The 134405-nt window shown below is 37.1% G+C and overlaps 8 protein-coding genes and 1 non-coding gene across 9 annotated transcripts; 6 read left to right on the top strand and 3 right to left on the bottom strand.

The window, feature by feature from the left end:
- The first annotated feature begins 36992 nt into the window (after window positions 1–36992).
- LOC145070031 (uncharacterized) lies at window positions 36993–38074 on the top strand. Its single transcript, XM_079016951.1, has 3 exons — window positions 36993–37132; window positions 37316–37418; window positions 37843–38074. Exons 1-3 carry the CDS (start codon window positions 37126–37128, stop codon window positions 37934–37936), a joined length of 204 nt encoding a protein of 67 aa, XP_078873077.1. The 5' UTR covers window positions 36993–37125; the 3' UTR covers window positions 37937–38074.
- A 3587-nt stretch (window positions 38075–41661) lies between these two features.
- LOC145058943 (uncharacterized) lies at window positions 41662–42830 on the bottom strand. Its single transcript, XM_079006823.1, has 2 exons — window positions 42376–42830; window positions 41662–42256 (listed from the first exon to the last, which is right to left on the bottom strand). Exons 1-2 carry the CDS (start codon window positions 42828–42830, stop codon window positions 41662–41664), a joined length of 1050 nt encoding a protein of 349 aa, XP_078862949.1.
- Window positions 42831–72276: 29446 nt separating this feature from the next.
- On the bottom strand, window positions 72277–72735 carry LOC145058931 (uncharacterized). Its single transcript, XM_079006815.1, has one exon. It carries the CDS (start codon window positions 72733–72735, stop codon window positions 72277–72279), a length of 459 nt encoding a protein of 152 aa, XP_078862941.1.
- An 8762-nt stretch (window positions 72736–81497) lies between these two features.
- On the top strand, window positions 81498–81601 carry LOC145080719 (small nucleolar RNA R71). The gene has a single exon (XR_013695308.1). It is a non-coding gene; the product is annotated as a small nucleolar RNA R71 (small nucleolar RNA).
- Window positions 81602–94459: 12858 nt separating this feature from the next.
- On the top strand, window positions 94460–96118 carry LOC145058919 (uncharacterized). The gene has a single exon (XM_079006808.1). It carries the CDS (start codon window positions 94460–94462, stop codon window positions 96116–96118), a length of 1659 nt encoding a protein of 552 aa, XP_078862934.1.
- Window positions 96119–119115: 22997 nt separating this feature from the next.
- Window positions 119116–119559, top strand: LOC145058909 (uncharacterized). Its single transcript, XM_079006796.1, has one exon. The coding sequence runs from the start codon at window positions 119116–119118 to the stop codon at window positions 119557–119559; it is 444 nt and encodes a 147-aa protein (XP_078862922.1).
- A 133-nt stretch (window positions 119560–119692) lies between these two features.
- Window positions 119693–120199, top strand: LOC145058902 (uncharacterized). Its single transcript, XM_079006784.1, has one exon. It carries the CDS (start codon window positions 119693–119695, stop codon window positions 120197–120199), a length of 507 nt encoding a protein of 168 aa, XP_078862910.1.
- A 174-nt stretch (window positions 120200–120373) lies between these two features.
- On the top strand, window positions 120374–120889 carry LOC145058893 (uncharacterized). Its single transcript, XM_079006773.1, has one exon. It carries the CDS (start codon window positions 120374–120376, stop codon window positions 120887–120889), a length of 516 nt encoding a protein of 171 aa, XP_078862899.1.
- Window positions 120890–123216: 2327 nt separating this feature from the next.
- Window positions 123217–127531, bottom strand: LOC145095174 (high mobility group B protein 15-like). The gene is made up of 7 exons (XM_079033102.1): window positions 127394–127531; window positions 126979–127168; window positions 126366–126444; window positions 126060–126222; window positions 125373–125510; window positions 124161–124549; window positions 123217–123976 (listed from the first exon to the last, which is right to left on the bottom strand). The coding sequence occupies exons 2-7, from the start codon at window positions 127125–127127 to the stop codon at window positions 123365–123367; spliced, it is 1530 nt and encodes a 509-aa protein (XP_078889228.1). The 5' UTR covers window positions 127128–127168; window positions 127394–127531; the 3' UTR covers window positions 123217–123364.
- Window positions 127532–134405: the final 6874 nt, after the last annotated feature.

Genomic DNA, 134405 nt, shown 5'->3' with positions numbered 1-134405 from the left:
CATTTCCTCTCTTTGTCGTTATTTGGTATGAATACTGTTGGATAAGGTGTCTAAGTCCATAACTATATTTGAGATGTACTTGACCCAACCAGACATGGTCCATTTGGGTTGCACTTCACCCGAACAATTTATGGATAATCTTTTGAGAATAGTATGTTTATGATTTATTAATATATTATAAGTTCTAATATATTAATATGAAATCATATTATTTAATTAGTATTGATCTAGAATTAATTTAGAATTAATTTGGTGATAAAAAAGGTGACTAATTAAATATGGGCTCTTGTATTTATATAGTGTGGGCTATTGCTTATTTAGAATGGGCTAGGCGTGCATGGAAAGTCCATGGAGCTTTAACCCATGGATATCATGGAAATGAAAGGTCATGGGTATTTGGGTTTACATGAATGTAACCCTAATCCACCACATTATATAAAGGGGTCCTTGGCACATGAAATGGAACTAGTGTGTGTGAGAACTAAGGTGTGGCCGATTTCTAGAAGTGTGCTACCAATCTCTCAAGTTTCCAAAGTTTGTGGTGATTTGTGACTTCCATTTGAGGCATCCACATTATTGGTGCTAGACTCTCAAACTCCAAGCAATCAACCACTACTAAAAGGTATGTAATTCTACTAGTGTTTTTATGATTTAAGTATTAGGATGTAAACCTTGGAAAGTTATTATTTGCATGTATTTTTGAGAAAACATAGATCCAAGGTTTCTAGAGTTGCATGTACACCATAGGAGTATTAGAATGCTCCAAACCTTTCAGTGGTATTAGAGCCTAGACTTGTTTTCTTGATACTTGATGCAAATTGTTGAAAAAACTCAAGATTTCTGCATTCTGCTGAGTGAACTCGCCGAGTCCATGTGTTATTTCATCCTATTCGTCGGGTAGGAGGTCCTGAATGTAGATTTTCGAGTTTTGCTGCTGGAAATGGACTAGAAACATTACCCTAAACTGTCTTGGTCTTATAAAACTTGTTTTAGATGGTGTAATGGTTATGCTAATCGATTTACAATGGCTATTATCAAAATCTCAAGTTTTGTATGTGTTATTTATGATTCTTGAAATTGTTGATATGAATGTTCATACACTTTTGAGTTTAGAAGATCATAGGAATTATTTGCAAATAGTTTGTTAGTTTAATTCTTGATCTTGATGTGTTTTAATGGAATCCATAATTTATCCTCAAGTTATGGATTACCAAAAGTCACTCTTTTAAAGTCCATTAAAGAAACACATAAGTTACATGAAAATGAAGAGTTTTCATTTTAATAAATCATTAACTCATAAGTTATGAAGTTGAAAAGTTTTGAAAGTTACAAAACTTGCCCTCAAGTTTTGGAACATTTAAAGTCTCACACACTTTAGAAAACTTTAGTTCCAATCCTTAGAATTTTAAAAGTTAAAATTCAACCTTTATACTTTATAATATTATAAGTTTATATATAAGAACAAGTCGTTTCATTCACGAAGCCGGTCTATAATGGGGGCTATAAGGTTGTTGCCTATAAAATGACAGCTTAATGGGTGTCCACTCTCACCCACTGCTTCCTTGACCGGTGGAGGGTCGTTAGCCGAATGGGTAGGACAATGACTTTAATCCTCATTAAAAGTATGATGATTGTAAAGTAACTAAATGTTTATACAAATTCCTAATCTTAGTTACTTTAGGAAAATGTGAATATGGTGCTAACCCATGAAATTACACTTTGCACTTTGCTTAAGTCGTTAGTGGAGCGTGTGTGGTTAACCGGCACACTAACTTGGACTTAACAAGGTAGGAAAAGGGTGGCTTAAGGTTTATCATAGATCGGTGGAGCGCGTGTGGTTAACCAACACATCGGTTAGGTGATAAACTGTGACAACCCGAAACTTTTTCCGTTATCTTTAACCGATTTCCGTTAATAAAATTTGAATTTTATTGGATTTCCGTCAAATTCCTTGGTTTGGAAAATTATTATTTTTTATATATAATTAAAATTATATACGAGTCGGAAGCCAAAAATCGCGTGAAAATACCCGAAAAGTCTAAAAAATCTAACAGTTTCGGCCTGAGTGAGTGTACGGCCGCACACCCATGTACGGCCGCACACCCGTCCATGTGTCAGGTGGACCGCACCCACTGACCATACCCCAACCTATAAATACAAGACCCCCACCCTCATTTGAATACTCTTGGCCGGAGACTCTCTCATTCTCTCTCTAGAACCTCTGACCGTACACACTAGAAACACCTCTTTTCTTCCGAAAATCATCAAAAATCGTCATTTGGAGTCGGTTTGGAGCATCTGGAACATAGTTTCTTCGAAATCAAACGCCCTTGTTCTTGAGTGTACATCCGTACACCCTTCAAAACTGCAAAGGGTCGTACACCCTTCAAAACGGAGTTCACGGCCGTACACCCCTTTCCGGCCGTACACCCCTGTTCACGGCCGTACACACTTTCTAAGTGGTGAAAAACCCATTTCCTCGATTCAACCAAGTCTCGATAGCATTCCTTAACTGAATGCAAGTGTTTTCTAACACTTTATCTAACGAAATCGCTAATTTAGATACATATATGTATTTAATTGTTATTAGGATTCCGTTAAGTGCCACGTACAACAACTCGAGGGTCTTCGTTTCCAGCTCATTGATTTGATGCTTGCACACAACTAGCGGTGAGTTCATACCCCTATATTTTCCGAGTTTTTAATGTTTTCAGGGGGGGGGGGGAATACAAGTAAAAGCATAAGTAATCTTGTGTTTAAAAATATAATTTGGTTTATTATATTTTCCTATGATCAGTATACATGGAATATAGAACTTACTAAACATGATGAACATAGTTTTGCGGATAGTTTTATAAACATGTTAAGATACAAGCTTTGCAAACACAGTTTTTCAAACAAGGAAACAAACTTATGAACTATAAAATAAAAGATACTATTTTATAAGGATTCATGTTAATGTCAAAATGGATTTTCATAGTATTATCAGTGAATTTGTTGAGAGAACTACAGAGTGAGACGCCTTGTAACCAGAGTCTCCTGGAGGGAGAACGTGAGTTTGTGTATAGATCTATACGGGAGTGACAATCCCGCACCCTGATTATTAGCTACAGTCAACCGAGGGTGACAAACGTCATTTTTCACGACGTCCGAGTACATCGCAAATATTGATCGTCCATAGTGTGGTTATAAGAATCCACAGGTGAAACAACGACTCATTCACGTAATAATATACCTAACAAGCAGTCAACAGGGTTAGTAACTATGTGATGACTTAGTATGTACATTGGGGTAATATGAAATTAACATCCGACTTGCAGTGGGATGTGTGAGTTCCGCCTCATTTCCTGTTCCTTGTTTGGTTGTGGGCTTAGGGTAGAATCACCCAATCGACTGTTTGTTCGACCTAGATTTTTATAACTCGTATGTACTAAGTGATCACAGGAGGGTATTAACAACACTTTTAGGATACAGAACAACACGTTATCAAGTAGTTTTATTTATGTAATAAGACTACTATACAATAGTGTCTATACAATGGTTTTCATACAGAACAATACTTAAACAACATAAGTATGGTAGATACTTATATTCTGCGAACGGGAACATGTAATTCAATAATGTACACTTATGGAAAATATAGGATTTTCCAGGGTAAACATCGATATTTTACAAATAGTTGGTTTATTATTCAACTAAAAAACATTCATTATTAATTCCATGACTCATTAGGTTATGCATCCGGGTTACGTATGAAGAATACCTGATAGACTGTGGAATGTGTGGTTTCCGCCTCATTCCATGTTCCTTGTTTGGTTGTGGGTTTAGGGCAGATCCACACAATTAACCATCTATCCGATATTGGTTTAGACATAACCAGTATGAACTAAGAAGTCATAGAAGGAATGGGTTAATCATACTTTACATAAGAAAATATTGGATTTTCTTGAGGAAAACTTTCAACAGATATCAATGAATCAATACAGTTAACTTTGTAAGTATCTAGTGGATACTTCGGGATTATGTACATGAGGATCCGACAACCAGTGGAATGTGTGGCCTCTGCCTCTTTTCATGTTCCTTGTTTGGTTGTGGGCTTGGGGCAAAACCACACAATCGATTGTTTGTTCGATGTGGATTGTATACGATTTGTATGCACTAAGTACTCGCAGGAAGAACTAGCAAGAATCATTTTTGTTTAACATTCATTACATCAAAAAATGTAAGGTTTTTATGGAGAAACATAATGTACATTTTGAAAGAACAAAGAACAATTTTCCAAAACAAAATGCTTATGAACTCACCAGCTTTATGCTGATACTCTTTCAAAACCTACTTGTATTCGTAGGACACTAGTATACAGGTACACGCACCAGGTTCAAGAAGATGGAGCATAGTAGCTTCGAGTCTTTACTTGATTACTTTTGGTGTCAATCATGTATAATTCAAATGCAATGTAAATGTATTACTATTAATACAATGGTTGTTGTTGCTTTGAATACTATTATTCAATTGTTGTGATACTACACATGACGTCTTCCGCCCCCGAACATTTCCGTCGTTTCGATTTGGGGGCGTGATAGATTGGTATCAGAGCATTGTTTATAGTGAACTTAGTATATCAACTAGTAAAAGACATACAACTATAAATACAATGGGTCCGGGGTGCTCTGACTAAAAGTATACTTTTAAAATATATGTATTTTACAAGAAGTATACTAATAAGCATACATACTAAGAACAAGTATGACAATAAGATCAAACAAGAATAAAACAAACAGAAGTATTTAGATGTTGGACACTACAGTCAAACCTGAAAAGTTAAGTAATCATATCTGGAATAAATATAACACGATCAACTATATTTATTTGAGATATGACCAACATGTGTTTAGGAGTGATTGTGGTGTTGCAACAAGTCTAAAACTTACCTAACTCCATATACAAAAGATTCCTAGAACAAAACTTAAAGATAAAATACTATAGGAGTATTTTAGGCACTATAACAAACTTACATAAGAACTAAAAGACCTATGCTGGCAGGTCTATAGTTGCGAAGTGCATGCTTCCAGGGTTATATATAATTGGGATCTTATAGACTTAGAATTGATGATCTACGCTCTATTACCCGTTCCTTGTTTGGTTGTGGTTTCAGAGTAGGATCACCTATTCGAAGGTCTATTTGATCTTGGTTATATACAGCTTGCATGCACTGTTTGACTATAGGAGGATCCAGTTTGGATCATTAATAACTACAGAAGAAATGTCCTACTTAATCTCATAGGATTGTTTAGACATTCCCATCCTCACACGAGCAACCTAGATATAGATAGCCACTTCACTACAACCACCAAAAGAGGAGTCAAGGAGGAACCAGGGAGGATTCACAAAGAGGATTCCTAGAAGGAATCATACGAGGATGCAATTCTTCCATCAGGAAGTGATGGAGATCCGTGGTAAAATCCGAAGCATGAGCTACAGTGAATAGGAAAACCATAAGAAAGTCTAGAGACAACAAATCCCCATGACTAAATTCAGGATCATCATAACTAGGACATGAAACCCCTCCCGAGGCGCGCAAGACGGTAAAGTATCATATATGTGATAATAATAGATAACTAAATAATATGATCTAGTGGGTCAGTGGTTACACTGCTCACACTATGTGTTAGGCTTATCGCCTTTATCATATCAACTAGTAAACCAGATCCCATAACTTCTTTAAGAGGGTAGTCACTATCAAATTCATAAGTCTATGTCGCGCAGACCCCTGTTATGAATTGCTTCAAACGTCAGAACATGAAACACTCAGAACTAAGATAAATCTGATTCAGATAACACTCGACCTGTAACCACTATGGACTCATCCTCGTTTCGTCTTTTAAACCTTTTGGCAGCAAGATGCCAGCGAAGAAGTCGAACAAAAACAAGAAAAACGCACCACCGCCGCCTCCTCAGTATGACCCGGTTGTCTTTTAGGCGGCAGTAACAGCCGCAGTGACAACTGTTATGACTCAAATTAACGCAAGTAGTACCAGTGAATCGGTTAGTGGTACCAACAACACTAACCACGAACGCACAAGGGAGTGCTCATACAAAGACTTCATGATTTTTGGACCCAAATCCTTCGATGGAAGTGGGGGAGTCATCGCCCTGATGCGAGGGTTCGAGAAGACAGAGTCGATTTTTGAGATATGCGCGTGCCCAGAAGAGAGCAAAGTGAAATTTGCTGCCCGCACCCTCTCTAAAAGAGCCCTTACATGGTGGAACAGTCATGTCAAGTCATTAACTCTTGATGCTGGAAGAGTACTGCCCGAGGGGCGAAATACAAAAACTGGAGCATGCGCTGTGGAATCTTACCATGGTAGGATCAGACATAGAAGCTTACACCGACAGATTCAGCGACTTAGTTGCGTTATGCCCTGGGATGGTTACCCCAAAGAGCAAGAAGGTAGAGAGATACATTTGGGGACTACCTTTGTAGCACCTGGTTCTTGGTACGTAAAATTTATCCTAGTAATTTTCATTTTAGCTTTGGACTCGGCGAGTTGTAGGTCCGACTCGCCGAGTAGGGACGCGGTCCGGGGGCACGTTTAAGTTGGCGACTCGGCGAGTCCATATTCTGGACTCGGCGAGTCACCGCTGTCTGTTGAAACCCTAAATTTCAAGGGTTTGCACCCTATTTAAACACTCATTTCCGCCCCAACCTCGCCCCCATTCACCCTCAGAGCTCCCAACATCGTCTTTGCCCTTTTCCTTGTGTGATTGAAGTGTTTTGGGTGTGTTCTTGAAGTTTTTGAGGAGAAAGAGGAGTAGATCAAGAAAAGGAGAAGGAGGCCAAGCATTTTCGTGACATCTCAACATTTTCCTTGAGGTATAGCTCGTTTCCCCTCTGTTTTCAAGCTTGTAGTCCCTAATAGCTTCATGAAAGTCCTTTTTGAGCCATTCTTCAAGCTTATTTGTGCTTGGTGGGTCGTAATAAGTTGTTAGCCTTTAGATCTAGGCATGATTTAGTCCCTGGAGCTTGGATCTACTGCCTTTATGGAGTCATATTGCATGAAAGTCCTAGATCTACCCCTTTTGGTGCACTTTGAGCCCTAAAACCTTCATTGGTGATTATCTACACGTAAAGTTGGAAACTTTACGTGTAAACCAGGCCCTAGGAACCCAAATCTACGAATGGCATGGACTGGATTCAAGCAAAGTCGCGTGTATAGTTTTTGCATGAGGCAGACTCGGCGAGTCGTTCATCTGACTCGGCGAGTCGGGTCGCGAGTCCCCGGGTTGTTCCCCTTTTTGTGTTGCGAGTTGGAGTGGTGAGTCATAGGGTATGACTCAGTGGGTTGGAAGCCATACTCACTCATGAAGTCGCTTGGCGAGTCATTGCAATGACTCGACGAGTTCACGGCAATCTCCTTGTCTCAAGAACAACTCGGCGAGTTGTTCATACAACTCAGCGAGTCACAGCTTAGAGTGTTCTTCGGATGAAGATGAACTCGGCGAGTTGTTCATACAACTCGGCGAGTAGGATGAAGGACTATTGGCCTTGGGTATGGAAGGAAGACTCGTCGAGTCTACGCTTAACTCGACGAGTAGAGACGGACTTATTTTCAGACTAAAGGAAAGGGACTCGGCGAGTTGGCTAGCCAACTCGGCGAGTCTGGTCAACTGGCAGTTAACTGTGACTTGACTCAGGACTTGTTAAGGGTAAATGGACAATTTACCCCAAGGGACAGTTAGCAGTGGTTGATTGAGTGTTTTGTGGGAATTATAGCCGGAGGATTTCCGGAGTAGCAGCAGCAGCAGCAGACAGTTAATCCCCACACAGATCAGTAGCTACATCGAGGTGAGTTACCTTCCAGTAGCGGTGGGTCTACGGCCACAATGCCGGCCCACCAGTAGGAGTTGTATGTAGATGATTGTCTCTGTGATATTCATCTAGGGATTACTACTACCTGTGTTATGTTTATGTGCTAGTATGATATGATGCTATGTGTTAGTGACAGTAGGGGGAGATAGTCCCCAAGATATCCGGTCGGTAGGGCCGAAGGGGTAGTCATACCCAGCCAATTAGATAGATTCTGATATTGTGATACATGTTATGTGGTAGTAGTAGAGGGGAGAAATAGTTCCCCAGTATCCGGTCGAGAGGACCGAAGGGGAGGCCAGCACCCAGATATGTTAGGCAGTATTCGGTCGAGAGGACCGAAGGGGAGGCCAGCACCCAGGTATGCTAGGCAACGTCCGGTCGAGAGGACCGAAGGGGTAGGTCGGGCACCCAGATATGCCTGACAATATACGTATGTTATGTGATTATATGGTATGTGGTACAGTGGGGGAACTCTCTAAGCTTCGTGCTTACAGTTTTCAGTTTTGGTTTCAGGTACCTCTTCTTCGAAGGGGAAGGAGCTGGCGCGGTAGCAGCACATCACATACACACTCTTGTTTTTCCGCACTATGGATTTTCTAGGATGTACTCTGAAATATTATTATGATATTACCGGTTTTTAGACACAGAGTATTATTATGAATGATTTGTAATGATGTTTTTACGTATTAACCTAATTTAAAAATGAAATTTTTAGCCGGTATTTTTGGGGTGTTACAAGTTGGTATCAGAGCCCTGGTTTGAGGGATTCGGACTCACCTTTGGGGGTGTCTGAACTCAAATCGAGGGAGTAAAAGATTTTACAAAAAGAAATGTTTTCTAAGAATTAAGAAAAGGGTTTGAGAAAGAATGAAGTGTGTGATGTGCGCAACCGGCCGAGCTCAAGTAAGTATTCCCCAAAGTACCCATACAAGCTTATGTTGTGTTTATCAGTTTCAGTAGAGCAACATGCTAGAATAGGACTAAGGATCTAGTAGTGATGCCTTATGTGCCTGCTTTATGTGCTTCAGTATATGAAAATTGCATGCTAGAATTGAGTAGACAGCAGTAGGATAGCCTGTTAGGTTATGCCTGATAGTATGAGTTTAGCTCTGTATGCTAGATCAGTTTCTCTCTATGAGAGCGGATTTTCTTGAGATTGTTCCTTTAGTTCGAATGCTGCTTGCTTTGTGCTTTTTGGGACTCTGAGTGGTGGGAGTTAGCCATTAGGTGAATACGTCACGTCACATGTGATCAGGGTTGAAAAATCTTAGAGTGCTGGATTTGGCCCTATTGCGCAGCTCTCGTTTGAGTCTAACCATTGTAGGGACGAGTATGTTACTCGAAGGATTATCCGAGCCTCACCCCATGTGATGGTATTCAGGTAATGGTTAATTGGCATTACTAGGAGGCCTTCAGCAGCTGAGGACCTGGTAGGGTGGAGCTTGAGATTTCCTAGGGCAAGCCTAGGATGAGTATAGCGGCGATCAACAGTAGTGGAAGGAATCTGGTGGAGTCGAGGCAGTCCTTGAAGAAGGTACGAATAGATGTGGAAGGTAGTATGGCCCCGTACTACTGAAAGCAGAGGATCTGTACCCGAACCAAGGAAGGCCGAGATAAGACCAGGGAACTTGTAAGTAGTTGTGATCCCTCAAGAAGTATCAGTATCACTAATGATCGCTATTTATGTATTGCAGAATGGTGGTACTACGATCGAGGCCGATAGATGGCGGTTCATGAGAGGGGTCAGGTTCGGGATGAGGTTCCGAGCCAGTGGATGAGGGACTACGTGAGTTCATCGCGTCAGAGATCACCAGGGGTATCCTTGAGTCGACCCCCATTATCTTCGAGTCGATCAAGGAGGGGATCATCGAGTTGATGGAAGATCGCCTTCGGGCATTTAGGAGCGACATGGCATCTGGCCAGTCGGGAGCTCGCACACTGTCCTTTAAGGACTTCAAGGGCAGTGGTGCGCCGGATTTCCACGGGGTGAAAGACCTCATTGCTGCCAGACGATGGATTGCAGACATCGAGTCTGCACAGTTGACTAGCTTCTGCCCCGAGGGGTCGAAGGTGAGGTATGCAGCAGGGTGTTTACGAGACCGAGCTCGAGACTGGTGGGAGTCAGTGGGTGACTTGTTGGGAGCCTCAGCGATCGAGGCTATGACCTGGTCGGACTTTGTGACCAGATTCAGGGCAGAGTTTGCGCTGGCTGTCAAGCTTCAACAGCTGGCCAGGGAGTTTTTGGACATGAGGCAGACGACAGAGACTGTGGCGGAGATCACCGCCAAGTTCCGGGAGAGGGCGTTGTTGGTGCCCCAATATGCGGGTGATGAGGACATGAAGAGGACTCGCTATCATGACATGCTCTGAGCTGATATACGGGAGCACGTTAGTTTTTTAGCTTGCCCCACCTTGGACTCTATGATTGCCAGGGCGAGGGAGAGGGAGATAGATTTGGAGCACATCCGGAAATGGAAGGCAGAAGAGGGATAGTCAGGAGGGGCTTCGGGGAAGAAGCCCAAGGGATCAGATTTGGGGCCGAAAGGCCAACAGGGACAGGGCCGCTGCAGAAAATGCGGCAAGATGCACGAGGGGGCGTGCAGGTTGGGATAATCAGGCTGCTATAAGTGCGGCAAGTCAGGGCACTATAGCAGGGATTGCACTGCTCCGACAGCAGTTATTCAGACGTCTGAGTTGCTGTGTTTCCACTGCAACCAGAGGGGCCACAAGAAGGCCAATTTCCCCCAGTTGACAGTTGCAGCGCCAGTGAAGGCGCCAGCTCCAGCGACCCTGCGGATCACAGATGGCCGGCAGGGCAAGGCAGAGGCTCCAGTGGTGAGGAGCCGGGCATTTCAGCTGACCGCCGAGGAGGCACGCGCAGCACCCGATGTGGTGACGGGTATGATTCTTTCCTTCTCATTTATTTATATGATGTTATTGTTGGAATAGTGTCTAAGGCTGCAACTATATTAGGCAAGTATTTGATCCGGTTGTGCATGGTCCTTTTGGGTTGCCTTCACCATAGCAACTTGATAGGATGATTTAATAAGAGAGAGTAAATATTATTAATATATTATGGGAATAATATAATGAATAATATATTGTTATTTGATTAATATAAGTCATATAATTAATTAGAATTAATTTGATGACTTAAAGAGGTTAATTAAATAAAGGGGTATAAACTGTCAATTGTTTGATAGTTAAGCTTTAGACTGAAAATCCTTATAGATATACTAGGGACGAATTCTAGAAGCTAAAGGATAGCTAAATTCGTCCATGGCTTATCTAAGGAAAGGATTTGGATAGCCTTAAGAGAAGATTATCCAGTTAGGGTTTAGGTTGTAACCCTTAAGGAGTCTACAAGTATAAATAGATCCCATGGGCAAGGGAAATCGGCACCTCTCCAAAAGTAAGAGAACCCTGGCCAATTTCCTTCTCTCTCCTCTCTCCTAAATCATCTTTCTTGCTATTGGTGTTTGTAAGCCATCAGAGGAGTGACATTTGTGACTCTAGAAGCTCCAAGACCACAAGATCAACAAGGAACTCAAAGGTATGATTCTAGATCTGTTTCAATGTTGTTATTTAACCTAATTAGCCATTAGAAGTCTTGGATTCAAAGCATGTTTAATTAGAAAGCCTAGATCCGAGCATTAGGGTTTTGCATGCGCACATAGGAAAGTTCTTATGGCTAAAACCCATCAGTTATGATATTGATATGTGCTCGGTATATGTATATATATGTATTAGGATCGTTCCATGTGAACGGTATCCCAGTCCAGGTGTTGTTCGACTCGGGTGCTACCCGATCGTTTGTTTCCCTTGCGCTTAGCAAGAAGTTCAATGAGTCTTCGGGAATGTTGGATTGCCCTTTGGAGGTGGAGATTGCCGACGATCGATCAGTGCGAGCGTCATCAGTGTTCAGAGATTGTGTTATGAGGTTATTCGAGTAGCGCTATTTGGTGGATCTGGTTCCCATTCCGTTGCGTGGGAACAAGGTGATTATAGGCATGGGTTGGTTGAGCCCTAATGGGGCAGTGATAGATTGCGCGCAGCAGCTAGTGCGAGTCAGGACCCCAAGTGGGGGAGAGTTAGTGATTCATGGTGAGAGGCCACAGTGTGGACCTGCAGTATGTTCAACAGCGAGGGCTAGACGCTACCTTCAGCAGGGATGCGCAGGATATGTCGCGTACGTGATGGATACCCGAGAGGCGGGTAAGGCGATAGTGTGCGAGGTTCCGGTGGTGCGAGATTTTGCAGATACTTTCCCAGAGGAGCTTCCTGGGATACCTCCGGAGCGACAGGTGGAGTTCAGGATTGACCTCGTTCCTGGTGCGGCTCCGATAGCCAAGGCACCGTATCGGTTGGCTCCTCCTGAGATGCAGGAGTTGTCTACGCAGCTGCAGGAGCTGCTAGACAAGGGATTTATTCGTCCGAGCAGTTCACCCTGGGGAGCCCAGATCCTGTTTGTGAAGAAGAAGGAGGGGTCGCACCGGATGTGTATAGATTACCGAGAGCTGAATAAGGTAATGGTGAAGAACCGTTACCCACTCCCGAGGATTGATGACCTCTTTGATCAGTTGCAGGGAGCATCTTGGTTCTCCAAGATCGATTTGCGTTCAGGCTATCATCAGATGAGGGTTAGGGAGGAGGATATACAGAAGACCGTGTTTCGGACACGTTATGGCCATTATGAGTTCGTGGTGATGCCGTTTGGGCTCACCAATGCTCTTGTCGCGTTCATGGACCTCATGAACCGCGTGTGCAGGCCGATGCTGGATTGGTCTGTGATAGTTTTCATTGACGACATCTTGGTTTATTCCAAGACATAGGAGGAGCACGAGGAGCATCTGAGAGAGGTTTTGGAGACCCTGAGGAGGGAGAACTTGTACGCCAAGTTCTCCAAGTGTGAGTTTTGGTTGCGCAAGGTGCAGTTCCTTGGGCATCTCGTCAACCAGGACGGGATTTCAGTAGACCCGGCCAATGTGGAGGCTGTGATTGTGACATCCCCAAAATCACGGCCAGAAAAGACCGATTTTGTTTATGATTTATAAAAATCAGAGTACTTCATTTTATAAAAAGGTTGCGGAATTTGTTCCCAGAAAAACATGGTAAATACGTTATTAAAACATTTTCGAAGAAACGTATTTATTTCATTTTAAAATGTTTGGGATGTCATCGTTAATACCGAAACATAAGCATAAACAGACTTACAATGATTTACACTAGTGATCTACATCTCTTTTAAATCTCTCAGTGTAATGTCACTTCACTTCGTCACCTGTGATATACATAAACTGAGTGGGTCAGGTTGGGAAACCTGGTGAGTACATAGGGTTTTCAACCCACAATAATATAATTATTATATTCAATCAAACAATCAACCCAATTACCCATCCCCATTATCTTCTTTACTATTTAAGGATTTAACCTAAGAGTCATCTATCCTGCATTCGTTTATTCCGAAGTCCCTTACTTCCAGGGTTATGGGATTGGCACTAAATCCATAGCTGCCAATGTTCGTTCATAAAGCACTAATTCCATAGCTGCTATAGTCTATTCATCGGGTACTAAATCCATAGCTACCAGTCTTTATCTAATAGGTACTAAGTCCATAGCTACCAATGTTCAACAGGTACTAAGTCCATAGCTACCAATTCCTACAGGTACTAAATCCATAGCTACCAACGTCTAAAAGGTACTAAGTCCATAGCTACCGGTGTTTGTCCCATAGGCACTAAGTCTGTAGCTGCCAATGTATACTCACGTCATCTTCTATCTCTCATCATTCATCTACCCATCTCATACCCAACATTTTCGTATATATAAAATACGTATACAGTTTAAGTCCTTTAAAACATGTATAAAACGTTCAACCAGCATAGACAACAAGTATTCAGATAATGTGCACACATAGCACGTAGTTTATATAAAATACTTCATATCTATGTGTAAGATGAAAGTAACTATGCACTCACTTGAGAAGGTGGTCACTCGGTACTCGGACAACGCTTCGTTTACTTTAAAATAATTTCCTTCGACGAAACCTAGTATTATTACCACTAGATTTTAGTCTAATATTTACCGTGACTAATTATTAGTCTTATTATTATTATATAAGCGTTTAAACAATACTTTCCAACCACTATGTACAGACAGGGGCCAGACATAAAACACCGGAGGGCAGGACCATTTTGGCATATAGCACTTCTGAAATCCAACAACCCTATGCGGCCCTTTAAACCAGATTCCCCGTACCGCGAGTAGTTAAAAAGATATTATAACGACACTTATATAAGTCATAATAATAGCTCAAATATTTATTATAAATTTATAATAACAATACTAATTTTAAATATAAACTATATTTAAAATAGGGTAAGCATAACTTACTTACAAGGGGATTTTAGCTAGGAGTCGGGCTCTGTAGGGGCAGAACTTCGTCGCTGAATCTTTCTAAGAAAGATTCGTGCAGCGCTTCAGCGCTCACCTTACTATACTAAAACTACAGAAAGAGAAGTCGAATCACGAGGGACCGAAATGCTCAGGGGATAAGGAGAGAAAGACTCTTGAATCAAGAGAATGGTGCAAGAAATATGAGAGCCCAAGCCTCTTATTTATAGTAATTGAATTTACAAAAACTACCCTTCATAATTACTTAATGACCTTATAGTTATATAAACAACTAAACACCCCTTTATAATACTATTTTAAATAGATTTAATGATATTTGCACTAAACTAATGTCGAAAGAACTCAACATTAGTCTTATAATGACCGCATCGTCGATACCTTTCTAATGATATATACATATGTATATATATATATATGTGTACGTATATATGATTTATACTTTATTTTAATACGTAAATATGCTATTATAATTTGTAACTCGTTCATACGAACTCCGTTTTTGACGTTATTTATATCCACGCGTAGGTGGATACGTACTCTACAACTTTCATTTAGACTCCGTCGGCTAATTTTGACTTTATTTTTAAAGTTATATTTTTAACAGGTCGGGACAGGATTGGTCCGTTAAAATCTCATAACTTCTTCATCCGATGTCCATTTTCGTCTGTCTTTTTATTGTTACGCTACTAATAATGAGATCTTCAATTCTCGTTTAGGTTGTGTCGGCTAAAAATCGCTCGATCTAATATTCGAATTTCGGACTGTACACTGCTAATCCGAAACTTCGAAAAATCGTAACTTCTTCATACGAAGTCAGATTTGGGCGTTCTTTTTATCGAAGTTCTTAGTTTAACATATTCTACGACTTTCGTTTAGAGCGCTAAATCTAAATCTCCCTCTATCATAAATTTACTATTTACGCTTCCCGGCGCCGTGCCGGTTCCGATGCGAAACTTCGACGGGTCATAACTTCTTCGTTATAACTCGGATTTCGGCGTTCTTTATATGTACGGAAACCCTGTGACATATTCTACACCTTGGTTAAGATTATTTATTCTAAATAATATTTTTGTCGAAAAGTCGTTTTCGACCCCTATTGCCTCTAAATTGACTAGCCCGGATCTGCAGGCGTTACAGTGATGAGGTGGGAGGTTCTGAAGTCTCCATCCGAGATTCGGAGTTTCCTAGGATTGGCAGGCTACTATCGGAGATTCATTCAGGATTTCTCCAAGATAGCCGTACCCCTGACACGGTTGACTAGGAAAGTCGTGGTCTTTCGTTGGGGGCCTGAGCAGCAGGCAGCGTTCGAGACTCTAAGGCAGAGATTGTGCGAGGTGCCAATCTTAGCCCTGCCCGAGGGCGTAGAGGATTTTGTGGTATATTGTGATGCGTCGATCTCAGGCTTAGGCGCAATATTGATGCAGAGGGGGCATGTCATTGCTTATGCCTCGAGACAGTTGAAGCCTCACGAGGCGAACTACCCGACGCATGATTTGGAGTTGGGTGCGATGGTTTTCGCTCTCAAGATTTGGTGGCATTACCTCTACGGGTTTCGGTGTGCCATTTATACGGACCACAAGAGTTTAAAGTACCTCATGGATCAGCCGAATCTGAACATGAGGCAGCGTCGGTGGTTAGACGTGGTGAAGGATTATGATTGTGAGATCCTTTACCACCCAGGAAAGGCCAATGTGGTGGCCGATGCGCTTAGCCGCAAGGCGGCGCCGATCAGGGATATTTGCATGAGGATGACTGTGGTGACTCCCCTATTGGAGCAGATTCGGGAGGCTCAACAGGAGGCTATGAAGGAGGAGCATCGGAAGAGTGAGCGAATAGTGGGTCAAGTCACCTCCTTTGATTATAATAGCCGGGGGTTGTTGACACTACACCGTAGGGTGTGGGTGCTGTATCATGGAGGCGTGCGCCAGATCTTGATGGAGGAGGCGCACGAATCCCGATTCTCTATTCATCCAGGGGCAACGAAGATGTATCGGGATCTTCGCCTAGACTATTGGTGGCCCTGCATGAAGCGGGATGTGGCGTGGTACGTCGAGCGGTGTTTGACCTGCAGGAAGGTCAAGGCCGAGCATCAGAGACCGCACGACAAGATGCAGCCGTTGGATATCCCGTTGTGGAAATGGGAGGATATTACGATGGATTTTATCACGAAGCTTCCACGAACGGCGCGAGGAGTAGATTCGATTTGGGTCATCGTGGATCGGTTGACCAAGAGCGCCCATTTTATTCCGATTCCGGAGAGCATCTCAGCCGAAAAGTTCGCCGATATCTATATCAGGGAGATAGTGGCGCGACACGGGGTGCCAGTGTCAGTGATATCAGATTGAGATGTGCGATTCACTTCCAGGTTTTGGAAGAGGTTTCATGATGAGGTGGGCACTCGTCTGCATTTTAGCACCACTTTTCACCCGCAGAAGGATGGTCAGAGTGAGTGGACCATCCATACTTTGGAGGATATGTTGCGGGCGTGCGTGTTAGATTTCGGTGGTAGCTGGGATACCTATCTTCCTTTGGCTGAGTTCTCGTACAACAACAGCTATCACGCGAGTATTGATCGTCCCCCATTCGAGATGTTGTACGGTTGGAGGTGCAGGACCCCGATATGCTGGGGTGAAGTTGGCCAAAGGGTCATGGGGAGCACCGAGGTGGTGCTCTAGACGACCGAGAGAATCCAGCAGGTTTGGAGCAGGCTTCAGACTGCGCAGAGTCGGCAGAAAAGTTACGTCGACAAGTGTCGATCAGACCTGGAGTTCCAGGTCGGGGATATGGTTCTCCTGAAGGTGTCGCCTTGGAAGGGCGTCATTCGATTCAGGAAGCGGGGCAAGTTGGGCCTGAGATTCATTGGACCGTTCAGGGTTGTAGCCCAGGTGGGCAAGGTGGCATATAGGTTGGATCTGCCAGCCGAGCTCAGCCAGATCCACAACACCTTCATTGTCTCCCAGCTGCGGAAGTGTCTCGTGGATGATTCAGCGGTGGTGCCATTAGAGGATATACAGGTTGATGACAGCCTGAATTACATTGAGCGCCCAGTCGCAATTTTCGACCAGAAGTCAAAGGATCTAAGGAACAAGAGGGTGGAGCTAGTGAAAGTGCAATGGCAGCACCACAAGGGTTCGGAATGGACTTGGGAGCCGGTGGAAGAAATGATGGAGCATTACCCCGAGCTGTTTTAGGATCGAGCGGCAGACTTCGAGGACGAAGTCTAAAATAAATGGGGGAGATTTGTAGCACCTGGTTCCTGGTACGTAAAATTTATCATAGTAATTGTCATTTTAGCCTTGGACTCGGCGAGTTGTAGGTCCGACTCGCCGAGTAGGGACGCGGTCCGGGGGCACGTTTAAGTTGGCGACTCAGCAAGTCCATATTCTGGACTCGGCGAGTCACCGCTGTCTGTTGAAACCCTAAATTTCAAGGGTTTGCACCCTATTTAAACACTCATTTTCGCCCCAACCTCGCCCCCATTCACCCTCAGAGCTCCCAACATCGTCTTTGCCCTTTTCCTTGTGTGATTGAAGTGTTTTGGGTGTGTTCTTGAAGTTTTTGAAGAGAAAGAGGAGTAGATCAAGAAGAGGAGAAGGAGGCCAAGCATTTTCGTGACATCTCAACGTTTTCCTTGAGGTATAGCTCGTTTCCCCTCTGTTTTCAAGCTTGTAGTACCTAATAGCTTCATGAAAGTCCTTTTGAGCCATTCTTCAAGCTTGTTTGTGCTTGGTGGGTCGTAATAAGTTGTTAGCCTTTAGATCTAGGCATGATTTAGTCCCTGGAGCTTGGATCTACTGCCTTTATGGAGTCATATTGCATGAAAGTCCTAGATCTACCCCTTTTGGTGCACTTTGAGCCCTAAAACCTTCATTGGTGATTATCTACACGTAAAGTTGGAAACTTTACGTGTAAAACAGGCCCTAGGAACCCATATCTACGAATGGCATGGACTGGATTCAAGCAAAATCGCGTGTATAGTTTTTGCATGAGGCAGACTCGGCGAGTCGTTCATCTGACTCGGCGAGTCGGGTCGTGAGTCCCCGGGTTGTTCCCCTTTTTGTGTTGCGAGTTGGAGTGGTGAGTCATAGGGTATGACTCAGTGGGTTGGAAGCCAGACTCACTCATGAAGTCGCTCGGCGAGTCATTGCAACGACTCGGCGAGTTCACGGCAATCTCCTTGTCTCAAGAACAACTCGACGAGTTGTTCATCCAACTCGGCGAGTCACAGCTTAGAGTGTTCTTCGGATGAAGATGAACTTGGCGAGTAGGATGAAGGACTATTGGCCTTGGGTATGGAAGGAAGACTCGTCGAGTCTACGCTTAACTCGACGAGTAGAGACGGACTTATGGTCAGACTAAAGGAAAGGGACTCGGCAAGTTGGCTAGCCAACTCGGCGAGTCTGGTCAACTGGCAGTTGACTGTGACTTGACTCAGGACTTGTTAAGGGTAAATGGACAATTTACCCCAAGGGACAGTTAGCAGTGGTTGATTGAGTGTTTTGTGGGAATTATAGCCGGAGGATTTCCGGAGTAGCAGCAGCAGCAGCAGATAGTTAATCCCCACACAGATCAGCAGCTACATCGAGGTGAGTTACCTTCCAGTAGCGGTGGGTCTACGGCCACAATGCCGGCCCACCAGTAGGAGTTGTATGTAGATGATTGTCTCTGTGATATTCATCTAGGGATTACTACTACCTGTGTTATGTTTATGTGTTAGTATGATATGATGCTATGTGTTAGTGACAGTAGGGGGAGATAGTCCCCAAGATATCCGGTCGGTAGGGACGAAGGGGTAGTCATACCCAGCCATGTTAGATAGATTCTGATATTGTGATACATGTTATGTGGTAGTAGTAGAGGGGATAAATAGTTCCCCAGTATCCGGTCGAGAGGACCGAAGGGGAGGCCAGCACCCAGATATGTTAGGCAGTATCCGATCGAGAGGACCGAAGGGGAGGCCAGCACCCAGGTATGCTAGGCAACGTCCGGTCGAGAGGACCGAAGGGGTAGGTCGGGCACCGAGATATGCCTGACAATATACGTATGTTATGTGATTATATGGTATGTGGTACAGTGGGGGAACTCACTAAGCTTTGTGCTTACAATTTTCAGTTTTGGTTTCAGGTACCTCTTCTTCGAAGGGGAAGGAGCTGGCGCGGTAGCAACACATCACATACACACTCTAGTTTTTCCGCGCTATCGATTTTCTGGGATGTACTCTGAAATATTATTATGATATTACCGGTTCTCAGACACGGAGTATTATTATGAATGATTTGTAATGATGTTTTTACGTATTAACCTAATTTAAAAATGAAATTTTTAGCCGGTATTTTTGGGGTGTTACAACCTTCTACAGTTCAAGGAGACGTATTGGAAACAAAACCTCTTACGTTTGACAGTGCCAAACGCTTGGCTCGAACATTGGTACCAAGGCATAATGGATCCGGTTCAGGAGTCAACGAAAGGAAGTGATGATGATCAAAGGCCCGAGAGCAGAAAGAAGAGACAATTAACACAAGGACCCTCAGAGGGACAAAAGACATGTGCATCCTATGCTGCTACGACACCAACCACCCTAGCACCCGACAATCGCTATGCTAGAACCCTTCCTAAATGCAATAAGTGCAACTTCCATCATATCAAAAGGTGTCGGAAGATGTATTGCAAGAACTGCCTCAAAAGGAGACACACCATCCGCTTCTGTAGGGCACCGATGCGTCCGATCTCTCAGGTCCCATTTGAGGAAGTAAGTCAAACCTGCCACGGATGTGGTGAAACAGGACACTACAGGAGAGATTGTCCAGTGGCCAGGAACCCTAGTGACGAAGTAAGAATGCTAATAATCACTGCAGGAGAGTCTGCCCCGGAAACCCTCGAGAACCACAGTACGTCTTCCAACTCGAATTATTTCCCAAACCTACATTTTCAAGGAAACTGTCTCACAATTAAATTCTAACTATAATATTTTATTCCTCGTCTAAACAAAGCACATAAGTTATGTAGAACTAAATACTCTTTTCCGGTAGGCTATAATGACATTATGTAAATAGTAGGGCCATATATAATTAAGGACCAATAGACGTAGAGTGCGTGATTCCGCCTTATTTCCTGTTCCTTGTCTGGTTGTGGATATAGGGTAGAGTCACTCAGTCGACCGTCTTATCCATCTTAATTATATATGAATTGTAGACACCCATCGATTATAGAGGGACTGGATAGAGACCATAATATCAAGTATCGTTCACTGGAACAATTTCTCGGTTAATACACTTAATTCAGTACAAAACATTCACAGTAGTGATAACAAGGTCAACACAGAAAACACTATAAACGTTCACACACAGATACACTGACGCCATAACGAAACACCCCTTCCGAACCAACTTAACATGTGATCCTACGATGTCATCCTGTCTATTCTAGCTGAGTCTGTGTTACACCGAACCCACATGTCACCGAAGAGACCCTTTGCCTTAAACCGACCGAATAACAAAACTCTCGTCACTCATAAGACAAACTAGATGAGAACCTCTGAATTTAATCTCACTTTAAACCCCCAAAAATACTCATGCAAGGAGTATGGTATCCACCTGTAACCTTCCTTAAGCACCCTCAGTAGACCCTTTTGGAAACACCACTCATGCAACAAGTCAAGTTCAAGCACATATACTAGGGACATATACGTTTATCCTATTGATGTAAAATGTACACGCGAGGGTGGTATATAATTAAGCTTCTACGAACATAGGATGTGTGTTTCCGCCCTATCTCCTGTTCCTTGTCTGGTTGTGGACCTGGGGCAGAGTCACCCATCCGACCATCTTATCAATCTTAATTATATACGCCTTGTGTACATGAGACAATGGTAGACGGACCAAGTATGAGTCCTACCATGAAATTCAGAAAAAAAACTACTCGGATCTACGAATGGTCATCCTACCATCGGATGAATATACTTGAGCCATCTAAACCTACATGCCCATCACAGATCAGAATAACATACCCATCAATGATGATCCGCTGAATCAACCAGCGAGGATCTGAATTCATTGAATGAACCGCAACTCTCTGATCATTCGAATACGACCCAATCATTAACCTCCACCAGTCCTTTGCCCCGGACCTCAGCAAGTTCAGGTCACATCTGACCTTCTGGTCAGCAGGACATGAGCACGTGAAGAAACATCCCTCCACATCAGACAGTCACCTCATGGCTATGATCGGATCCTGAGTCCCATCAAAAGTCGGGGGCTTCGTGTTATCAAAGTCCCGATACTGAAAAGCTCGACTGGCTCCTCTCCTTACCACTGTTACACCTGTTGTAGCTGCTGCGGCGGCCGTCTCCGCAAGGGCTGCATATCTATCATCAAAAATACTCCATCATGGCGGTCTTAGTAGACCCAAACATCTCTAGAATTTGACCCCAGACAATCTAAACCACCTCCTCACGAATGATCTCCATGATACGATCCTCTATCAATGCTGGCCTATCCTGGCTAATAGTCTCGGGTACTATCAGGGCACCGTGACTGCCATACTGAAAATACAACAGGAAGATATCAGATAATACTCATAAATAACAGGGAACCAACTCTCGACTAAACCCTAGGGGTTGTGACTTCCTTGATATGTGTGTGGGTCTTGTGCCTTAAGTAGTACGGGCCCATACTACATTCCATACGTACCCATATTTGTATCAAGGATCATCACAACACCCTAACAATACACATAATCATAGGCGAGCACTCAATCCTCACTCTAGAGGAAGGCTAAACATCTCACACTGGCCGATTGGCCCCACAAGACTCATCCACGAAACTTCCACCAACCATGCAACACTCGTGTATGCTAGTAATTCATAACGCTGGATCCTATAGACAGTCAAATACTCAGCCCTACTCTAAGCCCACAACCAGACAAGGAACATGAAATAAAGCCAAACCAAATATTCTCATTCTATAGAATCTTAATTATGTGTAATTATGATGCATACACTAAGCAACTACAGTAATGATGTCAATTCCATATAAAGAAGAATATTAGGCTATCAGCCATCATACAATCATGCAATTCTATCATGCAATTCCTGAAGATCTGTAGTCTACCACTAGCATGTTGTACTAACATATCACAATATCAAATAGTAGTGTGATATTTTGTGGTCTACTTACTGGCTCTGACTGATCGTACACGTCACATTCTCCTTTAGTATTTTGAAAACCGTTTGAAAATCTTTTCCTTAGTCTAAAACTGGATTCACACGAGCGTTTCTCTAATTCACTTAAACTAAGGCTCTGATACCAACTTGTAACGCCCTAGAAAATTTCAACAAATTTTAAACTTTAAAAAACGATCCTTTTACTAATAAAATGTTTACAAAAATAGTGTTCTCAAGATTAATTAAAAACCATAGTTTCCTAAGACTTAATCTGTTGTAAAACCGAGGATGTGTATGGTTACGCCTTCGCCTTGTCAAAATCATTAGAAGCACCTGAAACAATAAACTAAAACTGTAAGCATAAAGCTTTGTGAGTTTCCCCCAAAGTACCACCACACAAAACAAAACATAAACGTAAACACTCACGCCTGGCCCAATCAACCTCGGGATGGAATACCAGGCATGTCCACGATGGGTCCAGTCATCCTCGGGATGGAATACCCTCATATCATAAGCATATTGGCCCAATCAGCCTCGGGCTAGAATACCAATATATTGGGTCCAATCAACCATCAGGTTGGAATACCCAGGGTTTTTTGGCCTACCGCCTCAACCCTACCGCTCCTCCCGAGCATCCGTGCCTACGACTTACAGTCGGTCCGCACCGGGTATCTTGGCCTACTGCACAAAGTAGGAATGCCTCAACCCAACTAAACACAATATGTCGACATATAAACAATCAAGATCAAGTAGGCATATAATACAGACAACAACAATCATACAACTCAATACTGCTTACTAATCCTCTAACCACATATAGTCCCGCTACCAGCTAACCCCCATAGAATACGTAACGATAAGTAGCTAGAGGTGAGATAACCACCCGAACAGATAGTCCTACTCTAGAGCCACAACCAAACAAGGAACAGGCAAGAGAGCCTAATCAAGAGTTCTTAGGCTATCCTACATAACCACTGACAGTCCATAAAGGCACTCCATATATGATAACCAGGAAGCACATATAACATACAGTTCTACAGGTTATTACCAAAAGCAACAAACTCTATATCAAGAGACAGATCTAACTGATCACTATAACATATATGCATACTCAATACCAGAACACAAATCTACTAGATCACTATAGCATAACAACATACTTAATACTAGAACACAGATCTAATAGATCACTACAACATAACAACATACTAAATATCAACAATCCAAAGAATGCATAACCGTATATACTCATAGGTGAGATAGTCACCCAGACAGATGATCCTACTCTAAAACCACAACCAAACAAGAAATAGGTAAGAGAGCTTAGATCAAGAGCCCTCGGTCTATCCTACATGACTATATACAGTCCCTAGAGCATCCCCTACTAGCATATAATCAATACTAGTGGGCCGACATTGGTGCCTTCGACCCACAGGTACAGTGAGACGAAACTCACCTCGATGTACTGTAGCAACGAAGGACTCTACCAACTTCAACTCATTTCCAATCACCTACAGGAAGATACTTGAGTCAATCCACGGTCACAGGACATAGTCACTTGCAACAATGACCACCTCACATGAAATGACGATTAGGGTTAAGTAAAAACACTTAACCCATTATTGACTTAATCACTTAAGGGTATGATTGATTAAGGTTTGATGTAGTCGTTTTCTGATGAAGAAATAATCCAGTCAACAGCCCAAATACGCGCCTAAATATTGCCCAAAATAAAGCTCCTCGATTCTAGGGTTTTTACATAAAATGATAACCAGGGTTAGTGTTCCTTACTTAACTAATTAAGGACTTAATCTATTTAGTCCATTATCGCATCAAGTTAATTGTGGAGAATGATTAAGTTATTGTTTTAGGTTTAATTAATAGTTTTAACGCGGGTCCCGACCAACTCCAATATTAGGGTTTTCTTGATATTAGGGTCTCTAAACCCCAATTAGGGTTTCCAACCCCTAAAGTTAATTGATTCTCTAATTAAATAAATAAATATATAATTAATAAATTGGGCACCACCCACTGCCACCTCGGGCGATGGTGGTCGACGGAGGTCCATGGTGGCAGGAGGCGGCAGCCACCCATACACGACGACAGGTTGAATAATATCCCAACAATCCAATATACATATAATTTCTTACAACACACACACACACACTAGCACCAAAAGAACAAGGAATAAGCCCAATACAACCACCAAAAATGGTGGCCGGCGGCGGCAGGAAGTGGCAGCCACCACCTCACGGTGGTGGTGGTGGGTTCTCTTTTGGTTCCAGGTTAAGCAAAAAACACCAATACATGAGCAACAACACAACACATACATACACGTGACACACACACACACTAATAAACACACACAACCACCCATATATGTGTTGGATTAGTGTCTAAGTCCATAACTATTTTGGTATGTACTTGACCCGATGGTGCATGGTCCTTTTGGGTTGCCTTCACCAAAGCAACTTGATAGGATGAATTATGGAGAGAAAGGATTAAATATGATTTATTAACATATTATGGGAATAATATATTAAAGGAGAAATCATATTGTTTAATTAATATTAGTCAAGAATTAATTGGTAATTAGTTTTGTGACTAAAAGAGATTAATTAAACTTAAGGGACTGGAATTGTAATTATAAGATAATTGCAATTTGGGCCATGGATTGCCTTTTATTATAAGGTGGACGAACTCTATGGGGGAAGCCCATATGAAATCGTCCAAGGCCTTAAGGAAAGGGCTCCATGGGTTGCTTAGGGCTTAAGCATCCAAATTAGTGTTTCCTTGTTAGATAACCCTAAAAGCCTCACTATATGTAGATCCCTAAAGGACCAAAAACGTGGCTAAGACTTGTTCTAGGGTTTCACACGTTTTTGGGTAGCCTCCATCCTCTCTCCTCTTCATCCTCTTGCTTATTGTGTTTGTGAACCATTAGAGGAGTGACACTTATGACTCTAAGCCTTCCAAAGTCAATACAAGGAGATTTGGGATTATTATTGCTACATAACAATCAAGGTAACATTATAAACCTATTCTTATATCAATATGATTACTTGTATGCTAGAATTAGGGTTTATAGTCTTGGATAACTTGCATGTACAATAGAGAAACCTAGATCCAAGCATTAGGGTTTGTATGAGCACATAGGATGTTCTTAGGACCAAAACCCATCAATATGGTGGCTGATGGCGGCCAAAAAACGAAAGTGGCGGCAGCCACCATGGATGGCGGCCATGGTGGTCTTTCTACTTGATTTTCCGGCCAATCACATGTCTTCAACGTCATCAACACTGAATACACATGCACACGCAAGACACATATGATAGCTTCATTTTATTTAATTCTTTTTATAGTTTTTAGCACATTCCATTCGCATTTTAGTTAATTTCCATGCATATTTTCCTTTTTGTTATTTTTATGACCATTTCGGGTACTTTCTAGTTTCTTGAGCATTATTGCAGATTTTAAGGAAACTAGAGTGGCAGGAGTGTGCGGGATCTTTTGGAAGGCGATTGGAATTGAAGAGCAGTGGGGATTTCGTGCTTGATAGCTTTAGAGGCGATTCAGGGAGTAGGCTTGTCGATTGCTTGAAGGCGCATAAGTGTTGAACTTTAAATTTGAAAGGGCGCGGGAGAATTCTTGAGTGTGCAAGATCGATGTTTAGGAGTTTGTGGAAGTTTTGAGTGATGTGGAAAGACAAATTGGGCTTTAATTGAAGAAATATTGAAGAAAAATGGGCTATGAGCTGATTGGATTCGAACTGGGCCAATGGATTAGCTGTGGGGGCCCAAGACTTGAAGAAGCCCAAAAATTCCGTCAAAGTCACGCGGCCCGCGTAAGATTCCCCACGGCCCGCGTGGATTCCTGACAAGGGGAATTTCGGGATTTTACTTAGAGCTCTATATTGGGAAGGTTGGTGTGCCTCTTCAGCCCTATCTTGGATGTCCGATTTTGATACTTTCTCTCTGGAGTTTGGAGCACTTTTGGAGGCCAAGAACACTTGAAGAATATCTTCTTTTCATCTCTTGATTCTTGTCAAATGTTTGGTACAATCTTAACTAACTTTGTTCCTTTGAGTTTAGTCATGCTTGGCTAAACTAATCTTGATTGACTTTTTGTTGAATCCTTTGAAATTTTGTTGGATGTTGAAGAATCCATTAGCTTGTTCTTAAATCTTTATGGAAATGTTTTGTTTTTTTATCATATTATCACTACTAGTATGTTTTTATTCATGAGTTTAAATGTGTTTGTGGTGATTAGTTGGCTAATTTCTTGGTTAAGTAAAGGATCCTCAAATTAGCAAGCAACAAGTGATTTTTGTGTTGTTTTTGCTTCACACAATCATAAAAACATTTTCTCCAACATGGTAGTGAAAGCAATTGACTCCTCTTGGATTTGGTGACTCTTTGGTTCTGAATGCTAGTTGACTTTCACTAATTACATGCTATTTGGAATTAGTGACTTTGACTAAGGAAATTGTTATGAGCTTCTTTAGCCATTTCAACAATTAAGAAAAGTCTAGGTAATCTCAAGCTCCTTGGATTACTATAGCCAAATTAAGGATTTAAATCAAAGTATTGCACCATTGGATTCTAATGATATGTTCTTCAAAAGCCAAATTGAGGAAACTTTAAGTCAACCATCTCTCCCTTATTGATTTTACATCAAACCCTGATTTTTTTTTTTGAAATTGTCTATTTAAATCATAGTTAATTCTAGTTTGTTTCAAGTATTTCAAAACACCAAAACCCCCCATTTTATTTTTATTGTTATTTTACAAGTATTTTTATAAAGAGATTTTTCATAGAGTTATAAATTGAACCAATCTCCGTGGATTCGACCCCTTTACCACTATACACTATTTTAGTGTAAAATATTTAGGGTTATTAATTTTGTTGGCCCCGACAACCACCAAATTTTTGGCGCCGTTGCCGGGGATTGGTTTATATTTAATCAGTTTGTTTCTCTATGCCTAAATCTCATTGTGCAGGTACTCTAGTTTCAAACTCAAAAATTGAAGAGAAAAGTATGGTTCGGGAATGAACACTCCTTGCGTTGAAGATAAACTTTCTGAGCTAGCTTAGTTAGTTATGATGATTGAAAATGTCCAAAGTGTGCAGCGCACACCTCTTCTTTGTGATTTTTGTGCCCAAAATGGACATCAATCCGACATGTGTTCATATTTACAAGGAGAATGGGAAGAAGTGCAAGAGAAGGGAAGCTACTACTAGTCAAACCAATGGAGTTATGATCAACCTCAACATGATCAATGGTGGGACAACAACCAAGCTTGGGGATACAACCAATACAAAATCCCATACCAAGCTTGGAGAAATGACCAATACCAACCAACTTCACAATTCCAACATCCATATCCTCCACCTCCTCAACAACTTGAAACACCAAGCATGTCCTTAGAGGAGATTGTGAAAAGCATTGCCATATCTACCCAAACTTTCCAAGAAACAACCCAAGCTAGCCTCAAAAGCTTAGAGAAACAAATAACACAACTTTCTCAAACAATAAGTATAGTGGAAGCTCAAGACAAACTACCATCTGAAGAGAGCCCATGTCATAGCACATGTGCCATTCCTTTGAAAGATGAGAAAATTTTTGATGGCCCAAGAGTGTTATGTGAAGAAGAGGAAAAATGAGCAGATATGGAAGAGGCTATCAAGGAGGAAGAAGAAATTGAGAAAGATGTCAATGAAACTATAGAGGACATGTTGGGGGTTAACGAAAGAGAGTTTGAGCCCACCACTACCATTGAGAAACTAATTCTAGTGGTAGAAGAACCACAAGAGCCAAAAACGATAAATCTGTCGGACCCTTTAAATGATACATATCCCGAGAAGGAAGACACCCAACCGGTCACCAACTCGACCACCATGTCAAAGAGGGAAGAGTTGGTCACCTTAATGAAAAAGTACAAGGAAGAATATGGTTGGATGATCACTATTATCAAAGGTCTAAGTCTGGTGTGGTTCTCCCGTAAAAAGAAAGTCAAATACAAGAAAATAGTCCCAATGGAGGTTTGGAAATTAAAAAATGTTGACACGGGGCAAGTTTTCAAGGTTAATGGACATCGTTTGAAGTCATTCTATGAAGTTTTTGATTCAAATGTCCAAGATGTTGTCCATTTGGACGCCCCAAAGTGTTAAAGTGAAGTTTGGAGGCGTCTCGCCAAAGACGTTAAAGAAGGGCATTTTTGGAAATCATTGTGCTTTCGTCTTTTATAAACCGAATAAAATGATTTTGAATTTTTTTTTGTTTTGAAAATGTTCATTTTTGTAAAATTTCAAGCTTTATTCTCACCTTTGGTCCAAACCTTTTGTTGTGTTTTTGAAACCGGGACTTCGCGGGAATCACTTTGGCCAAAAATCAAGTTTTTAGAAAATTTTCAAATTTTGAAGTGCAGGAAGTCACGCGGCCCGCATGAATATCCATGCGGCCTGTGTAAGGTCATGTGCGGCTTATGTGCGGCCCATTCCTTGCCCGCGCAAAAGAATGACCTCCAGCCATGTTCAACACACGCGGCCCGCGGGGCTGGTTTTAACACTTAGTATTTTTTGAGCTTCAGTTCACGTGGCCTTTTCGTGGCCCGCGTTTTTTGACCCAAAATTCTTATGAACCTTCTGTGATCTCAAGAGGAAACCAAGAATGTTACACGCGGCCTCTACGCGGCCCGCGCCCTGCCCGCGCTCCATACAAAAACTCGATTTCCCGAAGATCTACTGGTCGGAATCCCGCGATACCACTACCATTCTTCACCATTTTTCCTCCTCTACAAACCCCTATCCTCTACCCAACCCTCCGATTTAGGTCCTTTTCGCCCTTTCCTTAAGCATTGAGGACAATGCTTGTTCTTAAGCTTGGGGTGGGGCATTTCCCTTATCTTTTGCTTTTTTCATGCATTTTTAACTAGGTTGCATAACATTTTAGTATTGAGCTAATTTTCATTCATTTTTTTTTATTTATTTGAAATTCCAAAAAGATTTTATTTTCTTCTTTTTCACCTTTTATATTTTTGCATAACATTTAGCCTAAGGCATTAGCATTTATGCATTTTTGTTGTCTGTTTATTCTCACCTCTCTTGGATGCCATGGAACAGGTTCACAGTTATTGTATCATTATTGGTCCAGGATCTTGTTGCTATCTCACCCATCAAACCGGGACCACTAGCTGCAGCTTGGGATTTCATACTTGGGATCAGATGCTGGTAACTTAAAGGGGTAAGTGATCATGGCCAGGTAGTTTCATGAAAAATTATGCATACAATACTAACAACTGTAGGATATACTGTAGCAATGGATGTTCTTAGCCTTGCGGTCACTACCGCTGAGAGGATCACACTTGATCATGTTTGAACTGTTAGGATGAAGCATTGGTGCTTGTCCCCGAGTAGAATCCATATCTAGTCTCTTTAGATCACCATATCTTTTTTGCGATTTTCTTAGAATTTTAGAGAGTCTTTTAGTCCACATTTGGACATTTTCATTATCTTTGAAAAACCACAAGTTTGAAAAGGAGCTTACATTACCTCTTTATGCTCCACACATGGTCATTTTCACACTTAGGCCATTCGAATTATATCATTACCCTTTCGGTTCCACTTACACGCTTTTGGGAACCAAATTTTGAGTCAAAGGGTTTTCTTGTTAAAATTTCGATTGTTAATACATTACCATCAAGTATCAAAAAAAAAGAAAGAAAAAAAAAACAGAAAAAAAATGGCATGCAAATTTTCAGTTGCAACTATCTTAGATAGGTGGCCGGTTCAATTATTGAACAAATTTTCCAACATCTTGGTCACCCGGCGTTTGATATTCATTTGTATAGGTCTGTTTTATTGTATATAGATCGAGTTGTTTTTTTTTCCACAAATTGGTGATGTTAGGGAGACTGTCGAGTCGGATACTACGGGAAGTTTGGGCCAACACTAAGTGAACCGATTCCTACAACGGTGCCCGAGCGATTAAACCTAGTTATACATGAGAGAAACCGGCAGACGTGAGAGTAGAGTGTGCACTTAAAGAAGAGCTCCACCCAAGCCCATCCAGTTGCTTTCTCCCTACTACAGATGTTCTTCATTGTATACATGTTCCATTAAGACTACGACTGACCATCCCTCCTTATTCACCTAGAGGAGTTGTCCTGGGTGTGGTTTATGGTCCCATTGTCATCGGATGAAAAAGTTTTGAGATAGCAGCAAGATCAATTCAGACCATGTTGACTAACGTCGAACAAGCTCCATGGTTCTATCAATTCTTTTTATTTCTAGGGTAGTTCGTCCCAAGTTCATTTTAGTCTTGTCTTACATGAGGACAAGTAAGGTTTAAGCTTGGGTTGATTTGATAGCTTCATTTTATTTACTTATTTTTATAGTTTTTTAGCACATTCCATTCGCATTTTAGTTAATTTCCATGCATATTTTCCTTTTTGTTATTTTTATGACCATTTCGGGTACTTTCTAGTTTCTCGAGCATTATTGCAGATTTTAAGGAAACTAGAGTGGCAGGAGTGTGCGGGATCTTTTGGAAGGCGATTGGACTTGAAGAGCAGTGGGGATTTCGTGCTTGATAGCTTTGGAGGTGATTCAGGGAGTAGGCTTGTCGATTGCTTGAAGGCGCAAAAGTGTTGAACTTTAAATTTGAAAGGGCGCAGGAGAATTCTTGAGTGTGCAAGATCGATGTTTAGGAGTTTGTGGAAGTTTTGAGTGATGTGGAAAGACAAATTGGGCTTTAATTGAAGAAATATTGAAGAAAAATGGGCTAGGAGCTGATTGGATTCGAACTGGGCCAATGGATTAGCTGTGGGGGCCCAAGACTTGAAGAAGCCCAAAAATTCCGTCAAAGTCACGCGGCCCGCGTAAGATTCCCCACAGCCCGCATGGATTCCTGACAAGGGCAATTTCGGGATTTTACTTAGAGCTCTATATTGAGATGGTTGGTGTGCCTCTTCAGCCCTATCTTGGAGGTCCGATTTTGATACTTTCTCTCTGGAGTTTGGAGCACTTTTGGAGGCCAAGAACACTTGAAGAATATCTTCTTTTCATCTCTTGATTCTTGTTAAATGTTTGGTACAATCTTAACTAAATTTGTTCCTTTGAGTTTAGTCATGCTTGGCTAAACTAATCTTGGTTGACTTTTTGTTGAATCCTTTGAACTTTTGTTGGATGTTGAAGAATCCATTAGCTTGTTCTTAAATCTTTATGGAAATGTTTTGTGTTTTATCATATTATCACTACTAGTATGTTTTTATTCATGAGTTTAAATGTGTTTGTGGTGATTAGTTGGCTAATTTCTTGATTAAGTAAAGGATCCTCAAATTAGCAAGCAACAAGTGATTTTTGTGTTGTTTTTGCTTCACACAATCATAAAAACATTTTCTCAAACATGGTAGTGAAAGCAATTGACTCCTCTTGGATTTGGTGACTCTGTGGTTCTTAATACTAGTTGACTTTCACTAATTACATGCTATTTGGAATTAGTGACTTTGACTAAGGAAATTGTTATGAGCTTCTTTAGCCATTTCAACAATTAAGAAAAGTCTAGGTAATCTCAAGCTCCTTGGATTACTATAGCCAAATTAAGGATTTAAATCAAAGTATTGCACCATTGGATTTTAATGATATGTTCTTCAAAAGTCAAAGTGAGGAAACTTTAAGTCAACCATCTCTCCCTTATTGATTTTACATCAAACCCTTATTTTTGTTGAAATTGTCTATTTAAATCATAGTTAATTCTAGTTTGTTTCAAGTATTTCAAAACACCAAAACCCCCATTTTATTTTTATTGTTATTTTACAAGTATTTTTATAAAGAGATTTTTCATAGAGTTATAAATTGAACCAATCTCCGTAGATTCAACCCCTTTACCACTATACACCATTATAGTGTAAAAGATTTAGTGTTATTAATTTTGTTGGCCTCGACAATCACCAATTTTTTTTTCAAACTTGTGGTTTTTCAAAGATAATGAAAATGTTCAAATGTGGACTAAAAGACTCTCTAAAATTCTAAGAGAGCCGCAAAAAGATATGGTGATGTAAAGAGACCAGAAATGGATTCTACTCGGGGACAAGCACCAATGCTTCATCCTAACAGTTCAAACATGATCAAGTGTGATCCTCTCAGCGGTAGTGACCACAAGGCTAAGAACATCCATTGCTATAGTATATCCTACAGTTGTTAGTATTGTATGCATAATTTTTCATGAAACTACCTGTCTATGATCACTTACCCCAATAAGCTACCAGCATCTAATCCTAAGTATGAAATCCCAAGCTGCAGCTAGTGGTCCCGGTTTGATGGGTGAGATAGTAACAAGATCCTGGACCAAAAGATAAGTGAAATGCCCATCCCCGGTAACGGCACCAAAAATTTGGTGGTTGTCGAGGCCAACACAAATAATAACCCTAAATATTACACACTAAAATAGTGTATAGTGGTAAAGGGGTCGAATCCACGGAGATTGGTTCAATTTATAACTCTATGAAAAATCTCTTTGTAAAAATACTTGTGAAATAACAATAAAAATAAAATGGGGGGTTTTAGTGTTTTGAAATACTTGAAACAAACTAGAATTAACTATGATTTAAATAGACAATTTCAACAAAAATAAGGGTTTGATGTAAAATCAATAAGGGAGAGATGGTTGACTTAAAGTTTCCTCACTTTGACTTTTGAAGAACAAGCTCATGGATTCTTCAACATCCAACAAAAGTTCAAAGGATTCAACAAAAAGTCAACCAAGATTAGTTTAGCCAAGCATGACTAAACTCAAAGGAACAAAGTTAGTTAAGATTGTACCAAACATTTGACAAGAATCAAGAGATGAAAAGAAGATATTCTTCAAGTGTTCTTGGCCTCCAAAAGTGCTCCAAACTCTAGAGAGAAAGTATCAAAATCGGACCTCCAAGATAAGGCTGAAGAGGCACACCAACCTTCCCAATATAGAGCTCTAAGTAAAATCCCGAAATTGCCCTTGTTAGGAATCCACGCGGGCCGCGGGGAATCTTACGCGGGCCGCGTGACTTAGACGGAATTTTTGGGCTTCTTCAAGTCTTGGGCCCCCACAACTAATCCATTGGCCCATTTCGAATCCAATCAGCTCCTAGACCATTTTTCTTCAATATTTCTTCAATTAAAGCCCAATTTGTCTTTCCACATCACTCAAAACTTCCGCAAACTCCTAAACATTGATCTTGCACACTCAAGAATTCTCCCGCGCCCTTTCATATTTAAAGTTCAACACTTCTACGCCTTCAAGCAATCGACAAGCCTACTCCCTGAATCACCTCCAAAGCTATCAAGCACGAAATCCCCACTGCTCTTCAAGTCCAATCGCCTTCCAAAAGATCCCGCACACTTCGCCCCTCTAGTTTCCTTAAAATCTGCAATAATGCTCAAGAAACTAGAAAGTACCCGAAATGGTCATAAAAATAACAAAAAGGAAAATATGCATGAAAATTAACTAAAATGCGAATGGAATGTGCTAAAAAACTATAAAAAGAAGTAAATAAAATGAAGGTATCAACATACACAAACCATCCACAATCACCTTCTTGTCGGCAACGATGACCGGAGGAGATCTGCAAAACGGGCAACCGTAAGGAGCGACGTCGGCGGCGGTAGGACGCGAGCTAGCTGTTGTGTAATGGAAAAGAATACTCATCTTGTTGGTGACAAGAGCACCGATGGTCCAAGAGCCGACAAGGGACAAGGCGACGAAACAAAAGTAGAAGAAGAAGAGGGTGATGTAGCAGGGAACGAAGGTTGCGCCTCCACCGGAACAGGACAACAACAACTACGAGTTTTGCCCTTCCGACTTCTCACTGCCACGACGTTGACTCGTCGGCAACAACGGTGGTGGTATCGACTCGATGGTTACGACCTCGACGGTGGAGGGAGTGGTGGCTGGAGGGGTGGAGGAACAAGGGTGGCAGCTGCAAGGTCGTTTAGGGTTAGGGTTTGTGATGGGTAGATGATGCTTAAAAACGACATGGAAGATATCGGTTCAAGTCCTATATCATTTTTAAACATTCCATCATTTTCTACATTTTCAGTCCCTCCCCCTCCAATCCTTTTCAAACTAAGTCTATATGTTACCATTTTTACCCTCAATATCCAAAAAGATAACTTTTAACACCCCCAATGTGTATCCCCCGCTAATTTAATATTACTTTAGGGCTAAAATAGAATAAAATAAAATATAATAAAATATATCTCTGGGTTTTAGGGATTATTTATTTATTTATTTATTATTATTATCATTATTAATTTATTTTTAACGGAATGTTACAAAACGTCAAGCACGAAATTACGAACCTTACATATTTTAAACATATTGTGCCTTGTGTGATTATTGATGAAGATGTCACTTCTTTGAGGAGAGAGATTGATTGTGCTTCTCAATGAAGAAGAAATTTAAGAACAATTGATTTCTTGTTTTGTGAAGCTATTTCTTTATGAAAATTTCATTTGGATGAACATAGAAGCATCAAAAGTGATGGATTACTAACATAGTTTACGAGGTGTAAGAGTTGTCTGATAGTTGATGATTGAGTCAAAGATTGATTGAGTCACACTCAACTTCTTATCGAGGCTCGGTAACAACGTAAGAGACATGTCAAACAATCCGTATCATTTGATTCATGGAATAGAATGTATGTTTGTATTTCTGATTCTTTCCTAAATGAATTGTAGTTTCTGAAAAACAATGTTGTACTTTCTTTGTTTATACATACATATAAACATGTATATATCTATTATTATATCATATAAACACGAATCTTGCATTGTATTGTGATAAATCTACATAACTATAACATTACATTTTCAATTTTTTTCTTATTAGAAAATTATATTTAGAAAATTCTACTCAATATTACTCAATATAACAATGAAACATGTTTTGCAAGTGAATGTCGTTGCTATAATCGGGCAAATTTTTCGAAGCACAAAGCTCTAATATGAATATATGAAAACATGATGTTATTATAAACAAATAGATAAACTCATAAAAATATATTTTTATTTCTTGCATTTAACTCTAGAATAGTAATGAAGCCTAAACGACCCACTCAACATAAGAGAAGAAATAAATGTATAAAAAATGAATATAACGAAAACATCTATCAGAATTTGTAACATCTATACTACAAATTAGTTTTCTGTAGTTTATTATAGAGCAAATCCATCACATTTCATTATATTCAGGAATCTTCTAAGACTTCATAATCATAAAAAAAAAGTGCAAATCCCTAACAATGTATTATCGGTTGATACTCAAAATTAATTAAACAGGTGCAAAGTATTTAAATAAGTCGCTTTACTTAAGGAATTTTTTTAAAAATCTAAATATGCTTTATTTACGTGTGAGTGAAGAGGGGTGGGAGTTTGTATTTATAAACTGGTATTTGAATATGATCGTGGCTTATAACGAATTTCAAACCAATTTGGTTTCTTAATTTCATAGCATACCCCTCATTCTCTTATGTTCTTTTTGCAATATAAATCAATAACTAATTGTAATCACAATTGTTTTTTATTTTACTTTTTGGATGTTACCAAAGGTGATGATTAATAGTAGAGGTTGCATAAGTTGGTTTTGGATGCGTGTTAGGTTTCGAAGGGTGGTTTCATGGAGGCTTTGTTTTAAGGGGAATGTTGATAAGGTTGAAGAGTCATATGATTGGTGTCGAATGTGATCCATTTTTAAGTACTTACTTTTCTTAGATCTACCACGTCATTGAATAGTGTCTTTTAGGGTGTTCATAGATTCACAACTAATGTTTTTTATGTTAAACGATGAAATTTAAATCCAATAAATATTTGATATTTCCAACTGATCCAATCCAATTGTCTGTGTTGGACGATTTTGTTCATTATATATTTGCTATAAGTTATCTAATTTATCTAGTTTCATCCATCCGATGTAATCTTATCTTTTTAATTTTCACTATAAACATTTAAAAAATATAAATGTATTATTTAAGAAGGATAATATTTTATTGTAATTGGAATGTCGAATGGTAACCGTATGTAATTAGTTGATAAGTACCAATAGAAAGTAATTGGATCAGATAAGTTCGTTTTTAATGGATCTAGACTGTTAACAAAAAAATAGATTGAGTTGGATATTGAAATTTTAGAACATATTTGATCTAGTTACAATTGTATTGAATCGGTTAATTTCTAAAACAACAATATTGTTCTTCATCTATGCTAAAGGGAAAAAGTCACTTGACACCCTAAAAGCTTTTAACTTTTGTGATCTCTTAGTCACCAAAAAATATAATCCTCTTCTAATAAAGTGTTATCAAGTGATTAGTTTATATAAGTTTACATTAAATTTGGCACAATATATTCTTTGTGGAAAAATATTGCTAAATAATGTAGAACAATACATATATAGTTGCTATTAAAAATATAAAATTGATTACATTATATTGATATATGAAGAGGTAGGTATATAATACTATTTGAAGTAATATACCAATTCAAGGACCAAACCTGCTAAAAAATAAAGATGTGGGTCAAAGTGTAAATTTACTCAAAACACTACTATGTATGCAGAAAGTGGTCAACAACCCTTCTTATTCAACCCTCTTCTCTCGATTTCATCTTCAATACCAAACAAAACTCTGACAGAGATTTCTTGATCGACGATGACTCATATCCTTTCAAAGGGTTTTGATTGTGATTGTTCGTTTGTTATGTTTTTTTATTCGATTTCCTATTCGATCTGATCCAATCTAACGAAAATTCTAGGTATTTGTTTATCGATTTTAATCTTCATTTGATTTCGTGTCTATAAGCATGTGAATCTTGTATGCTTTCCTTAATGGGGGATCTAACGCGGCAACCAGAGGGAGAAAGATCGTGAAAGAGCCAATGCTCGTAATGGCGGTAAAGGAAAGACCAAAGACGATGGATTGACCCCTGAGCAACGCCGTGAAAGGTTCGATTTTTTGCCCTAGTTTTTTAGCGATTTCGATTTGGTTGCTAATTCTTGTTAAATATTGCAGCGATTTAGTTAATCATTGAGTTTTAAAGTTCAATTTAGCTTTTAATACAATAAATTTAGGATCCCTCTTCATGAGTCAACAATCAATTGTCTTGAATTGATCTGTCGTTTGTCATGAAAAATTAGACTATAACCTAAATACTCAAACTTTTTCTACTATTATCCGCATATAAAACAATGATTCTGCAATAGTTCAAGGCTTTCTTTGCTTTTTCTTGATAGTTCCATTGATCTTTTCATCTCAAAATCTTATGAGTTTGATATGCTTCTTAGTAACAACTATCATCAATTCAATCTCTTTTACTTTGTATTTTATCAATTTTGTTTAAATTCTGTAATTAAACTTGTGACTATACAGGGATGCAAAAGCACTCCAAGAAAAGGCTGCAAAGAAGGCAGCACAGGCTGCAGGGAGTGGTGGTGATGCAGGAGCTAAAAACTCCAAGAAATAACAGAGAGTATCATCTCTTTTTTCTTTTTTTTCTGAATGATTGTATCATCTATATTTAACATTTTATATATTGACATTATGAAAAAGTTTATTCTGCAGATTTATTATTATCTGAAATAAATATTCTTCTTTTGTCACATGTATTTTGTCTGTTTATAATTTGGCTCCTTTAATAAAGTTGTGTTTTGCTTTCCATGCTTTGTATGCTTTTGTGCTGCTTCTCTCACATGTTTCTGTTTTTGTCGTGCTCACTTATTTTTTGACATGCTAGATTATAAACTACAAGTTAGTTTTTAATATATGTTTGTGTAAGCTAGTTTTTATCAATATAAGGAAGCTATTGGTAAAAAAAGAATTATTTTCATTCTTATTAACCTACTCAATGAAGGATAGAGTTACAAACGTAGTTACACAAACTCATTTGTGTTCAAATTTAATTGAAGTGTCAAAATAAGCAAGTCAAAAAAGTTTGGTTATTCGGTTTAGTTATCAATAATACCATCTAGGGTAAGTTTTAATGACAAAACATCAAATATAACTCAAAGAATATAAGCCAATGTCTTATAATTGTTCACAATAAGTTTTATTATTATGAAAACAATATTTAGCGGTATTGTTGCTAAGGCCATGCGGTGCTTTGTGGGAAGCAAAAGCGAGAACAGATCTTGCACCTCAGAATGCACCTTAGAACACAACACTGAGGGTGTGGGAATTGGTGTGCGGGATAGGAGAGCTTCTAGCTTAGGTACTAAACCTAAGTTTAGGTACTAAACCTAAGTTTAAGTACTAAACTTTATGAAACTACGTCTTTTTATTAGCTAAAAAATATAGTTAGAAGATTCACGATTAAACCCCAAACTCCAATAGAAGAAAAAAAACCAATGTTTCGAGTTCAAGCAACCCAACTCGAAACATTTTCGCTCTTGATTCATCTCAAGGGGTTTATCGTCCATAATTAAATGCTCCCATTCAATCTCATCTACAATTTCAATATCAAAATGTTAGACAATTCTACCAGATGCAAGTTCCAAATATTCCTCCAAATTTCAAGCTTTGTTGTTTTTCCCGATCAAATTTTGCCAAATCAACCGATAACCCAAACCCCGCTCTACCAATCTCAAACCCAAACCCAAACCGAAACACAACCCTCTCACTCTCAACCACAATACCAAATGATCAATGGGTCGGAGGACGAGATTGTATGAGAAAGTTAACCTATACCATCCCAACGTTGCAAAGAAAAACAACAGACGCAAGAGGGAAGGTAGAGGTCGATATCATGGACAGGGGCGAAGTCAGTAGGGGGCTAGTGGGTGTTGTGCCCCCTAACTCCATTGGTATTAGTATATTACCAGTGAAAGCCCACCTCAACTATATTCTCCGTCTCTTTCGGTATGCATTCAATTGTAATTAATGTTTTTGGATGTTAATGTTTTGTCATACATCAAACTTATAACGATACAAGTAACATTGCAGTATGTACTTAGTGTAATCTTTTTTTATGATATAAAACTATAAACTCATGTACATGACATAAATTACCATATAGACATATAACTCATTCAAATGGTTTATATATATATATATATATATATATATATATATATATAATACATGGCTAATCTAAAATTCTAGCTTCGCCAAGAAGAGCTAGTTTTGAAAAAAGCTTAGATTGACATTTCATAGGATTCAACGACGGGAGATACACAACCAACGGATCATTTTTCGCTTCGCATTCTTGAGAAATTTCACATGGAGTTGGGAAAAGATGACGACTATCGTACTAAACATCAATTAAATTCAAAGTTTCAAGAACTAGTGAATGCCGTTTCAAAAATGAACAAGCTGTACAACAACCTAAAAGCCTAATGGAGAAGCAGGCAAGGAGATGAATAAATTTTTCAGGAAGCTTTGCATTTTTTTTTGAGAGAAAACGAGAAAGCCATTCAAGTCGCACGATTGTTTGTTCAAAGTCCAAGGTGGAAAAAAAAGCAAGAGTTTATACTAGGAGGAGGACAATCAAAAAGAACAAAAACGGACTCTAGTATTTACACAATTTAATCCGATGCTCGTGTAGATCTAGATTTAAATGAGGACAAACTCGAACTAGAAGAAATTGTCCAACCGATGGGTAGGGGCAAAACAAAAAGGAAGGGAAAATGGAACTTCTTTAGGTGCATCGGATTTCCATATGGACATGGATGAAATGCGGAAAATGACGAAGACATTTGATCGATATAATCTTAATTTCACTAAACGTTTGACGTTCGAAAAAGAAAAAGAAGCCGAAAAAAGAAGGCGCGCGTAGAGAGGCAATAAATGGATGATATGAGGTTCTTGATTGAAAAAATTGATCATCTTTCGGGACCGGCTCTCGAGCTAATTTTGAAGAAGAGGGAGAAGATTATGAAAAAGTATTTTTCTTAGATCGTTTGTTTATATATATATATATATATATATATATATATATATATATATATATATATATATATATATATATATATATATATATATATGGTTGTTTTTCTAGTATTTTAATCTTAGTTTTTTTAATGTAATTTTTATTTTAATTAATGAAGTGATGTTTTAATTTTAATTAATTTTTATGTTTATTACTCATTTAAAAAAATTATAAATTTTAAAAATCAATTACTTTTATTAAAAAAAAATTAAGTGCCAGATTGTTCCCTTACGCACCTTAGGTTTTGGTGAGGGAAATTCTGACATGACAGACAAAAACTAAAAAATTGTTCATGTATATACCCTCGGGTCTAAGAGCATCTATAATGATAAGTTTAATGGATAAAACTCAACAATTGTGAGATGACACATTGACATTAAGGTTTTGTTTGTTTTTCTGAAGCAAAAATTCAAAAAGTCCGCGAATCACCTCTGCAAACCTCTGCACCAGAAGAGGTGGACCAAACGGCTGCAGACTGTAATAAAAAGCGTGTTTGTTTTTTTTAACATCTGCAGACAATAAAAATTTAAAATAAACTAATTTAGAAAACAACATTAAAATGAATTAACTTATTTATATCAAATAGGAGAAAACAGTTAAAAGGATATAAATTTAATGTATTAAATGTTAAAGGGATGAAAATAAAATATAGTAAATAAGTAAAGGACCATAAATGTAATATTAAATATACTTCATGGACCATAAACGTAATATCTAAAAAACAACATATCATCGTTCTTAGCTTTTTGGAAAAAAAAGGGACATTGTTTTTTGGTTGGATTTTTTTAAGTTTAGGTTTGAAGGGGTGAGAAGAGGTGGGAAGAGATACAACAAGTGCTTCCCCAAGAAGCACACGGGCAGAGGTTTTAAGCCCAGAAAACTTCCGAAAAACAAACTGTTGCGGGACAAAAAGTGCTGCGCGTGTGCTGCGCCGCGCAGCAATAAGAGTTTTGAAGAGGTTTTTTAAGAAAAACAAACAGCACCTAAATGAATTTAGAGTTCAATGACCATTGAGCTATTCAATGGGAAAAATAAAAGTTTTAATTCTTAAATATTTACTATAAATTGCATTTTATAACATCTAAGGTTAGAATGAATGGTGTGATTTTTGTCACTTCATGTAATAATGTCACACCTCTTCAAAAGCTTGCAAATATGTTAAAATAAAAAATCATAGACCTATTTGATTCAACACATGATGAAGTTATCATTATATAAATATATGTAATAATTGTTTTCAATTAAGCAAAAATCATCAACTTTTATCAACCTTTTAAATTTACTGGCTTTAAATCTATTGGCTCAAAATCAGATCGAAAGGGTAAGATCCGAATAGGAGAATAACCTCCATAAGACTTTCGGGCTTTACTGATACAACCACCTTCTTTAAAACTGTAAAATACAAGTGTCTTGAACTCATTCATAACCCACGTGTCTGCATCATATATCGCTACTAGTGATAATTTTGCAATATCTTTTTTCATGTCCAAAACGTCAAGTTTCTCCCATGATTGATCAACTGTAAGAACCCAAATCTCCCAAGAATGAAAACTTGGTGTCATACAAGCGAACCCCAACTTGCCTTGATACTTTACGAGTTTCCTCAGTCGAGGATTTTCTGAAAAAGGATAGTAGAGGGTTTGAATAGGTGTTGAAAAGGTTGTCCATTCTTCAGAATATGCATCAAATTTCAAAACTTCTTTGTTCGACAATAACATGTAGATTGAGCCCCTTGTGGTGATCCATTGATAGTTAGATTTGATGTAGACAGTATAAGGCAATATTACATGATCTTTTACTCTCCATGTCCATTCCCTTGAGTCGAAAATTTCACAATGATATGATGTGCATCGCCCATTTCTTGAACAAAATGCAAACAAGAATCACAATTAGAATAATTAGTTATTATTCAGGAAAAAGAAGTACCCACAATTCCACAAATAAAACTATAAAATCTATGCAACTAACACCGAACATACCCATAATCAGTATCGCTTGTATAATCAGATAATCTAACGATTTTGTAATGTAATGGCTTCGAACCCACCACAACCATGTAAACATTATCGATTGTATAACTGGTTTTTGGATATGGCAATGGTAAAACCTGCTTAGATGAAGGTTTACAAACATGGTAAACAATGGAGTCTTGAAGCTGTGGATGAGGACTCTCGAAGACCATGATTCCTTGCTCTGAAGATGCTAGAATTTTAGCATCGTGAGGTAGAAAACCAAGATCAAGATTGTTTGATTCGGGTCCTGGTGCAAACTCGTACCCATTTCCACCTTTTTGTATTAGAAAACCCGATACGATTTTGTTTCGTTTCTTGTAAAAGTTGAGAAAACCTGGGTCGTATGTGAGTTTCTCGAATTGTTTGTTGATGCAACGCGTTATATCAAGAGTCTTTAGGGATGTTCTTGAAAGAATTTCCATGTTCATGTCGCAAGAAAATTTGGGATCCATTGGACTGCATGCATGGGCCATTCTTTTACAACAATTATAATTATAAAATATACTTCTTTAACAAACAAAATCATCCTAATTTCTAATTCATTTTTCGTAAAAATTATGCTGGTTATAACATTGTGTAATTCAACCTTGTTTTGTTTTGTTCCAGGCTTTTAATCACTATAAAAATGTACCTAATGTCACGTTAATATTATTGTGAAAGAAAGAGTGAAGACTAATAAAATTAGAGATAAAAAAAAAACAATACTTACAACTCCGACGATGAGTACTTTGGACGTTGGAGTGGAGAGACAAAGAACAAATAGAGGTCAGCACAAGTCCGGCGGCGCGTAGAGGAAACACCAGAGAATGACAGTCGGAATAGTAAACGGCGCCGAACGATAGAGAGGAAAGTTTTTTGGTTTTTGGTATCCTAATATATTTAATTTTGATTTTTTCGTTAATCATCTGTTTTTTTTTAATAACTTATCTAGTTTCCTAATTTATTAATTACCTTTTGATTTTCTTGTTTTGCGTATAATGAATGAACGTGGGGAAAGTGAAATCAAAATCATGAAAACCATTACGAGAACATAAGGTATGGGCATCGGATATTAAGGAGGAGCTGATAAAGTGATAAGCTTTTGGGATTTAATTTTAGACAAAATTGCAAAAATATCCCTGTGGTATGTATTTTTTTAAGGTTTTAGTCCAAATTCCGACGTTTTTGGATTAGTGGTCTTTTTGAGTTAGTTACATTGCGGATTTGGTCCCATGGTAAACTAAAATGACTGTAATGCCCTTAAGATTTATTTTTTTAATGTTTTTTTCTATTTAATTTAAATGAAAAAGAAAATAATTAATTAATTTTGGCCTCTCTTTCTCTCTCTCTCTCTCTCTCTCTCTCTCTATAAAGTCGTCTTCCACCTCCACGTCCAAAATAAATTTGGCCTCTAACCAGAACTATGTTCCTCTCATCCCTCCTCTTGACGGAAACCCCTACAAATAAAAATCCGGCAACATTCAGCGCCTCCCCACTCCGCCACCATCACCTTCATTTATCATGCCAGAGATAGAAGAGGATCTACATCTGATTCAACTCAGTGATGTCAAATCCACCGGCGATCTGTGCTTCTCCATCTACCTTATACTTCCTCCGTTATTCCCTCAAACTCTAGTGGCAACTATAGACCATTAAGCAAGTTTCCAACATCGACAACTTTAGACCCAGATCTGTGAAAATCGAAACATCCGTTTTTTTTTTCTTTTCCGTTTTCAACTGTAAAAGGGATGGTGAGGGGCTCATCGGAAAAACGACAATGGGGACTATGGGGGGTTCACCAGAAAAGTGGTGAGAGGAAACTTCTCTTTACTCACCTCTCTCTTCGGAAACCGACCTCGATTTCTCCCTACACTATCTTCCTCCCATTTTCTTACAATCTGTATGTTCATCACCTTTCTTGAGCAGCGACGGTGGTGGCTTAAGGGAAGAGATGGTGGATTTGGTGATCTCATCTCTCTCAGCATTCCCCTCTCCTATACCTAACTATCTAATATCCTATTTTATTTGATTTGATAAATGGTTCTCTCCCTCACACTCTGAATCGGGAAAGAACGAGCAATGATAAAAAAAATCACTGATATGATTTTCCTCCATTACACTCCAAATCAATCACCATTGTTGTTGGGTTAATGTTTCTGAAATCAATCACCATTGTTGTTGGGTTAATGTTTGTGTAATTATTGTGTACGGTAATGTGTTCCCTCACTCTTTATGTTTATATATATGTGAAGATGATTTTTATAAACATTGGGAAATTAATTAACACAAGCATTTTGAAGAGCAGATGTGTGTTTATATGTGAAGTTTGATGTATAAGTGTGTGTTTATATGATTTTAGTCGCAGGTTGTGGAGAGAAAGAGAGAGAGGTGGACCTTCTTTTATTTTTTAATTATTAAAATAAATAAATCTTATATTCTAAAAAAACTGAAAGAAAAATGGAAATTAAATATTCCAAGGGTATTAATGTCATTTCAGTTTACTGAGGGACCAAATCCGCAACGAAACTAGCTCAAAAGGACCACTAATCCAAAAAAGTCAGGGTTTGGACTAAAACCCCAAAAAAATGCATACCATAGGGACCATTTTTACAGTTTTGTCTTAATTGTCTTAATTTTAAAATCACCTATCAAATTCAACCTTATCATCGTAATTTTTGAATTCAAAATACTCAATATTGTTATTTTTCTCTAGATGTTTCAAACGGATCAATAATTATATATTAAGTGTAAGACTCGTGTATTACACGGGTTAATTTAAAAAAAGATTAAACATTAAATTAAAATATAAATATAAAATATTTTTTAATATATAACTTTAAAATAAAAAAGAAAGAAACATATTTATTGCAATTTAATATCGTATATATGATATTTAATACTTTACATATATAAATAGATGACTTTAATTTTAAAAATTGAAACAAATCAAAAATTAAAAAGGAGATAATATTTATTTTAAAAATACCACAAAATGACAAATGTTAAAACTCACGAGAGATTCATATGTGGTAAAAAAAAATCTTCATTTATTAAGGAGGATTTATTGAGTCAATAATGTTTGTGAAATCCTTACAAAATCTTTTTCTTTAGAAAGAGATAAACTTTTCAATTATGCTAAATTTAAAAAAAAATGAAATTGAGAATAAATTTCATAAATTAAGCTTTTAAATAAAGAAAAAAAAATTATAATTATGATGGAGGCCTTCGTCAAGGTGATCATTTATCTCTGTTTTTGTTCATTCTTATAATGGAGGGTCTTCATGTTGCTATTACAGATGCTATGGAGGCGGGTGTTTTTCGAAGTATAAAAATTGAATCTTTGACTCTTTCTTACTTTCTTTATGTGGATGATGTGTTGCTTATGGGAGAGTGATCTAGAGAGAATGTTATCTACTTGGTTCGTTTATTTGATTGTTTTTTCTATGCTTCCGGTCTTAGAATAAATCTGCATAAATCCAATCTTTTTGGTATATGGGTTGCTTTCGGCAAGGTTATGTCGGTTGCTACACTGACTGGTTGTAGACCTGGTAAACTTCCTTTTTCTTACCTAGGTTTACCCGTGGGTGCTAGTATGACATTGATTAAAGGTTGGGAGCCAATAATTGATAAGTTTTAGAGAAACTGTCAAATTGGAAGGCAAATATGTTATCTATTAGTGGTAGATAAGTTTTGATTACTTCTGTTCTGGGTTCGTTAGGGAACTACTATATGTCTCTTTTTCTGAAGCCAGTGCAGGTTAGGAAATATTTGGAATCCATGCGTGCTAAATTTTTTTGGGGATTTGATGGGAGTTCTAAAAAAACTTTCTTGGGTTAATTGGAATTTAGTGTTGGTTTCCAAGGAAAAAAGAGGTCTCGGTTTTGGTAGTCTTGAGGCTATTAATCTTGATTTGATCCAAAAATGGCGTTGAAGGTTTGTTAAAGAAAAAAAATTAATTATGGGTTAAGGTGATTTCAACTCTGTATGATTATCCGATTGGTGTTTGTTGTAGTAGTTATAGAGTTACAACTTCTGCGGCTTGGTCTTATATTATTGGTTCCATAATACCATGCATGAAAGGGGTATTATTCCTTTTTCATGTCTCAAGAAGACGGTAGGGAATGGAAGAACCACTAAATTTTTGGATACTTAGATAGGTAATATTCCTTTAAAAGATCATTTTTCACATTTCTTTTATCTAGAGCAAAATCGTAATTGTTCTATAGCGGATAGATGGGAAGATGGTTGGTATTGGCTTTGGAATCGTAATTTTGAAGGTGAAGCTTTACAAAGTCAATTAGAAGACTTATTATTGTTGATTTGATCCTTTCAACCGAACCAAGAGGAAGACAATTGGCGTTGGGAATTGAATGGTGTTCTCAATTTCAAAGTGAATGAAGTTAGAAAGCATATTGATAATGTAACATCCTAAAATTTAAGACCAAAAAAATTCATTTTTAATTTAATAATTCATAAAATGGATTATTGAAAACACCATGGAGTCATCTCATATTGTAAAAACCCATAAGTCATAAGTCTCAAAACATGTCATAATATAATAATGTCAGAGTACAAAATCCCAAGAACGTCATAGTGCGGAAAATCGTGTATGCGATGCGCTGCTATCGTGCCGACTCCTTTCCCTTCGAAGAAGAAGGACCTGAAACAAAAGTTGAAACTGTAAGCACAAAGCTTAGTGAGTTCCCCCATCATACCACATACCATACAATAATCATATTGTCTAACATATCCGGGTACTGGACTACCCCCTTCGGTCTCTTCCAACCGGGAACTGCCTAGCATATCAGGGCGCTGGCCTACCCCTTCGGCCTCTTGCAACAGGTAACTTGCCTAGCATGTCAGGGTGCTGGCCTACCCCCTTCGGTCCTTTTGACCTGTACATCGCCTAGTATATTAGGGTGCTGGCCCACCCCTTCGGTCCTTTCGATCGGTATCGGGGACTATTTCACCCCTACTTTTACCATATAACATTCTAGCTCATAAACACATAAGTCATATACTGCCTAGCTTATCCAGGTGCTAGCATACCAATTCAGACCTATCGATCGATACTAGGGTCTATCCTACCCCTCCTACCACTATCACATGATATTATAACATACTTGCACATAAAGCATAAAAGATGGTGACATACCAGATCATTATCACAAAGAAAATCATCTCTATTATAACTCTTACTAGTGGGCCGACATTGGTGCCTTCGACCCACTTTTACTGGAAGGTAACTCACATTAAATGTCGTGTAGTAGTTGAACTGTCCTCGACTATGGGATCAAGTCCTTTCAAACTTCTACATATAAAAATCTCCTTTAATTACCCTTTCATACCCATAACCTCTTTTAGGGTCAACTCTGGTCAATGGTCAAAGTCAAAGTCAACATCCTGGTTAAAGTCAACATCCAGGTTGACTCAACTCGCCGAGTTCCATGATCCATAAAACCCTGGAAATCTCGATCCAACTTGTCGAGTTCTTTCCTGAACTCGTCGAGTTCCTCTTCATAACAGAGTTAGGACATTTCACTCACAACTCGCCGAGTTCCTCCTTGAACTCATCGAGTTCTTCAATCTTCCAAAACCCAAAAACCATGTCCAACTTGCTGAGTCATCTCCTAGACTCAATGAGTTTTCCCAGTAACAGAAAAGGTTGGGGGACCACGACCCAACTCGCCTGGACTGATTTAGGGATAAAAGTGATATCTCTATAGGCCCCTCGATGATTTAGGGATGACAACCCTAAGCGCTTGGCCAAGCCTGGACTGATTTGATTTATTTAATTAGTCGGTCGTCATAAATCGGAAATCGGGAAACAACACATGAATAAAGAGAATGATTATAATCCATGTCTTAGTTCGTACGATATCTTGTAGAATGGAGGAATAAATTATCCCTTATCTAATGGACATGTCATTGACTAGGTCAGAGTTCGACAATGGCTTTTGAGAGCTACGATTGCTAGTTGGGTTTTGAAGTCGTACTTGCAGTTATAGTTATTAGACTTATCCAAGTGGGTGAGTGTTGGATTAGGTGTCTAAGCCCATAACTATATTTGGTATGTACTTGACCCGAGAGTAGCATGGTCCATTTTGGTTTGCCTTCACCAGAACAATATGATAGGATGGATATTTGAGAAAGAGGTTATTTGTGATTTATTAATATATTATAAGTATAATATATTAATTGAGAAATCATATTATTTAATTAGTATGGATCGAGAATTAGTTTGGAATTAATTTAGTGATCAAAAGAGACTAATTAAATTAACGGGGACTGATTATGTAAATCAGTGAGACGTATCGTTTGGGCTATTGATCCATGATTAATTTGTAATGGGCTAAGCTTATATGAAAGTCCATAAATTATTAGTCCAAATAAGTTATGGATCATAAGCCTAAGTGTAAGAATTAGCGTTACATATAACTCTTCGAATTCTACACTATATATGTAACCCACTAAAGCCCAAAAATCGAAATAAGGGTGGATTATTCTAAGAGATGGATGATTTTGTGTGCTCCATAACCACTCTAATTTGTTCTCCAATTGTTCATGGTGTTTGTGAACCGTTTGAGGCATCGTACTTGGGGTGCTAAGCTCTTAAAGGAAAAATTCAACAAGCTACAACAAGAGGTAATCTTCTAACTTAATTTTATGATTCATATGTCAAATTGTATGCAAGTTGTAGGCTTCATGCTTTGGATAATTTTTTTTGCATGTATAACTAGAGAAAACTTAGATCCAAAGCTATTAGGGTTGTATGTGCACCATAGAAGTGTTATAGTACTTAAAACCCAGCATAAGGTGCCCCATAAACTGCACCTCGCGCAACTAGAACTCACACTTGGAGAACTTAGCGTACAAATTCTCCCTCCTCAGGGTATCCAACACCTCCCTCAAATTCTCCTCATGCTGCTTCTGATTCTTGGAGTAAACCAAGATGTCATCAATAAATACTATCACAGACCAATCAAACATCAGTCTATATACGCGGTTCATGAGGTCCATGAACGCGGCAGGGGCATTATTGAGCCCAAAGGGCATCACCACAAACTTGTACTCGCCATAGCGAGTCCAAAAAGCAGTCTTCTGTACATCCTCATATCTGACTCGCACCTGGTGGTAGCCTGAACACAAATCTATCTTGGAAAACCAAGACGCCCCCTGTAGCTGGTTGAAGAGATCATCAATCCTTGGGAGTGGGTAACGGTTCTTCACCATTACCTTGTTCAGCTCCCAGTAATCTATACACATCCGATGCGACCCGTCCTTCTTCTTCACAAACAAGATCGGGGCTCCCCAAGGAGAACTACTCGGCCTAATGAATCCCTTGTCTACCAGCTCCTACAGTTATGTAGACAACTCCTACATCTCGTGAGGAGCCAAATGATATGGTGACTTGGCTATCGGAGCCGCATCAGGGACTAGGTTGATCCTGAACTCCTCATGTCTCTCTGGAGGTATCCCAGGCAACTCCTCTGGAAACTCGTCCGGGTACTCTCTCACCACTGGTACATCACTCACGGTCACCTTACCTGCCTCCCGGGTATCCATAACGTAGGCGACATACCTTGCGCAACCCTGTTGGAGGTAGCGCCTAACCCTTGCTGCCGAACACAAAGCTGGTCCATGCTGTGGCCTCTCGTCTTGAATCACCGGCTCTCCTCTACTTGAGGTCTTGACACGTACCAGTTGCTGCGCACAGTCAATCACTCCCCCATTAGGGCTCAACCAGTCCATGCCTATGATAACCTTGTTCCCACTTAAAGGAATAGGAACCAAATCCACAAGATACCGCTCATCTTACATGAAACGTCTGAAAAATACAATCCAAAAATTTTTGTTTTATTATTACTAGAAACCACAACATCAAATGTTATATAGTAAAACCATGAATCATATGTCACAAAATGTCATAGTAAATGTATCAATTCAAAACTGAATTCAATATCATATCAAAATATCTGAATAAAACTCCCAGGATAAAACTGCAACTGTGGTGTGTGCCATGCCATCAACCCAAGCTCTTCCCCTTGCTAGCGGAAGTACCTAAAACCAAAAATGAAACTGTAAGTACGAAGCTTAGTGAGGTCCCCCAAACTACCATATACCATACAATAACACATAAAGCACATACTGGGCCTTACCCACTACATCGGACCGAAATTCAGAAACTGCATCGGACCGAAGTCCGGGACTGCATCAGACCAAAGTCCGAAAACTGACAAGGGCCTTGCCCTCTGCATCGGACCGAAGTCTGGAAACTGCATCGAACCGAAGTCCGGAATCTGACTTAACATAGCATAATATAATCATAACACATATACTGCATACTGCATCGGACCGAAGTCCGGAACACATAACACAAAGACATGCTTGAATCACAAAGACGTCAAGCACACTAACTACTGCATCAGACCAAAGTCCGAAACTACTGCTAACTAAACGGGTCGGCATTGTGGCCGTAGACCCATTCCTACCGGAAGGAAACTCACCTCGTAACGCTGGCTGCTGAGATGCTAAATCTGAAACTGACTTAATGTTGCTCCGGAACTCCCCGGCTACAAATCCCAAAAACACTAGATCAAGTACTGATAACTACCCTCAGGGTAAAATGACTATTTTACCCCTGGTTAAAGTCAACTTCCTAGTCAAAGTCAACTTTCAGTGGACCGGACTCACCGAGTTGGGCCGCCAACTCGCTGAGTCCCTAACACCTTTTCTAATCCGTTACTCGCTTAAACTCGTCGAATTTAGCAAAGACTCGATGAGTTCTTCTTCGATACAAACATCGAGTCCATCTTCATCTGACTCGTCGAGTTGTATGAACAACTCATTGAGTCCTCCTTCATCCTATGAATGCGTCCAGTCTATGACTCTCCGAGTTGTATGAACAACTCGTCGAGTCTGTTCTTGTGGCAAGAAGATTGCCATGGACTCACCGAGTCAGGGCGTAGACTTGCCAAGTCCCTCCATTACTAGATCTGAGCTCTAACTCACCCAGTCCATTTCCCACTCACTGATCCCACCCTAAACTCTCAAACAGGGAAAGATCGGGGACTCGCGACTCGACTCGTCGAGTCTGAAGAACAACTTGTCGAGTCCCATGCATGTCATTACTATACAGTCGATTTTTCTCGATTCCAGTGCATCCAATTCATAGATCTGGGTTCCTAGGATTGGTTTCACACGTAAAGTTTCTAACTTTACATGCATGCATGCTCATAAGAAGCTCAAATACCCAATAATGAGCTAAAAGAGGAGATATAGGTTTGGAATGGGAATTTAGCTCAATAAAGGTGGAAACCTTGAGCTTAAGGAGTTCTGAAATGCTTAGATCTGAATCCCATTCATCTTAACTACTCTTAAATCGACATCAATGTCTATAAATGGCTCAAAAACTACACTAGCAAGCTTTTAAGGAGATCTACATGATAATAACCAAAGATTCGAGCTTTATACCTCAATGGGATCTGGAATGACACAAGAAACTCGGATCTTCTTTGCTCATCTTGAAAACCCCTCTCCTCTCTTTTTCTTCTAACTCCAAAATGCACCAAAATCCTTCACAAGGTGAGAAATACTCCAAGAATGCTTAAAGGAGAGCTAGGGTTTAGTAAGGGACGTTTTGTGGGTGATGGAGGCTGATTTTGGGCTCATAGAGTTGTTTAAATAGGGTGCAAACCCTTGAAATTAGGGTTTCTTCCAGACTGGCAGACTCGCCGAGTCTAAGAATATAGACTCGCCGAGTCGCCAATTTAAACCGAGTGCAAATCCCGTCTCTACTCGACGAGTCGGGCTACTGACTCGTCGAGTACCCCTTAAGAAATGAAAATTACTTTATTTAAATCACATACCAGAAATGGGGCGTTACAACTCTCCCCCACTTATCTCAGACTTCGCCCTTGAAGTCTGCTGCTGCTAAATCTGCAAATAACTCTGGATAATGCTCCCTCATCTGCTCCTCAGTCTCCCACGTCCACTCTGAATCCTTTCGATGCTGCCACTGCACCTTCACTAACTAAACCACCTTGTTCCTCAAGGTCTCCGTCTTCCGATCTAAGATCGCAACTAGCCTCTCGATATAATTCAGGCTACTGTCAACCTGAATATCTTCCAGTTGTACTAATGCTGACTCATCCACCAAACACTTCCGCAACTGAAAAACGTGGAAAGTGTTGTGGATCTGACTAAGCTCTGCTGGGAGATCCAATTTGTAAGCAACCCAATCCACCCGGGCCAAAAACCTAAAGGGACTAATGAACCTCGGGCCCAACTTTCCCCTCTTCCGGAACCTGATAACACCCTTCCAGGGTGATACTTTCAGGAGAACCATATCGCCCACCTGAAACTCCAAGTCTGAACGCCTCCTTTCGGTGTAACTCTTATGCCGACTCTGCGCAGCTTGCAGTCTGCTGCGGACCTGCTGGATCAACTTTGTGGTCTTGAGCACCACCTCAGTGTTGTCGATGACCCTCTGACCGACCTCGCCCCAACAAATCGGGGTCCTACACTTCCTCCCGTAAAGCATCTCGAAAGGAGGGCGGTCAATACTGACGTGGTAACTGTTGTTATAAGAAAATTCTGCTAATGGAAGATACGTATCCCAATTGCCACCAAAATCTAGGACACATGCCTGAAGCATGTCCTCGAGAGTTTGTATCGTCCTCTCGCTCTGCCCGTCCGTCTGGGGGTGGGAAGCGGTGCTGAAGTGAAGGAGAGTCCCCATCTCGTCGTGGAACTGCTTCTAGAACCTGGAAGTGAACTGGACGTCTCGATCTGATACTACTGATACAGGCACTCCATGCCGTACCACTACCTCACACACATAAATATCGGCTAGCTTCTCGGCCGAGATACTCTCCTGGATCGGTATGCAATGCGCGGTCTTGGTCAGCCGATCCACTATGACCCAAATCGAATCAACTCCACGTGCGGTCTTGGGAAGCTTAGTGATGAAATCTATAGTGATATCCTCCCATTTCCACACGGGAATGTCTAGTGGCTGCATCTTGCCGTGGGGCCTCTGGTGCTCCGCCTTGACCTTCCTGTATGTCAGGCATCTCTCCACGTACCAAGCTACGTCCTGCTTCATGCCGGGCCACCAATAATCGGGTCGAAGATCTATGTACATCTTCGTCGCCCCTGGGTGGATGGAGAAATGAGACTTATGAGCCTCGTCCATCAACACCTTCCGTACTCTGCCCCAGTACGGTACCTATACTCTCCCATGAAGTGTCAACAATCCTTGACTGTCATAGTCAAAGGAAGCTACTCGGCCCACAATCCTCTCAGACTTCTGCCTCTCCTCCTTCAGGCCCTCAACCTGTGCCTCTCTAATATGCTCTAACAAGGGAGTAATCACTGTCACAAATGTGCTTCATTTCTTCCATTCAATAAACGAAGGCTATAGATTTTTCCTTGCTCGAGTCCTTCATGATATCTTTATGAAGCGCTTTGGTCTCTTCGTAATTCTGCAAATTTCCAAAGAAGGTGTTTAGATCCATATCATTGATCTTTTCACTATTCTTAAGTACATCAACATGATGTTCCTAGTTTTTCCTAAGAGAGTCGAGAAACTTCAGAACCACCTAAGATGAATGCTTGATAATTCCCAGCTTGCACATATCATTAACTAAGCAGTTAAACCTATTAAAGGTTTGGGTAAGTGACTCACCTTGTTAAGAAAAGAAATGTTGATATCTTCGATTGAAGTGGTTAATGGTTGTGGCATGGACTTCTACGGTGCCTTCATAAGCTACAATGTATCCACCATCTCTTGAGCTGATTTACTATTTTATACAAGATGGTACACGTGATAGGGAAGAGAGTTTCCCATCGCAACCCTGGTTTTCACATAAAGACTACGCAGCTTCTTGTCATCGTCAACATAACTCGTTTATGGTGTTTGCGTCAAGGGACCAACAAGAGTGTTATTGATCATAGGCTGATAGATTGGAAGATGAGGGCCTTTTTCAACAATATTGTGCATCTCATAGTCCATAGTTTCAAGAACAACCATGGCCATAGTTTTCCACATGGAAAAGTTTTGCTCATCAAAAGGAGGAATCTCATTGAGACAAAAGGATTTGAGATTTTTGGAAGTCGACATAATTACTTGGGTGTATCAAAAACCTGCTCTGATACCATTTGAAGGTTTGTATGGATCGGATACCGTTCAAGTATAAAGAAAAAAAGTAAACTAATTTAAGAAAACAAAGAACATAAAGTAAATAACACAAGGAGTTCTTAAATTGCTCTTTCACTAAGAAAAGGGTTTGTCTTCCCCAAGAAGACGGTTTGTCACAAAGACGGTCACCAAGATGAATTCGACATTAGGTTTTAACCTAATGTTGATTATACACTAATCTATACAAGTATATCCTTGATTGAAGGGATTGTATCTAATCTATACTAAGAACTAATCCTCATAACAAGGATATTGGATCTGCTATATATTCTATACTTATCAATATCATTTCATAATATACAAAAGATTACATAGAATAATGATACTAAGCTCTGTCACTGATGGACTTAATACGTTGGCGTTGGTGGTGATGTAGACGCTGACACTGACAAATAACGTGTAGAGTGTTTGACTCATCAGATCATAAGGTGTAACCTTACAATGCGCTCACTCTTCCGGTGTTCCTCCTTCATAGCCTCAACCTAAGCCTCTCAAATCTACTCTAAGAGAGGGGTAATCATCGTTATCCTCAAACATTAATATCGAATACGTGCGCTCATCACTTTACGACTAAGCGCATTGGCCACCATGTTGGCCTTCCCTGGGTGATAAAGGATCTCAAAATCATAATCCTTCACCGCATCCAATCACTTACGCTGCCTCATGTTCTTATTAAATTTATCCATCAAATACCTCAAACTCTTATCATCTGTGTAAATAGTACAACGGACCCCACACAAGTAATGAAGCCAAATATTGAGGGAGAAAACTATAACCCCCAACTCCAAATCATGTATAGGGTAGTTCGCTTCATGAGGCTTCAACTACCTCGAAGCGTATGTGATCACATCACCCTGTTGCATCTATACTGCACCCAAACCCCGTGATCGATACATCATAATATACTACAAAATCCTCAACACCCTATGGCGGCGTCAGAATCGGTGCCTCACACAATTTCTGTCTCAGAGTCTCCAAAGCTTCCTGCTACTTAGGCCCCCAATGAAAGGTGACGATATTCTTTGTTAATGAGGTCAAAGTGTAACAACCCAATATTTCAAGACAATATAATGTAACACCAGTCAAATTTAGGTCAACAATATAATATTAAAAGTCAAATTCAAAATTAGCCGACGGAGTCTAAATGAAAGTTGTAGAGCATAATATAACCTACGCGTGAATATAAAGAACGTCAAAAACAGAGCTCGTATGCAAAAGATATGAATTCTTGAAGTTCGGGGCACGAATTTCGACACTGTGTTAGAGCTCACGATGTGAACATAGGGTTCACGATGTGAACTCAGAGATTTTACACCTTCCAGAGCAAGTGGCTGATGACGAACGCCATGACCTGAGCATGACCAAGGTCACAACGTGAACATGTGGTTCATGACGTGAAACATGAACTTCCAACCTATAAATAGAGATCGAGGGCATCCAGCCTTTGTTGCTTATTTCCAACCTCTCTCCTATACTTTCTCACATTTAGGAACCTCTAACCTACTCCGAAGCCTTGGTAACACCTCAAATACACGACGCAAGTCCCGACACTCCGAAGTTTCCGAGAAAACCTCTTTTCCGGTCGAAGTACTGCCTGCATGAAGCCCGGTTCTTCACCAGAAACTCGGGGATACGTCGAGAAAGATCATTCCTAGAAACGAAACGCTGTCCAAATCACCAGTTATCAAGTGAGTTCATACCCCTATCACTACACTTTCAAATGCTTTTAAACACTTTTAGGGAATACAACTAAACACACGGTTAGACTCGTGTGAAAAACATCAATCTTTTGCTATAGTTTTCATACTATTGTTATAACTATCATATAAAGTTGTTAACATGCAAAACATCACACATCACAACTTTACCCTCATGGGATACAATACGTTTTATAAATAGGAATATGTTTTATTTATATATCGGCATACTACATCATACCAAGGGTAACCACTTCAACAATACCATTATGTTTGTACAAGAAAACACAACTCATTACTATGCCTTTGTCAACACTGTAGAAAGGGTTATCTTTTCAGAAATCATTCATATACATTTTTAGAATACATGACTTAGTTGAGAATATATGAGGCATTTTGTCTTCCCTGTACCTATCAAGTATACAAGAAAGCCCTGATTTATAACCAGAATCTCCACCCAGAGAACGTGATAAGCGTGTATAGATCTATACGGGACTGGTGATCCCGCGCCCTAACTGTTAGCTATAGTCCAAGGGGTGACAATTATCATAACATTCCGACGCCTGAAGAACGTCACGATAGGCAAATTTATCTTAGTATGGTTATGAAAACTCACAGGATAGAGAGCTATTATGGTATTCAGTTTTACGGGAAAAGTAATATTACAGTTACTTCTACATACAATTTCAAGCTTCTAATAGTTTTATTTACTGATAAAACTATACGTTTTTAGTTTAAGTATGACATATTTACTTACATTTTTTTGGTGTTTGTTCATTTAAGACTACTTCTCACATTGAGGAAAATATAGGATTTTCCGGGATAAACATCATGATTTTACTAGTAAACGATTTACAACATTACTTTTAGGAAACAAATAAGATTATTTATTTCAAGACAACATTCTTTAAGGAAAAGAACTTATACAATTTTTGTTTTAAGGTTGTAAGACGACATTCCATTCAACTAATAAGAAAATATAGAATTTTCTAGAGAAACACCGCAACACTTTCAAAGAATAAAGAATGTACCTCTTTTGAACACAACAATGCTTATGAACTCACCAGCTTAAACGCTGACCTAATCTCTTTTCAAAATAACTTGTATTCTCAGGAATCCATTAGACAGGTACATGCACAGATCTTGTGAAGATGAAGCATAGTAGCGTTTAGCCCTTGTTTTGTTATTTACTTTTGGTGTCTACCATGGGTAAATATGAATACAATGTAAACACTTTAATATTAATGCAATGGATGTTGTTGCTTGTTTTTACTATTTTACAATTGTTGTGATACTGTACATGACGTCCTCCACCCTCGAATGTTTCCGCCGTTATGGTTTGGGGGTGTGACAAATTGGTATCAGAGCTTTGTTTATAGTGAATTGAGTATATCAACCCATAAAAGATATACAATTATGAACACATCGGGATTAAAATACTCTGACCAAGAGTTTATACTTTTTAAATAATAAAATATTTAACTTAAGTATACATACATGCATTCATACTAAAATCAGTGTCATACTAGGACAGAACAAAAGTATTGTGATTGTTGGACAACACAAGTAGGCTTGGGCACATATGATCAGATCTGGGAGTGATATAGCCTGATTAACTATATCTTTCTGAGAAGTGATTAGCATGTTCCTAGGAATGGTTGTGGTGTTGAAACAAGTCTAAAAACTTACCAACACTACTACAATGAAAACTTTAGAATAGAACATAAACTTAAAATACTATAGGAGTATTTTTTGTTACTATAATTACTTATTTGAGAACTAAAAGGTCTTTATTAGTAGGTCAATAGTTTCTGAGTGGATACGCTAAGGCTATATGTGACTAGGGTGTCATAGACTTAGAATCTATGATCTTTGCTTTAATTCTTGTTCCTGGTTTGGTTGTGGACTTAGAGTTAGGGTCGATTATTCGATGGTCTATTCTGTTTTAGTTGCATATGATTGGTATGCACTACGCAAGTATTGAAGTAACTAGTAAAGATCATCCTATAATTATCTTAAGTAGTGCGTCTATTAGCTATCTCTTTTACCCCTTTTCTCACTTAGATAACATGGTTGGATCCCATCTCCCTGGCGACCCATACTTTCCCAACCAAGGTAATGGTGGCTGGACCGATGCGGAGCCAGAAGAGAATCATTCAATTCCATTGGATGACAATTTCACAGAAAATTTCCCTAAGGATTCTTACTTCGAGCCAAAAGTCAATAATCTACCCCTAGTGGCTCATATCCCAAATCCTAACCCTCGACCAGGATTTCAAGGCCCCACACCTCTGTGGGCAACAAACTTGAACAGATGGAGTCACGAGCACGGTCAACCCTTACCCTACGACGGAGAGAGAAGCTTCTACTATCTGAGCGAGGGAGGCTTAGTAGACATAATCATGTCTGTTCTGGTTTGCAGGTTGCTCGTAATGAGGAACAGGGAAGGGCAGCCATCAATCGAGTTATGGAGTTTGATGCCGATGCGGGAGTCAATACAGTTCGCATCCATTTAGAGACTGCTCATTGAAGAACCCTGAACCAGAATGTAACCCTGCAGAGAGAACTAAATACAACCCGAGCTGAAGTCAGGGAACTTTGAGGTTGTCAGGCAACGTTTGAAAGGTGCATGCTGGACATGGAGCGTCGTCTGGCAGAATCAAGGACTCATTCGAGCAGTTCTCGTTGCAAGTAGAGTCTACTCTACTCTCTCTTTGGATATAAATTAGGTCTATTTATAGACTCTAGTATTAATTTCATGCTTATGTTAAGACCTTGAAATCTCAATCGGTTAGGTCTTTGTACTGTCAAAAGTTTCTAAATTCTAGTGTGATCTAAGACCTACTCCAATGTTAATTTTCCCGAACTTATCACATCTTTGCTACCATTGACATCGGCAAACGTCTAATCTCCTAGGGAAATCTTTGTCCAAAAACTTTCATCCTTCTATTGTTAGAACTCTACCAAAATCACACTCTCATTTAATTGTTGAACTATGGTGATTGAGTTCATGGATCACTTTCATTATCCTCACTCTTGAATTCTTATCATTATCTCCATCTTTGCAAAGTTATAGTTGATAAATGCTGCCTCTGAAATTAACACCGTCTGTACTTGCAACCTAGAAGAAACTATAGAAACCACAACATGCCGTTACCTTATTAAAGACACCGAAGAAAAGTTCGCGTGAACTTCCGGGATTCGAACTCTCCGTTATGAAGTAATGGGGATCAGTGTTAGAATCGGAAATAAGACGGCACATAAATTCCATGTACCTACAAATGAGAAGGACACCATGTAGATACCAAGGGAGAACGAACCATTACCGCTCGGATTAAATCATAGTACCAAGGAAAAACCACGCGTGTTCCATGCGAAGTGCTTGAATACCCCCTTCGTCATAGTAATGACTACTAATGCCACCTAGTGGTTTAGTGATTGCATTTCTCGCGTTAGGTTTTAAGCTTATCGTCTTTCCGTTATGGCTGACAGCAATATATCGGATCACGGAATTCTAGTCGAGAGTGAATAATTCTCAAACTCATAAGTCTACCTTGTGTAGACTCCATCATATATCACTTTCAAATCTTTTCGAAAGTGGGAAGCATTATACCTCCAACCAAAGATGATTTAGTTGGATGAAACTCATCTTGTAACCATTCTAGAAACTTACTTCTACTCTTTACCAGGACTGCATCATAGGGATATAGGTCAGAACCTCAAGGGCCATTTATCAACGATAAAATTTACATGTATATAACTAGAATGCAGCTTATAACTATCGTAGTTATTAACAAACTCGTTTCGCATTATGTAGCAGAATCGTGTCATCATCAAGAAATAGTCAACCACCCGAAGAAGCCCCGATCCTTCATATAGACTCAGATACATTCTAAGCTGCCGTAACAGCTGCTGTGACCGCTGTCATGGCGCAAATCCATTCTAACAACCCAAGTGATAGTAGAAACCGTATCAACACTTCAGACCGAAGTAACAACAAAGGAAACCAATGAACGCCAACTCACGAGGGTACCCTAACCTACCAACCAAAGAGTAAGAAGAGAATATTTTGGGATAAAAAGAAGAGCAAATCATCTCACGGGTCAGCCAAGAAATAGCAACAAGTGGCAGTCTCTGCGGCCACGACATCTGTTGCTCCTACCACCGTTTCTACTAGTATCCCAGTTACCCCTATCCCAGCAAGGCAGTATGTCGGAAATCTACCAAAGTGAAAAAGTACAGTTTCCATCATCTGGGTGTCTGCCGATTGATGGGGCACTTCAAGAGGGACTGCCCAACAGAGAGGAATGATGGGGGAGCAGGGGGAGTGTAACAATGTAACACGAAAAAGCAAGAAGGAACTCTACTAGGAAATTTGGTACGCTTCTAAACCTCAATATTTAGACCCCTAAGTTTTACAAAAATTTTGGACGATACGTCATAATTATACCTTCTTGCACACACCAAACGATAACAGAAAGACCTAGTAGGGATCATTTTATGAATGTTCACTTTATTCAAATTATCAGAAACCTAGTTTAGCTATACTTGTAATTTATGGTACAATAGGGTTCGTAGTAATAATACCAAGGTTAGTAATTCTTCCTTGTAATCATTTCTGCTTCCAATTAACATAATATCTGATTCATCAAGGAGTCCCAACATCATCATCCGACCTGTTTTGGCTTGGTCCTTACCATGCAAAGTTTATGTAGTAGATGAAAAGAACTATCCCCTTAAACAACCGTCAGATAAAATTCTTCAAACCCATAACACAAAACCCTTCAGAAGTACCCATGCGAGTGGTACCACGCCCTTCTAACCTACCCAATATTTTTTAGGCTTGAAGCAAAGAACACCAAATAACATCCCATAAGTATGCGACCTTCCCGACATCTTTCCAGAAGAACGACCAGGATTACCACCACAACGTCAGGTCAAGTTACGAATCGACTAAATCCCAGGAGCTACCTCAGTAGTTAAATCACCTTATCATCCAGCTCCAACAGAGATGCAAAAACTTTCCAGTCAACTTAACGAACTCCTCAGTAAAGGAATTATTAGGCCAAGCTTCTCACCATGAGGAGCACCAGTCTTGTTCGGGAAGAAGAAAGATGGATCGTTTCATATGTGCATCGACTATTGTGAGCTGAACAAGCTTACCATTAAGAATCGTTACCCACTACCTCACATAGACGACATATTTGATCAATTACAAGAGGAGATCTAATTTTCAAAGATTTACTTACGATCTGGGTACCATCATTTACGAGTGCTAGAGGCGAATGTTCCCAAGACAACCGTCCGAAACCGATATGGGCACTACGAGTTTATAATGATGCCATTCAGATTAACTGATGCACCCGCAGTGTACATGGACTTAATGATCTAGGCGTGCCGTCCTTACTTGGATCAATTCGTTATTGTATTTAACGATGAAATACTTATCCACTCCCGTAGTAAGAGGGAACATAGTCAACACTTACGTCTGATTCTAGAAACACTTCGAGCAGAAAAGCTCTACACGAAATCCCCCAAGTGCGAATTTTGGAATCGATGAGTTGAATCATTGGCTATGACTATCCATTCACATCTTCCCACCCAAATTAAGGAGACTCATCTAGAAGCCCTGAAGACTGAAAAAGTGGCTAGCCGATGAGACTCTTGTTATTCCAATCGACGAAATCGAGATCGATGAGGGCCTACACTTCATAGAAAAGCCAGTAGAAATCATGGATTAGGAAATTTAAAAGAACAAAAACAAAGTCGCATACCCATTGTAAAGGTCCGCTGAAATGCCAAGCGATGACCTGAGTACACCTAGGAACGCGAATATCAGATAAAACAAGAGTACCCGCATCTCTTCCCTAGTCCATTAATACTTATTTTGAAAATAATTTCAGGACGAAATTCCCTCTAACGGGGGGGATGATGTAACAACCCAATATTTTAAGACAATATAATGTAACACCAGTCAAATTTAGGTCAAAAATAGATTGTTCAATAACCTGTTTGGGATGTATAAAATTATAGATATTGTGTCAAGGTTTTTTCAAAAATATAAAGAACACTAAAATCCGAGTTATAACGAAGAAGTTATGACCAATCAAAGATACACGGCAAATACTGTAAAACACTGTGAAGCGTAAAATGCGAAATTTCAATAAAATACTTTTTAGCCTTAGGTATCTAAATGAAAGCAGTAGGCAACTAAAAACTCGAAATAGAGATCGAGCGACAGTTAGCCGATGCGACCTAGATGAGAATCGAAGATATCGACAATAGTAGTACAACGGTAAAAAGACAGACAAAAACGGACGTCAGATGAAGAAGTTATGAATTCTTAACGAAATTTTCCCTGTCCCGGCCTACTAAAAATATAATATTAAAAGTAAAAGTCAAAATTAGTTGACGGAGTCTAAACGAAAGTTTTAGAGCATAATCTAACCTACACGTGGATATAAATAACATAAAAAACAGAGCTCATTTACGAAAGATATGAACTTCTGAAGTTCAGGGCATGAATTTCGACACTATGTCAGAGCTCACGATGTGAACATAGGGTTCACGGCGTGAACTCAGAGATTTGACACCTTCGAGAGCAAGTGGCTGATGACGAACGCCATGACCTGAGCATGACCAAGGTCACAACGTGAACATGTGGTTCATGACGTGAAACATGAACTTCCAACCTATAAATAGAGATCGAGGGCATCCAACCTTTGTTGCTTATTTCCAACCTCTCTCCTATACTTTCTCACATTTAGGAACCTCTAACCTACTCCGAAGCCTTGGTAACACCTCAAATACACGACGCAAGTCCCGACACTCCGAAGTTTTCGAGAAAACCTCTTTTCCGGTCGAAGTACTGCCTGCATGAAGCCCGGTTCTTCACCAGAAACTCGGGGATACGCCGAGAAAGGTCATTCCTAGAAACGAAACGCTGTCCAAATCACCAGTTATCAAGTGAGTTCATACCCCTATCACTACACTTTCAAATGTTTTTAAATGCTTTTAAACACTTTTAAGGGGGGAATACAACTAAACACACGGTTAGACTCGTGTGAAAAACATCAATCTTTTGTTATAGTTTTCATACTATTGTTATAACTATCATATGAAGTTGTTAACATGCAAAACATCACATATCACAACTTTACCCTCATGGTATACAATACGTTTTATAAATAGAAATATGTTTTATTTATATATCGGCATACTACATCATACCAAGGGTAACCATTTCAACAATAACATTATGTTTGTACAAGAAAATACAACTCATTATTATGCATTTGTCAACACTGTAGAAAGGGTAATCTTTTCAGAAATCATTCATATACATTTTTAGAATACATGACTTAGTTGAGAATATATGAGGCATTTCGTCTTCCCCATACCTATCAAGTATACAAGAAAGCCCTGATTTATAACCAGAATCTCCACCCAGAGAACGTGATAAGCGTGTATAGATCTATACGGGACTGGTGATCCCGCGCCCTAACTGTTAGCTATAGTCCAAGGGGTGACAATTATCATAAAAGGTCTTTATTAGCAGGTCAGTATTTTCTGAGTGGATACGCTAAGGTTATATGTGACTAGGGTGTCATAGACTTAGAATCTATGATCTTTGCTATACATCTTGTTCCTTGTTTGGTTTTGGACTTAGAGTTAGGTTTTCTTATTTGAAGGTCTATTCTGTTTTAGTTGCATATGATTGGTATGCACTACGCAAGTATTGAAGTAACTAGTAAAGATCATCATATAATTATCTTAAGTAGTACGTCTGTTAGCTATCTCTTTTACCCCTTTTCTCACTTAGATAACATGGCTGGATCCCATCTCCCCGACGACCCGTACTTTCCCAACCAAGGTAATGGTGGATGGACCGATGCGGATCTAGAAGAGAGTCATGCAATTCCATTGGATGACGATTTCGCATAAAATTTCCCAGCAGATTCTGAATTCGAGCCAAAAGTCAATAATCTACCCCTGGTGGCTCCTATCCCAAATCCTAACCCTCGACCAGGATTTCAAGGCCCCACACCTCTGTGGGCAGCAAACTTGAACAGATGGAGTCACGAGCAGGGTCAACCCTTACCTTATGATGGAGACCGAAGCTTCTACAATCTGACCGAGGGAGGCTCAGCATACAGAATCCTGCCTGTTTTGGTGTAACGGGTTGCTCGTATGAGGAACAGGGAAGGGCAGTCATCAACCGGGTCATGGAGGTTGATGTCGATGCGGGAGTCAATATAGTTCGCATTCTCCATCTAGAGACTACTCATGGAAGAACCCTGAACCAGAATATGACCCTGCAGAGAGAACTAACTACAACCCGAGCTGAAGTCAGGGAATTTCGAGGTTGTCTGGAAACGTTTGAAAGGCGCATGTTGGACATGGAGCGTCGTCTGGCATAATCAAGGACTCATTCGAGCGGTTCTCGTCGCAAGTAGATTATACTCTACTCTCTCTTTTGGATATAAATTAGGTCTATGTATAGACTCTAGTATTAATTTCATGCTTATGTTAAGACCTTGAATCTCAGCCGGTTAGGTCTTTGTACTGTCAAAATTTTCTCAATTCTAGTGTGATGTAAGACCTACTCCAAGGTCAATTTTCCCGAACTTATCACATATTTGCGGTTCATGAGATCGATGAATGTTTCTGGAGCATTGGTGATCCCGAAGGGTATCGCCACGAACTCATAATGACCTTAATGAGTTCGAAAGGCTGTATTCAGGATATCCTCCTCTTTGACCCTCATCTGATGATAACCTGAACGCAGATCAATCTTGGAAAACCAAGATGTACCCTTAATCTGGTAAAAAAAATTGTCGATCCTTGGGAGTGGATAATGATTTTTCACAGTTAGCTTATTCAGCTCCCAGTAGTCGATACACATCTGATGCGACCCATCCTTCTTCTTCACAAATAAGATCGACGCTCCCCATGGTGAACTACTTGACCGAACGAACAACTTGTCCAACAGCTCTTGTAGCTGGTTGGAAAACTCTTGCATCTCTGTAGGTGCTAATCGATAAGGTGCCTTAGCTATCGGATCCGCACCTGGAACCTAGTCAATTCGAAACTCCACTTGTCCCTCTGGAGGCACTCCAGGAAAATCCTATGGAAAAAACGTCCGAGTATTCCCGAATAATCGACACATCATCCACAGTCATCCTATCCTTCTCTCGGGTATCCGTCACATAGGCCATAATTCCAGAATAACCCTACTGAAGATAACGCTTCACCCTTGCTGCCGAACAGAGAGTTGTTCCATGCTTAGCTTGCTCACAGTGTATCACCAACTCTCCCCCACTTGGGGTTTGAACACGCACCAACTGAATCCCATAATCAATCATCGCCTCCTTGTGGCTCAACTAATCCATCCACACAATGACCTTGCTCTCGCGTAGGAGAATAGAACCAAATAAATCGTTTACTACTCACCGAATAACTCCAAAGTACATCCCCGATGAACCCTGGACACTCGTAGAAGACGGCCGTCAGAAATATATAACTATAACGGATAATCCAACTCCCCCAAAATATCGTCAAACCTCTTGTTGAGCACAAGAGATACAAAGGACCGGGTGGCCCTCGAATCAAACAAAACCAACGCATGAATACAGTTCTCAAGGAACGATCCTAAACAAGAATACATAGATACATACATATATACGTATATACATATATATATATATATATATATATACATATATATATATATATATAACCATGATAAGAAACATCAATAAAGAGATAAGGGGGAGATACATACCCATAACCACATCAAGTGTGACATGCGCCTCTTCAACCATCAATTGAAAAGCCTTGCTCTTCACTACAGGGGCTGCCTACTTGCCCTCCCAGCCATCAGTGACCCTCAACATCGTTGGAGCGGGTACTGCAACTGCTCCTCTACTCAAAATTAGGCAATCGGCCTTCTTGTGGCCCCTTTGATTGCAATGAAAGTAGATTAGACCTGAAACATGGGTGGTGGTGGTGGTGGTACAATCGTTGTCGAAGTGCCCCGTCTTGCCGCACTTATAGAAGCCCGAACCACCCGCCCAACAAACTCCATCATGTGTCTTTCAGTCTTTTGCATATGCTCTGTCCTCCTCTTCCCGATGTGCCCCAAATCACTTTCCCGCACCGAGCCCTATATATCATGTCATCCAATGTCGGACAAGCTGAAAATCTAAGAAACTCCTTGATATCTGATTTCTTCATATCATGGTACCAATTCTTCCTTATCTTCTTGTCTATAGCATATTGGGGGTACTAATAGAGCTCTTTCCAAGAACTCCCTCGCCAGCTGTTGAACCTCAACAGCTGGTGTAAACTCGCTCAGAATCGGGTCACACAATCCAACTAGGTCATAGCCTCAATGGTTGGGGCTCCCAGAGCATGACCAACCTCTTCCCACAAATATCGAGCTCTATCCTTCTCACAGTCTGAAGAGAACCTCACCTATGACCCCTCAAGGTGGAAGCTAGTCATCTGAGCAGACTTCATATCTGTTATCCATCATCTAGAAGCAATGGGGTCCTTCGCCGAAAAGAATTTCGGCGCCCGAAATCCCCAGAAATCCTTCAAGGAGAGAGAGTGCAGGCTCCATACTGACCAACAACTAGATTGACTCTAAACATCCATAGACGATCCTCCATCAGCTCGATGATACCCTCTTTGATCGAACCGAACATCACCAAGGTCGCATCAAGGATGCCTCTCATAACCTCATACATAATGAACTCGTGCAAACTCTCACCAATTCGTTTGGGGCCTGAGCCCGAACTAGATCTATATCCTAAACTCTTGCTCTGCCGTGTGTCACCACCATGCTTAAACATAATACATAAATAATTAGTATACTCATAAAGAGGCTCACACTCCCAAATTTTCTCGAATTCATCAAGGCTTTCCTTGTCTTGGGTATAGATCCTGTACTTTCATTAGTACATGCCCAATACTACCTTCCACACCTATGTATACCTTCCACAAGGACCAACTCAAATCCTCCAAGCTACTTCCCTAATATCATATACTTAACTTGCACTATAGAGCACCTTACGCACCAAGATGTTTCTTAGGATTTCTTAGGGTTCCTTTCCATGCCACTCTTTACTATCAGTTGCAAAATACACTCCCCTCCAGTGTCTTCTAACTATCTCACGAATACAATTACAAGTTACCAGCATCAGATAGTTTTTGACTACTAGGTCTCACTCTACACTGGTTGGAATCAAACAAGAGCTGTGTAATAGAGTTGAACATAAACTTTGAGATTTATCTAATCCCCACAACATGCAATTTGAACAATTCCCTTAATAATTAGACGACACCAGTGGAGTCCCTAAAAGCACAAAGCAAGCAACATTCAATCTTTGAGTTCTCACCCAGGGTACTACCTAAGCAAGCCCCTCTATCCAATCATCTAAAATCCATACTATCATGCAATTCTAAGGGTTCATACAATTGGCATACAAATGCATCTCTCTTAGCACCCTACTATGCAATGCTGAGTAGATCCTTAGCCATAATCTAGCATGCTATACATACATATATATACTGAGACAATAACATGTATGCATATTTTGAGAATACTTACTTGAGCTCGACTGATTGCACGCATCACACCCCTTTTCTTTATAAAAGTTTATTTAGAAAAGTCTTTTCTTTCAAAAAGATTATCAATTCCTTAGTTTGACTTAAGACACACATGGAAGTGTGCCCGAATCCCTCAAACCAAGGCTATGATACCAACTTGTAACATCCCAAAAATCATAGGTACAGATATCATCTTTAATTCAAACCAAACTATCAAATATTCATGTTAAACCATCCAAAAGTATGTTATAGTAAAATAGTTATCAGAGCACAATTCCCAAAATCATAAAAGTGCAGAAAACATGGGTGGTTGCGGTGTGATCCTATCGGCCATTCCCTTTCAAACTGGAAGTACCTGAAACCATAGACATAAAACTGTAAGCATAAATCTTAGTGAGTTTCCCCAAAATACCCCACACCATATATACATAACAGTCAACACATATATGCGTCTATTTCACTCCCTTCGGTCTCTTTCAACTGGTATCAGTCTATTCCACCCCTTCGGTCTCTTTCAATAGGTACTTGATCTATTTCACCCCCTTCGGACTCTTTCAATCAGTACATGGTTTATTTAACCCCCTTTGGTCTCTTTCAACCAGTATCGAGTCTATTTCACACCCTACAACTAAGCATACAATCATCCCAATAAGAGTCACAGAGACAACAAGCACATACATGCATAACAATAAGTGTCACAAATACAACTATCATCCTACACACATAATCTAGTGGGCCAACATTGGTGCCTTCGAACCACAAGTACAGTGAAGGAACTCACCTCGATCCGCTGATAAACAAATAACACCCGGGTTACTGAACCGGAAAATCCCTACACTAAATTACAAATAACAAAACCCTAATTGACAACTAGGCCATAAACTATAACCGAGAGTCTAAATGCTTAATCCCAACTCCTAGGGTAAAAGACCATTTTACCCTTCCTACACTGGGCCTATCTAATCAAGGCCCAAGACTCAAAATGACCCAAGGCCTAGAAATGACCCAAATCCATAAAGACATAAGGCCTAACAATGGCCTAAACCCTTAAAGACTTATGACCCAAACTAGTTCAAGGCCTAAAAGCCTAGCTGCTGAGTACATTATGTGTACCATCAGATTACACCCATTGTACAAGTCCCAATAACAAGGAGAAAATGAGACCCAAACCCAGTACGCGCAACGTACTCAGAAGTATGCCCAACACACTGGTTAGTGGCTCTTTCTCATTATCATGGCTTAATCACGTAAGACCTTAATGTCCAAACCTCATATATACTTCTAAATAAGATCCTAATCCATAAAGTTGGAAGCTTTAAGCCTTTGCATGGCTCCAAGAGGCCTAAATCTTAGATCTAACCTTCTTTCTTCATAAAATGACCATACACATTTGAATGGTTGGTCCTCAACCATGAATATGCAAACTTTATCATCAAGGAACCTCAGAAAAATCAAAAGAACAACACAAGACCTCTGGAGTACCATTTACTCAAAAGAATCATCTTATGGATCCAAAAAGCATAAGAGTTTACCCACATACAATATCTATTCTAGAGAGTCATAAAGTTTAGAGGTTTATATATTCTGAGGCTTGCAAAGGCGTTAAAGATTCTTTATCTTCAAGCTCCAACTCAACCAATGTTTAACCACCAAGATTCTTCTTCTTCAAGCTATCCAAAAACACAACAAGGTCACAACAAAGGCTCAAGAACACTCAAATGGAGGCTAGGGTTTCATGAGGATCTTTTTTGGGTGAGGAGGCTGATGAAGGGGCAACCTGAAGGTCCATAATGTTGCTTAAATATGGGCCAAACCCTAAAAATAAGGTTTGTGGTCTGAGCGAGTATGCCTATTGTATGCTAAGGTACTCCCATCGTACTAAGGGTTCCACGTGTCTAACTTAAATAGAGTACACCATGTGTACTCCAAGTTACACCTACCATAACAAGGACCAAAATCTAAACTTTTATAATTTTAAGACCAAACTGGAAGATACCGGATAATCGAGTGTTACAATACTTTTCTGATTGGTATGTCTTGGTGTTGTGGTTGTCCTCTCTCACCTCTTCCTCTCACATTCCTGCGTCCCCTCTGTGTTAGTGTCTATTTTGGTTGCTTTAGTGGTCTTGCCACATCTTCGCCTGGTATCCCCCAATATCTCCCATGTTTACTATAACACTTATCGATTCCAAATAACTCAAAAACGTTCATTCCCCTCAATTCAACTGAAAGTACAAGTCAACCTTGGAATACCATAAGATTTAGGCAATCGGGTTACAAAGTGCCCACCGACTATTGGACTCCTTACTCTTGAACTGACTGCTTTACCCCCTAAATATTATGCAATGAAATATAGATGTTTTAGAAACTCCTGGTGATATAATTCCATATGAAAAACAAATTAAGACTCATTACTTTGTCCCCATGTTTCTTGTGATTGATGAAGAATGTAATAAAGTGGTAGATAAGAGACCAAATATGAATCTATTGTGAAACTCCAAAATTAAATGCTCCATTAGCTATCGTCATCCAAAACCCATATCCATTTACCCCTGGTGAGTATTCACGTGGAAACGACCTCAAAAATATGGCGAAGGTAGGAGACATGGCTTCTTGTTCTTCGTATAATCCCATCCTCCATGCTAACTCGGTTAGACTACATTCTCGATATTGGGTGCCAAGAAGAAACACGAGTGCTCCCGTGAAATTTGGGTCTACTGTATTCACTTTAAATACCACGGTGGAGAAATATTCTACACTTAGTTCCTTGTAAACCTGTTCTTTGATTCAGAACAAATTCCTTCAGCCGTTTCATGTGATTTATATACCATTTTCTTCAAATGTTTTTGTAAGATATGGGTTCAACCTTTCCAAGATTCCAATTTCATTTTCCCCAGTCAATGGTTGTTGGGATTGCAAATCCGTGGTTATGAAGCCACCCCAACTTATTAGTGTTATCGTTTAAAATTTCTCGCAGAAGGTTGTCCAGGAACTCATAAAATGGGTGAAGATTTGGCACATCACCTTGGGACTATGTATTATCCTTCCTAGGACCCATTATACCTACAAAATAATTAGCAAACAAAAACAAGGTAGAAACACAGTAGATTACATCAAAAAAAATAATAATAATGGGGCAGTTGTCTAGTTCTCACATCGTGAAACACGAGTCTCATGGCGTGAGCTTGGTTCAGCAGTGAAATGAAAATCGAACAACATTTCAGCCAAATTGAACCAATCTTTCATAGGGTTTTCTCTAAAAAAGCTATATAAATCATAAAATCAGTAAATTAAAGGGTTTTAAATAAATAAATCATAAAATCAGCACCAATTTTAAAGTAAATCGCATCAATTTTGACATAAGAAAGCTGAGAACGAACAGTAACTTCTAAATGTAGAAAATCAGTAAATTAAAGGGTTATAAACAAATAAATCATAACTTTGTTGAAGAGTGAACAAGCAATATATGAAGAATCAAAGGAAATAGGTTGAAAATCGAAGGGGGGGGGGAGGGGTGAGGGCGAAATCTTACGTTGTAAGTGGGTGTTTAGAAAAATGAGTCAACTGGTTATTGTTGCGTATAAAACAACGTCGTCCCTCGAAATGCATGTCGTGAGGGATATACTTCACGTCATGAGTTTTTGAATGGGTAGATATATTAGGGCTTTTCTTCGTCCCTATGGAGTGGTGCCTTATTCCCACGTCGTGGGGTCGAAAACTTAACAAAAACCATATATATTTTTTTTCAAAACATTAATGATTACCAATCATGATTTGGATTCCGCATTTGATTTTGAAAATAGAAGAGAAATACATGACTTATCCTAAAAATCAAATAACGAAAAACTAACTAAACTAAAAAGAAAGGAAAAGAAAATGTAAACTAACCTCGGGTTCCTCTCGAGAAGCACTTATTTTTATAGAGTCGTGAGCCAGACTCCTTCCCATTCTACGTTGTTGCGGTTGGGAGCGGAATCTCAATCTTCTTTTTCTTCTCCTTTCATATTCTCTTTTAAGCTTGAAGTCGCCTTATGTATGCTTTCTTTGAATTTTGTTTATTCGTTTGGTTGTCACAAGGATCGAGTTTTCTTTTAACTCCTTGGAATTTATCATCATTCGAGCTCTTTTCTTTGTCTCTAATGGCTTGTTTCCTGTTACCTCCATATCATCAAGCTTTGTCTTCTTACTTACTTGATCCTCATCTTCATCACTTGAACTAAAATCTTCACTTGTCTCACCAACTTGAACTTGTGGTGTAGTAAAAGCAAACACTTCAAACATTATGTTAATCGATGCTCTTGGCTTGGTAAGCTTCATTTCTTCCTTATGTTTGGGTTTTTCCCTTGTTTGGACTTCTTCTTCCATCAAATTTTCCATTTATGCTAGCTCATTGTCATCATCTAAAAAGAATACTTCATCTTGTGCCCTAGAAGTATTGAATCCTTCATCAACCTCAAATGTCCTTTCATCTTTTCTCACTCTTAAAATGAGCTTCAACTCTTGAATATCAACCACGACTCTTGCGGTATTTAGTAGTTGGCATCCAAGGATAATGGGTATATCTTCATCATCTTTCATGTCTATAACCACAAAATCAACTGGAAAAACAAATTTACCAATTTTAACCAATAAATATTCAACTATCCCATTAGGATAAGTTACCAAACGATTAGACATATGATTTTCCATCCTTGTGGTCTTCAACGATGGAAGTTCAAGATTTTGATAAAATGAATAAGGCATTAAGTTAATGATAGCTCCAGAATTGGCTAAATCAAATGTCTTCGTGGAATTTCCAAATTCGCATGGCAATGTAAGGCGTCCTGGTTTTCTCATCTTTGTTGGTATTCCTTCTATGATTTTTATTGAACATTATTTATTAAGAACAACCTTGGAAGTCTTGTCTAGTTGTTGGAGTGTGTCAAGAAGATCTTGAAGGAATTTCACGCATTTGGGCATTTTAGCTAATGATTCAATAAATGGGGTATTAATTGGAATAAACTTGACTTGATTGATGAACCTTTTAGGCTCTTTCTCTAGTGGATGTACCCTTGCTCTAGAAGGAAAGGTATCGGAGGCTGATATTGTTGGATTAGGTGTCTAAGCCCATAACTATTATTGGTATGTATTCAACCCGAGAATAGCATGGTCCATTTGGGTTGCATATCATCAGGACAATTTGTTAGGATGGACTTTTGAGAGAAGGTTATTTATGGTTTATTAATATATTATAAGTAATAATATATTAATATGAAATCATATGTTTTATTTAGTATTGATCAAGAATTAATTTGGAATTAATTTAGTGGTCGAAAGAGACTAATTAAATCTATGGGGACTAATTATTATAATTAGTTATATTAATATGTGTTGGGCTTAGGATCCATGTTGGACCAAGTTTATGTATGGATACATAAAGAGTTGGGCCACATGAACCATGGATCATAAAACCCATGGGTATGGATTTGGGTTATATCCATGACCCTAGAAATCCCACATATAAATAGATACTTCATTGCCCAAAATCGCCACTTGTATCTTTTTGGAGTTCATGGTGTCTTTTGTGTGCATGGAATTCTCTCTCGGGTTCATCCTTTGTCCATGGTGTGTTGTGATTCCATTTGAGGCTTCCACACTATTGGGGCTAAGCTCTTTAAGGCCAAATACACCAAGACTTCAAGCTCCATCAAAAGGTATGTCATGCTAACTAGTATATTATATTTTTATGTTAAATGCATGCTAGTTGTAAGATTAATATCTTGGAAACCATTTGCATGTATAATTAGTGAAAACATAGATCCAAGGTATTTAGGGTTGTATGTGCACCATAGGAAGTTGTAGTATACCAAAACCTAACAGTGGTATCAGAGCCATGGGTTGTTTTCAATTATACTTTATGCAAGTTGCTGGAAAAAAAATTAAAAAAAATTGAATTTTTTGCTGTCAGGACAGCAGACTGTATGAGTCCAGTGATGGACTCGACGAGTCCATGAACAGATTCATCCAACTCGTCGAGTTGGTTCATGCACTCGACGAGTTGGACCCCCTGACAACTTATCTTCGAGTTTTTTTGGCCTGTTTTGGATTAGAATCATTACCGCAAAGTGTTTTTGTTCATAAAATTTGTTTTTTGATACCATGGTAATGTTTATTCTCATCCAAATAAATGATAATAATCAAAGTTTCAAGTTTTATACATGTTTATATGATGCTTGAAAAATGTTGATTATGAATGTGCATGTTTATGAGTTTGTTTAGATTAATAGGAAAAATTATGAGATAGTTGTTTTCAATCCAAATTAATCTAGAAGTTGTTCATAATATGTGTTTTTGTAACTTGTCCTCAAGTTACATGAAAAGTCACATTTATAAATTTTAAAACTCATAAAATTTCCATAAGTTATGAAAAAATGAAGAGTCACATTTTTTAATGCTTTAAAGTCTTCCATAACTTGTCTACAAGTTATGGAACTTGAAGGGTTTTTTTTTCCATTAATCCACTTCAAAATTCATAAGTTATGGAAACCATAAGTTTTGAATTGTTCAAAACTTGTCCTCAAGTTTTGGAATTTGTAAAGTCAAACCCCATATACATTTTAATTCCAAACCCAAGAATTTTAAAAGCTAAAGTCAAACTTTATGGACTTCATTAAATTAATTAAAGTGTCTAATTAAAAGAGTTAATAATTCCATAAAGACATGATTTAAGTTTAATTAAATTAAGAGTATAGTTTAATTAATAGATTAAACCACCAAGTATTTTAAATGTTTAAAATACACCCTTATACTATTATAATATTAATAGTTAATACTTATATATATATATGTATAAGAACAAAGTCAATCTTACTGTTAGTAGACCTCATTCACGAAGCAGGTCTATAAGGGGGGTATAAGGTCACTGCCTATAAAATGGCAGTTTAATGGGTGTCCTCTCTCACCCACCGCTTCCTTGATTGGTGGAAGGTCGTTAGCCGAACGGGTTTGACAGGACTGTAATTATCCCTTCATTAAAAGTATTAATGATAAATACTAAGTAACTAAACCTTTTATAAATACCCAATCTTAGTTAGTTAGGAAAATGTGAATTTGGTGCTAACCCATGAAATTCACACTTTGTACCTTACCAAGTCGTTGGTGGAGCGTGTGTGGGTAACCGACACACTAACTTGGACTAGTAAGGATAAAAAGGGTGACTTAATGTTTATCATAGATCGGTGGAGTGCGTGTGGGTAACCGACACATCGATTATGTGATAATATTAAGGGTACCAAGTGAAATTGCATGGTTATTCACACCTTGTTTTGTGATCCTCGGCATCCCAGTCACAAAATTTGAGAGGGCACAATCGAGATTGAAACATGCCATTGAAAAGTTCAATGAATCTCAAAAGATCTAGGAGTTTCAAATCCAATTAAAACCTAATAAATTATTTCGTTTTTCATGGTGGAAATTGGTGAATCGTCATTCACCTACCTTCAAATATCTTGTAGCTTGGATTACGACATTCCTTTTCCAAGTTATAAAATATTGTGTTGGGTCCTAGCTTTAATATATCATATTGGGTGTTATATTAAGGACTTAAAAATCAACTAACTTGAATATCTCCCATTTTAGATGTCTAGTTTAGACATCTATGATCTATCCAAATCTCTTGGAATTTCACTTCCTCCACCCCCTCCAATTATTCTCCTTAACCCATAAGTTCAAGGTCACTCAAGCCCTATTGGCAAGCAAGATCTATGTGTGATCACATCTTGGAGATGAAGTCACATATTGACAAGCCGGAAGAGTTGGGTGTCAAAGTCTTGAGAAAGTTGGATGTTCAATCACTTTCTAAGTCACATAGTGAGTTCTTTTGGGACTAGTATGTGACAGACCATGACTTGACCCTTAATGATCTTACCTATTTGCTTGGTGCTGCTGAATCAGAAATGATTTGAGGACTAGTAAAGCGAATTTGTTTAGAAGATCAACTTCCCAAACCTTCTATTGCCAAAGGATAGGGCATTGGTTGCGAAGCTGCCTAATTTACCTGAACAATCATAAGGGTTGTAAAGTCAAAGAGTTTGACTATACTTCGGGTAAAGTGCGCTATCTAACTGTATTAAGTTCCTATTTGAGATTCTTATACATGGTGTGACCATATCACGTTTTGATGTTTTGTAGAATCGAAGAAAGGAAGCTTAAAGGAAGTATATGCTGATTCTGATCGCGAAGATGGATTTCGATTGCATGGTTCGGTGATCAGAATTGTGAGTTGTTGCTTAAGAGTTATGATATATTGCTTAGGAATAGATAACAACAAATTTTTGATATGAATTTTCATTGTAAGGATAAGTTTTTCCGCAAGTTTTAAATAAAAGATAAGGTTTTATTTTATTTATTTTAAATATCCTTACAGTGGCATTTGTGAAAAATGGTTGTTTATATGATTCCATTGATAGAAATATTGGAAAATGGATTTGATTCTTTCGGATGTGATAATGTCAGAATTTACCAAATAAGGAAAGATTCTCATCACCCATGTTTCAATTGGACCGAAACTTGGAATCATACAAGTTGTATGGTGAATGAGAATTTTCATCATTGGAAAATTAAGTCAAGTGAAAGGACTAAGGGATTGAGTACACATTCGTGTGCACTAGTCAAGTCCACCACAAAGATCGATAAGACTATTCGTCATGATTTACTAAAGTTTAGTAAATATGGTTATACTTACAAGTTTAAGTATAATTCTGAAACATTGGAAAATATTTGATGTATGGCAGAATGAATGAGAAGAATCAAATTAGACAGAAAGATAAAAGTTCTCAAATCTAAAAAGATGGGAGAGTACTTTAGTATCACGTTTTATGATCATCATAGTGATTAAGATACCATATCACAAATGATCCTCTAAGGATATCTTAGTGCTTTCTTATGGCTAAGAAGAGGAGTCATGAATTGTTGGAATGGTTAAATCAAGAAGATGAGTCATACTTCGTTCCAAAAGCAAAGTCTTAGAGTTATAGTCCAAGATTGTAACTTGAGTGACACATCTTAAAAAAAGGTTTATTAAGACTTGTCAAATGTAAGAGTAAAATGTTTTCTACTCTTGTACATTTGAAATTGGTAAGTTGTGATGTTTTGGATAAAACAGAGACCAAGTTAGGCTAATTGCGTGAAGTGTTAGTCTTGATAAGAATCCGCACTATCCCTTGAATATTTGTTTTGTCAAGGAATGGTTCTTGACAAGAGAGTCTTATATGTCAAGAGGACAGTGGGAGTCTTAAAGGTCTTGAAAGTTTCAAGAACTAATCAAGGATAAAACCTATAGTTCTTCACTAGCACACGACTTGAGGTTTATAACCTATCATGTTGACATTTATATGCCCATAACTAATTGGAAGAAATAGCAGGCCCTTGGGCTGCCAGGTGGCAAGAAGTTAAGACTGCACAAGTTCAATCCATATGAATTTGGAAGTGTCACTAACCTTGTCTTGTGATTATGGTTTTGAAAAAATTCATATGGATAGGAACTCATACACCATAAAATCTAAGTTTCATAAGGTTTCTCTCCGATTCATGAAAATGATGGTGAGGAAATGCTTTCACTAAGTAGATTTTTAGTAGATAGCAATTGTGACATTTGCATTCTCAAAGTCGTTAGTGGAGCGTGTGTGGGTAGCCGGCACACTAACATAGACTTGTGAGAAATGACAAAGGTCTAAACAATTGAGACTATGATTACGGTATCCCTTTTCATAGTTCTATAAAACTGTTTAGACACACATGTGAGCTATCTAAGGAAATGTGTATGATTTTGATACAGTTTTATCGAAGCATCTTGTATCAGATATCTGAACTTTGGTAAGAAAGTCAATAAAGTATTGATTTCTAGAAGTCCAACTGTTTTCTGAGTACATGTCAAAGCTAGTGGGAGCATAAGTGTTATGCTAATAATCATCATGTTAATGGGAGCATGATTATTATGTTAAGTGTTAATTATAGAAAACAAAAGGGTTTCAATTGGGAAAAGTTGTTTTGCTATAATTAAGGGAGAGGAAATTATACTTCATTTCAATTCTAAAAGCTTAGATTGAGATTTTGATCATCTTTAGTCAGGGATATATATATGAATTTTGTGTTGGAATGGTTCAACATAAGGAAATTCTATATATATATTGCGTTTTCAAAATTCGATTATGATTACGGTATCCCTCTTCATAGTCAAATTTTGATAACATGGCAAATAAAAAATATTGTAGCAAAAGATTGGTATAGTATCATGTCTTTATGTGAGACATCATGAATCGTGTCCCATATGCTTCAGATATAGGATCGATTGCATGTGCTGTAATATTTATCCTTTCTAAATTTTCCAAATGCTCAGGGCATTAAGACGGGAAAAGTCTAGAATTGGATATGACTAAAATTATTAAGCAATTGTCGAGGACAATCTGACGTTTACCAAAGATTGGTTACTCATGGATAGTTGGAAGTATAGTGTTAATTTTTGGAAAGGACCATAATTGAAATATTCTGAAAAGTGGCAAATCTTGTTCAGAAGTGACAGTCAAAATGAGAATATGGAAATATTCCCAAAGGTAGAAGTTGTTCATTCAATCTGTGTAAGATTAGGAAACTTAATGCATGAAGGTTGTTCAAAGCAATGTACTTTGATTTTGAAACTTTGGTTCCATGGAATGCTCTCTATTGGGATACTCTGTAATGATTGTTGACAAGTCTTTGTGACTTTGTGCATAGTCATTATGAGAGGATCAATACATATAAGTTTAGAATCTAACATATTTCGTTAAATGGTAGGGATTTGGAATTCTTACATTTACGATAAAGATTTAGGATTGTGAAATGAGCATCATTGGAATCATGTTCAATTGATCTATTTCACAAAGTAAAGATCATAGATAAACATAGTGTGCATACTAGATGTATGCCATGACTAGTGTTTACAAAACATAGTTTACATGCTTGGAGCATGGGGCAACTATTGTTTTAGTTCAAGTATAAATTTGATTATTTGAAACATTATACAATGAATAATGAGTAATCAATATGGTGTTTAAATAAAATGTGTTTTATTTACTCTAAAAGGTGCTTGGGACCATAGAGGATTAGTATTATTCTTGTGTTTCACTTTGCATGTTTTGACTTCCAGAATAACTAGGTTATTCTTTCCGAATGACTAAGTTATTCAAACCATCCACAGTCGATAATACGTTGGAAGTAGGTATTAAGGCAAGATTGTCATGAATCGGGTTTGTAGATGTCCAAGGTAGTGGACATAGTAAGAGTTACTACAACATTAATGAGTACTCCTGGAATAGGGATTCGAGTATTGGATTCAACCCACGCTCATTTGAATCACTTCATGGATTTTATCACGAGTGATCATGATACGATAATATCTTATATTCTTCAAACCTAGAGATATGAGTTGTTACTATGAGTTGGTTGTACATTGATTACACAAAAACGCATTCGGTAACTCGATGTTATAAAATGTGCCTTTGTGTATGATTCAACAAGTAGTAGAACAAGCCATATGAGTCGAAGTTTATCCATTCCTTTTAACTTTTGGATAAAAGTGATATCTGTGGGTCCCTCGATGATTTGGTGATGACAAATGTAAGTGCTCGGCCGGGCCTGGACTGATTTGATTTGTTCAATTAGTCAGTCGTCATAAATCGGAAATCGGGAAACAACAAATGGACAGAGAGAATGATTATAATCCATGTCTCAGTCTATATGATATCTAGAATGGAGGAATATATGATCCCTTATCTAATGAACATGTCATTTGATTTGTTCAGAGTTTGACAGCGGATTTAAGAGCTACGATTGCTCGTCGGGATCTTGGAGTCATACTTGAATAATAGTTTTAGACTTATCCAAGTGGTAGACTGTTGGATTAGGTGTCTAAGCCCATAACTATTATTGGTATGTATTCGACCCGAGAATAGCATGGTCCATTTGGGTTGCATATCATCAGGACAATTTGTTAGGATGGACTTTTGAGAGAAGGTTATTTATGGTTTATTAATATATTATAAGTAATAATATATTAATATGAAATCATATGTTTTATTTAGTATTGATCAAGAATTAATTTGGAATTAATTTAGTGGTCGAAAGAGACTAATTAAATCTATGGGGACTAATTATGATAATTAGTTATATTAATATGTGTTGGACTTAGGATCCATGTTAGACCAAGTTTATGTATGGATACATAAAGAGTTGGGCCACATGAACCATGGATCATAAAACCCATGGGTATGGATTTGGGTTATATCCATGACCCTAGAAATCCCACATATAAATAGATACTTCATTGCCCAAAATCGCCACTTGTATCTTTTTGGAGTTCATGGTGTCTTTTGTGTGCATGGAATTCTCTCTCAGGTTCATCCTTTGTCCATGGTGTGTTGTGATTCCATTTGAGGCTTCCATACTATTGGGGCTAAGCTCTTTAAGGCCAAATACACCAAGACTTCAAGCTCCATCAAAAGGTATGTCATGCTAACTAGTATATTATATTTTTATGTTAAATGCATGCTAGTTGTAAGATTAATACCTTGGAAACCATTTGCATGTATTATTAGTGAAAACATAGATCCAAGGTATTTAGGGTTGTATGTGCACCATAGGATGTTGTAGTATACCAAAACCCAATAGATATGACTTGACAAAAGACTCGATTTTCTGATTTAACTGGACCCACAACATGAGAGGTAGTAGCTCACATCATGAGAATTGGGCACAAGTTTTCTCTTTTTCTTCGATCTTCATCTTTGTTGGTTGTGACTCGGGCTGCTTTGAGGCTTCATTATAGATCATTGCAAGCTTTGAATGTGGGTATTCTCTAGTGGTTATGATCATGACATGAGGTTGCGGTTTTGGATCGGGACTTTTGTGTGGTAACCTTTTGTTAACGAGTTTAGTCAATTGCCCGAGTTAAGTCTCAATGTTCTTTATGGAAGCTTGTTGATTTCTAATGGTAACATCAGTAGCATCTTGCCTTTTTTCAGAGGCTTCCATAAACCTATTAAGCATTGACTCAAAGTCGGATTTCTTCTCTGGTGGTAGTTTTTCCTTTTGGTAGAAGTCTCGTTCGGTTTTACGATACTTCTCTTCTTTTTTTTTTTTGCTTATTTTCTTCTTCATAAGAAACCATTCCTTCTTGGGCTTTCTCCAATCTTCATCGAATCGATCACCACTAGAGTAACACACTTGAGCTTTTTGGTTCCGATTCTCATCCAAATCACAATCTTTGGTGAAGTGTGGTCCATTACAATTGCCACACCTCACTTGTATGGCATGAATCGATTGACCCATCTTCATCGTCCTTCGGTCCATATTCTCTAGTTTCTCCATCACAACTGCTAAATCTTCTGAAGCTCCACTACTACTTCCTTTTCCTTGTAGCATCCTCTCGTGGGTTGTGGTTTTCTCTATAGTGCTTTGCAAATACTTCAATGAACTCTTTGATGGTAGCATCATCTTTCTTTGTCATTTGGCCTTTCAAATCAAGGAGTTTCCTTGTGGTCACGCTTACCCCATCATAGAATATGGAAACCTCTTGTTGCACATTCAAATCATGTTGAGGATAATTTCTTAAAAGACCTTTGTATCTTTCCTAAGCCTCGTATACGGATTCTCCATCTTGTTAAAAATCAACAATCACTTTCTTGAGTTTTGCTATCTTTGAAGGAGGACTAAATTTCTCGATGACCGCTTCAAGAAGGTTTTGCCAAGTTCTTATAGTTCCAAGTGCTAATGACTCCAACCAAATTTTTGCATCTCATGTAAGTGTCATGGGAAGCATCTTTGTAAAATTGAATCTCTTGAAACATTTGGAACATTGAAATAGTCTACAATATCCAAAACTTCATCGATGTGCTTGAAAGCATCTTCATAATCTTTCCTAGAAAATGGTATGTCTTTTAGCATTCCTTGAATGTGGCCTTTCAACTTAAAGTTCATGGTAGCTGGTATTGTAGGTGACACAAGCCCTGGTTCGTTGTCGTTTCGTATTCTCCTTTTGTATTCTTCCATCGTCATGGTGGTAATGTCCGTCGTCTCTTCGACCTCGCTTTTAACCTCTTCTTCTAATTCAGTTTCTACTATCCATATATGGTTCCTTTCTTATTTGGAGTTCTTTCAAATCTTTCAAACTTGTCAAATTGGAAGGTGTTACTTGATTCGTCAACCGTTTTATCCTTCTTCTTATGGAATGCAGATTCTAGATCTCCAAGTGGTGGTATGATGGGAAATTATGATCCCCTGGTCATAAATCGTAAAACAAAACATAAAAACAAACTAAAGTGAAAAATAAATAAAAAATGACTAGGTAGAATTCACACGGTGAGAGGTAAAGCTCACGTCGTGAGAACTGTAAATATAAAAACTTATTTAATGCATAAAATTAACTTTTTGTGGTTTTTACACCACAAAAAATGATTGATTAACCGAAAACAATTAAATTAGCAACTAAAATCATTGTTTCCCGGCAGCGACGCCAAAAACTTGGTATATGCAAAAGATATACCTGTAACTTTTAAATATATAAAACTAACTACTTCTCTACTAATACACTTATAGGCAGTGTACCTAGTCAACATATAATATAGTAAAGTAAGTTGGGTATTGAACACATGGAACGATATTTAGCTAAAAAATAACCCTTAAAAATTAATCTAAAAATGATAAATAAAAATGGGTTTTATCTGATTTTGCAAGTTCAGATTAATTTAAATTATTCAATTCAATAACAACTAAGAAAACAACTTAACTAAGACGATTTTTATTAGGATTCTGAAGACACATTCGTTTAGCTTTGAATCCCCCTTCTTCTTATGGTTAGTTTCTAAACATGGATTAATTCAGTTGGTTACCAATATAAATATAATTAACAGTCTTGATCCGATCTCCTAATATTTTTACCAATTCATGTAAAGATAATCGGACCATGTGAGAAATATATAAGGTTATTATATATGATCAAGACAAATAACCAAACACAATTATAATTACGTTCTTAACACGGATAAAGTTATTACCTTTATTACTTAATCTAACATTTGGTAAATCCTATCTCTAGCAATTTAATGATCATAAACTACTAGGTAATCAAGTTCATGCAATTAAAATAATCATTCAACTACACTTAACTTGAATCAAAGCAATAAGGATTAGAACTTTAACATGCTAGATATGATAAATCAAACACAAGCTAAACCAACTTCATAAAATCCAAGAAAAGAAAGAAACTAACACATAGTATTAAGGTTCATCTACACTAAACGAAAGCCTAATGATTTAGCTACTCATGAAAGAAAATAAGCACAAAAACACAAAAGAATTCTAGCTAGACATGTTCAATCTAATGAAAATCGAATGTGTAATGTGAATTCTTGCTATAAATCTTCAAATCTCTAATCTCCAATCGATCTCACCTTCCAAAGGTTCTTTTTTCGCACTTTTCCAGCTTAGAAATCGACTTAGAACTCCATAATCGGTCTCCCCTGATCTAGCAATTGATTTAAATAGTTTCCCTAAAAACACTCCTCACGTCTTGAGTTATGGGGTTTCACGACGTGAGATCAGTATATATCCTTCTTCAACAAGGAAACTTTCTCTCTGCATAGTAATCTTCTGGAATCTTCATTCTCACGATGTGAATTGTCATGGCTCACGTTGTGAGCTTCTAGTTTATGTGCATAGTCGTGATTTTTTCAAGAGTCACACCGTGGTAATTTGAATCCACGTCATGTGAAGTGTATTTTCATAGTTTTTTCTTCCTTTTAAGTTCTATTAAGCTCCCAGCTTCAGCTCCAGTCCTCCCAGGTTCTAGCTTTTGTCGTTTTTGGACACTTTTCTTCAAGAGTGTCCTTTTTGGATGCACTATGTAATTTAACTTAATAAGTATCAAATATCTTTGTATTTAACCAAAATATAGCTTAAAATGTGCTAAAATAACATATGTGTGTGTGTGTGTATATATATATATATATATAGCAATATTGACACATATCCCGACGACAAGTCGTCAGCACATGTAATTAATAAAATTTCATTTTTTTCGAAAATATTCCCGATGAAACCTGTACCGATGATATGTTGTCGGTATAGGGGTACCTATCCTGAGGACACCTATGTTAATGACGTTTTTGACCTATCCCGACATGCCTGTGGCGATGACTTGTCATCGATATACCCTATGACGACGACATGTCATCGGTACAGGTCAGAAATTGTCGTCACCACAAGGAGTTAATGTTGTAGTGTCGGTTTAACCATTTTGAATCACCAAGGCATGTTGTAGAATCTACGACCAATGATAATAACACAACAAGAATAAGATGAAACATTAAACAAAGATAACGGGGAAAGAGAACTTTGATTGAATTAGTAACGGTGAAAAAGCTACAAATTGAACAAGAGAAATCTCTCTCTCTCTCTCTCTCTCTCTCTCTCTCTGCAACAATGCCAAAAGTCATAGACAATCTAATGAAGTTCTCACATAATTTAACCTACTCCCCTTTGATTCTCTACTTCTCTTTGCTCTAACAGATTTCTCAATCATGTTTCCTCGATTTTCCCTTCTAAAATATACATGAAGTACCCCTGGGCTAGGCACATGCTGAGGTACGATCTCTTCATTCCCATAATGTATCTTGGTTAAAAGAAGAATTATAATTCTACATTTTTTTCATTTTTCTATTGATAAGAGCTTGACATATAGTCATAGAGCTGTATGAAATTTTTATTCACTTAATATTTTATTATTATTATTTTTAATTTATAGGAAATATAAAATGGTTATTAACTATATTTTAGTAAGACAAAACTACACAATGGTTAGCCGAAAATTGACACTTTGGTCAAAAATGTTTGGACTAGCACCACAGGTCCAAAGTTTTCATTTTCGTTCGAGTTTGAGTTATTTTCTTTTAACTTCATTATAATGACAGTTCTGCCATTTGTATTTTTATTTTTTTTTCTTTTATTTAATTTAAAAACTTTCTTCATTAAAATAAAAACAAAAAGGAAATTATACACTAATCCTTTTAACAACCTGGACAACTTCACCCCACTTTTAATCCTGTCTCTCTCCCTCTTCCTTTGTTCCCAAAGTTTTATATGGTCTCTGTCCCCATTAACTTTTGACGGTGATTTGCCCTTCCAAAGAAGGGACGCTATGAAGACGACATTGTAACTCGGCTTGATGTCGCTAGGATTGCAGATTACCGAGGGAGACAAAACTCTAGTTATCCAAGTGACGACGACTTCACATCAATTAGGGTTGTCTATAGGTGATGACAACTTTTAGATCAGAGTTTGGTGGTGGCAGAGATGATGGGGGCTGAAGATGATAATCTTAATCGGAGCTGGGTCTGCAATGGTGGTCGTCAAAAACCCTAGCATCGTCATCTTCATCGATATATCTATATTTTAGTTGGATCTGTGATGCGGAGAATGGAGTTTAATTAAGAAGGTAGAGGTCCGATGAAAAGGACGGAGGTCCAGTGGGTTTCCTTAATCAGTCTCTCTTATTTCCCGACGAGTAGTCGCTTTCGTTGAAGCCAGTGGTCCGACCGGTTTTCTCCACTATCGACAAACAAATGTTGGAAGTGGGTGGCGGTTGAGTAAGGATGTCTCTGATGGTAGACTAGCAATGAGTGGTGGTCCGACGACAATGGTGGTCCGACGATGGCGGTGGTTCCGATGATAATGGTGGTCCGGCTACTGATGGTATTTCGATAGAGAGAAACAAAGATGAAGTTATTAATAATGAGAAAGTGGGTGGGTGGGTGGGTTAGTAATAGGTAGGGGTGGAGTTGATTCTTCTTTTATTTATTTAGAAAATTGGTAAACTAAATAAAAAGAGGGCAAAATCATCGTTATAAAAAATTTAAAAGCAAAATGGACCAAACTCTACAATAAAATAAAAACTTTGAACCTCTGGTGCTACTCCAAACATTTTTGGACTAAAGTCACAATTTTCGGCTAACCATAGTAATTGGTACCGTTTTGGCTTTTAGTGATCAAGCTTAGGAAAACCATCAATTTGAGATCAAATAGTCTTATAAAAGTGTATATTTCACACTACCTTAATCTTATAAGATTGTATCCAAATCCTTTTTTGTACTTTTATAAATTCATATAGCCAAAAATATTTAATGACACTAAAATACATTTGATATTATATTCATTAAAGTTTGGAAGAACCAAAAAGACAAGTTTTCTTGCTTAAAGCTAATGTCACCATTATGTTGTAATCAAGACTCCCATGTGATTAAAGACCAAAGGTAATGTTCTTATTCTCATAGTTTTGTGGGCTTTGGACCACAACAAGGAATATGAAATAGTGATTGACAAGGAAGAAACACCATGAAACTATCAATCCCAATGCATCAAGACTTTTGCAGTTTCAAAATGATTGAATAAAAGTTTCGACTTTCGACTGATTGTTCAAGATGACTAATTGCCGGTATCAAATTTTAATGTAGTGTGTAACCAGTCTTATTAAATACGTTACTTTATCTAAATATTAACATCTACTAGTAAAAAAGCAAGTTAATCTCTTTTTTTTAGATATAAATATAGAAAAAGAAAAGTAAAAAGAAGCATGGAAAAACGTGGGGTCATGTTTATGCTTACAACATGGACAACAAGCACCATGTGCAACCTCCAAAACTCTTTATATATAAATAGTAAAATGATAAAAAAAGCAAACCATACAATTACATGAACTTGGACACTTTACGAATCTCCACATGTGGTGTTCATCTCACTTGGGAGAAAAATGGATAAAGAATAGTCAACATATCTAGATAGCTTAAAAATGAATGCAAAAAAGAAAGTTATCTCAACCATCATTTTTATAAGCTTTAGTCCCTAACTACAAAATAACCTAATTTGGGGAGTGTATTGATGTGTTGAACATCTAATGATTATGACTTCAATTTCACATGCGTACAAGTTAAAACGAGTTGCATTTACATGCCAATACTTTTTTTCCTTGCTTTTTTAAATTCATATGCACTTGATATATTTTAAAAACCTAAGAAAACAATTATTAGATTAATTGTTTAATACCAATATGACAAAATTTAACCAAAAGCGACATGTTGTGGATATCTTTCAAAAACGTTTCAAATATGCCCTTGTAGTTTCCAAAAACTGCATGATTGACCGGTCTAGACGTTAAATCTAACTTTTAAGTTGTTATTTTTTTTTTAAACAACCAATATGCCATTTGATCAAATTTAAACAAATATATATAATAAACTTCAGGGACTATTTTTATAATTTACTTACAACTTTTGAATTACTCTTTTGTTCCAATTTGGTTTCTTCATGAAGTTCTGATTTGGATTCAGATTTCATATAAGTTTTTGATTTCCCCCGACATGTTCAAATTTGGATCTCCACACATCTCCTCTTAGTGTGCCACCCATCACTACCGATTTAGCTCTAGAATTTGTCTCTACATTTTGATGATCTTTTAGAGTGTCTTCTTCTCTTTGATTTTTTTAGATGATAAAGCTTCTAATCAAGACGAACTAAAAAAAAAAAAAAAAAAAGAAGCTCCAGTCGCTCGTTCCGTTAGCTAAAGATACTACTAAGTATGTATTTGATAAAAAAAAAAAAATCAATAGCAACAATTTCGGGAAGGAAATTGCATGTAAGTTTTTATATATATATATAAATTAATCTAGAAAATGGATTACATGTTTATTTGTATAAAATCCAATTTTTATATATGTTTTCCAAATTTAATAGACATGGATGGATTGAATCATTATGTAAAGTGAATGATACTCTTGGGTATGATTTAGGAATGAGATGATGAATTCAATGAATGATTTTTTCTAAAAGATATCCTCAAGATGCTCATTTTCAAAAAGCACAAGGACTATTTCTCAAATTTCATCCAACAACATTTAATTCTTTTTATAGCTATGATCACTTACCCCTCGTGGAATTATGGGGAGGTTCTAGAAAAGATTGTCATCAAATTTACAGTGCTCTTTGCCAAACTCGGAAAGCAGAGACCTCATCGGATGTGAGGTGGCACAATTCTATTGGTCGGTTAAAGCATTTCAATGAATGGTGAGCACGATGCATGCGTGGAATTGTGTCGGGAAGTTCCATTTTTATCACCAAGTAGATCTGACTTTAATACCGATTTTGACTTTCAATAACAAAATATTACTTAAAGCCAACAATATATAAACCATTATCATTCCCATGAATCTTTACTTGAACTTTCTCTCTAATGGCGACTCATCTGTTTCTCAAAACGAAAACCAACCTCCAGACGGAATCTTCCCCTCCATTTAATCAAGAAATGACAAAAGCAATGCATGTTTCCAGCAATTCCACCATCTGGGACGCCGTTAATGGTGGTGCAGGTGGCGGAGGTGGTGGTGGTGCAACTACTTCTTTTCTTCCTGTAAATTTTCTTGAAACGTCCTCACAAGATTCAAGATTGGTGAACCTAACCCTAGTTATGAATAAAACCGAACCAGAAACCGATCGGGCACTCGGTGAAGAATTCATGAACCATGGTTCGAAGGGTTTAGGTGACTACCGGCTCGGTGGCTCGAAGGCTCAACCGGGGATACGAAATGACAGTCCTACCCCTTGGAGGATGAAAAGTTGTGCAAAAAAGAAGTTTAGAGGGGTAAGACAACGACATTGGGGAAAATGGGTGGCAGAAATCCGATTACCAAGAAACCGGATGCGGGTTTGGCTTGGGACATTTAAAACAGCTGAAGAAGCTGCGTTTGCATATGATACAGCTGCGTATATTTTACGTGGCGATTTTGCAAATTTAAATTTCCCGAATTTAAAGAACCAATTAAGGGCGAATTCGGCCAATGGTAACACTGCAGCCCTTCTACACGCCAAGTTACAAGGGATGTCAATGGCGGGTGATGGTGTAGCGCCACCAGTGCCGGAGTTGGGTTCGCCGGAAAAAGATAGGGCGGAAGGTGGATCTGAGGTCGTTTTTGATAAGAACAAGAAAGTGTTAGAATCTATATCATCCGATGTTGTTGATGGGGTTCAGCTTAGCAAGATGCCTTCTTTAGACATGGATATGATATGGGATTCGCTTCTTGATTTGGATTCTTGATTAACATAAGTTGAAACACAATGAATGCGGCCGGATCTGGTTACTCGGATCCCGAGCTCGTGCTACGTTAGAAGTCAGATGTCGTAGTTTACGCATAACATCACATGATGTAACCGATTATATAATGTTTCTTTTGCATTGATACCATCATACTCTAGTCAATAAGATAAAAATTGGATTTTTATGTCTCACTAAATCACATGAAATCAAATGAGACATTGATTATGAGGCATGGATTCGCTCCCTATCTCCCACATCGTTAACATTTGTTATTTCGGTTTATCTATAAATTTTCTATGTTGAGTGTTTATTTATTAATATCTGGCATCATGTTTGTGGAAACATGATTATAATTTAACTTGAGAATTTAGCTACAAGGAATCTTGTAAATCTTTTGTTCTATTTTCTTGTCCAGCCTTCTTCTTATAGACATAACCTTTTTGTGTTATTCAGGGAAAATTTCGTATATGCCCTTGTTAAACAACTAAATATCATATATGTCCGGCCTAAATTTCAAATATCGTATTTGTCATTCTTAATGTTTCGTAATATCATATAATACCTAAATCTATTTTTTTGATCATTTTTATTAATCTATAATTCAATTTCATAATCTTAAAGCATTATAATTCAAAAAACTTTAAATGGACAATATTGCCCTTGGTACTTACTTCCTCAAATCACATTTTCCGTCATCACAAAATCACGATCGAGCCTGATCCCTTATACTTTCGATTGCAGCTTCAGATTGTTGCTTCCCCGGTGTCGCACACACTCATCACGCATCACAATAATCTCTTTTGGCTGTTGTGATGATCGATTGACAGATAAGAAACTTGAATGGATTATCCCTTTCATGTGGTTTCAACTAAGAGCCTACTCAAAACACATGATACCAACAAAAAAACAACATCAGAGCTTGGAGATCGAGTTTCATTCAGTTAAGCTTTTTCTTTGCATTCAGTTTTTCATTTTATTTTCTTTCTTTAATACTCATTTTCAATTTTCAATCTTATTGTTCCATTCCTTGATGGAATAGAAAAACAGGGGTTTTTTTGGAAGCAACAAATGAACCTACGCCTAGCCCATTTCATCTACAAATACCGGAATTGCCCTCAGTTGTGGAATCAAAGAAAATCAACACAAACACGTGTTCGTTACCTGATGCCATCATAATTGTGAACACCCAAATGTTGATACACAAATGATAATTTCAAGACAAACCACATACAAAAAAATCATTGCAATCGAGAAAGAATGAGTACAAGTATTTTACAGATCACTACTAGAAAACAGACCTTTAATGACGCGCTTTTTGCAACACACACTGATTAATGATACGCAAAAGGACGTGCCCTTAAAATAGTGTTATCTCTCCAAAAAATTTAAGAATTTACGTCACGCATTATTGCGTGCCCTTAATTTAGTGTCTTAAGAAAAAAAAACATTGAGGGCACTTTATCTTAAACGCACGTCGTCTTTACCTGTCGCTTTATAATTTTAACGAAATGCGCTTTTAGTAGACAAGGGGGAAACGAAATCCCCAGAATTTTGAAAACCCGCCTCGTTTTTTTCTATCTTCTATCTATCTTTCATCCTTGCAATCCACTCTCCCCTCTCTGATACTCTCTCCTCTAGATCTCCCTTCATTCTCTACCTCCCGTCTCTCTGGAAACCCTAAGCCATCGCCACCTCCCTTCTCTCTAGCACGTGCTAGGGTTTTATTTTCTTTCAAGCTTCCGCTTCTCTCGTTTTCTCTCAACCCAGTACGTGCGAGGGTTCGGAATAACTAAGCGAATTCAAACAATCAATCTTCCATTTCAACTTCTTTCAACTCTGGATCATCGAGTATTTTTTCAGATTCCTTTTCCGGTTTTGTTCACTTTCGAAATTGGAATGGGACCCGTTCTTTTCTACTTCAATACTCTCGATCTCAACTGACTTTTCTTCTTCCACTTCGTCATCTTCTACTTCTTCTAACAATGGTGGTTCCTGCTCAGGGGTAATCTCGGCAATATGCATTTTAAAAACCCCAAATAAGTCAAATTTTTAGGTATAGGGTTCTTTATCTTGAAGCACAAGGCCATCTGCAATCGATTCAGCTAATCTGAGCTCACAGGTACATGTTACAGTCAACAAATTGCCATCATCATCTTTGTATTTTATCAAAACAGACTTCGATTCTAACACTCTTTCGTTCCCCCCTCCTTCGATTCAAAGGTGCTTTGTTTATTACAGAGTGGTAGTAGAGGCGATGGTGCTGCTGATAGCCCTAACCAATAGTCATCTTCAAAGGTAAAACTTCATCTTCCGTTATTTTCTGCTTCACATGTCTAGTAAACATTTTAACCTCACATGATGACAAGTCTTGAATTCAAGGTAGAAGTTGTATGGAAGGAAAACTGAAGTATATGAGGGAAACCTCAAGACTTTCTTTATTAAGTGAAAAAGGAACAAGTCTGAAACGACCCAAAAATACGACCCAAAAATTTCGTTTTTCAACATAACCAAAAACCATAATCTGAGTGTCATATCATAAACCATACATGATGTATCTCAAAATAATAATAAAAACACTGTGCGGAAAACTGTATCATATCCATGTCATATAAAAATCAAGAACCAAATCAACTCCCAGGATAAAAGCTGAAGCTGTGGTGTGTGCGATGCCATCATCCCGAGCTCTTCCCTCTACAAGCGGGAGTACCTGAAACCAAAACTGAAACTGTAAGCATGAAGCTTAGTGAGCTCCCCCAAACTACCACATACCATACAATACATATAAAGCACGTATTGGGCCTTGCCCACTGCATCAGACCGAGGTCTGGAACTAGCTGCATCGGACCGAAGTCCGGAACTGACTGGGACCTTGTCCCCTGCATCGGACCGGAGTCCGGAACTAACTGCATCGGACCGGAGTCCGGAACTAACTGCATCGGACCGAAGTCCGGAACTGACTGCATCGGACCGAAGTCCGGAACTGACTGATCATGACATAGCATATCACATAACAACTATTATATTCACACATACTGCATATTGCATCGGACCGAAGTCCGGAACTCATAACACAAATATGCTTGAATCACAAAGACGTCAGCCAGCTAGCTACTACATCAAACTAAAGACCGGAACTACTGATAATTACACGGGCCGGCATTGTGGCCGTAGACCCGTTCCTACTGAAGGGAAACTCACCTCGTGAACTGGCTGCTGAGTGTATGGCTCTGGAAGCTAGCTGCTGCTGCTCCGGCGTCTCCCCGGCTACAAGTCCATAAACACACTCAATCAAATACTAAACACTGCACTGGGTAAAATGACTCTTTTACCCTTGGTCAAAGTCAACTCTCAGACAAAGTCAACTCTCGGTCAAAGTCAACCCATAGTTGACCTGACTCGCCGAGTTGGGCCGCCAACTCGCCGAGTCCCTATTCCCACTCCTCGACTCAACCCGCTGCTACTCGTCGAGTATGGCATCGACTCGACGAGTACTCTCCCGATCAAGAACTCAAACAATCTTCATCTGACTCGCCGAGTCCTATGAACAACTCGACGAGTTGTTCTTGAGCTTAAGAAGATTGCCTTGGACTCGCCGAGTTGTATGAACAACTCGCCGAGTCCCTCCACTACTGAGTCTACCCTCGAACTCGCTGAGTCCACTCCACAACTCACTGGGCCCACTCGACATCGCTCAAAAGGAAGAAATCGGGGACTCGCGACTCGACTCGCCGAGTCGTTCTTCCGACTCGCCGAGTCACCGCCATGCAACTATTCTACACTCGATTCTGCTCCAATCCAATACATACAAATGATAGATCTGGGTCCAATAAGCTGATTTACCACGTAAAGTTTCCAACTTTACGTGTACAAACACATGAACAAGGGAATAAAGGCTAGAAAGGCACTTAAAAGGGTAGATCTAGGGTTATGATGCACAATGGCTCCATAAAGACAATAGATCTGGGCTCTACAACCCCTAAATGAACAGATCTAAGGATATCTCGACATCAAATGGCTTCCATATCAACATAAGGCTTGAGAAAAGCATCAACTAGATCTAAAGGGGATTTTAAAGCATAAAAGGAAAGGAAATCCGAAGAATACCTCAAAGAACTCTTGCTTTCCCTTGAATCTTCGCTCTACAATTCTTCTCCTTGCTCCTTTCTTCTTCTCCTTCTTCAATCCTTCACAAAATGCACACAAGATCACTTAAAACACTCAAGGACGAATTAGGGTTTTCTCACAGCTTTAGAGGGTGAAGGAGGCGAGATTGGGGGCTATAAGGTGGCTTAAATAGTGGGCAACCCGGGGATTTAGGGTTTCTCCCAGACGGACAGATCCACTACAAAAAAAAAGCCATTTAGTGGCACACATTTTTAGTGGCATTTATCTTTTGTGCCACTAATTTTGCTTTTCAATGGCACTTTGCATATGCCATAAAAAAGAGAACTAGTTTTAATGGCATTTTGCATTTTATCTCCTTTTATATAGAATTAAGTGGAACAAAACAAATATATATATCCCATATTACGATGCTTCAATTTATCTTTACATGAAATATATATATTTATAGAGTGAGGCTTAGAATTAAGGATAGGATAAAAAAAAATATGTGCCATTAAAACTTAAAAAATGAGGCCTAGAATTAACGATGGGATAAAAATATAATGTGTCTTTAAAACCTAAAAAAGCATCTTATCTTATTGTAAATGAAAAATATATTCACTTTTTAAATGATGCGTGTAAAGTACTTTAGAATAGAACTAATGTGCCATTAATTTAGACCTAACTTTCATTTTCATTTGTGGCTTGTTTTCCCCTTCTCTTGTGCATCTAGTAAAAATTTCAGCTTGGCTTCCCCTTTCCCTCCAGAATCAGGTGAAATTTTTAGTTTCCCTCCATTAAAAGTTGAAATCGACCGCCAGGGAAATTCCCCATCCCTCTACTGAAAATTCCTGCTGTGAAATTATAGTTTTGAATGGTTATAGTCGTGATTTCCTCATCCTTCAAACAATTTCAACAAAACCAACCTTACTGGCAAACTTTAGGTTAAGTTTCACCTTCACTCGGGTTCACTAGCACCTTTTAAAATTCGACCGATCTCTGCTTCCTACTAACGATTCGATTACAGGTATCACCATCAATCTCTGGTCCAAGCCTACTGGGTCAATTGGTTCCTTGTTGCAACTACGATTTTTCTCTGCTACATTTTCCTCCATAGGAGTTAGCTACTTCAGCAGGTATTCATTCTATTTTCTTTGTTGGTTTTTTTAGTGCTGTCATTTCTGTTTCCTAATTGTGAGACCTAATTACTCATACTCATGCTTGATAAAAAGTTTGAGAAGCATCTTATACTAATACCATTTCTTTTTTTTATAGTTAATCTTCTGTTGTTTCTCACTATAAGTCATGGACAGATCTTGGATGTATCTTGCACCAAGATCAAGTCAAACTTTTGTTAATGGTGTGCTAAACTTCTTGAATTTTGCATTTGAGAGAACAAGTGTCAATGGGGGGATGATAAAGTGTCCATGTACAAACTGTATAAACATGGAATATCAGAATAGACAAATTGTTCTAGATCACCTCATATGTTCAGGGTTCTGTCCAAACTACTTGAAATGGGTATATCATGGGGAGGACACAACAGTTGCATCAACAAGCACAACCCATAACGAAGAAGAAAGCATATTTCACCATGAAATGCATGAAATGTTGAATGATATTTTTGAGATGGAAGGTGGAAGGGGAGAGGAAATACATGAGAATGCCTTAAATAATAGTCAAGAGATGGGAAATGGGAGAAATAAATTCGATGACCTTATGAAGGAGGCTGAAGAGAAAGTGTATCTGAATTGCAAATACAACAAATTATCATGTGTGGTGTATTTGTACCATTTAAAGTGTCTTGGTGGTTGGAGTAACAAATCTTTCTCTATGTTGTTAGAGTTTTTAAAGGATTTGTTACCTGAAAGAAATGTGTTACCTAAATCAACACATCAAGTAAAAAAAATAATGGCTAACTTGGGATTAGGATATGAAAAAATTCATTCATGTCCTAATGGTTGCATGTTGTTTTGGGATGACAAGGAGAAAGATGAAGTTTGTTCCTTTTGTGGGTCTTCTAGGTGGGAAGTTCATGAAGCTAATCCAGAACAAGAAGTGAGCCCTCCCAAGAAAAAGGCATCAAAAATATTGCGGTGGTTTCCTCTAAAGCCTAGACTTCAGAGATTGTTTATGTCATCAAAGACATCTAATTTTATGAAGTGGCATCATGTGGATCGTGTAAAAGATGGAAAGTTGCGACACCCAGCAGATGCATTAAATTGGAAAGATTTTGATGAAAAGTTTCCAGAATTTGCTCGTGATCCCCGTAATGTTCGCCTAGCTTTGTCGAGTGATGGTTTCAACCCGTTTAGGACAATGAATGTGGCACACAGTATTTGGCCAGTTTTTCTTATTCCATACAACTTGCCTCCATGGTTGGTTATGAAGCAACCAAATTTCATTCTTTCTTTAATCATTCCGGGTCCAAAAAGTCCTGGAAACAAAATAGACGTGTATATGCAACCTCTGATTAAAGAGTTGAAGGAGTTATGGGAGGATGGAGTTAATACATTTGATGCATCAACGAAACAACACTTCCAGTTGAAGGCTGCTCTTATTTCTACCATATCAGATTTTCCAGGTTATGCCAATCTGTCAGGATGGAGCACTAAAGGAGAACTTGCATGTCCTATATGTGGTTTTGATACTGATTCCAAATGGCTAACCAATGGAAGAAAGTGGTGTTATATGTGTCATAGGAGGTGGCTTCCAGTTGACCATCGTTGGCGTTTAGACACTAGATCATTTCTTGGACGCCACGAATTAAGAGTAGCTCCAGTTCCTTCTTCTGGAAAGGAGATTCTACAAAAACTAGAAAATACAGAATTTCTTGTTGACAATGTTAATGGCGGTCCATGGAAAAAGAAAAGTATTTTTTTATGTTGCAATATTGGGAACATTTGCTTTTACGTCACAATCTTGATCCGATGCACATTGAAAAAAATGTGCAAGACAACATAGTGGGGACAGTATTAGGACAAGAAAAAAAGTCCAAAGATAACTATAAAACAAGGCTTGACTTACAAGAATTAGGTATGAGAAAGGAATTGCATCCAAAGAAACGACCTAGAAGTAATGTTACTTTCATACCAAAAGCCTGCTATCAGATGTCCCGGGTTGAAAAGACTGAATTTTTAAAATGTCTCAAGTCAATCAAACCACCTGATGAGTTTTCATGCAATATCTCTCGATGTGTTCATTTAAATGAGCGCAAACTAATTGGGATGAAAAGTTATGATTGTCACATGTTGATGCAAGAGTATTTGCCGATTGCATTACGTGGAACTTTACCGGACCATGTAAGCTCGGTCATAATTGAATTATGCGATTTTTTTAGGATCATTTGCTACAAGGATTTATCTGATGATGATCTAAATTTTATTGAGGCTAAAGTTTCTCTCACTCTATGCAAATTAGAGAAATATATTTCCGCCTTCCTTCTTTACTGTAATGGTACACTTGGTAATCCATTTAACCAGAGAGGTGAGGCTTGGAGGTCCTGTTGCATTTCGTTGGATGTACCCTATTGAAAGGTACGTAACATTTCTATAAAGTTTATTTATTGTTTTCAACAATTTAAAACTTATAAATAATCAATGACTTGTAACTATGGCACTACAGGTACCTTTGTAAACTTAAGTCATACGTTCATAATAGAGCTTGTCCGGAAGGATCAATTGCTGAAGGTTATATAGCTGAAGAAAGTATAACTTTTTGCTCCAGATATATATCGAAAGTAGAAACCGTCTTCAGTAGACCAGTTAGGAATGATGATGAGGGTCAACAAAATGACATTGAAGAATCCAACAATCTTTGCCCCGGTCGTGCTATAGGGCATAAATTGCATTCGGGACTATCTTTTCACAAAAGAAGGAGGAGATCTTCAAATTCAGTCATTGATGAAAAGTCACTTTCTCAAGCTCATCGTTATGTACTATTCAATGTCGAGTCAGTTTCACCTTTTCGAGAGTAAGACAATACATGATTTTTATGTTATTAGAAACTCTTTCTATTCATTCATCTTTCACACAAAAATATTAATATGGGTTTTTTTTAAGGGAACACAAACGGATAGTCAAGGGACAAAACCGTTCTCGTCGGCTACCAGATTATGAAATCGACAAGATTCATGCCCAACAGTTTAGTGATTGGTTCAAGAGAAGGGTAATTCGAAAAAAATGTTGAATATGTTATAATTTTTCATTTAGGATATTAGTTTTAAGACTATTAACATCTATGTTGTAGGTTGCACGTATGGAAGAACAAGGTGATGAAGTAACTGAAGACCTAAAATGGCTTGCTCGTGGTCCACTTAGAAGTGTGCAACGATACTCTGGATACCTTGTTAAGGGTTACCGTTTTCATACAAAAAATCGAGAGAAATCACTAAGAACCCAAAATAGTGGTGTCGTTGTTACTATAGAAGGTGCAAATTATGCTAGTAGTCGAGATACAAGGCCTGTTCATAGCGTGATTAACTACTATGGTAAATTGAGTGACATTATTGAGTTAAACTACTCAGGTCAAATACGAGTAGTTTTATTCAAATGTGAGTGGGTTGACATCAATAGGGGCTGCAAGAAAGATAATGGTGTAACATTGGTGAATTTCTCATACAGGGCACATACAGGTGCTAATTTAACAGATGATCCCTTCGTATTGGCATCACAAGTTGAGAAAGTTTTCTATGTCACAGATCCTAAGCAGAAAGATTGGGAAATTGTCAAACATGTAAAATTAAGAGATGTATTTGACATGGGAGGTGTCGATACTCAGGTTTCTCCCTATTCTAATGATTGCACATTTGATGTGCCTAATTTGCATAGGATTGGGGATGATGGTGAAGATGGCATAGACATTACCCCTGAGATGGAACATGAAGAAGATGTTGAAGAAAGCGATGATGACTTTATTCTTTTTTGATTAGTCATTAATATTATGTCTTAAATCTTGGTGTACTTTTTGGACAATTGTATCATTAGGTGCTATATAGTGGTGTTTTTATCTGTTATACATGTGTGTGCGTTAGATTTATGATACTTGCAATGCATCTTTTGTTTATTGCATATTATTTTAATATTAATTATATGGCCAATATTGATGTCTGTATTGCATGTGTTTTGAATAGACAGTATGGGAAGGCGAAAGAGGCTATGTATCACTTCTACTGAAATCAACGAGCTCATTGAAGACCATGGGGCTACTGAAACTGAAGGTGTTCAATCAAATTGTGAAGAATGTCAGTCTATTAATCAACAATCTAACCAACAATCTTCTGAGTGTGAGATAGGTGCAAACGAACAAGGTATCTTAGTTACTCCAACACAAAATTACCATATGGTATAATAGATTAATGGTAATTATAAAAGAACAGAGGATTGAAATATAAAAAGAAAGAGGGTTATAATGTCATTATAAAGAACATGTGTATGAAAATTAAAAAGAAATAGGGGTATAATGGTCATTACAAAAAACAGCGATTTGAAATTATAAAAGAAACAGAGGTTTATTGGTAGGATATTTTCTTTTGTCTTTAAAAAGAAAAAGACGTAAGAAACAGAATAAGAAACCACGTAATTTTGCTTTTGGCTTTCAAATCCAAAGTTACAATATATGTCCCTGGTTTTGACTCTTATTTCCCCTGTAACCCCTCATCCCATATTTCTTTTCATATTTGGTTTTAAACTTTTCAGTTTACACCCTTAGGTTTCACAATTTATTTAAAATTTGATATTGTTAAAATCTTCTTTAATTAGATTTTATCTAACAATTTTTTTAACAATAACCATGTTTTTGCTAAATTATTTATACAAAAATTGTCGTTTTACTGATATGTTAATGATCAACTACAGGTCCTTTTGCTGAATTGATTTTACAGATTTGGTCCTATGAAATTTACAAAATAGGTCCCTTTGTTGACAAAATATGATAGAATGTCACTATTTCGATTTTTGTTGATTATTCCCCGGTTGCTATTGAGTTACATTTTTTTGGTTGCTATTGTTTAGGTGCTCCCAAAAAGGTCAGAGGTTATACCCAAAAATCAGAAACATGGAAAATGAATAGTACACAAAGAATAGTTGTCACATTTAATAACTTCGGAAAGCCAGTGGGGGATGAAGGTAATGAACTTGTTCAATACCTTGGAATGCTTGTGAGGATGGCCGATCATGTTTCAATAGAATATTCTGATTGGAGAAAGGTTCCCATACAAAAGAAAGAGGATATGTATTCACTGGTTAAGGTATATATCACTTATAATACTTGATAAAGGATTTTCTTTTTGTATTCATATAAGCTAACATATTAATTCTTTTATGTGTAGTCCAAGTTTATATTTCATCCAGTTGAGACTAGTGAGATTAGAAAATGGATCTTTCATAGCATGGGAAAAAAATGGAGAACATGTAAAGGTTCATTAAAGACACGTGCGTATGATCCTAGCCTTTCTATTGATGAAATTGTGACACAGCAAACTAAAAAAGACAATAGAGTGAATCCAACTCAATTTAAAGAATTAGTTACTCGTTGGTTCACTTCTGAATTTCAGGTAGATCTGTAAGTTTCATTTTATGTGTATTTGAAGAATGTGTAATAATTTACTATTTACCTTAGAGTACATGTGCTGTAAAAAGAATGAGTCGTGAAAAGATGCACGAGCCTCATGTTACGGGAACGAAATCATTTGCTAGACTTGCTCATGAAATGGTATTATTCTTGTTTTTTTAGTTTTATTTATTTATTTATTTATTTATTTTTGTCTTTTTTGGTTTTTATTTCCTTTAATAGCTATATATTAAACATATCTTTTTTCCTTTTATAGGCAATAAATAATAATGGTGTATACCCATCACGAGGAGAAATGTATGTAACAACCCGCACTCGTAAAGATGGAAGTATTGTTGATGATAAAGCTGCTGAAGTTGTGGTAATGCACTTTTATGTATTTTAAATGTTCCTATCATATATATGTTTATGTTTTATCATATGTATGTTTATTTTTTAAATATTACATGTGTTATGATATATTTAGGCTTCATTGAAAGCTATTGCAAGTGACTCCATAAGCACACCTAGAGATTCAAGTGATATTACAAATGATGACTACTCAAAGGTTAAAGGCCCAGAGAAAAGGGGGTATGTTCGATTAGTAGGAAGGATGCCGGCTGCAAAAAAGAATGGTGACTCTTCATCAGATTCACAAACTGTTCATCAACTAAAGAGTGTTGTCAACGTTATGGCAAACATCATCCAAGAACATATCCCTAATGCAAACTTGTCTGCAGTTCTTAGAAATATGAACATAGAGGTAATTACATGCACTATTACTTAGTTTATATTTTATGTATTAATCATATTAATTTGTTTTCATTAATATGTTTTAGGTCCCTGGTATTTCTTCAGTCCCTAACAATTCTATATCAGTTAACCAGATATCACCAGTAAGAAGTCAGAATAACAATGGTATATACTTTACTGTTTCAACTTTTCACATATGTATTGGACAAAACTTTTACTTGCATTTTGAATCATGTTTTCATTGTATGCATATTGAAAGGTGTTTGTTTTTTTTAACAGGTAACCACTAGTGTCATTGGTAAGAAAGAGTTTACACGAGGATCACATTACTTCCATGAAGACTTTGAGAGAGATTTAAGAGCGTAATGATTTTTTGTGTTTTATGTTAGATTTTTAGACTTAAATTGACACTTAGTATGAATTTGTTTCCAAACATTTGGAACGTTTTTGGAAAACGATTTAACTTTTAATTGAAATGATGGTATTATGATTTTACAATTTATTGTTTTGTTTATCTTTTATAATTAATGATTTTAACTAATCAAAGCTAATATGTTAACGGTCCATAATGACATTTAAATAACAATAGTTTTTACCGGCACAAAACTTGTGCCACAAAATCTTTTTTGTATATTGTGGCAAAAATAAGTGCCACTAAAACCTTAAAGGTTTGTAGTGACAAACCAAAAAGTGCCACTAAAAGGCTTTAGTGGTATCACTCTTAGTGGCACTTTTTTTATGTGCCGCTGATTCTTAGTAGGGTCTTTAGTGGCATTTTTTAAGTTTTCTGTGGCACTTTTTGTATGCCATTAAATGGCTTTTTTTTTATAGCGCCGAGTCCAGAATATGGACTCGCCGAGTCGCCAACTAACACGTGCTCGAAATCCCGTCCCTACTCGGCGAGTCAGGCTATGAACTCGCCGAGTCCCTTTACAAAACTTCAAAATAAATACCAAGGAATTATCATACCGGGAACGGGTCGTTACAAAGTCTGTAAGTCTGTAAGCTCTGTGTTTTGAATTGATTTTGTGCAGATTGTCTTGAGGTTGTAATGAGTTTTTTTAATCTTACCGAACATAAGATGTAAAATTAGAGAATTAGCTTGGTTTCAAGACTAAACTCTTAGTTGAAAATATTAACCTATATGTATGTCACAAGCTTCATGTTTATATAAGAAGTTATATATTCCATTGATATTATTTGGTAATTGTTGTAGATTATATCAGAAAACAGAGAAAGGATTCCAAATAACCAGCTCCATGTGATATATATCAAGAGAGAAAAGCTCCAAGTATCAATATCAATGTTTGAAACTGAGTTTGTTCTTTATCAGTGGCCTATTATGGAAAAAGTTGAAATGTGTAGTTATATGGGAATTCCTGATTCCAGATGTGTGTATATAGCTTATATTGTAGATGTAGTGTATATTTGGGTGAGGCGAACAAGTGGGGAAGATGATGATAACCAGTGGCAGATTGTTGGTGATGACTTCATTGTTAGAAAAGGTCTAGCAACAAGCTCTATTGTTCAGGTAATGTGTTAATTTGAAAAAGCTTCTATAAAATAGTTTGCTTGTATCTTCAAGTCCCTATTGCTTATAATATTTTGTATATGCATGATTATGATGAACAGATAGTGAGAGAAGGTGAAGAACCAGAGCAACTATGGAAGCATCTTCACTGTTTCTCATTCCAGAACACAGGAGAGAAACATTAGAAGCATCCGAGGCAGTTTCTGCTTTGTGATGCAGTGATGTATGAGAATGAAAATGTTGGTTTAATTTTTTTTTTTCCATTATGTGGGTGTGAATTTATGTACAGTTTCTAGTAAAAAAGAAAAGAAAAGAAACTGGAATCATGATTGATAACCAAATGCCACTCATGTAATCTATACTTTTGATTTTATGACAAGGTGTGGATCATTTGTTTGTTTATCATAGCATTTTACATTTAATCCCATTTTCTAAACTACAAATTACAAAACTTAATAACTTCTGTTTTGCTTGATTGTGGGCATGTTCAATGATTGAATCAAGTTTACAATGATTCCCTTCTACGTGATACTCACATAAAATGGAATACCTACTGATGTTTGGATATCCTGTTTTTAAAATGGACACGATACATGCAAGAAAGTTTGGAAGGTAACCCTGCTGCTGCCACATTGAAAAATGTTTCAAGGGGTTTTGCTGCTCTTACAGTCCCCCTCACTGCAAGTTTCCCAAAGGATAGTTCACTACCATTTCTCTTTTTTTTAATTACTAAACTACCCCTCCCTCAAATTCAAATACCATTTTCACTTTCATGCAGGCCCTCTTCCGTTATTGGATCACCTCCAACTTGTTCTCCCTACTATATGGATTAAGTAAGTTGATAGAAGTTATTAATTTGTATCCTTTTATTATTATTATTATTATTATTATTATTATTATTATTATTATTATTATTATTATTATTATTATTATTATTCTGAATTATAAGCTTTTGTTTATGTTAATGCAGGCTGGCACATGAATTGCTGAACTTATAGCTCTGGAGATATCAAATCAGGTTAGAATGAATATATATCTACACATTTTTAATAAAAACGAAAGAAAAATTAAGAATTATGATGGATGTTTTATATAATTATGCAGACAAATCGCGTCTAGATTTACTTCAGCATTTCAAGAAACCCTGGACCCATGATCATGAACCTGTTAATGACTTCTTGGATGCAGTCAAGGTCTGAATTTTCTCTTTGGTAATTACATATTATAAATAGTATAAGCATGATAACAAAATATTACTAAAGTAACTATTTAACTTTTCTTAATGAATCGCTTTAGGAGGTTGTAAACATTCGAGTATGTTTTTAAGATGAATCAATAAGTCCTAAAAGTAGCTGTTGTTAAACGATGGATTGAAATGGCATCCTCTAAAGAAATTACAGAAGCCAGAGATGTACCTAGTCCCGTGTGGACCGCATTGAGTATGGCAGTTGCTTTAAAGAAAGACCATGAAGCTAGTAAGTTTGTCTTTATTCAGCTTGTTATATCATAATCCATATGCATCGTTTAAAACCATACAAAAAGAAATTTCTTAATTTTTTTCCACATTTCATTCAAGCATAAGCTTTTACAGGATTGGGTTATCCTTTAGATTAATATGCAAGTATGTAACCGTTTTCATGTTGAGGATAATTTGGTCATTTCATCTCTTAAGATTAGCTTACATGGTAAAAACCATTTTTAGGTTCACCAGGAGTGGGGTTCATGCCGCATATCCATGATGTTAAAGCTGGAGAGGTGCAATCATGATCCTTCTATATTTCTGAAAAGGTTTATCCATAATTTTTTATTTACCAAAATTCAAAGTTTTTTTATATAAATGCAGGATGTGTTGGGAAAATTAATGTGGTTTTCTCAGAATAGCAATCGAGCTGTTGTGCTTTTTATATAGCAAATGTTAACCTTGGTCTTTGTGTTTTTTGTTCATAGATTACAAACACCAATTTCTTTCAAACAACAGAAGATCTAGAGTTTAATTGGGTGATTGAAGGTGATGGATGTAAACTTGATTCTGGAACTCTCAGTCTACCAACATTAGAGTTTAATTGGGTGATTGAAGGTGATTTTGGTTCTTCAAATGAGACTCAAGATATCATCTTTTGGCATGGCTAGAAGCTTTGGAGGAAACGAGACTCAAGCAAAAGTAAACACACAGAGAGTTGTTGGCACATAGTAAGCTAGATGATCAATTGTATATAAATGAGTTCATTTTTTTTATAACATTTACTCACTTTTGAAATAATTATTTGTATTTGACATATTAGTGAAATGAATTATCTTTGTTATTTATGGTATTTTATTTTGTATTATGAGATTTTTAATGTATTATTTAATTTGAAAATTAGTAAATCTATAAATAATATTTTTTAAAACATTTAAAATTATGATACGCAAAAATGTGTGTCATCTTGATTTATGACATGACCTTTCTTGACAGGGGCTTTCTTTATACGCATTGCGTGTCAATAACACGTGCGTCATAAGGTTACGACACGCGAATGCGTGTCGTCTTCCTTTATGACAGGGCCTTCCTTGATACGCATTGCGTGTCGCAAACACGCGTCGTAATTGAGCGTCGTAAATGTGCGTTGTCTATAGACGATGCGCAAAAGCGCGTCGTCTCTCTTTATGACAGGGCTTTCCTTGACGCGCACTTGCGCGTCGTCTGAGCCTTTTACGACGCGCAATGAGCGTCGTAAAAGGCTGTTTTTCTAGTAGTGGATATTTGAAGGAGAACTAAGGAGTACAAGTATTTTACAAACATGTGAACACCCAATATTCTAAACATCTTCAGATAGTGAATCTTCTTCATTCATAACTTCATGCGCTGAAAATATTGTAGTTAGCATGATCAACAACAACGAAATCAGCAACAACGAAATTAGAGATGGAAAATAGGAATATGGTTCAATCAATCACCTGATGCTAGCGTGATGCATACGTGTGCGACAATAGAGCCGAATATGGAGGTTACGATTGGAAGGAATGATCAACAGGGGCAAAAATGTGAGATAACGTGAGATAGGGAAGCAGGGATGGTAAGTTTCCCGTGAACATGTGTTGTATTGGAAATTAGAAATAAGGGATGTAACATCCGGATTTCCAGGTATCATAATTTAAGTATTTACTTTTGAGTTAAGAAGAGGGACTCGACGAGTTGATGCCTAAACTCGTCGAGTAAGGTCGCGACTGATGACTCGGATTAATGAATGGACTCGACGAGTCCGCGCTGTTGGCAAAAACCCTAAATCTTTGGGCCTGAACCCTATTTAAAGGCACTTATGGCCTTCAATTGCTGTTTCCTTTCCAGAAGAGAGAACCTTAGCGAGCTTGAGTGTGTAGAGTGAGGGAAAGATCTATCTTGAGCTATTTGGTGTGATTTTGCAAGTGAGGAGAAGAGTTCTGCGACATCCCCATTTTCACGGCTAGAAAATACTGATTTTGTTTATGCTTTACAAAAATCAGAGTATCTCTTTCAATAAAAACATTGCAGAATTTGTACCTAGAAAAACATGATAATTTCATTATCAAAGCATTTCCAAAGAAATGTATTTTTATTCATTTTAAAACATTTGGGATGTCATCGTCAATACAGAAACATAAGCATAAACAAAACTTACATTCATTTACACTAGTTATCTATATCTCCTTAATCTCTTAGTGTAATGTAACTTCACATCGTCACCTGTGATACGAGTAAACTAAGTGGGTCAGGTTGGGAAACCTGGTGAGTACATAGGGTTTTCAACCCACAATAATATAATTATTATGTTTAATCATCAAACAATTAACCCAATTACCCATCCCCATTATCTTCTACATTCCTAAGTACCTTCCCTAAGGATTCATCCTAAGGGTCGTCTCCTACATCATATTTACCTCTCATCTCCTTACATCGCATTTCCTTATATGTTTGTTCCTAAGGACTCTCCCTAAGGATCATCGCCTACATCGCATGGACAATATTGATTCAGGGATTACTCCCATGATAAGTGCCCAACAAGAGTTAGGGTATCATTGCATGAATACGTAGTTACAACATTGCTTGAACTCGTAATTCATAGTAAGGGGTCAGAGTATCATAGCATGAATACGTAGTTACAACATCGCCTGAACTCGTAATTCATCACCTACAGGTTATGATCCTACTGGTGTTTCCATGGGGTTGTCTATAATAGTACGTGGTTGCCATCTATACTCTGGTAGATGACTACATCTCCAAATTGTCGGACAAAGTTATAGTATCTTTCATCCTACATCACCGATTCATCATCACCTATCTATCCTCACCTAATTATCATCACATATCTCTCATCATTTTATTTCATCACACATCAACTATTTCATATACCCATGTTTTATCCCAACATATTTGTAGATATCAAATAAATATATAGTTTAAATCATTTAAAACATGTATAAAATCATTCATCCAGCATAGACATCAAGTATCCAGATAATATGCACACATGGCACGTAATTTATATAAAATACTTCATATCTATGTGTAAGATGATAGTAACTATGTACTCACTTGTTAAAGTCATGATTCCAAACTCAGACAGCATTGCGCTTCTTAACAATATAATTTCCTTCGACGAAACCTAGTATTATTACCATTAGATTTTAGTCTAATATTTACCGTGACTAATTATTAGTCTTAGCATTATTATTATTATTATTATTATTATTATTATTATTATTATTATTATTATTATTATTATTATTATTATTATTATTATTATTATTATTAAAAGCATTTAAATAATATTTTCCAACCACTATGTACAGACAGAGGCCAGAAATAAAACACCGGAGGGCAGGACCATTTTGGCATATAGCACTTCTAAAATCCAACAACCCTATGCGACCCTTTAAACCAGATTCCCCGTACCGCGAGTGGTTAAAAAGATATTATAACGACACTTATATAACTCATAATAATAGCCCAAATAATTATTATAAGGTCCTAATAACATTACTATATTTTAAATAAAGTTGTATTAGAAATAGTTGTAAGGGTTGTTTTTGTTGTAATTAGTCGAAGTATACTTTTTACTCTTCGCATGATTTGTAATCTATTTTACTAGGGCGCTTTTATACGAAGCTTAAGTGGTTATGCCTTACTATATTTTTTGACGCTTTATGTATCCTATAAATAGGATCATTTAATAGAGTTAGAAAGAACTTTTACAGTCTTGTCTATTGTACTCTGTAAACTCAAAGTGTAATAAAGCTGAAGCGAAATCTTATTTACAACCTGTGGTCAATATCTCATATTTTCTTCAATATTAACTCTGATTAATATCTTACTTGATTCATTGATTCATCAATTGGTATCAGAGCATGAATCATCTTTGTAATCTGATTTTCAATTGTTCAAAAAGTTTTTGAATCAACTTTTTGGTTCATAAGTTTCCGTGCTTTTTGAAATTGAGAAATTCTCTTAGATCTAAGATTGTGATTCGATTCTGCATTTGGATTGTTGAATCGAGTGATCTACTGGATTTTGTGAACCGTTTCAGATAATTGTTTTCAAAGTCTCGTTGTTATTTCAAAAATCTATAAAAATTTCATCTGTTCATCAATGGTGAATTTCAATCTCAATTCAATGACTTCATTTTCTCATCTGCTTGGATCGTCAACTAAAATTTCCATGTTAATTCTTGAATATTATGATCAGTGGGCTGATCGTATGCAGGATTATTTGAATGGGCTTGATGAAGAGTTGTGGAATTGCATCAATGGAACAATTCAACCTCCATTGAATGTTAAAAACCTAGGTTCATCTGGAACTACTTCTGTTGTTGAAAATTAACAAACAAGACTGAAGAACAATGAAAAACGATGCATGAGAGAGTTGAGAGGTGCTTTGCCACCTGTTGTTTACAACTACATTCGTGGTTGTAAAACTGCTAAGGAGATTTGGAATACTATCAAAGAAAAGTATCAAGGAAGTGAGAAGACAAAGATCAATTCCGTTAAGTAGTGTTTGGTTGAACTGAAGGAGTTCAGACATAAGGAAACTGAAACAATTAAAGTCTACAACGATCGTCTGAATGAGTTGATCTACAGGTGCAATCGCTATGGAATTACAAGGTCCTTAATGGAGTATAATCTTACTTTTGTTATGGGACTAAGGAAGGAATGGAGAAGTGTAAGTATGATGATCAAAAATCAGCAGAGCTTCGACAGTTCATCTTTGAATGATGTTTACAATCAGCTATAGACACATGAAAGTGAAGTTTCTGAAATAGCTGAAGAATCGAAGTAGAGTTTAGGAGGACCACTGGCTTTAGTCTCAAAAGTGTCTGAGGTAGAATCTGCTGAAAAGGAGAATTCTGACGAAGAAGGTTTTCTGTTAAATTCGGATGATGAAGCTGTAGCTTTTTACTTGAATAATCGAGTTAAAATGTTTTTCAAAAAGCCTTTTAATCCCAAGGGAAAGCAGAGTGAGGTAAAAGGAAATTTTACGAAGTCTGGAGGAGAAGAGAAAAAGAAATTTGAAAAGTCTGAGAAGAATGATGATAAGATGAAAGAGTTCAAGGCAGAAAAGAAATTGAAAGGGGATTCTGGCATATACTATCATTATTGCAATGGTGCGAATCACTTTGCAGTTGATTGTATGCTTCGAAAGAAAGAAGAAAAGAAGAATAGAGTTAAGGACGGAGCATATTATGTTGAAAAACTAGGGGAAGTTCGTGAGAAGGCCAAGGGATTGTCTCTTGTGGCAAGACGAGAGAGTGAAGACGAAGAAAGTGGCACTTATCAGATCTGGTCATCCGAGTCTGATGATGAGGAGATGAGGCATCCTACTCATGGTGCCATGTTTGCAAGCTTTGATGATGAAGAAGAAGAGGAGATTTCTGGACGTTGCTTTGTTACGAAGTCAAGTGACAAATATCCTATGACAACTAAGGTATGTTCTATACTCGAATCTTTTAATATTCCTTTACATGCATATGATTCTGAAATAATTGCTTTTGATGATACGGTTGCTTACTCTGATGCTATTGTCGTGTCTGCTAGTAACGAAGCAAAGAAACTTAATAATCAATTGCTTGAGACTCAAAAGTTGCTAGACACGAAATGTAGCAAGGTAGAGTATCTAGAGTTACAATTACGAAATATCAATAATGATAGAGAGAATCTAGACAAAGATGTAAGGATGTTGTTGGCACAACGTAACATATATTGTAACTATGCAAAACGTTTGTATGCCAAATTAACTGCTTTACATCATTCTTCTGACATTAGTAAAGAACAACATCGTAAACTGTTACCTTTTCTTGCATTCGAAAGAGAAAAAGTTGATGTCATGTCATATGATTGTAAAAACACAATAGCTGATTTTAACAAAGTACCAGACGATAGGTTTGCATATGGCGTTGTTAAGATAGATGAGTTTTAAAATGCTGATGAATTGGTTAATATTGTTAATGAAAGTTTGACAAAAGATAAACAAGTGAAAATTTTGAAACGAACTGAACATTCAAAACTTGATTCATAACTTAATTTTGCTAATGTCGATGAGAATTCGGATATTCTTAGCGAAATCAGTGAAATTGAAGAAGAAGAAAGTATTGATTGTTCTCAGTTATCTATCATTCATATCACATCTAAGGTCAATGGTAAAGAAATTGTTAATGATTCGATGGTTAACAATGACATTGGAAAACCCTCTACTTCAAAAATTTTTGACTTTGATGATGTGGAAGTTCGAGACATCGAAGAAGGCCCTAGCTACTCGTCGAGTTGTCCCCTCAACTCATCGAGTTCACTCTGAATCTTAGGACCGATACAATCGACTCAACTCGTCGATTTGAGTCCCCCAACTCATCGACTCCATCATCCATTTCTCATTTCAGTCGATTCTAGTGCTCCAAAGTTTTAAAATGAATAAAATACATTTCTTCGGAAATGCTTTGATAACATATTTATCATATTTTTCTAGGAACAAATTCCGCAACACTTTTCTTTAAAAGGTTACCCTGATTTTCAAACAAAGCATAAACAAATCAGTGTTTTTTGGTCGTGAAAATGGGAATGTCACATTTTCCTTCCAAGCACCATCATTTTGTTTCGATTTCAGAATGAGGTGGTGTTTGTTTACCTTAACCCTTAACATGAAACGAGAAGAACCAAAAGTAGCAAGATCATAAACGAGAGCTAACTCGGGCGACCTAATGTCCATATTCTTGGACTGATTCAAGCGATCAATCCAAAACAGGATCCTCCAAACCACAGACATAGTTTGGTTATAAGAAATTTGGGTAGTCGAAAAGAAATCATGAATGATACTAGTAAAAGGATAAGTTAAACCTAGAGTAAATGGGTACTCAGGAAAGCAAACCCACATCGGGGAAACAGAATTTGGTTGAATGGTAGCCTCAAAAGGTCGAAAAAATACATCAGAAGGAAAAGCCCCAATGGCTTTCAATGATTCCATATCCTCATCATTGAAGGAGCAAACCTCATCATAAGATAAGATTTCCTGATCACTGAAGTCATTCTCGGGGGAAATGATAGCACTAGCTCGAGAACGACTAGTTTTCTTAGCCATGACGAGGAAAAGTGGAGCAACAGAAAAAGAATAAGAGGAAAATTTTATCTTCACAATGAGACGATGACGACTCGAGAAAATAAAAAATAAATTACCAGAAACCCACATTTATAACAAATAAGAGATAAGAAATATGATTTGACTGCTTCTCGGTTACCTCGAGTTAGATAAAACTTATCCATTAAGGAATAATTTTTAAACACTTCTTTATCTGATTTTTTAATTTAAGTTATTTCTTTAATATTCTCACATTTGTAGGAATAACTTGGGGCAATTGTTAGGGCCAGTATCCTCAAAGCATTCAGGATCCTCAACCCTCATCAGATATTCAGGGTCCTCAACTATCTCAGGATCCCGATTATTATCGTTATTATTATTTATTAACATTTATAACGGTTATATTTCATTCACAACTAGCATGTGTGCAGAAATAGTTAAGGGAAGACTTATTCTCAACAGAGTTTCGTGTCAACTATGCTCAAGACCCGGAATACCAAGTCAACCAACGTTCATAAAGCTGGTCATAGAGGATCCCGGGAATATCGGACATCTTGTTAGCTAGTTTAGACTATAAATTGACACTTGTATCTCACAAAAAAGACACTCTGCTTACTATTAGCTTACTCTACAAACTTTTTCACTAGTTTTTACTAAAATACTCTCTGTAATCATCATTTTTACTAATAAAATCATCAAGGAAGGTGATCATTATCACCTCCCAAGGTTTTGTGTCGGAGATTCTAGCAAAGATCAAGGGCTTTCCTTATAAACAATCGTGTCATTCTCTTTACTTTTCTATATTGCATAATTTGAAGATGACAACTTCTCATTCAATTTGGTTGATCGATACTTGTGTAATTTTTTACCAAAACAGATATTATTTGATTCAGATCTGGATGGGATTGTTGGAAGCATTCGTAAGAGGGAAACAAGGTTGTGAGGGTTGATCTCGTTAACCCTTAGCTAGCTTATGTAGGAAATGAATCATTTAGAGCTCGGATTTCTAGCTTATTCTATTTTAGTAGTTCGAGAGTGAAATTTCTTTATTACTGTATTTCTGGAATATGAGTGTGTGACTTGTTATAATTGATCATATTTATATTACAGAAAGTGGGTCTTTCATATTGACAAAGATGGTTCTACTTCATCGGATATTTAATCTAGTATCTAGAACACAGAAAGGCAGACATGTGGACTGAATCATACATACACGTAGGCAAAGACTTTTATTGACTGACCTTGTAACCGGTTAAAAGATCCCTTTCCTATTTTAGCAGGTAATTTCCAACTTTAATAGGATCAGATATAAAAAAAGATGTAAATTACATAAATCGTCCCTCGTAGAGGTGCCAAAATACATGTTTTGTCCCTATTTTCAAAAATTAACTCGGACTGTCCATATATTAATTTTTTTTATCACTCTAACAGTCCCTTACTAATATTAAATGACTATTATGTCCTTATCAACTTCTTTTTTAATTTTTTTTTATCAATTTTAAATTAAAAGAATAAATAAATAAAAAAATTAATTAACCCCCCCCCCCAAACCAACCACAACCCAACCCTCCCCTCCCCTCCCTTTAATTCCCTTTTCCTTTTCGTTCTACTTTCCCTAGAAACCACAACACTGGAACATGAACGCCGTAGCACCATCGTTCTATTCACCTCCGGTCACCACTACATCACCGATGATCCACAACCAGTGAAAGTTCAATTAAGTAAGCTCATTTATGCAACTCCACGTATCAGATCTACTCCTCGATTTTTGTATTTATAAGGGACAAAGAAGCTCATTTCTGCAACTCAGAGCCGCCACCACCATACCTGCAACTCGTCGGTTGGTCGGAGAAGAAGATAGAGATGTGTTCAGGTGGAGATTTTTTTCTCACCGATTCTCCTATTCTACAATGATTCTATTTTAGATAAGAAAAATAAAGAAAATGGGAAAGAGAAAATCACATAGACTCCATCCCTTATCTCTGACCCACTGCTTTATTCATCGTCTTCTCCACCATTCCACCATTAAGCCACCTTATACCATCATCTTCGTTCCGACATGGATTTAAATGAGGGTAGGGAAAACAGAGAAAATATTTGTGTGAGATTTAGAAGATGGAAGAAGGGGAGCACCACCGGCGGAGCTAAGAGAGGGCCAGTGGGGGCCATGGCCTCCCTGATTTTTGGCATTGTAATATATATATATATATATATATATATATATATATATATATATATATATATATATAGGGTTGAGATCGGTTGGGAACTCATAGTTTCCCGATAACCCGAGAACTAGAAATTGAGAGTTGGATCAAAAGTAATTCATTAAGTGCATGATCGTCATCTTACCAATCTCATTTAATGTTTAATTTTTTGTGTTATTGGAAACATTAATAAAAAGTTTTAAAAATTAACATAATAACTCAAATTTCGGATATTTTTTAAAATTATTTTCGATTTTTTTTAAATGGAGATCTTTTAATTTTTTTTTAAGAAAATATGATTTTATTAATAAAAAATGAAAAATAAAAAAAAACTGCAAATTTTTCAAAAAACAACTGCATTTAAAAAAAAATTGTATTTTTTTTTTAAAATACTGCATTTTTTTTAAAAAATACTGCATTTTTTTTAAAAAAAATACTGCATTTTTTTAAAAAAAATACTATATATTTTTTTCAAAAAAAAAAAACTGCAATTTTTTCAAAAATAAAAATAAAAATAAAAATTGTATTTCCTTTTAAAAAAACAACATTTTTTATTTAAAACTGCAAACGTTTCGAGAAAAAAAAGCTACAATTTTTATAAAAAACTTGTATTTTTTTTAAAAAAATGCATTTATTTTAAAAAACTATAGTTTTTTAAGAAACCAAATTTTTTCAAAAAGACACTACTTAAAAAAACTGCATTTTTTTAGGTGCATATATGCATATTTTTGGTACATTTATACAATTTTTATAAGTGCATATATGCATATTTCATATATTATAATATTTGTAAATCAATCATAAGAAAACTCATTTTATTTACTAATCTATAAACACAATACAATAAATATTTTATTCGATACAATGTAAAATATCAAAAACAAAAAAAAAATGCTACAAAATTTCAAAGTGTTTTCATGTCTTCGTGTCAATATTTCCATATTGTCTTCAATTTATCATTTTTCATCTCTTCAATATTCAATACAATTTCTTTCAAATCTACAAGAAAAATAAAAAGAAATTTATTGATGCAATAACACTCACAATAATACATATGTGATTTACATGTGAATCACATGTAATTCATATGTGATTTACATGTGAATCACATGTAATTCATATGTTAATTACATATGATTTACATGTGAATCACATGTAATTCATATGTGAATTACATGTCAATCACATGTAATTCATATATGAATTATAATTGATTGATATGTGAATCACATGTAATTTACATGTGAATCACATGTGATTTACATGTGAATCACATGTAATTCATATGTGAATTACATGTGATTTAAATGTGAATCACATGTAATTCATATGTGATTCACTTGTGACATGTGATTCACATATAATTTATATATAATTCATTTGTGATTTACTTGTGAATTATATGTTATTCATAAGTGAATTACATGTGATTTTCATCTGAATCACATGTAATTCATATGTGATTCACTTGTGACATGTAATGGTTTTTTTTTATTTTATAAAAACCCATTTTTATAAAGTACACCATAATGCATTAACAAAAGCAAACCAAACCAAACCAAACCTTTTTTTTATGAGAAAGGGGCGGCCATTTGTTGCTTCTTTATCATGTTTTACCATGATGTAAATAAATATACATATATATATATATATATATATATATATCAAGTAATTAAATAAAATGTTACAACACTATTCTTTTTCTTTCTTTACTACAGAACTTGTCATAAAATGTTATAAACGTCTCTTTTGTAAGTAAATAACAAAAAAGAAACAAACTTGAACTTAGTGGTTTACCTTATATCATGAGGTGTAATAAATGTCTACTGTGATCCTTTTGCCAAAGCAAAATCCACAATCGTGTCCAAGCTTATTTTTCTACTCACAACATCCTGCAATATAAAGATCATTAAAAGTTAAAACCATTCCACTGATTGTGTTTTATTAAAAGAAATTTAATGTGGTACAACTAGTTATTCATGTAAAGTAATTTTACCATAAACACATCAAACTCATCCATAGCTTAAATGAAGCTTCTATCATCTCATGAAGTGCAAGTGCAAAACATAGTGATGAGAATGATTTCTCTCTTCCTGTTATGCACCATAAAGATTATTATACAAAAGGTTAAAAAAAATGATAGCTAAACTCTATAGATTGTCCTAATGTATAAAAAAGTGGTGATAGGAGTCATGTAGTTAACAAGTATGACTTGTAGGGAAACAAAGTTTTATAGGACTTACAGCACCCGGTTTAATTCAAGTATGTAAATAAACATATGCAACTCACTGAACTCCTGTATACATAAAAAAACATGATGATAGCAACAAAATAAACTCACTGGGACATAAACACAAACACATGGTGTGCATGAGGAACTTAACTAGAAGAGAAACTTGTGTGTCCCTCGATTGAAGAATATTGATGAATAGAGAATAATTATCATACATTAACAACAAAAACCAACAATCGACTTGAAAAATCAATCAAATGTTACAATACATTTCGCAATCGGGTTAAACCTTGAGTCGAGATGGAGATGGACCAATGAATTATACCTTGTCGATCTTACAAATTGCAACTGATCTGATCGCCATAAAATTCTGTTGTATAATATGAATCGACTTGTTTGTATAATCAGTAGACATGAATCAGAGCTTTGTTTGGCTGTCAAACCAACAAATGATGGGATAAAATAATATTAATAAAACTCAAATCACTGTTATTTCTAATACTAAAGACAGTATAGAGTAAGCAGAGTCGGTCCACAGGAATACAGGACTTCTTATCTTGCCATATTTTCACACATAATACAAATAATATTAAAATGGGGGATTGTGTTTGAACTTGAATTAAACTTCATAGATAAGAAAGATTAATAACAAATACAGTAAAAGAAGTACATTTCCGATTCTGACTCTTATACATGTATTATGTTGAAAGATGTAATATGATTATAACTCATGTTCAATCTAGGTTGGTAATTTGGATATTAATAAACTCTAATATCCAAATTGGCATAAGTATTTTATTCAAAACAAGATCTTCAAATAAAACTTCATTTAATTGATTCAATTCAAATAAGTTCTTGCATCAAATCATTAAATGACATTAAGTTCTTGCACTAATTACCAACAATGTTTAACATTCCTCTTAAGCTTGGGAATATAAACATTTAATCTTTGATTGCACTAATTTTGATCTAATTACAACCAAGTAAGTGTGTGTTACTAACATCAAATCATAAAACATATACAAATTTCATAATTTGATTAACTAGATTGACTAGAACCCTAATTCATTGATCAAGTGAAAAAGAGAACCAAACAAACACATGATTAAGATCAAATCAAATATTACTAGATGTTAAACACAAGTCAAATTCAAGTTACAACCTAACAACACATACTTAAGAATTCAGATTCGGAAATGATAATGAAATCAACCACACATGTCTAGGTTGAACTACAAATCAAACAAATTTAAACTTCAAATTAACTTACAAAAAGGAAATTAAAGTGTTTCCAAGTGTTAATCTACTTGCCAAAGTTCTGAAAATCGCCTTCTTTTCTCCCAAAATCCGACCTAACTCCTCACAAAACCGATTGTCTGAATTATAAGAGGATAAAACCACTTTAAAATTGTCGAGACGTTTACACGGCCCGTGTAAATTAAAGGGTGACATTTACACGGCCGTGTAAACAATAAAAGTAAAATGCTCAATTCTTCAAGGTCTCCGAAGTAGAATGCCTTTGCATGTACGTTTACACAGCCCGTGTAAATTAAAGGGGATCATTTACACGGCCGTGTAAACTTCTGAGAAGCCAAATTCTTCATTCTCTCACTTCTTTGCTCCAAAACTTCTGTAACTCTGTCTCCAGTTCTTTTAAACTTCCTCCAACGATTTCTAACCTTCAAAAAGTCCCTGAAATATCATAAAAGTGTGTGAATGGAATTGCATCATGAAAAATCCCGAAAAATATGCAAAATGCATGAGTTTAAACCTAAATGCAATGCACTTTTATGAACTAAAACTACAAAATGAATGCATGAAATGCACCTAACAAGCTCCAGTCATAGAAAATTGTGACTATAACAACGATATGCAACCGATGGATTGAGATATACCTAAGAAGAATCAATTTCAGTCTATGGAGATGTTGATGGAGACAGAAGATCGACGATGACGAAGGTAATCGATTGATGGCGTGACGATTACTGGACGCGGCCATAGATTTCAGATGGTGGCATTGGATTTCATCAAATAATCAACGATGAAGTTGTGAAAGAAAGAGGAAATCAAGGGATTAGAGAGAGAAAGTCTGAATTTGGGGGAATATCAAGGTGAGAGAGAAGGGGGTTGGTAAGGACGACGATGGTTTTAGGGTAGTAATCTGTGGGTTACCTGATCTTAAGGATAGAACATTTTTCTACCAAGTTTACCCTCATGACTATTTTTAGTAAACCTGATATGCCACTAAACTTATTAATATTTGCAAATTTTACCACTAATCATCTAAGCCATACAAATAATTGATCTAACACTCCACTTTTAGTTCTCGGGTTCTCGGGAAACTTTGTGTTCTCAAATGATCATTCCCCCCCCCCCTCTCTCTCTCTCTCTATATATATATATATATATATATATATATATATATATATATATATATATATATATATATATAATAGATTTATCAGTTTGCTAACGTCTTGGCCCCCGTAAGGTATTATAATAAGGATACTCTATAATTGAAAAAATTATTTAAAAATGTAATTAACTATGAATATTAAATAATCAACAAATCGGTTATCTTTGATTATTATGCACGTAAATTAGTTCCAACAGAAGCCAGAAGTTTGTTGAAAAAAATCAAGATAATTCTAATAAAACTAGAATACTCATTTTAGGAAACTAAAACTCTATAAAAGAAAACCAAACAACAAATTTAACATCTAAATTATTAACAAGATAAGAGATCATCAAATTTGCTTCTGGCGGAAATCATACCCACCGCCGGAGTGCTCATCCGCTAGAGTCGCCCAAAAATCCACCGCCTGAGTTAGCATGGGAAAAAACTCATTGCTGGAAAATGTACCCATTGGGTCTCCGATCGACACCGCCATTGCTAATTTATGTTAATCCAACTAACATTGCCTTGATATCTTCTGTGTTTCCGACCACAAATCGCTACAGTAGCCGCCACTGCCGCCACCAGAGTGCTTACCAGACGCCCTTTCTGACTTTTGCGTCTCCACCCACCGATAGATCGATCTCCAACTAGACAATGCGACTCTTCAATCTTTCCGATCGGCTATCCCCTTGTAAGCTTCTTAGTTCTCTCTCCTGTCTCCTTCTTTCTTTCTCTTTCTCTCTCTATAGTATCATAATGACGTTTGTGTTTCTCTCTCTATAATATGTTAATGTTTGAAACTTAATAGGAGAATGAAGACATGTAGGTATTAGCTGTCAAATTTAAAAGATTATAATTTTTAATTGTTTAATACTCTTAGCTATCAAATTAAAAGGCTATAATTTTTAACTGTATAACACTATTATCTATCATTTTTTTATAAAACATTTTAGAATAAGTTTTGTTTGTTTAGTAGAAATTTTTAGAACAAACTCTGATTATTTGTTTATATATATATATATATATATATATAAAATAATAGTTAACATATTATTATTATTATTATCATATATATATATATATATATATGATAATAATAATAATAATATGTTAACTATTATTTTTTATATTATTATTTTTTTTAGTTATTTGTTAACTATTTATTAATTATGTCATGTAGAGTACGCCAAAATGAAAAAACAAGCAACAATTGATGGATTTTTAAAAAGAAAACATGAAAGTTCTTCTCAAGTACCAGTAGAGCCACCCCCAAATGTTATAGATGCAAATACTCCTAATGATAGTGATCCTGTGACCGCGAATCAACCCAAAAAAACCTTGTCTTTAAATGATTAATATTGATCTTAATACACTAGAACCGGATCCTAGTTTGCGTATCCAAATTTACAATTATCCAATCAATCAACGAGATACAGTTCGGCGAGCTTATATGAATCTTGGTCCCTTTCAACCAACACTTTCTGCATATCCAAAATCTAGACCAGAAGACCATAAACATAGCTTTCAAGGTTCTTGGTTCAAGCAATTTCCATGGCTTGAATATTCACAGAGTTTAGATGTTGCATTTTTTTCCATGTTTCCTTTTTAACAAACCTTCTGGAATAGGATACTACGGCCAACGGGCATTTACTATAGATAGATTTCAAAATTGGAAGAAAATAGGTGGGGAAAATGTGTTTTTTTTGCAGCATATGGGAATTGAGTGTACATCTTTTCACAATGTTGCACAAAAATCATACGATGATTTGTTAAATGAGACTCAAAATATACAAAATACGTTTGAGAAATTTACTGATGAGGATCGTAAGAAGAATAGATTGAGATTGAAAGCTATTATTTATGCAGTCCGTTGGTGTACCTTTAAAGCAATTGCATTTAGAGGTTATAATGAAAGACCAGATTCCATTAACAAAGGAAATTCCCTTGAAATGTTGGAGGCAATTTGTTCTTTTAACAATGAGATGAAAGAATTGTTTCGCCCAACTCCTAAACATGCATCATATACATCACCAACAATTCAAAAGGAGATTTTAAACCTTATCTCTAATAGGGTGAGACAGATGATTTGTGAGGAGACTGATGGTGGAAATTTTTGTTTACTTGTTGATAAAGCACATGATGAGTCTAACAGATAACAAATTTCTATTGTTTTGAGATTCGTAAATAAATATGTGAGGTCATTTCAAAGGTTTAAAAGCATTGATTTCAAAGGATTGTCTATCTGCATATTATGTTCATTGTTTTGCTCATCGATTGCAATTAGCATTAATGGCCGCTTCACAAGGAGTTATTGTGGTGCAAAAGTTTTTTACTAAATTATCTTTTGTTATCAACGTCGTTGGTGCTTCTTCCAAGCGTTTTGACCAACTAAGAGATGTACAAGCCGAACAAATGGCATATTTTAAATCTATTGGTGAGTTGGAGACTGGTAGAGGCCTCAATCAGTTTGGTGCATTACAACGGGTCGGGGATACCAGATGGGGATCTCACTTGAAATCAGTTTTGAGCTTAATAAAAATATTTAGTCCAATTTGTGAGGTTTTACTTAAAATTATTGAGGATGACATTGGTTCGATCAATGGAGATGCAGATCCATCATATGATACTATTACTACATTTGAATTCATTTTTGTTCTACATCTCAAGAAAGAAATAATGGAGATCACAGATTTATTTTTCCAAGCTTTACAAAGACAATCTCAAGATATATTGAATGCATTGAGGCTAGCTGCATCCACCAAATTGCTATTGCAAAAAATGAAAGATGAAAAATAGGATAGTTTTCTCGCTCATGTTAAGTCATTTTGTCTTGAACGCAACATCGATATCCCTAATTTGTCTTCTTCTTACTTTAGTAGAGGAGCTCGAGCTCATAATGAGCATAGCGATCATACACTTGAACATCATTATCGAGTTGATATTTTCATCGAAGCAATTAACTGCCAGTTAATGGAATTAGGTCATCGGTTCAATGATAGCTCGATGGAGTTACTCCATCTTTCAGCAACTTTAGATCCTAAAAATTCTAATGAGCCTTTTCGATGCGATGTATGTCAATTAGTAGAAAAGTTTTATCCTGAAGATTTCAATGAAACCGAGATAAATCTTTTGAAGATGCAACTCCAACATTACAAGGTGGATGTTGTTCAACATGAAGAATATAAACAATTGATATCTATTTTAGAATTATGTCAATTGTTGATAAAGACTAGAAGAGCAACCAACTTTTATCTTAGTTATCGAGTACTTAGCCTTATACTCACTCTTTCGATTTCCACTACTACAGCTGAGAGATCATTTTCAGCAATAAGTCTTATTAAAACAAGGCTACGAAATAAAATGGAAGATGAATTTTTAAACGACTCATTGATTTTATACATCGAAAGGGAGCTTGCGGAAAAGATTACTTTAGAGACGATTGTGCAAGAATTTAAAGACGTTAAAGATCGACAAATTTCACTTTAATGAGCGATGTTAGAATATTTTATATTAAGTTTTTTATTTGATTTTTTATATTTTATGACGTTGAATCGAATAAATTTTTTTAGAGCTTCTTTTAAAATTTTAGTTTCGGCTCCCCTGGTATAACTTTTCGTGTTCCGCCCCTGGGGAGAACTCGCTAGAGGGTGCTATGAGAAGAGAGCAAGGAGGAAGAAGGGGACAACTTGTGTATCTTGATGAAACTTACAAGATATTGCCAATAGAGGAACAAATCGGGAAGGAGATTGAAGAAGTGATGAGGTCTCATTTATGGAACAAATTAGAAGTGGTTCATTCGGCTGATCAAAGGGATGGATCAAGAGATTGAGAAAGAAAAACCAAGAACCGGTCAATGTTTACCACTCTGGGAGGAGCTCTGATTGAAAATCACGGACTGATGTGCTTAGTTTCATGTCAACGATAATCACGCAGACAAGGTTTAATTAGCCCTGTCGAAAATACCCGATACCCGAATTACCCGCCCGATTTTTTTGGGTATCGGGTAAAATTTTCCGGGTAATCGGGTTACCCGATTTTTTTTCGGGTCGGGTAAATGGTACATTTTTTGGGTTTCGGGTATACCCGAATTACCCAAATTATTTTAAAAATTCCTTTTTTTGTAGAGCTTGTACTATATAGCAGGTATTTGACCACGCTTAAACTAACTATCATTATTGTAAAACATAAATATATTTTTTATGACAATAAGACACTAAAAATATTAAAAGTAATTTTTATATATCATCACGTTCTTTAAAACTTAACTGTTTTCTAGATTATAGTTTTTATTGCAACTAACAAACTCATTATCTTGACGAAACTTCAGAACATGACAAAACTTATGGCTACGTTTATCTTAATCATTTTAAACTTTTAAATTAAGATCTTTAGGTATTTATTTTTTTTGACATCTTATTATATTAGATTAAGTTGTTAAAAAATTACTTGATATCTCATGTATTATTGACTAAAAAATCTCAATGCTCAAAGCTTGAGTAACTTCGTTTATGTCTCGTTTGTTTATATAAACAAGACTAATAAAGTACGATGTATTTATTTCATTAAATTTATTTTCAGGTGAAATTAAAAAAAAATAATTATATATTTCGGGTAATACCCGAATTACCCAAACCCGACCCGATACCTGAATTATCCAAACCCGAATTACTCGAATTTAGTTTGGGTAGGGTAACGGGTAATTTTTCTAACATGAAAAATCCGTATTACCCGACCCGAATTACCCGAAACCTGAAAAAATTACCCGTTCAACACCCCTAGGTTTAATAATAAGTTTTATCATTGAGCCATTCTATTTGATCTCTAAAATACTTGCTGCCTTTCAAATGTTTAACATAAGAACAAGAGAAAGATGTAGATAAACTTATAACAAGGCTGGTTTCAACTTTAACGTAAAGAAATTCACATTGCATTAATCGAACTTATGAAAATGAGATGGAAGAAAGGTAAAACTCGTCAGGGTGATGTATAAAAGTGGGTGGGTCCCACTTAAATTTCTTTTTCAATAAAAAAAAAACTAAAAAACATTAAACATCTGAAAAATAAATGGAAAATAAATAGATAAAGACATTATAGTCCTTTCAAAGTTTCAAAGTTTTAAACAATGTAAATTAATTTTTGAAAGATAAAATTACAAAAATAGTCCCTGTGGTATGCAAATTTTTGAGATTTTAGTTCAAACGATGACTTTTTTGGTTTCGTAGTCCTTTTGGAGTGGTTGGTATGTGAAAATGGTCCCTCCAAAAATTGAAATGACTATAATACCCTTTGGATATTTATTTTTCATTTTTCTTTCTTTATTCTTACAATTTAATAATTATTTATTCATTTTAATAATTAAAAAATGAAAGGTCTCTCTTTTTCCTTTACCGGCGACATAACACAAACGCTACTGCACCCTTTACCATTACCTCTGCCTTTTTAAACTTTCTTCTCCAACCTTAAGAGGCTTATCTCCTGCATAAGTTGAAACAAATAAGAGATGATGACATGTGAAGCAATAAACGAAATGTTAAGGGATTAACCTGTGTGGAGCTCCTCATCCCTACCGGCTACACATTACAGGCAAAGCATTAGGGGAGGTGGAGGTCCTCATGCAAAAACTTTATTGGGACTGTGTAATTTATTATTTATAAAAAAAAAAAAGTTATGGGCTTTTTAAAACCAATACAAAAACTTTATTGGGACTTCCGTAATAACCCTTCCAAAAACGCCTTATATCTTAAAAAAGGAGTTGGATCCTTTATGGATTCATACCTCCTTACAAACACATCTCAATACTTACGGTAAAAGCATGCAGAATTAATCACAACATTAAACGAAACAATTATAGAATCTACAACAAGGTATTAACATCTCTAAAGCAATTTTCTTCAAGAAATCTACGTTCTACAATATCTAATAACTACAATTTCGCGAAAAAAACAATATGCTAAGGAATCTTCAATCATTTGCCGCTGCCCCTCTTCCTTCAAGAGGCAGTGATTCAGAATTAGCAGCCATTGCTTCGTTTTGAACCCCATCACCCCTCGCCATTGAAATGTCTTCCCGGAAAACATCTGGTTCTTCATCAAGATTCTCGTTTATACCTACCGATTCTTTCAAAGGCCTACATTCAACTGTTCCTCCAAACTCGTTTTTTGACTCATTTTCATCTTTATCACAATAACTTTTCCCAGCATGTTTTGATTCAGACACAGATTTAGGTTTATCTGACTCTCCGACAAGCAAACTCCCAGCTTTCGGGTCCATTACAACGTCCCTTCGGCGTTCTTCATCTCTAATTTCCGTCACAATTTCTGCTACTGGCGGAGGTAGGCCGGAAATTGAGTCATTATCTGCAGTTTTTGCTTCATTTTCGAAGCTGCTTTTGTCACTACAGGCAGACGTAAGCTCGTTTTCGGGAGTTTCAGGAGAGGCTCCGCCACCGGTAAACGGCTGTTGCAGCAACGGGACTGCATTGGTTACGACTCTTCCCGTTTTTAAACTCTCCCTGTAATGCTCCATTTCGATTCTATATCGTTCTTTATCTTCCATCGCTTTTTCTTGGTAAACCTGAAGCAAAAATTAACCGATAAATCCATCAAGAAACGAAAAGGAACAAGATCGAAATACAGTTTTCGAGTTTTCATTAGGGTATTATCTATATGGATCAGATATTTGAGGCCCAATTGTTTGAATAAAGCCTTGGGCTTTCAACCTCAAATCTCCGAATGGAAGTTTATCTTCTCCGGCTTACCGATTTCTTGGATTCCGTTAAATTGTTCCAAAGTTCGCCGATCATTCTACTGATGTCTCGATCTTTTCCGGGGTGAAGTGGTTTGAGTCTGGCGTGTTGTTCGGCGAAAAAGAAATTATACCCACTTCTATTCGGTTTCGGATGAGCGGGATCCCGTTTCTTCATCTCGGATTTCTTCCGGCGCCGCCGCCTGCCGGTTGTTGAGGGTGGATTTGCAATTCCGGTTGAAGTTGGAGTTTGAGTTGCTTGATATGACGAGTCTCCTGTTGACTGAAAAAGAACGCCTTGTAGCTGCTCTCCGCCTATCATGACGGTGCAAAGATAACCACTCTCAAATTTTCCGTCGATTATTCCGGTCACCGGGAAGCCGATTGACGGTTCTGAAGAAGCTGCAAATGCAAAATAACTTTAATAAAAAATCTAACTGTCTGTGAAATTACTATTCTACCCCTATGATGCTTGCTGTTAAAAATCATATTAGGATTAGAAGGACAAAAGGTGAAACTGGGTGGGAATGAAACAAAATACAACGTAATTTGGAAGTCTGTTAGCTTTGCACTTTGAAATGTGAAGTGAAGATATAACCAAGAAAGTAACAATCTCAATTTCAAAAATTACTATTTTATCCCTATACATGTAAATGTATAATTATAGAAAAACTAGGATGAGAATGGCCACATGCCACAAGAACTTGGAACAATCTTTTATTATCAAGAATTTCAACAAAACAAAGAAAAATAGACTTTGCGAATTTTAATCTCTTGTTGAATGACTATTATACCCCTGTATGGACAATAATTTATCACCAGTAAAATGACTATTGTACCCATAGAAATGCCCAAAAAAACAGGGTACAAACTAAAAAGAGAGATTTCCACTGACCACTGCAATGATTTATCTTGTAAAATGACTATTTTCCCCACTCATGTGAATGTACAAGTATAAAAGTAACGAAGAAAGTAAGTGTAACACCCTGATTTTGGTACTAGAAAATGTATGTTGATGAATTTAACTAATAGTCTATTATTCTAAGAGTAGGCTAATTATTATAGGATTGAACTGGTAGTTTATGTTTTGGTAAAAATGGTGTAAAAGAAAATTTAGGAGATAAGAAATGTAGCATGTGATGATTAAAGCTTGAAAATGATTATTTACCCCTACACGAATAAGTGTACAAATATACTTGGACTAGGATGAAAAGAAAAAATCCACCTTTAGGCAATGAGTCCTCTATAGTAGTCCTTTGTCTCTTCATCTGTGTCACTTGAGTTTCTGCATATGGAGACCTCCGATCCATTTGAAATTGAGTAAAAGGCAAAGTCATTGTAGACTTTGTACTCTGCCAAATATCTAAACAAAATACTATTAAAAGACCATTAAAAAAAGCCCACAACAAGAAATTCTTGATCAATAAGGCTGTTTCTGTTACGCGCGACACAACTAGACATGACTAGACAAACTATTTATACCGATTTTCAATAATGAAGATGAGGAGAACATTTATGTCTTTTGGGTGGGAAAAACGGCAATCTTCTATCTTTTCCACATTAAGTCTTGTATGAATGGGTGATGAATGTCTGCTTAGATAAAGTGTTGTATACATAATGTCTGTTTCTTTTGTATTCTATATTGAATAATCTATTTGAATGAGACTTATGATCATTTATCCTTGATTAACATAAAATATTTCCATAATGTTCATAAATATGAACAATATTCATCGATTTTAATGGGACAAATATGTAAATGGTTAATGTCTTAGGGTTTTTTTTAACCCATTAAGCCATTCATCCCAGATTAAGTAAAAAAGAAACAACCTTATATAATTGTCCAGATTAACTAACTACTTAACACGATAAGCTCATTAAATAAAACATAGTATAAGAGAAGTGCACAAACCGGTAGAAACAGGTGTCCATGCTTTCGCCTTAAAGTAATAAACTTGTTCAAAATGGTGAATGAGTGACATATAATATTTTCTTAGGATAAAAGACGCATTTGTAGCCGAAGGTGGAAAATTGAAAGAATTTGTCACTTCCCTCCACTTCTTCTCTCCCAAAACCTACAATATTAAAAGAAACATATAAATAAGACCCATAAAATGAAAATTGTTACATTTTCACCCTTCTAATAATCAAACATATGCACAACAAGCTTTTTAAGTTAAATTAAAAATTAAAAGCATTAAAGAAAGATGAACACTACCCTCTTAATGCCACCACGTGAAGTGACTTCCACAAAGAGGCGATGCAAGTCTAAATCCTTCCCACCAACAATAGGAATCCTGCAATGTGCAAAAGGAATTAAAATCCATCTTTAAAATGAGAATATATGCAAATTGGTAATCTCAAACATAAGCTTCAAAAGGCTAATCATGCAAAATCATGATAAGTACAAATGTAGGTGTTTTTGAACATAAAAGAAAGAAAGGATTTCCAATTTGCTAAAGGCTAAATACAAGAAATAGCAATGTTTCTTATATATTTGTGTATTGTAGCATCCTCCTTTCATTTCATTCTATTAGTATTTTAAAAAATATACATATAAAATTCTTGTTACTACTTTATAGTTTGACATATTTACCCTTTATCAATTTAGTTGCTCGTCCAAACACACCCTAAACATGATTCACGATATATGATCTTGTTTCACACAAAATCATCATTAGGAATACTATTCTATACTAAGCAACATTTCATGCTCTTTATACACATAGAATCACGAAGCGAAGAAAATAAGAAATCCCATTTGAAAACAAGTAAATAAGTTCGTTTTTCGCATAAATTATCAAAAATTGAACTGGATAGAAAAATCTTACATGAATTTCGTCCCCATTGCTGCATGAAAGTTGCCAAGAGTATCCATGAAGAGCTTTTGATTAACTACAACATCTTCATATCTAGCGATCGGAGGTGGATATAAATAATACTGCATCGACTTTTCTTCTGTAGACGAACAAGCTGCCATCGCACTTTCTGTTCAACCCTTTTCAGCTTTCTATCTTCTGACTAAAAACACATAAAATAACAAGAAGTTCGTATAAAACATGAGCTTTTACATGTGAAGTTAACTGGAGAAATTAAGAGAAAACGAAACCTTCTTTCTGAACCAAAAAAACTTTATACGAAATGGGATTTTAATTAATCTTGTAACATATGTTTGTAACAAATGTGATGTGACTCAAGAAAACCAAGAACAAAAACAGTATTTCAATAACTGAAAGTTTCAATCACCATTAATGATCTTGAAAAGAGCTCCAATGAACATATAGGTGAAGTTGCTGTATCTATAATCAAAAGAAAACATCCATAGCCCAAATTAGGCCTGTTGAAACAGCAACAGGAGTACAATATTACAGCCATCGTAGCCATGAATTTCTTTAGAATATCAAGAAGTACAACAAAATTCAGACTTTTGATCTTTCATTTCAGAAAAAAAAAAAGTGAACTTTTTTTTTTTTAGTAAAAGGGTTTGCTGTTTGGTCAGCTACAAAATCTTTTTCTGACATTCTAAAGATATTTACATGTACAATATGGGTAAGAGAGATCATATAGTAACATAATAATAAATAATTATTTTCAGGAATATGCCCATATATGAACAAAACATCAAGGGTTTTTTTTTTTTTTTTATTACAGTTTTATTATTAATCGAGTCTCAATGTGTATTTAATATTCTCTGACCTTCTCTATAAAAGGTTTCTTGAAAAGACAAATCCCTAGGATATGCATTTACATCAAGAATCAGATGTTATAATAAAACTTTAGTTTTTATAAACAATATATAATTCATAAGAATAAGCTTTTCAAGGTTCCAGATCTCAAACTCGAATCTGAAATGTTATTTATTCAATTACTCATTTTTGTTGATTATCTTTTGTGGGTCTAACTAAAATTATCGATCAACGAAAGAAAAACTTGAAATTAAACAAAAACCCAACGTTTTTTATGTGGCAAAAAGATTAAAGATAACAACTTTCTCCCAAGAACAGTAATGTGGTTAATTTTTGTCTTGTGGGTCATCCTAACGAGGATTGAAAATTTGTCTTTTCTGGTTAATTAAAGAGAAAATACAAAAAATAAACAGATAAAGAATGATGGATAAATGAAAAAATTACACTTACCAACAAGTGACATGGCAGAATTTGCAGGCAAATTAAATAGTAGTCTACGGCAATGAATATGAAAGAAAGCTTTTAATGGAATAAGGGTTTGGTTACTTTATGAAAACGGAGTATATTTTGATGTATTTAATTTGCATTTTTAACCGTGTTGATGAGAATGAAGAAGTTGAATCATTATTATTTGCAGGTGAAAGTACCATTTTGCCCTTTGTATCACAATCAATCCTTTAATTCTCACACATATAATAAGGGAAAGATTTGGGTTTTTTGGTAAAATTTTATTATTTTTCTTATTTCTACTACCGCCATTAAAGGATCAACATCTAATTCAAAAAAGTTGTTAATCGATCAAGATTAAACACTAAACATTATGTGGGTGTCGATAATTAGGTATTAATCGGTCTATATATTTTCATAAGTTTTTTTTTCCACTTTTAAGTTTTACTTTTCCAAAGAAATTGAGATTTCATCGTATAATTTTGACCTTGTTAGGCCATCGGGTATGGAGAAGGTTTTTACGCGTAAAAAGTGATGTGGCAGGAGTGTTCATGCTTGAACACCGCCCACCTAGCCCGTAATCATGGTATGAATTGAGACCAGTTATACATCCTTACAACCAATAGCATTCGATTTGTGGCAAACGGTCACTTTTTGACCCGTTAGACAATAAAAAAAAACTATCTTTTTAACCTTAAACTAAACCATATAAATATCCAACATTTTTACACCATTTCACACTATAAAACCATTCAAATATCTTTCTATTCTCTTATTTTTTTTTTCTCAAAAGTATGGATCAAAATTAAAATACTCCAACCACTCCAAACACATCAACAACTCTATACATTCCAAATGATCAATATCAATGTTATATGTAAATGTTAACATCTTCAATCCAACAATTTCTATTTACCAACATTTCATATCAACCAAAATACTTCCAACAACAAAGACCACAACAATTCAATCAACTCCACTTCTAAGCTTTTCAACAGTTTCAACCTCAATAATTTCAAACATAATCATCTCAAGTCTTTTTATCTCAATCCCCACCTATAAAATTGGATAATGACGAGGAAGATCGGGTCGAAGAAACACAACCATCTAGAAGAAAGACAACCAAAAGGAAAAACTACAAAAAAAGAGGAACGACTTGGAACGAAGATGAGGAGAAAGCTTTGGCTAAAGCTTAGATTTTTATATTGTATGACTCGAGGACAAGCAACGCGTACACAGTAACAATTTTTGAGTTCGTGTTTTAGATCACTTTCACTCGCTTTTGGGAAGGCAAACGGGTCGAACGTATGACGCGGTGAATGGAAAATAGCGTCAACTACGAACGGCTTGCACCAAGTTTAACGACATATTTGAAAATCTGAAAATTATGCATAAAAGTGGTAGCAACGATTTCAATATTTTATCAACCGCTTGCCAACAATACAAGGTCACCAACGGCGGTAAAGCATTCGGCCACCAAAAAGCGTAGGAAATTTGTTTTAAGGGTCCAAAATGGGTCCTTAAACCGGAGACTTCGTATTCGGAATCGACCACCGGCTTCAACAAAAGGCCAAGAACTTTCGACTGGGATGTGGGTTTTGATGTCAACCTCTACGAAGACTCGACAACACCGAAGGGGGAGGGTCCACCGGAAGTCTAACTTCGTCGACCACCTGAAATGGACAAAGGGAAAAAAGCGGCGTCTCAAGCGAAAAAGCGAATAGTGAAGACATATTTGGGGCAAATTTTGATAAAACTCTAAGTTTTTTGCAAAAAAAAGTATGACTCAACGGAGGAAGCTCGTCACCGGAAACTAACACTTACCGATCTTCAAATTTTAAACACAAAGTCGCAACCGGATATCGACCCGGAAAATTTAGCCGCGTTTCTGAAAATCCAAAAACAAGTTCGTGACAAGTATGGAGATTTGGTTTTTAACGTTTTAATTTGTATGTTTAATTTTCTATGGTTTTTAAGTCGTTTAGGTTTAAATTTCTATGGTTTTATGTTTTTTTAGTAATTTAGGTTTGAAATTTTATGTTTTTATGTTTTTTTTAGTAATTTAAGTTATGTAATGTGAAATATTTATTTATGTTTATTATTTATGTTTTTTTTATTTAATCTAAATATTAAAAAAATTGAAAACAATGTGGATTGATAATCATTTCCTAGGACTAGTGAATATGTAGTGAAAATGTAGTGAAGGTGATGTGGCGCATAGGGGTTTGCTCCTTTCCTCTAGACTCACCTCCCCTATTGTTTACCGTTAACTGCTACTACAGCTCCCAAAGAGATTTTCCCGCTAAAGAAAAGCTGGAAATCGCATCGAGACCGTCTTTGATTCTATCCTATTGGGCATTCCCCTTTCTGCTCTTTATAGTTGACCAACTCAAACCATGAATGTGAAGTCTTGTGCTCCTAAACTCGCCCCTTCCACTTATGGGGAGAAAATCTCTGATGGTCGGTGTGACAACCCGAAATTTCTATTCTGTAAAAACATATCAAGTCAATAGAAGTCAGAACAGTTGCTGTCAATTTTCAGACTTTTTAGAGTAAGTTTGAGTATTTCAGGATTTCACACTTTAGTGATAACAGGAGAGAGAATGCTCTAGGGTTATTGTGCAACGCGGTTATTCCAAAACTCTAAGAAATTAGAGTTTACTGCTTGAATAAAATATTTTCTGACAAAAACCCTAAATCTGAGAGTATATATATATGAGAACTTGTCATTATTTACCATTTTTCCTTAAACTCAAGATCCAAAACCCATTCTCTCTCAAGTATCATCCAAAAAGATTTTCAAGATCTTCAATCTAGTAAGTGTTTCTAGCTTCCTTAAGTGATTATATGCTTAGATGTTTTAACACACTTCTAACCGTGAAATCATTCCAAAAAGGTTGATTCTTCCTTTTCACGAAGAACACACACTAGTGTTCTTGGACTTTTAGCTCATTTCAAGCTTCCACAAAGTAAGTACTTCTATCCTAGAGTCTTTTAAAGCTTGCTATACATCTTAATATCAAGGAAATGTCCCTAGAACACCAAGAACAAGGTGTTCACAGTTCAAGAAGTTCTTGAACCGTAAACACCAAGTTATGGTGCCAAAGGGTGCCTTAGGGTGCCTAGGTACTTCACAAGCCTTTGTAACAAATCTAGATCCTTCGTTGATGTGTTTATCACATAAAAAGCACAAGAAAACACTCATTTATATGTGTTTATAGTTTGGGGATCTCCCAAAACCGTAAACATCCCAAAGGGTGTATAAATGTCCCATATTTATTCCTTATGCCTAGAATCTAACCTAGATTATTACCTTGATGAGCTAAGGACTTGAAAAGCCCCAAATACCATAAACCTTATGGGTTTACGGTATTAAACCCAAAGGAAAATGGTTTAGGGACCGTAAACTCCAATTAGGAGTGAAATGGTGCCCTAGTACCTTCCATGGTCACATACATCAAGTAGAAAAGCTTCTAGGGACTCTTAAGGCTTCAAACATCAAATGGTCAACAAATGGGCGAGCTTACGACCGTAAACCCAAGGGTTTATGACTTTAAACCCTTTTGTTAGTGACCACAAAACCGTAAACCCCCTAATGGAGTTTTTCTTGAACCCCAAACACACTAGCCTTTCCCTACAACACTTAGATGCAATCCTTGGGGCTTATAACACTTGTATAAGGTGTTTAGCATGTCCTAGGGTGTCTTGACTTTGTTTATTAGTTGTTTAAACACTAATTGGATACATATATGTGATATTATATGTTAACTAGGATCATAGAGTGTGTTCAAGACTTCATTTGACACCTAGCAATCCTACATCTTCAGTTCATCCGTACCCCTCACTACAGGTGAGTTCATACCCCTAATCAATGGTTTAAATGTTTTTAAATGCTTTTATGGGGGGGGGGGGGGTAAATACAAGTGAAATACTTATAGTTATTACGTCAATCACATGTGATTAATAACTACAAAACTAGTGGTTTTCTTATTGTTCAAACTGTTTATCAAACTGTTTTGCTTCAAACTGTTTTACAAACTCTTTTACTTATCAAATACTATTACTTAAACTCTTTTATACTTATTATAAAATGCATGCCTATGTATGTATAGTTATATAAGCAATGTTTAAAGGGCTTAGGAAGGCCAGCTCGCTTTATCTCCTTTTCCTCGTTGGGATGTGGTTGTAGGGCATCGGTTATCCGTCCGAAAGTCGTCTAAATATTAGTTATATATTATGTATACATATATAGACATAAAGGTTCTTCCAGTCCATTCAATACCCTTGGGTAGCAAGGGTATACTTCCATGTTCATATGTACCAGTTACATTACTAGTAAGCTACCATAGGGGTAGCATAGGGAGGATACTAATACTATTACTAGAACAATGAAACATACAATGAGTCGGTTCATTCATGAGTCAGTACGAGTAATACATACAGTACATTACTATACATGATAGATAGAGATAACATACATTACAGCTAGCATACGCAGAACATTTCAGTACATACAGGCTAGACAAAGAAAGAGTACACCTTGCAGTTAGCACATTCATTACATGTACATTCATGTAGTTATGTGAACCATTAGATGGGTCATGGCACTTCCTTCCATGACCGTTTTTGTATCCTGAATCTCCTTAATTGGGGAGCATATGATTTTGTGTATAGATCTATACTGGATTGACTATCCTACACCTTGCTGCTCGCTACAGTGGGACTTGCAAGTCTACGGGTGCCAAATGTCATTTCTTACGGCGTCTTACATCGTCGTTTTACTAGAGTCAGTAGCAGGATACAGGTCGATCACATGTTACTTTAAACGCCTTTTTTAAGGTAGTTAGTACAGCAGTAGTCACTTATTACAAATACTATAGTACTACGATATTTTTCCCATTACATTCACTTCGTGAATATTCACACGATGCACGGTAATGTAAAAACTATATTTTTGGTTAATGATAGTCGGATTTGGGAAAATACACACTCTTACAAGAGACATACACACAGACACTAGATGCCTTGGTAGAAGGCTACCATTAGCAGGAAACATAGGGTTTTATGGGAGAGTTCAAACATTTTACAAAACATTGTACAAAACATTGTACAAAACATCTTACAAATGCTTTCATACAAACACAGACATTAATATACTTATGATCTCACCAGCTTTAAGCTGATACTCGCTTTCAAAATAACTTGTAGAGAAAATTACACGGTTGGTCCCTATGGTTTGCTCTTACTTGCACGCTTCGTCCCTGGAAAGAATTTTTAACTCGGACCATCCCTATAACTTTATTTCATTACCCGCCTAGTCCCTTAGTTAACTTTCCGTCTTATTTGGGGTTAGGAACTACTCACGTGAGTGGCACGCTGGGGACATTTTTGTCCTTTCAACCCTACAACGGACTTAAAACTACTTCTCCTTCCTTCTTTTCTCAATCGGTGCTTCCAGTTCTCCTCTTCTACTCCATTTCTTTTGCTCGTGAAGATTGAAGATCCACAAAATTGATTATGGTGAAATGCAAGTGTGGAGCTGTAGGGATCATACGAACTTCAGGAACAAAGAGAAATCCTGGTAGGCCTTTTTTATGCATGCCCTTTACAGGTATTGAGTTATCAATTTTTTTTGGTAATTTCTAGGATGAACCCTAGTTTGTGCTAATCGAGGGTATTGAAAACTTCAGGGACCAAGAAGTGGATTTATTTCGTGGGTAGATGAAGAAAATCATACATATGAGGCTGAAAGCCAAAATCTTGAGCTTGAAATCCATAATGAAGAACTTCAAATCCAAAATCGTGACCTTGAAATCCAGAATGAAGAACTTGAAATCCAAAATCGGAACCTTAAAATGTTGTTAGTTGTCAGTTGGATTTTGTTTTTTGGGATAATTGTTTACAAGTTGTAGTATTAGGTATTTCAGTAGTGGTTTTTGGTTAAAGATGATCTAATGAAAGGGTAATATTAGCATGTTTGTATTGCTGCATTTTAATGAAATGGTATATTTTGGTACAATTAATAGTTGCACTTTGTTGTCTTATAAAAGATTACCATGGATTATTACCATCTTGTATTGCTGGAATTGGGAGAGAAAGGGTATCTATTGGTACAATTAATAGAT

The sequence above is a fragment of the Lactuca serriola genome, chromosome 1, assembly GCF_051521515.1.
Source record: "Lactuca serriola cultivar US96UC23 chromosome 1, Lser_US96UC23_V15, whole genome shotgun sequence".
In the NCBI taxonomy this organism is placed as follows: domain Eukaryota; kingdom Viridiplantae; phylum Streptophyta; class Magnoliopsida; order Asterales; family Asteraceae; genus Lactuca; species Lactuca serriola.
This window is presented reverse-complemented; position numbering and strand designations above follow the sequence as displayed.

Bases quoted from the DNA above. Each gene is read 5' to 3' on its own strand.
- LOC145070031 (XM_079016951.1), top strand. The intron at 37,419-37,842 runs GTTCGATTTTTT...GTGACTATACAG, and splicing joins CCTGAGCAACGCCGTGAAAG to GGATGCAAAAGCACTCCAAG.
- LOC145058943 (XM_079006823.1), bottom strand. From the start codon at position 42,830: ATGGAAATTCTTTCAAGAACATCCCTAAAGACTCTTGATATAACGCGT. The intron at 42,257-42,375 runs GTATGTTCGGTG...ATTTTGTTCAAG, and splicing joins ACAAGCGATACTGATTATGG to AAATGGGCGATGCACATCAT.
- LOC145058931 (XM_079006815.1), bottom strand. From the start codon at position 72,735: ATGAGAAAACCAGGACGCCTTACATTGCCATGCGAATTTGGAAATTCC.
- LOC145058919 (XM_079006808.1), top strand. From the start codon at position 94,460: ATGGACAGATCTTGGATGTATCTTGCACCAAGATCAAGTCAAACTTTT.
- LOC145058909 (XM_079006796.1), top strand. From the start codon at position 119,116: ATGGGAATTGAGTGTACATCTTTTCACAATGTTGCACAAAAATCATAC.
- LOC145058902 (XM_079006784.1), top strand. From the start codon at position 119,693: ATGGCCGCTTCACAAGGAGTTATTGTGGTGCAAAAGTTTTTTACTAAA.
- LOC145058893 (XM_079006773.1), top strand. From the start codon at position 120,374: ATGGAATTAGGTCATCGGTTCAATGATAGCTCGATGGAGTTACTCCAT.
- LOC145095174 (XM_079033102.1), bottom strand. From the start codon at position 127,127: ATGGCAGCTTGTTCGTCTACAGAAGAAAAGTCGATGCAGTATTATTTA. The intron at 126,223-126,365 runs GTAGTGTTCATC...TTAATATTGTAG, and splicing joins CACGTGGTGGCATTAAGAGG to GTTTTGGGAGAGAAGAAGTG. The intron at 124,550-125,372 runs GTGGATTTTTTC...TTGCATTTGCAG, and splicing joins AGAGGACTCATTGCCTAAAG to CTTCTTCAGAACCGTCAATC.